Source organism: Ceratotherium simum, chromosome 39 (assembly GCF_057802395.1).
Source record: "Ceratotherium simum simum isolate JZ-2026a chromosome 39, ASM5780239v1, whole genome shotgun sequence".
In the NCBI taxonomy this organism is placed as follows: Eukaryota; Metazoa; Chordata; class Mammalia; order Perissodactyla; family Rhinocerotidae; genus Ceratotherium; species Ceratotherium simum.
In genome coordinates, this window is record NC_141938.1 from 1,667,011 (window position 1) to 1,806,498 (window position 139,488).

Consider the following 139,488-nt stretch of genomic DNA (forward strand, 5'->3'; position numbering starts at 1 on the left):
CCTGTCCCCCACCCCTCCCCGTTGTGACACAGGCTCGGTTGGCCAGGTTGGAGAGCTCTGATCCCTGTTGGCTGGTGTCCCTGGGTGAACTGTCAGCTCAGGACCAGGGCATGTGGGGCCAAACTTTGGGGGATCCGGAGAGAGGGCTGGGGGCACCGGGAGCACCCTCCAAGCTCGGGCTGAGGGTGCTAGTGAGCTGGGGTGGTTCGAGCACGTGCATGGGAACGGCAGGGTGGCTTATACAGGCTCAGGGGCCTTGGCACAGGTGTCCCCGGAGGCCAGCACGGAGGAGGCATTTTCTCTAAACGTGCGCCGATTGGACTAATGACGGGAAGGAGGGTGGTTCCGGATGGGAGGCCTTGTTCTGGGGGTGAAGGCAGTGTCCTGGAGGAGCAGTGCGGAGGGGTGCCCTATTGTAATTTGGTCACTTTCTACTTCTGGAGTGACACGCGTGTGTGTGTGTCTCCACTGGGAGACCGCAGGCCCTGGGAACTCCATTCTCCTGTTGGTAGCTGCTCAGGAGGCCATGTGGGGAGTGCCCCACCCCCTCTGGGCCCCGCCCTGAGTCGGGGAATTCTGTGCCACCCCAAATCTTCCCCCCGGGCCCCACAGGCGGCTCTGCCCCCTCCTGCCCCAACCTGCCAGATCCTGTAGCCTGGGCTGGCCTGCCCCTTGGGCCCCACAGAGAAGAAAGACCCGGGAGCCCCCAGGGCTGGGCCCCATGGGAGGGTAGCTGGGTGTGGCTTCCGCCCCCCTCTCTCCAGTCCCACCAAGGTCCAACGTGGGAACCCTGGCTGAGCTGAACTGAGGCAGCGGGGGACTCTGGAGGAATTCTGGGGTACCGGGTGACCCAGAGGCGTCCAACTAGCCCCTGCAGGCCCCTGCCTGGGCCTGCTGCTGGCCCCCCACCCCAGCAGTGCTCTTCCTGCCTGGGAGGTGGGTGGTGAAAAACTGTCCCCCAAAGCAATGCCCGCACAGGTCTGGGAAGGGTCCTCCAGCTCCGGAACCTGGCGGTGGCGGGACAGTGGTGCTGCTGGTCTGGGGCTTTGGCTGGTGTCCCATCTTGGAGAGAGCAAAGTGGCGGCCGGGCATGCCCAAGGAGGCTGGCTTGGCGGCAGAGGGCACCCCGCCCCTCCTTTGCTGAGTTTTGTTCCCGGCCCCCCACCTGGGCACGCGGCCAGGCCCCAAGGCAGGGCCCGTCCTGGGGAACAATGCCGCCGTGTTCCTCCCGTGGAGGGTGGAGGGGAGGTCTGCGGAGGATGAGGTGGGACAGACATGCACGCGGGGAAGAAGGGAGGGATCCAGGACGGGTCTCCCTCCCAGGGATACTCCAGGAGCTGGGGAGTTTCCCAGAGGCCCTGAGTGGGTGGGGGCAGGGATGCCGGGAAGCCTGAGAGGGGAGGGGACCTAGACCCAGGGACCACCTGGGCCAGGGTCAGACAGCCTTCAACGGCAGCAGGAGAGGGTTGGGTGGGATAAAAAGAGGGACTTCCTGAGGCTGAAGAAGGCACCGTGGAAGTGGAGGAAGTGGGGACTTGTGTTTGGCAGGATCCCACAATACCCAGGCCCATGCGTCCCCGGAGGGTCCACAGTGTGGCAGTGTGTCCTGGGTCCGGCACGGTGTCCACCCCCGCCCCCCCGCCGCCCCCCATCTCCCTTCCCCCTGCCCACGGCCTCCTGGGTTTCTCTTCCTCCGCAGGGGAAGGATTTAGGCCAAGGAGTTTCGGGGGCGCGATGGGCACGGGACCCCCGCCCCCGCCCTGCCCCCGCACGGAGAGCCTTCGATTAAAAACTGGGGTGGACCAGGAGTGCAGGAGCCGAAGGGGGACGCCGGGCTGGGTCTGGGGACCAGGCAGAGTCGGGACACGGAGGGAGAAAGTTGGGCTGAGTTGGGGACGGGACGGAGTCGGGACCGGCGAGAGAAAGTGGGGGCGGGCCGGTCGGGGGCACATGACGGCGGCGCCCGCCGCGCCCCGCCCCGCCCCGCCCCTGCCGGCCCGGGGGAGGAGACCGGGAGGTTTTAAAGGCGATCGGGCCCCCGGCGGGCCGGCCAGTGAGTGGGATGGAGCGCGGCGCCCCCCGGCCCGCCCGGCCCTTCGCCCCCCGCCCGCGTTCCCGCCGCCCGGCCCGGCGCGGCGCCCTCCCCGCGGGTGAGTCGCAGGGACCCGGAGGGAGGCGGCGGCCCGGCGACCGCAACTTTCCGCGCCGGACTCGTGGGCGGAGGGGGCGCGCCCGGCGGGTCCCCAGCCCGGCGAGGGGAGGGCGCCGCCCCGCGCGCCGCCGCCGGGGCCGGGGGACAGCGGGGACCGTGCGTCTGGCGGCGGCGGTGGCAGAGTCCCGGGGCGCCCCCTACGGAGCGGGGGAAGGGCGGCCAAGCCTCTCCCCCTCCCCGGGGGCCGCCGAGGCGCCCCCAACCACACCCCCAGGACACCCGGGAGCGCGCGGTGGGGAGGGCGGGTTCTGACGCGCCCCGGGCAGGTCGAGGTGGGCAGGGAGAAGGCCGCAGGGCGGAGGGCAGGGGCCGGGGCTGGGGGTGGGGGTGGATATGCGGGCGCCTGGTCCCAGGGATGCCTGTCTGGGCTTTGGCGGGGATGGGGCTGGAGGAACGGGGCGGGGGGGGTCTCCCAGAGTTCTGTGGATTGAGGGGGGAGACACTGGTTTAAGTTCTTGACATGTCAGCCGGCGAGTCCCTGAGCCCGGGAAGGCCTTCCACCAGCAGGGCGGGCGGTGGCCCGGCAGTGCCGCCCTGGCTCTGGGGAGACTGGGGGACCCCTGCCCTCCCTCCTGGCTTCTCCTAGCCTAGGAGAGAGCGCTCATTCTGCAGAGGGGGCCAGGTTTGGGAGATTCCTGGAGGGCTGATTCCCAGCCCTGTGTAGCTCAGGGTCCCCGTGCCCTTGGGCGACAGGAGGAGGGTGAAAGGCCCAGATTGCACCCCGATCCTCCATCCTAGCCCTGGACTGACCTCTGACCCCAGGCCTGGACTGGACTGCACCGCCTCTCCCTGCCGCCCAGCCAGGCCCCGACCCCACGGCTTCCTGGCTGCCTCGGAGCTGCAGCTGGCTCCTGTCACCTGCCCCTCTCTGCGCCAGCCCCAGCCAGCTGCTCGCCCCTGATGGCTGGTGCACGAGGTGAGGCTGGGCTGTGGGACCCCTGGCACGAGGAGGGTCCTCTGGCGGCCCTGCCCTGCCAGCTCGAGCTGGAGGGCAGTACCAACAGGTGTCCAGGCTCAGGGGCGCGGCGATGTGAGACACAGCCTGTCTGCTGGCCCCCACGCCCTGCCCAGGCTGGCCTGGGCGCATGTGTCTACATGCCGCCGTCCTGGGAAGGCATGGGCCCGGGGCCTGCTGCCAGCTCTGTCCTAGTGCCCCGGAGGCGCCCATGGCCCTCTGTCCTTGCAGGACGTCCTCTGGGAGCTCTCTCAAGACCCCAACTGACAGGCCTTGTCTGTGGGCCTAGAGGGGGCCCCAGAATAGCTGCCGGCCTGGCCTGGGGCTGGCACGCGGAGCACATGCGTGACAGGGCGTGTCCGGGGGGTCGGGCCTGTCTGTGCTGGCCCGGCCTCTGAGTCTCCGCAGACCCTTGCTCGCTGGAGACAAACAGCGGAGGCGGATGCTCGGGGGTCCTCCCAGGGACCCCTGTACCAGCCCTGCCTGTTGCAAGTGGAGGCCAGATGTTCTGTGCAGGCCGCAGCTGCGGGGCAGACCCCCGTCCCGTCTGCATCTCAGGGTAACCGTCCCCGTGGGGACAGTGGGTGACCTGCTCGCCATGGGCCAGGTGGTGCTTTGGTACACCTTAAGGCATTTTTCAGAGCGTGCCCTTCACCTCGGGAGGCTGGGTGGGGTGTCTGTTCGTGGTGAAGAATGCCGCCAGGAACCCTGGGCAGTATTAAGAAAATGCTTTCCTGGCCTCTCTGGGCTGGGCCGCCAGTCCTCCTCTCCTTTGGAGGTACTTTATGCGAGGATCAGGCCTGGCTTTTTGTTAGACGTATTTCGTGACCTTGGCCTGGTTCCGAATCTCTCTGGGCCTCAGTTTCTCCATCTGTAAATAGGGAGCACTGGGAGCCGTTCCCCTCCCGTCCCAGGCAGGCTCTGGCCTTCAGATCCCTTTTGGGGCACCCTGGCCACCTTCCCTCCTGCCATCGAGTGCCCTGGTGGACATGGAGGTGTGTCTGGGAAGGCTGGTCCCCTCGGCAGGACGGGTGAGGAGGGCAGCAGCGTGGGCAGAGAGGGACGCCGCCATGCTGGGCACGGCTGAGTCATGCTCCAGCAGCTCCGTGCCCCAGGGTGCGGGAGCTGGCGCCACCCTGGGTGTGGTCACTGAGCTGTGGCCCTGGGCAGAGCAGGCCTGGGGGGTCTGGGATGGGGGCCTGGGTGGTGAGGGGCCAGGGACCCGACTTCTGAGATGCTAAGCCCTTTGGCCTCCTTGTGGCGTTGGTCTGGCGTCACCATCCAGGACCGTGGTCACCCACACCCTGGGAATGCCTTGGGGAGCCCGGGGACCCCGAGCTTTGGGTCTGGGAATTGTCGGGGTGCTGAGGGCGGAGGACGGGGCCCGGAAGCCAGTGACTGCCCTCGAGGCCAGTGGCCCTGAAAAGCCAGGCTAGAGTGGGACATGGGCCCATCTGGGGTAAGGCAGAGGTGGACCCGCAGTGGGGTGTACCCCTCAGTTAAGGGCACACAGTGTGGATGGTAGGGGCCCTGGGAATCCGTGACTGGCCTGAGGGGGTCACAGTTGAGGGCAGGGGTTGGAGGGTGGTGCGGTGTGGCCAGGCGCAATGGGGGCTGGGATGTGACTTGCACGGTTCCCCTATTTATAACAAGTGATTCAGCCCTCGGTTACTCACCCCTGCCTGGGCCTGCCCCCTTCCCCCCAGCCCTGGGTGGGCAGCAGGGCCCACCCACTCGCAATGCCTGCCCCTCGTCCCGGGTGCCAGCCTCCGAGGGCTGCCCGTCTGGATGGCCGTCATGGTGGCTGCGTTGGGCTCTGGGTGAGGGGCGCGGGGCTGGAGGGCAGGCAGCCCTTGGCTGGGCAGCCCAGGTCGGCGGCTGGCTCTCGGCCCGGCCCAGGGAGCCTCTGCGGAGAGTCTGGGCCCATTAGGCAAAGCGTTAGTGACAGGCTGGGAGGGCGGGCGGCGGCGGCAGGGCGGGGCCTGCAGCCCGTGGTATTTTCCGATCCCAGCTGCTCTGAGAGGGTGGAAAGTATTTGGGGACCAGGCTTGGGGGCGGTGGTGGTGGCGCCCCCGGCGGAAGCTGCCCTGATTCATGCTTGGAGCGTGGGGTGGGGGGTGGCGACTTGCGTGCTGCGTCTGCCTCCTGCCTACACGCCCTGTCTGCGGAGCAGACGCAGGCCTACGTCCCGCATCCCTCCATCGGGCGGCCCGGCCTGCACCCTGCGCCCTCCCCCGCGCCTCCGCTGCCGGGAGCCTGGCCCTCCCGGACGCCCTCTCCCCCGAGCCCGAGCGGCACGCTCCAGTCACGGGCCCAGCTCCTGGGCACCGGCGTGGCAGTGCCCCGCCAGCGAGACCCCGGCCCTCTGTGCCTGCGGGCATGGGGAGCGGCCTTGGCCCCGGCCCGGGGCTCTGTGCAGGGGAAACCCCACAGGAAACGGTCCTGGCCAAATGGCCGCCCTTCCCGTTCTCGTCCCTGGGACACGAATGTGCTGTCTCACTTCCGGAGGCGGCCCAGGGAGGCCAGCCGCCCTGCGGGGCCTCGTCCGCTCCCGGTTGGTGCCCCCAGACCCTGAGGGGCCAGGGCTGCGCTGGGGCCCGAGGGGAAGGGAGGTGGCGGGGTGGGGGGGGGTGTGTGTGTGTGGCAGGGGTCGGGGACAGGGCAGGACATCTCTCTCCACCTGTCTCCCAGTGGTGGGTGCCACCGGATCCGGGCGCTGGGGCCCTACCCGAGTGCGGCGGCCCCCCGCCACCATCCTTCCTGTCTCTGCCTGGTTCATGATGACAGCGCAGCCCCATCCTCATGACACGTATCACTCATGAGATCCTTACTGAGACATCACCCCTGCTTTGCAGATGGGAAACGGAGGCCCAGAGACGTTGAATGACTTTCCCAGAGTCACCCAGCTAGGAAGCCACAGAGCCAGGGTTCAAATCCCCCCGAACTAGCTCCAGAGCTGGGGTCTCCTGGCCGCAGGGCTTTGCAGAAGGGAGATCTCTGCTTACTGAACACTGGTCTGGCTTCCTGGGCAGAAGGACCTGGAGCTTGGTCGAATGCTCTGCTGTCAATGTCTTGACATTCTTAATTCGTGAACAAGGGGCCCCGTCTCTTCATTTTGCACTGGGCCCCACAAATCCCATAGGTGTCCCGGGGCAGGGCACTTGGTGAATGACATACGCCCTCTCGGTGAAACCTCCATGTGCTACGAGGTGGGGGCCCCTGGCTCCGTTTGACAGCTGGGGAAACTGAGGCTCCGAGGGCATTTGGGAAAGTGCCAAGCGGGGATCTGCACCTCCAGCCTGGGTCCGGCACCCTGGGGGCGCCTGTGCCCGGGGGAGAGCTGGGCGCCCGCTGCAGGCATCCGCTCTGGTGGGTGCGGGCTGAGGCCCAGCCTGAGGAGACGGGGCCGGGGGGAGGCCTGGTGGTTTCCTCCTGCCCTTCAGGCTTCTAGGAAGTGGCGCCAGCTGGAGTGAGATCACTTCCTCAGCCGCCTGCCGCCACCCCCTCGGCTTCCTCTCCTCATGGCCCCATGTAGCCTGCCAGGACTCAGCACTCGTGGGGGGGGGGGGAACGGGGGGACCTGGCTCTGGAGTTCCTGCAGCCTCCGTGGCCGAAAGGGACCCTTGGGCATCTCTGCCTCTCTGGGCCTGGGACTGAGGGCACGGCCGGGGTGGGGGCGTCCAGCCTGGTGGTCCAGCTCTCCCCTCAGCTGCTGCTGCACGGCCCCAGCGGGAGGACAGATGTCCTCAAATCTCATCGCCTCCTTTGCTCTCTCTCTCCCCCCAGGTGCCAGCCGCGGGCCCCGCCCGGCGCTCCCCCACCCCTGTGCCATGGCCAGCTGGGGTTCCTGGGGATGGGATTTGCTGCTTGTCACAAATCACATTGCCAGGGATTTCCAACTGACCCTGAGCCCTACCTCTGGGGCCACCACTGCCGCCGCCACGGCCACCACCGAGGACACTGCCCGGGGATGGGGATGGGGATGGGGTGGCAGAGAGCCCCCTCTGCCTTCGTTTGGCCTGGGGAGCAGGGCTTAGCTGCTTGTGAGCAGGGTCCACACCACGTCGTGTTCACAGTGGCTAAGTTCCGCCCCCCGGGCCCCCGCCTCCTCTGGCCCTGCCGCCTCTCCCCGCTGCTGCCCGCCCGTCCTGCGCCTGCCTGGCCTCCCCGGGTCTGCCTCCCGTGCCTACTGAGCTGAAACACAGTTGATTTGTGCAGACTGGCTCAGTTCAGCAGGAACAGGAGTCAAGCCCCCTCGGAGCCTGCGGCCCCTGCCTGCCTTGGGTGGGCTGATGCCTGGGGAGCAGACGAGGGCCCAGACCCAGGCCTGTGTCTGGAGGGGGACTTGGGGAGGGCTGGGCGTGGGGGGGGTGGACCCAGCTGCCTGCTGCAGGCCCCCTCCCCCAACTATGCACTTGGGGACCCTCCCTAGACCCACCTATGGCTGGGCCGTGCTCCCAGGAAGGACTGGCCGGGGCGGTGAGCAGCCCTTCCATGAAAAAAGGAAGCCAGCTGTGTCCCTGCCTGGACGACCCTCTCCGCCTGGAGCCTTGGCCCCTCCTCTCCCATGCCTGGTGGGGGCACAGGGCAGGCCTGCCCCTTCCCAGCAGCCAGTTACCCAAGAGGAAGCTCCCTTAGGCCCCCAGACCGTTAAATGCCAACTCCGGGCTTCCGGAACCAGGCTGGCCTGACCTAAGCGTGCCTGCCTTCTTCCTGAGTCCTGCTGCTTCCTACCTCGGGGTGGAGCTGGGACACTCTCCCGGCACGTGGGGTGAGAACGAGTCTCTGTGGGCCCAGGAAGGACACAGGCGGGCCTGCTCAGTCCTCAGGTGGCCCCAGGGCGTGGAAAGTTGGGGCTCTGTCCACTATCAGATGAGATGGGGCTCTCTTCGGGATGGGACTGGGGAAGCAGAGGGAAGCCCCCAGGCTGTCGGGGCTCGCCCAGCGTACCCTTTCCTGGTGGCAGACAGAAGCCTGGGGCCGTCTGTGCTGTGTGTCCTGCCTGCTGTCCGGTTAAATAAACGCTGCCTCATTCCTGCAGGTCTGGTGGTTTGTGACTCACTCCCGCCTCCATCCCTGGAGTTCCGGCTTTTCCTCGGGAGGGTTGATCAGCCTGAATTTACTGTCCCGGCACCCGGGGCTCCTGGTCTCACAGGATCCCCATCCCTGCCCCACCTGTTCCCAGGAAGGCCCCACCTGTTCTGGGGAAGGTGGCAATTTAGTCTATGGCCGGAGAGGGTGGAAAGGTGACCTTGAGGGGTGTCCTGGGCCTGGGGAGTGACCCCGAGGGAAACTCTGGACTGGAGGGACTGACTTTCGGGGCTGACGTGGTAAACGGGCTGTGATGCAGAAGGCCCAATGCCCAGGGTGGAGGGGGCATGGGACCCAATCTAAGGTGGGGGGCGCCCTGAGGGAAACACTGGGCATTCGGAGATACGCGGGACCTGAGCTGGTGACATTTGGGGGCAACTGAGACATAAGGGGTGACTCAGGCCTGGGAGGAGGATTTGGGGTGCCTGGTATCTGACAGTGCTGGCAGGGAACTTGGGCTGGAGAGTGTGACACAGAGACATTTATTTGCGTGTGACTGGGACCCTAGTGGCGCCACCGGTCCGTGGGGGACATCTGTCGGGCGCCCCAGGACCGAGGACTACATTTGGAGGCGGCCAGGAGCCCAGGGGCGGAAGCCGACGCCGGGCACCCCGGCTGCTACCCCCACCCTCCAGGCGGCGCTAGTGAGCGCGCCGGCCGCTCGGGTCCGCCCGCGCATACCTGCGGGAACACGGGGGCGGGGAAGGAGGTGGGGCCTCTTCCAATTGGTCCCCTCGATCGGAGGACGGAGCCACGAGCCAATCGCCGTGCCCAGCGCCGCCAAAGCCCCACCCCCGGCTGCGCGCGCTGCCTCGGCGCCCTCTAGCGGCCGGCCCCGCCCAGCCGCGCTCCGGGCCCCGCCCCTCCGGGAAGCCTCTGTCCTCGCCTGCCCCGGCCCGGACGGTGACCCAGACGGTCTGTCCGTCGCCCCTCGGTCTCTACAGGCAGGAAGGTCCCGAGGGAGGCGCTTCTCGGGGAGCCCGGGAAGGAGACAGAGGGCCTTCCCGCCGTCCCCCAGACCTCTCACTCTCTTTGGGGACTGGGAACCTCGTCCGCGGTGCAGGCGCCCAGACACGCCCCGGCCATGCCCCTGACCACGCCCCCGCCTCGTTCCCCGCGGCCGGGGCCCCGCCCACTGGGCCTGGTCTAAGCCCAGGGTTCCCGCCTTCGGGGGTGTCTTCCCCACCTAGCTGCACCCAGCACTTGACGCTGCGCCCCACCCCGTGCTCAGCGACTTGGAGACGAGTATCATCCGTAGCGGGTGTCTGGGGCCAGGGCACCCCCTAGCGGCCATTCCCAGTGGTGCAAGGGCCTCGCGGCCTGGGCTGGGCAGGGTCAGCCACTCCAGCCAGGTACTATGTCCCGCCGACGCTCCCTAAAATGGGTACCCGTCCCTTAAACGTCGAGGCCTCTATCTTCTCGTCTGTAAAATGGGCACGATAGCCCTCCTGAGGGCTACCGTGACAGGCGTTGTAACATGACAGGTGTGGGCACTCCGCGTAGGGCTCGCTCACGGTGAGCTCTCCCCCGTGCCTGCTGTTAGCCCACCACGACCACTGGATGGATGTACTAGCCGGCGCCTCCATGGCTCCCCTCTGTGGAGGCTGTGCCCGGAGACGAGGCTGGAGGTCTCCCGTGCAGGGAACAGGGGCCCTGGCTGGGGCCTGGGGTGGGGTGGGGTGGGGACACACCTCACTCTCAAAATAAAAGAAAAATGTGTGTTCAATCTTTCAAAAAAAAGGAAAAAGAAAATACAATATATGGTTCAATAAATAGAAAAAAGTTACAAAATGATGTGATCTTTTGTCCTTAATTACAAGAGGAGGAAATAGAGAAGAGTGACTGGGATGGGACAGACTTCCCCAACCTCCCTGGGCCAAGGTCAGGTGGGGGGGCGAGGCCAAAGAGAGACAGCAGCTGGGACTTAGAGATGCAAACAGAAAGGCAGGCCAAACGCAGAAAACTATGGGAAGGGAGAGAAAGAGGCAGGCAGAGAGCGGGATGCCAGCCTCTTTCCCTTCCAGATCGGGGCGGGGGCCCTGGCTCGCCTGTGCTTGTCTCCTGACACAGGATTTGGAGGACAGCGTGAGCCTGGCTCTGTTCCTGAGTTGTATGTCCAGTGACTGACAGGTAGGGGAGGGACAGCAATGACCCCCCAGCCGCCCTGGGACCCTGGCCCCACAGGAACGGGAGTCCTGGCCGGACGGGGGTGAGGTATGTGGCCGAGGCCTGAGGCCTCTTCAAATCCTTCAGTGGGGGTGAGCCATTGGTCCCAGCTGGGCAGCCTGGAGGGGCACGCGGCTGTGGAACAGGGCCCCTGAGGCAGAGAGGGGAGGAGACAAAAGGAGATCCAGACGCCCTAACACAAGTGCCCTGGCCACCCAGTGGGGCGCGGGGAGGGTCTGCTACATGGACTTTTGAGAGCCCGTTTCTGGAAAGGCCTGCCTCCCAGCCCGCTATGCCCCAACCCAGCCCAAGGTAGGCCTGTGACTTTGGGGAGGGGGTGCTTGCCTATTGCTTTTGGGGTGTCTGACGTGGGGTCATACCAGCTGCCCAAGCACACACCCCCTTCCAGGCCTCTGGGTGGTGGTATGGCTTCTGATCCTAGAGTCTAGACACTCGCTCGCACACTCCTAGGCACGCGTGTGGCAGGACCCCTGCCTCCTACCGCTTCCGGGCTTGGGGGATTGGCAGGCAAGACCACTAGCTCCAGCCGGGCTCCTTCCCTGACTTAATACTGAAACGCCCCGGGGGCCTCCAGCGTCGAGGCCCCCGCCAGGAGCGGGCGCCTGCAGGCGGGGCGGGGGCCCCACGCCTGCTGGCCGCCGGCTACCACTCAGCCGAAGCGCTCCCGCACCAACAGCATGAGCTTCTTCTTGCCCTTGTAGGTCTGCTTGAGGCTCTCCAGGAACCGTGTGAACTGCAGGTGCCCGTCAGGCGCCAGCAGGAAGGTCTCCCGGGCCTTGCCCAGGAACTCGATGAAGTCACCGTAGTGCCGCGGGCTGATGTGGGTGAGGCGGGAGTGGCTGGTGGCGATGTAGGCCGCCACCGCGGCGTCCAGGAGCTGGCAGAGGGGCGCCCGGTCGGGGCCCAGCGGCTTGGCAGCCCGGCGGGCCCCCAGCGGCCCCAGGCCGGGCGCCGAGAGGGTCCAGCGGCGCAAGATGTCCGAGAGCATGGGGGCGCAGTGGACGCTGCGGATGATGAGGGGCACGATGGCCGAGAGCTCATGCCGGCCCAGCGAGTGGCTGAGCGAGCAGGCCCAGAGCACGTCGTTGACGGCGGGGTGGCTGTCCTGGTGGAAGGCGATGCTGAGCTGCGCCAGGGCCAGCGTCGCCAGCTTGTAGGCCCGCAGCGGCAGGCCGCGGTGCTCCATGTAGCGCGCCACGGTGAAGAGATGCGCGTGGCCCAGGCCGCCGGCCGCGGCGTCCAGCACGATCTGGTAGGCCGCCTCGAAGGCCGCGTGGTTCTTCTCGCACAGGGTGAGCGCGGGCAAGGCGCAGTTCTGCGGGTCCTTCATGGCGCACTGCAAGGCCAGGGTGCGGGCGCAGGCCCACAGCTCCTCCCGCCGGGCCGCGTCCAGCTGCAGCCGCAGCAGCGTGGCGTGGGAGGTGCCCGTCACCGCCACGATGGTGGCCGCCTCCACCGGGGTGAACAAGGAGTACCAATTTTGCATGATGTTCATCAGGGCTTGTGGGCCTGGAGGAGGTGAGAGGGCGACACCGCTCAGGAAGAGGGGCAGGGACGTGGCCGTAGGTGCGTGGCTTTACCCCGACACTACATCCCCACCAGCCCGGGCTGAAGACGCGCCCCTCCCCTCCACCCCAAGACGGACAGAAGCTACGCTCTACCTTTCCAAAGGAGCAGGGGCAGCCAGACTGGGTGGGAACATGCGTGTGGGGCTAAGCTTTGGAGCCACCATCCCTTCCCCAAGCCACGTTAGCCCGGCCAGCCTCCAGGCCTTTGTCCAGCTTGGGCCCCCACCCGACATTCCCTCCCGGCCTGGCCCTGAGCACTGGCCTGAGTTGGGGAAAAATCTCTGCTTCTCTCTTGTGCCTGCCCGGTTCCCTCGGGGACAGCCAGAGGAGCAGACCAGGGGCGGGTGGCCGGTCCCCTCGGGGACTCACCCATCTCCGTGGCACAGCTGACCAACCAGCGCACCATCTCCCTCCGCCGCCAGGTCATGGAGTTCAGGGTCATGCGCATCACCTGCAGGGTCGCAGGGGAGAGGGGTCACCCAAAACCCTGGGCTGGCCTCCGGGGGCTGCGGATCCCCAGGGGCCCGGGAGACCTGGGAGCTAAGGGCTGACTCAATGAGCCATACAATCCGGGAGAGTGGCCTCAGTTTCCTCATCTGTAAAACGAGGATGAAGATCGCGTCTGCCTCATGGGGCTGTTGTGAGAAAGAAACGGTTTGGGTAACGCTCTTCGCACAGTGTCTGCTGCTTCAAAGAGCTCAGCGAAGGCCAGCCATTACTATTACTGCTATTGGCTGCGTTATTCTGAGGCCTCCTGGATTCTACTGGACGATAAGCCAACCTGTCCCTTCTCTCTGGGAAGTTCCATGCTTCACATTAACAGACTTCCCTTTGCTGGGAAACAGACAAAGCACCTGCCCTACAGACCCCACTTTCCTCAGGTCCCACCCCCAATAAGCACCTTCCTTGCTTGCCCTCCCCCGAGGCTGCATCCCCCGGTGGACCCTGCCTTCTGGAAGCTTCTAAGTAGTGGGTCTCCTCCCTAAAGCTCCACTCTTGTCTCGCCCCGCCCCCACTCTCCCCCCAATGGCTCCACCCCCCACAGGAGGTTGTTCGGAGGCCAGATCCGCCTCCTGCTGGCCCCGTGCTTGCTTGTTCTCCTGGGAAGGTCTCACCCCATCCTACAACCCTACCCCAAGCTGTTCCTTATTCTCATGTTTTATTTCCGCCACCCTCAGGCCCCGCCCCCATGAGCTCCGTACCTGTCTCTCCCTCAGGCCCCACCCCCCAACATCCCACACCCTGCAGCTGCCTCCCCACCTACAGGCTGAACCCAGGCTGGCCTCGGCTGAGCCCGGGCACGGCCTGGACACCCACCCGCAGGCCCCGCCTCCACGGCTTCCAACCCGACCCCACCCCAGAGGCTGGGTCACCTTCGGGACCCTCCCCCAGGCCCCGCCCCTCAGCAGTGACCCCCCTTCCTCTCAGCCGGCTTCCCCTACAGGCCCCGCCCCCAAGACAGCTCCTTATTGGCAGGCTCTGCCCCCTCAGCTTCAGCGCCGCCCACTCGTGGTCCTTCACCGTAAGGATACCAGCCTCAGGCCGCCCCCCCCAAGGCCAGCACCTCTAGGCTCTGCTCCCTCTTGTGGCCCCACCTATCTGCAGGACCCGTGACCCCTCTCCTTGTCCTCAGCCACGCCCCCAGAAGTGGATTCTCATCTTCAGACTCTGCCACTGAGTCCCTCATTTATAGACCCACCCCCACTGGTGACTCCATTCCTTCACTCCGGGGACTCTTACAGACGCTGCCCTGCGGCTCCAGCCCAGAGGTGCCACTCACGCTCAGGCCCCGCCCCAGAGGCGGACCTCAACTCAGGCCCCGCCCCAAGAGGCCCTCACTCAGGCCCCGCCCACAGAGGCGGACCTCACACTCAGGCCCCGCCCCCAAGTGGCCCTTACTCAGGCCCCGGCCCCAGAGGCAGACCTCACACTTGGTCCCCGATCCCAAGTGGCCCTCACTCAGGCCCCGCCCCCAGAAGCAGACCTCCCGCTCAGGCTCCGCCCCCAGAGGCGGACCTCACACTCGGGCCCCGCCCCCAAGTGGCCCTTACTCAGGCTCCGCCCCCAGAAGCAGACCTCACGCTCGGGCTCCGCCCCCAGAGGCGGGCCTCACACTCCGGCACCGCCCCCAGGCAGCACTCCCTTCCCCATCCTCCCGCGGCGTCACCTGCAGGCCCAGCTCCAGCGCAATGCCCAGCAGGGTGGTGTCTGGTGGCGCGCTGGCTGGGGTGGCCGTCTTGCAGGCGTCCTGTGCCAGCTTGAAGAGTAGGGCCGGTGAGTGGATGTTCTGCTGGATGGAGCTGAGGACTGCGTGCAGCCACTTGGGGTCTCCTGGGATGGAGGAGGGACAGAGAGCACGGTTCGCACACCTGGCACCAGCCCCTGCCGCTCCCGACCTGCTGCTGCAGCTTCCTCCACACAGGTGCACAGGTGTGAGTGCGGGGAAAGCGTACCTGGCCGTGGTGCTGTGAAGATCCAGACCACTCTCAGCACCGCCCCCTGTCCCTTCTCCCCTCTGCCCCCTTCCAGCGGGAGGAAGCCACCTAGGGACCCACTGGACCCCTAACTGTCAAGGGCATCAACTCTGGACCAGAATGCCAGAGTTCAAATCCCTGCCCTGCCACTCAGTAGCTCGATGACCCTAAGTAAGTCACTTCACCTCTCTGTGCCCTGGCTGCCCCATCTGTAACACGGCTAATACTAAGGCAATGAGACCTGCCTCACAGGGCCTCAGGGAGCCCGTTCCTGGAGAGGCCTTAACATGGCAAGAGCCACACAAATGTGAGTTTCTGTTACTGTAATTATCAACAGCCCAGATCTGAGAATTCTGTCACTCAGCTTCAGCCACACAGGCCTCCTCTCTGTTCCTCAGATATACCAGGCACAGTCAGCCTCTGGGCCTTTGCACTGGCTGTTCCCTCTGCCTGGAATGCTCTTCCCAGATGCTATGGACTGAACTGTGTCCTCCCAAAATTCCCAAGTGCCAGCATGATGGCATTTGGAGGCGGGGCCTTGAGAGTGATCAGGGTTAGATGAGGTCACGACGGGATTAGTGCCCTTATAAGAGGAGGAGACCAGAGCTCACACTCTGCCCCCCATGTGAGGACACAGCAAGGAGGTGGCTGTCTGCAAGCCAGGAAGAGAGCCCTCATCAGGAACCGACCCTGCTGGTGCCTGATCTTGGACTTCCAGCCCCTAGAACTGTGAGAGACAAATGTCCGGGGTTCCATGGTATTTGTTACGGCGGCCCGAACTAGGAGACCAGATAATGGCATGGCTCTGCTCTCACCTTCACGTTTTGGCTTAATGTCAACCTTTCCACCTTGTTTAGTGTCTGTCCACCCTGCTAGAATGTACAGCCACAGGGCACGGGATCTGGGACGGTTTTGTTCACTGCGCATCCTCAGCACCCAGATGAGTGCCTGGTGCATGTAGGAAGTGCTCACGAAAAACCGCAGAACTTGGTAAAAGGGTAAAAAGGAGGGGTGGGAATGAGGGAAAGGAGGAAGGAGAAGGCAGCAGAGGAGGCGGGTGGAGGGGCAGCCACCATCCTCACCCTTGGCAGCCGTCAGCATGGCGGAGGCGAGCTCGCACTGGCGGGTCTCCAGGTGCCCAAGGATGAACCAGCGGGGGAAGCGGCTGCTCATGATGGAGTCCAGCGGGTTGGGGTGTGGTTCTCCGGCCGGAAACGCCGTCTCCAGGACGGGCAGCCTGGAGTGAGGGGGGAAGCAAGCCCTTGAGTCCATCCCTCGGGCCAGCAAAGCCCTGGGCCCCCAGGAAGACGGAAGACGTGTGTGCAAGATGTTCACTGCAGTGCTGTTGATGCCCCTCACTTCGGGGATGATTAAATAAACAATGCTCTATTCACGCACCAAGGGCTGATAAAGAGTGAGGGGTTTATTTGTGTCCTGATGTGGCCCCCACAAATCCCTCCATGGCCCCCCTCCCCTTGCTCACTCTGCTCCAGGCACTGTTACCCTCGACATCCCTCACATACAACCAGGCACTGTCCTACCCCAGGGCCTTTGCACAGGCTGTTCCCTCTGCTTGCAATGCTCTTTCCCAGACATCCTTGTGGCTCTTCCCTCACCATCTTCAGGTCTTTGCCCAAATATTTTTCAGTGAGCTCTTCCCTGACACCCCCAGCCACATGTGAAATTGCAACTTCCTACTCCCACCTCCTTCCACCCTTGCTTGTATGTGACCATCTGATGTGCAACACAATTTACCTACTAATTTATTTACTGTCTCTCTCACTGAAATCTGCTCCCTGAGGGCAGGTATTTGTGACTGTTTGTTCACTGCTGCGTCTCCAGCAGCCAGAACAATGCCTGGGGGTACACGGCAGGTGAACAAGAAATGTTTGTTGAATGACTCGACATCCCCCTTGAGGTATACTGGTAAGCAGCTCAGTACAGACATCTGTGTTGAGAAAGTTCTTCAGAGTTGTTACATGTGACCAACAGCCTGGAACAGGAATCAAGACTATTCTGGGTCCAAACAGTATCTAAGTGTCCTTGCTGTGTGACTTTGGACACAAGTTAAGCCTGTTTCTTTATGGTAAAATGCGGGAAAACACATTTATTTGGCTAGGTTGTTTAGAAGATTCTATGGGGTCATGTGGGTCATGGATTTAGATCAGGGGTCGGCACCTTTTTCCTGCGTGGGGCTGGACAGCCAAGATTTTCGCCCCTGCAGGCCATTTGGTCTCTGTCGCAACGACTCACTCTGTCATTGTTGCGCAAACGCAGCCAGATAAACACGAATAAATGAATGAGCGCGGCTGTGTGCCACTCAAGCTTTATTTCTGGACACTGATACTGGGGTTGCAGATACTTTTGATGTGTCACAGAATATTCTTTTGATTTTTTTCCCCAATCATTTAAAAATGTAAATATTGGGCCAGCCCCGTGGCTCAGCGGTTAAGTGCGCGCGCTCCGCTGCTGGCGGCCCAGGTTTGGATCCCCGGCGCACACCGACACACCACTTCTCCGGCCATGCTGAGGCGGCGTCCCACATACAGCAACTAGAAGGATGTGCAGCTGTGACACACAACTATCTCCTGGGGCTTTGGGGGGGGGAAAAAAGGAGGAGGATTGGCAATAGATGTTAGCTCAGAGCCGGTCTTCCTCAGCAGAAAGAGGAGGATTAGCATGGATGTTAGCTCAGGGCTGATCTTCCTCACAAAAAAAAAATAAAAAAAATAAAAAAATGAAAATATAAATATCATTCTTATCTCACAGGCTGTACAAAACAGGTGGCAGGCCAAATTCAGCCTGTGGGCTGTAATTTGCTGGCCCCTGGCTTAGAAAAATGTCTTGCACAGAAAAGAGTGTTCTCTAAATCATGGCTCTTACAGATTATTCTTTCCAAATATTCTGGGAAGATGCACCCCAAATTAATAGGTGTCTCTGGAGGATGGGATCAGAGGATGGGGGACAGATTTTATTTTAGTTGTTGGGCATAGTTTACTACAGAGAGAGCTTTTAAAAATTCTGCTTCTGTGATCTGCTGGTGCAGGTGAGAAATGGTAACAAGGTGACTCATTGCAATGTTTTTCTGGAAACAGTGTAAATGTCTGTCAACTCTAGCCTGGCTGTTTCACGGTGTGGCCCTACACGGACGCTGCCGTGGTCCACATGCTGTGCCCCGGGACAAAGCCTTTCAGATGCAATGCTCAGTGAAGACAGGTACAGGACGCATCCTGGGTTCGAAAGAAGAATGGATTTTCAATTTCCAGATAGGAGTTTGCAGAAATCTCTACTCTTGAAGGATAGATAAAGTGGTAACACTGCCTGCCTCCACTGAGATTTGGGAAGGTTGGGACAAATCTGCGTTGAAAAGGACTCTGAATCCTGTGCCACGTGGAAATTTCTCAAATTCAAAACAATAGTCCACATTTATATTTAATAATCAAGAGGACACGGCAGGCTGGAACGCCAGCACGAGGGAGACTGAATCAACCAGGCTGTGAGTTCAGGCCGGAGCACCGGGCTCCGGGTGCGCCTCCCACCCCACCCCCCTGCCCGCCCCCTGGGCCGAGCCCCCAGCCATCGGCCTGTCCTCACCTCATGGCCCGCAGCGCGAGGCGGTAGGCCAGGTCGGGGTCGTGGGGCAGCAGCGCGGTGAACAGGTACCGGGCACAGGTGTGCATGGGCACGCTCTCCCGGAACAGCACCTCTCCGAAGCCGCTGAAGGGACCCCCTGCAGGGGCAGCCTGAGCTCAGTGCCCAGGCGTGGGCTCACCTCCGCCCCTCCACAGGTCTCCCCCAGGCCCGGGCTCTGAGTCGCGGATGGGCAGACCCCAGGCTAGACCGGCTGGTCTAGGGGTCAGAGAGGTCCGGGGGTGGGGGCGCAGGGCTGGTACCGAAAAGCTAGAAAATTCAAAGAAAGAGGAGACCCTGGGCAGCCTTGGGGGTGGGGCAGGACTCAGATGCAGGGTCGGGCCACAGGACTTGGGCCTGCACCGGCCCCGGGGGCGGGGCCAAGATAGCTCCTCCCAGATTTAAGTGGCCGGGCCTCACACGGCAGCACCATGGGCAGAGCCAATCAAGTCCAGCTGGGCCTCAACGACTAGGCCCATTGGCTCCAGATGGCAAGGCGCGGGGCCTCACCACTCACGCAGCAGCTATTGGCTGCCAGCACGGCTAGGGGGTGGGGCCGAGGGCCGACTCTCACTTTCAGGATCTGTCAAGGCGCCAGTGGGCAGTAAGGACCAGGAGGCGGGGCTGGGGCAGCGACCCGATGCAGCAGCAACTCGGTCACTAGGGGACAGGGCCAGGACCTAGGGACGGGGCCTCACCTTCCAGCAGGAGCCCCGCCTGCTTGCGCAGCACCTGCACCAGCCGCTCGTCCAGCTCCACCTCCTCCAGCAGGGCCAGTAGCTGCTCCTCGTGGCGCACCACCTTGTCCTGGGCGTACAGCCCCTCCGGCAGGGCCCGCTGCTGCCCCAGGCCCAGCAGGGCCACCTCCAGCGCCAGCGCCAAGTAGGACTCCCCAGGGGTCCCGGGCACGGGCACATGCTGGTAGGCCACCTTCCGCTTCTCGGGGCCTGAGTCTGTGGGAGACGGGCACCAGAGCTGCTGGAGAGGACCTCCTTTCCTGGGACCCCAGGGGCCCTTGATGTCGAGCAAGGAGACTGGGGGTGGGGGTGGGGCCCACCTTCTAGCAGCAGTTAAGGCTATGCTGGCCTCACTTTCAGAAGCTGATTCTATTGGCTCCTGACACCTGTCAGGGGGCGTGGCCAAGGGTAGGGGCGGGACCTCACTTTCTAGGGGTATAGGAAAGGGGGCGTGACCAAGGGTAGGGGTGTGGCCCCACCTTATATGGATAAAGCTAGGAGCGTGGCCAAAGGGTGGGGATTGTCCCACCTCCTCCGGGGGTCCTCAATGTGGGTACCTGGGTAAAGGGCGAGGGTCTCCTCCTCCAGGCGACAGGCCTCCAGGAGCGCCCTGCAGAGGCAGCCAATGGGGTCCAGGGGGTGGCCCACCCATCCTTCGGTGTTGGTGATGCAGGTGGAGCCTTTCTGCAGCAGCTCTGCAGGCAGGAAGGGGGCTCAATGCCCGCCCACTCACCCAAGCCCCGGGGGCCTCCTCTCCCTGAACCCCCAGCTCAGCCTTGCACCACCACCTGTCCACCCAGCAGCCGTCTTCTCCACCCCTTGGGCTCTGTAGCTGCTCTCGCCTCCATAGTCCTGGCCTCCTGTCCCACAGCCAGACCCCAGCCTGGCAGGACACCGGGACGAAACTGGGCGCTTTCTAAAACATCCAACCACTGTCATTCCCCTCATAACCCTTAATCCCTCCCACCTCTCTCAAGCCCAGCCAGCTTTCAGGGCCACCTGCCCCAACTGGAAGCCCACCCTCTAATCTGCTGCCACAAGCTGAGTGCTCTCTTGCCTCTGGGCTCCTGTGCATGCTGTTCCTTCTACCTAGAACACTGTTCCTCCCTCTCCTCCTGGGAAACTCCTATACATCCTTAAGATCTCAGCATAGCTCTCACCTCCTCTGGAGGGCTTTCCCTGTGCCTCCAGGTTGGGACAGGGCTCTGCTCGGTCCCAGCAACCCCATGTTGCCATTACACCCTGTGTTCAACTTCCTGATAACTGACCCATCACCAAGAGAACGCAACTGGTGGGCTCCCTCCTGCCTCCCCTGATCTGGTCCACAGACATGCTCCACAAGTGTGTGTGTGTGTGTGTGTGTGTGTGTGTGTGTTTTCTAATATAAATTTGAATTGTTGCCCATGTTTAAAAATCAGTAAATTCCACATCAAATAATCCAGATTTCTGGCCTGCCTTCAAAAATCGGAAGATCTGGGCACACTGGGTCCACGTGTCTGAAAGGCATGTGGCTGACGCCCGCCTCGAATGGCAGGGGTCGGAAACTACATTTCCCAGACTCCTTTGTGTGAGGAGCGGCGGGTGGGAGAGGACGAGGCTGTTATTCTCCTGCAGCAGCCGTGAGCAGGTGTGCGGCTGTGTGCAGAGTGCACAAGTGAGGTGCTGCCAGCAGCTGAGCTGTCAGCAGTTTGCCGCAACCTCTGTGCTTCTGAAGTTCAAGTTCTAGAACCCGACCTTCCCTGACTTTCAATCCTGCAGCCCTTCCAGTGGTTTTGTGAGCCCTCAGTCCCCCGTATAAACTCCTTTCTGCTCAAGACATCTTAGAGTGGTCCGGTTTTCCTGGTGGGACCCCGAGTGGTATCCACAGACCCTCCAGGTTGCCACAGCCCCCAGCAGCTGGCATTCGTGTCTGCAGCCCCTGGACACGATGCTCTTGGTGCCCACCTTTTTTCTGCTGCTTGTAGCTCTCAAGCTGGTGTCGCCGCTGCAGCCGGAGCGTGTTAACTATGGCGCCGGCCAGCCGCAGGGCCTGGCGGGGGTAGCCATGGGCACGCAGGGTGTCCACACGGGCACAGGCCGTGGGGAAGGGCTCGCCCAGCCAGAGTGGGCGGCCCTGGGGGTCGAAGGTCGGCTTGTCGCTGCCCACGCTGCCTGTGAGGCTGGGGCCGTAGGAGTCGCTGGCCAGGATCCTCTGCAGGTGGGGGTCGCTCCAGCGCAGTGACCCGGCCTGCAGGGCACGGCCGAACACGGTGTGGCGGGAACCTGCAGCCACCACCTCCTCCTCCTCCTCCTCCGAGCCTGCAGGAGAGGTGTCCAGCATGGCCTGGTGAGGGGGGCCCCGCAGTCGGGGCCTTGGCCGGTTCCCCCCACCGAGGGCCAGCTGGGGGGTAGACTTCGGGCACAGCAATGGGCGTGCATCACGTCCCCAAATCCTCACAGCAGCCTTCAAAGGTGTGTGTGAGTGTGTGTCCAGGGAGTTATTACAGCCCCTCCTAGGATGGACAACCGTGAATACCTGTCTGTCTGTCCATCTTTCTCCCCCCACACATTCCTCTTTCCTCTCTCCATCTCTCTCCCCACCCCCCATCCCCCATCCCTTGTCCTCTTCTCCGCTGTCTGTCTGTCTCTCTTCTGGCTCTCTCTTTCCTTTCCTCTCTGTTCCCCTATGCCCGCCTCCATGGCCAGGAGGCAGCTGAGTCAGGAGACCAGCCCAGAACTACAGGCATCTGCAGCCTTTCTCTGCCCTGTCCCTCGGGCTGCCTGCCCCCGCCCTGGGCACTCCCCCGCTCCGGGTTGCGGGGGTCAGGCTAGGCTGGGGCCCCCTGTACTCTCCCCCAGAGGGAATGATGGGCAGGCTGGGCCACAGGAGGTCGTGATGGTTTTTGGAGGGGCCGGCAGGGACCCCCTCCCTACCTGGGCCAAGGGGCGCAGTGGGCTGCAGGCTGGGGCCATCGAAAGAGTAATTGCCTTCTTCCAGCGGGCACATGTCCAGCTTGTCCCACTGGCCGAGCAGCTGGAGCCAGCTGGCCTGCTCCTCTGGTTTGCAGTGGGGGCTCAGGACGACGCACACCCACAGGGCCCCTGGGGAGGGAGGCAGGGCAGTGAGGGGGGACGGGGGAGGCTAGCATTCACGCCCACGGTGGCAGCACACACTTACGGAGTGCCTACTGTGTGCGGGCACTGCTCTCTGCTTAGCTCTCACTTCGAGCCTCTGAGGTGACAACGCATCATCTGTTCACGTTACAGCACAGAGAGGTAAATTCAGTTGCTCAAGGTCACACAGCTGGGAAGTCAGGATTCGAACCCAAGCCACCAGACTCCTGGCTGTTCTTTTTCTCCCACAGAACCTCTCAGCATCTATCGCCGGGGTCAGCCCGTGGAGAAAATCCAACCCGCCACCTGGTTTTGAACAGCCTACGGGCTAAGATTTATTTTTACATTTTTAAATGGTAGGGCAGAAATAAATCTAAAGAAGAATATTTTGTGACTTGGGAAAATGATATGAAATTCAAATAAATAAGTAGTGTCTGTAAACACAGTTTTATTGGCGCACTGCCACGCCCACTCGGTAACGTGCGTCTGTGGCCGCTTTCCCACTAACAGCCCGCAAAGATGAGCGGTCGGGGCCGAGACCAAACGGCCCGCAGAGCCGAACTGCTGACCGTCCGGCCCTTGTGGAAAAGGTGTGCGGACTCGGGTCTAACGGGTTCGTGGTGGTTTCCGGTCTGTCTGCTAGGTGTCGGCCGTGAAGGCGGGGATCCACCCTCTCCCGTTTCCTGCTGTGGCCCCGGAGCCCGGGTCGGGGCCTCTTCCGTCGGAGGTGCTAATGACGGGGAAGGGCTCAGGGCCAGACCCGGGAGCGCCCCGGGGTCGGGGCCTTACCCAGCTCGTCCCACAGCTGCCGGCACTTGTCCGTCATGCCCGCGCCCTGCTGCCGCCACAGGGCCAGGCGCGGGTCCTGCAGGAACTGCTCGGTCATGAGGATCAGCATGCGCGCCCCGTTGGAGTCCCGCATGCGCAGCATCTCCCGCACCTGCGCCGGGACCGGTGATGAGGGGGGGCGCCAGGCCCTCGAGCCCCTCCCCCGCCCGCCACACGGCGCAGCACCTTGCAGAACATGGAGCGCAGCTGCTGGCTGGCGCCGTAGTAGCCGCCGTTGGACAGCAGCTGCTTCACCTGCTCCTGGATCTGCTCCTCATCCAGGTGCCAGCAGTTGGCATCCTCGATGCCCGCGCCCGCCGTGGGGTCTGGGGCGCCTGCGGGTGGGGAGAGAAAGCTCAGGCCGGGCCTGGGGAGAGCAGGGTCCGCTCCTGCCATCATCCAGTCCTCCAAATCACTCACCCCATCTCCAAGTCCCATCCATCACCCACCCATCCACCTGAAAAACCACCCACCCATCCATCCATCCATCCACCCATCCACCCATCCATCCATCTGTGTGTCCGCCTGTCCATCAATCCATCCATCCCACCTGAAAAACCACCCACGCATCCATTCATCCATGAGTGCACCTGTCCACCCATCCACTCATCCATGAGTGCGCCTGTCCCCCCACCCACCCACCCATCCATCCATTCGTGTGTCTGCCTGTCCATCTGTCCGTCCGTCCGTCCATCCATCCATGAGTGCGCCTGTCCATCCAGCCATCCATCCACTCATCCATCCATCCATCCGTCCATCCATCCACAACTCCCACTTGTTCCCTCCACTCCGGCTCTCCCCGCTGCCTGATTTCCAACCGTTCACCTGCCCGGGGCCACAGCAAATCCAGCATCTGCCGCTTACTAGGTGTGTGACTTTGACCTCAGGCCAGGGCGCTGCCCCCACCCCCGCTCATGGATCAAGGGGACCTGAGGATTCCGGGACCAATGCCCGTCGCACCGCAAGCAGGCTGCCGCGAGCCAGGGCCCCGGGCGCCCTCACCATGCACCAGGTTGATCTCGGAGCCCAGCAGGAGGATCTCGTCGGCCAGGCGCTGGGCGGTGGGCAGCACCTCGGTATGGTGGGCGCTGATGAGGTACTGCACGAACTTCTGCAGCTGCTCCCGGTTCATCTGCGAGAGCGTCTCGGAGATGGGCAGCCGCAGCTCCACCTGGCGCGCGTGCCGGATGCGGTACAGTGACAGCGCCACCACGTGCGCGCAGTAGAAGAGGTCGCGGTTGTCGCAGCCGCAGCTCACGGACGTGATCTTGCAGCGGTCAAAGCTGATGGAGACACGGTAGAGGCGCTCGGGCTCCCCGGGGCCCCCAGACTCCCGGACGTTTCCGCTGAGGTGGAACCCTAAGACCAAAGCCAAAATGTCGCCGCTGGGTCACCCCAGAGACGGCGGTGCTTGTCCACGTGCACGGCAAGAGCCACGCAGATCCCAGCTGAGCAACAGCGCGAGGCACTCGGCCTCTCTGCGCATCAGGCTGTCAGAAGGAATAAATAGGAACATCCTCCTCGTGCGTTGTAATGAGGATTAAATGAGTTAATATTTGGCAAGTGCTTAGAACACTTGGCATACAGTATGTCCTAAATAAACCGTGCTCACATTCTAATTCTGAAGAACACGACTGTATTATAGTGACGATGCTGAAGAGGATAGTGATGACGTTCTCAGCCCTTGGGTTGCCATGGATACAGCTGGCTCCAGGAGCCTGTACTTCCTGGGAAGATGCCTGTGACACTGGGGGGAGAGCGGCTGATGTGGCAGCCCAGGGGCAGGTCACCCCCTCACCCCCTGCCCCTCCCTGACCCCTGGGGAGCCCAGATGCCAGGCTCATCCGACTGGTTGGGCAGCTCAGGCCCCAGCCGGCCCTGGCTGCATCACGCCGGGAGACGGCGGCTTCCTCATACCGTCTCCCTCATACCGGCTGGAGGTTGCCGAGCCTGTGGCCGGCCAGGTCATGTCCAGGCAAGGGGGCCCCCAGGCTGACTGGGGTCAGGAAGGGTCATCCTGACGGAGCCCCTGCCTCCAGCTGGGAGACGTGGCCTGCCCCATGGCAGCTGTCACGTTTCAGGGCTCGCCTGCTTTCTGGCTCACCCTCTACTTGTCCCCTTCTGGGCCCTGCTGCCTGAGGTCTAGAATCATCTTTCACCTCCAGCTCTAAACCTCTGCCCCCTCCCCTCACTGGACCCCGCTGCCTGAGTCTAAGTGCCCCATCACAGCTGATCCTAAACTTCTACCCTAGACTCCCACCCAAGCCTCGTTGCCTTAGGTCTGAGACCATCCCTAAACTCTGATCCCAACCTCCACCCAAGGCTCTCTGCCTGAGGTCTAAGACACCTCTTACCTCTGGCTCTAAATCTTTGCCTCCAGCTCTCACCTAGGCCCCTGCTGCCTGAGGTCTAGAACCAATCTTACCTCTGGCTCTAAACCTGAGCCCAAAGCATCACGGGTCCCTCTGCCGAGGTCTGGAACCTCTTCTCACCTCTGGTTTAGAGTCACTCCTGGATGCTACCTCAGACAAACCCTCCTCTTCCTCACCACCTCTTCCCCTCCCCCACAAAGCTGTCTGAGATCTAGGACCTTCCATTACCCTGTCTCAGACTCTACCCCCAATCCCCACGATGGCCTCCACCTAGGATCTAGGAACAGCCTCAGTCCTCCACCCTTAGCTGGGCCCCACTGCCTAAGTTCTGGGGCCTCCCTTGCCCTGCTTTCTGGGTCACCATCCTTCCCCTCATCCCCATCTAAGCCCGCTGCCTGAGGTCTAGGCAGATCCCTGATCTGGAGCTCACAATATCTTGTACAACCCTCCCTGGGCACAGAAGCCGGAGGTCTGGAACCTCTGCTCCCCTGGCCCAGGCCTCCCTGCAACTCCCGGCTCCTCCAGGCCTGCTCAGGGCCTCCCGGCCTCCTAGAAGGGGTGGGGGCCACTCACCGACTTGCAGCACGCGGTCCACAGCCCCGCTCTGCAGCAGGTGCAGCCCGCGGGTGAAGGGCACCCGGGCGTCATGCTCGCCCTCTGGGGGCTGGTAGCCCAGCGACGAGTACATACATATCTCCCGCTCGCTGCGTGGAAACGACCAGAACACGATGCGCTTCTGGACCGGCTCCGGCACCCGGGAGAACCGCTCCTCGACCTGTGGGGAGGCCCGGTGCTTTAGAAACCCCGGCTCAAATCCTGGCTTTCCTCTTAACAAGCAACACGACCTGGGGCAAGTCACTCCGCCTCCCTGAGCATCAGTTTTCTCAAGAGTGAGGTGGCGATGCTGACAGCACCTGCCTTCTGGGTACCATGAAGATTAAATATGCTTCAATATATGTAAAGTGTTTACAGTAACATCTGGCCCATAGTTAGTGTTCTAGAACTTTCTGCTGCTTCCCTCCTGCGTGTCAGGTCCCAGAGTCCTGATGTAAGACGGTCCCACCTCCCAGGCTTTGAGGGGGCAGGAGCAAGGAAGACAGAAAATAGTGACCAGGCCCACATTATCTTAGCCCACACTACGATAAATGCTTTGTATACGCGATTTTCTTCAATTCTCACAGAAATAACCTCACGATACTAATCATCAATCACCCTATTTTGCAGTCTGGGGAATCTGCGGCTAAGAGGTGGGGTGAATTCACCTGTTCAGAGTCCCACAGCTGGCGAGCTCTGACTCCCAAGACAGGCTTTATGCCCAGCTTCCCATAGGCTGCCCCTGGCGGCTCTGGGCAGTGAACTGAGCTGGCTGGGCCTTCTTCCAATCCAGGCTTGCTACTCACCGGCTGGGTGACCTTGGGCAAGTTTCTCAACCTCTCTGTGCCCCAGTTTCCTCAAAGTGGGAAGGAGAACAACTCCCAAAGGCTTGCAGAGGATTCCAGGAGCTCCTGCGGGCAAGCGCTTCCCCTGCGCCCGGCCTGGCCAGGGCAGGTGCGTGGGAGCCCTGGAGATGGTTTGAGGACTACTCTGGGTGTCTCACACACAACGAAGGGGCGGGGGCCCTGCAGAGCCCCCAGTCCGGGGTTTCGGGGGAAAGTGGGAGGGCCAGTGACCGGCCCAGGCCTCAGGGACAGTTGGCAGATGACTAAGGAGGGATTTTCCAGGCCGTGAATCAGAGCCTGCCCCAGTCACGCTTGGCCCAGACCCATCGGTCCCGGCAGAATCCCTAACTCTGAGAGGCTGGGGAGCAAGGGACGGACGCCCCGCAAAGCCAGACAGAGGGCAGAGCCCGTGGGGCTGCACAAGGCACGTCAGGTCCAGGCCCCATCTGCAGCTCCTCGGGGGCCCACAGTGAGGCTGGGAAAGGGAACTTCAACTGACCCAGCCCTGGGGCACCCTGGCAGAGCCCCTAGAAGCTGCAGAGGCGGGGTTCCAGGTGCACTGTCCAGGTGCAGACCAGGCCCAGTCCCTGCTGCCAACCTCCGGGAGGACTGGGATGGGGGAGCCGGGAAAGGTGAGTGGGGGATGAGGGGCAGGGCCTGAGGGAAGGATCTGGAGATGAGGGGGATCCCCATGGGACAGGTGGGTTCTGGAGGCTGGGGGGCAGAAAGGATGTCTTGAGGCTGAGAGCTGTAGAAATGGGGGAGTCCTTTCGTGGGAGGAGGACAGATCTGGGGGACAAGAATAGGGGAGTGTGAGACTCGAGGGGCTGAGAATCGGGGTGCCCCCAATTGGGGGCGGCTTGTAGGAGTTGGAGAGAGGAGTGAGGGTTGAATGGGGCGCCCTAACTGGACGAAGAGGATAAAGTGGGAAAAAGGGGTGCCCAGGGTTGTGAGGGGACCACGGGGCAGGAGGCGAAGGAAGCGTCCTGAGCTGGGGTCTGGGGCGCTGAGCCATCCCGGATCTTGTGGTCTGGGGGCAGGGCCGGCGAGCAGGGCTGGGGTGGGTCACAGGGTTTGAAGGAGTGAGATGGGAGGACGAGGAGTGTCTCGGGGCAGGGTTAAGGATCTTGGAGGGGATCTCCGGGGTGTCTCCGACGGCGGCAGGTCCGGAGTCTGGGGTTGGGCAGGGGGAGGAGAAGGCTTGTCCGGGAGGAGGCTGGGAGTGCGTCCCTCCCCCCTCCCTCCCTTGGTCACCTGCTCGAAGGCCCAGCTCTCGGCTACTCGCTTGGCGCTGAGGTCCAGCAGCGCCTCGGGCCGGCCCCGGCCGCGCACGGCCCCGGCCCCGGCATCGCGCTCCTCCGGTGCCGCGGGGCAGCCCCGGCTCCGCTTGACCGCGGGGGGGTCCATCCGGCCGGGCCGGGGCCGGGGCGGGGTCTGTTGGGGGGTCGGCCAGATACCCGCTCCGCTTCGCCGGCTCCCGCGACCCCTGCCCGCCTTCTTGGCCTTCCTCCGCGCTCGGCCGCCCGGGGACCCCCGCCGCACCCACCCCCGCCCCGCGCCGGGCGGCCGGGCGATGCGGCCCCTTTAAAACTCTTCACAACAATGAAGCTGCCTCGGCCGCCGCTTTATCCTCCGCTGTCGTCCCGCCCCCGCCGCCCGTCCCCATTGGCACCCCCCTCGGCCTCCGAAGCTCTCCTCCGCCACTGGCGGAACCTCCAGACCCGTTTCCGAGTTCCGCTGCTCATTCGTTGCATGAGCTGCCTGTCTTTCCGAGACGTCCCAATCAGAGCGCTCAGCGAGCGGCGCTGTCAATCACGGGGCGGCGTCGACCAATCACAGTGGGAGGACCCCTGCGGAGTGGGCCGTCTGCGGAGTTTCGGGGCGGGCCCTGGGTTCATTCACAACATTCCTTCTCCGCCCCCCTCGGGCTGGACAGCGCGCCCGGGGCAGCTGGGGCTGCGCCCACACACGGCTTTGTTTACTGAGGGTCGCTTCCGGGCGCCGCGAGGGGACAATCAACACGGCTCGGCCGGGGAGCGAGACAGAGCCGCGGGATCCCCGGGCAGCAGCTCAGCCCCTCCTCCCTCTGGCTGTGTGACGCGAGAAACTCTCTCAGCCTCTCTGGGCACCGAGTCAAGTTGTGGTGCTTTGGGGGGTGGGGGGGATCACAGGCCCCTTGGTGGAGCTCATGGGGGCTGCGGATCCTCTCTAGAAATAGAGCCCAGTTCAAGCCCCTCCTTGAGCCCCAAGCTAAGAACCTCCGATCCATTCTGTGCCCTAACCATTAAGTTGTCATATGAAATTGTTGATTTTTGACCTACTAAAATGGCAATATCATAAGATTCAACGTAATACGTGTCCAATCCGAGCACCTCTGGTTTTTTCTGACCCAGTTGGTCCGGGCCACCCTCTCCGGCTCGGAAGCCGGCGCCGCCCCCGCATCCTTCGTCTCCGCGTCCTCGGAGCACCCTGCCTTTCCCCGCCGCCCGTCTTCCCTGCGTTCTCATTACGCTGATTTCTGCCTCCTCCCTCCGCCCGGAGCCCCCGGGGCGGGGCTGGGCGCACCCGCGCGGCTGTGCCGCCAGCACCGGGAGAGCGCCGGGCGCACGGCAGTCCCTCCGTCTGTAAGGCTTTGCCCCCGTCCCGGTGAAATGACCTACAGCGCAGGAAAACCCCAGGTGGCCCCTAAGCGGCCTGCTCGCCGCCACCCCCTTCCATATGCAAACTCTGGCCTTTTCCTTCCAGGAATTTCCAGTTCCACAGCTGCACTTCCTGGCCGGTCCCCAGCCCACCATTCAGTAATCTCCCTCTGACCCGCGCTGTTCGGACGTCACCACCGGCCACCAGTGGCCTTTCGTCCTTGAAATGGGGCCGGCCTGAACTGGGCTGTGTTACAAACGGGAAACAGCGGACTTCGGAGACTCAGTAGGAAAAAAAAAGGTAAGATTTCTCATTAAGAATTTTTAATGTTGATCACGTGTTGAAATATTGATAATAATTTAGATAAACTTGGGTTCAATAAAACACATTATTGAAATGAATCCCACCTGTTTTTTATTTATTTTATTCTGGGTGGCCTCAGGACATTTAAAGTCACATATGCCACTCGCACTGTAATTTCTATTTGACAGCGGTGGCCTGTGACAATGACAACAGAAACGGCAATAATAACGGTGTACTACTGCTTATGTGGTGCTCCAGCCGTCCAGATGCAGGACCGGGTTTAAGCCTTCCAACAGCCTGCAAAGTGGGGACGGGCGTCTCCATTCCTCAAGCGAGGAAACTGAGGCTCGGAGAGGGGGCGTCCTTGCCTGAGCTCACCCTGACTGGGAGGCCCCAGACTTCCTGCAGCGTCCGTTTCTTGCACAGGACGTGAGAAGCAGACTGATGGGGACGAAATAACGGGTAGAGGGGAGAGGCAGGGAGGACTCGGGAGAAAAACGTCTTTCAGGTGCTTCCCTTGCAAACGGGGCCCAGGGACGCTTCAGCATCTGGTCTGAGGCTGTGTCAGCTAAGCCCAGCTCCCCATCCCCGAGGATGCTTCAGCGGGCGGCCTGAGACGCTGAATCAGAGAAGCCCCTCCAGGCCAGTGGAACAGCGGATGTGGAGGAGGAGCAGGGAATGGATGTTTTATTTTATTTTATTCCCTCTCTAACAATAGATACTAACATTGTTCACTGTCCGCATGTTCACGGATGAGAAAACAGAGGCACAGAGAGGCAACTTGCCCCAGGTCCAGAGCAGGAAAGGGGAGGGCCAGCATTCTAGCCCGGGTAGGTGGGCTGGTTCTGTCACATTGGCTGGGGATCAAATGCAGAGTTTGGGAAACACTGAGATTCTATTCCAACTCTATTCTGGTTTTACAGATGAGGGGAATGGGGCCCAGAGTGGGTCAGAAAGTTGCCCTAGGCCACACAGCAATCCCGGGAGAATGTGTGATGTCAGAGTGCCCTGGGAAGAAGGGGGTGCCCCCAGGATGAAGTCTCTAGGCCTATTTCAAACCTGCCCCTTCCAAGTAATACTTTTAGGAAGGGAGAGGTTGCGAGGGGGGTTCCGGCCCCCCGCGTGTCCGCCTTTCTCGGTGCAGCCGGCGAGCTTGGGCTTCAGGGAGACAGAAGGCATAGTTATCCCGCCCGCCTGCCGTGAGCTCACTGTCTAGGCATCCACCGCTCCTGACCCCAAACCCACGTGTCCTCGAGGTCCATGGGAAACAGGGTGACCCTGGAGCTAAGATGGGGGGACACGGCCCCCAGCTCTGTGGGCATCCCCACCCTCACTTTCCATGAGGGCCCTCCCTCTGCCAGCCCCCCGCAGCATCCACGCCCGGTTGACTCAGGCAGGAAACTGGCCGGGACGTGTCGCTTCCTGGTCCCGACACAGCCCCTCCGGCCTGCCCCGCTGGCAAGGTGTGCTTCTGACGTTTCTTTTCTTCCCTCTTGGAACACCAGTTCCCGGGTAAAGTGTCAGGGCCCTGCCCGGAAAAACGGGCATTCCAGGCGGAGGGGGAAGGTGACAGCAGGAGCGGAAAAGGCTGGGGCAGGAAGAATTGTGTCCGAAAAGCCACATTCAGTGACTGCCCTGGCCCTGAGGGCTGGGTGGGGGGACAGGCAGAGAGAAGACGGCCGAGCGGCTGGACGTGGGCTCCCCTCTCCCCCTAGGACACAAGGGCAGCTCACAATCACACCTGAAGGCCCTCGGCTTTCAGGCTCCGGATCCTCCACCCTGGGGGGCGGTATTAGGATCCCCATTTAACATGGGGAAACTGAGGCTCAGAGAGGTGAAGGGACTTGCGGAAGGTCACACAGCCAGGAAGGGCAGAAACTGGCACAGAACTCGAGATGGGGGGTTTTCCGGACTCGGGGGCTCTCTGCGCCAGCACCAGTGGGGGGCAGGCGGAAGGAGAGAGCTGGGGCGGCAGAGTCACCCAGGGCGGTGGTGGGAACACGAGGCAGTCTGGGGCGGCGGGGGGCTCGGGGGAGGGGAACGAGTGGGTTCACATTCCAGACCCCGTACCTGTCGAGCCTGAATGCCCTCCCTCGCCCCTGCGGTCCTCCTCAGAGGGGCTGGCGTCAGAAGGACAAAGGGAGCCCGCCGACGGGAGCCCTTGGCGCCGGGGCGCCGCCAGCCGCCGCCCGCGGGCTGGGCCCGGGTGCAAGGCGCCTCCTGGTGGCGGAAGGAGGGACCAGAGGGCTCCCAGAGCCCACCCTGTCCCGGCCCCCGGCCTTCTGAGATTCCAGACGGAAACGTTAAAAAAAATTTTCCAAAGAGGGTGAAATCATGACTCTGACAGAGAAAGATGAACACGTGTTAAAGTCTGTGTTGAACTCCCGTGGGGCCCAGGCAGATGTTATACGCGGTTCAAAGGAGTCTGGAAAACCGGCGGCTTCACGGATCGGACTCTGAGTAACGCAGCGAGCGGGGAGACAGGTGTTCCCGCGGCGGAGGGTTGGGGCCGCGACCTCTGCGGGGCGGGACGGGACGGCGCGTGCGCAGAGCGGCGGGGTCGTGCGCGGCTTCCAGGTGAGGGGGCCGCGCCAGCAGCTCGGGGACGCAGCCGCGGGTCGGGGCCCCGGGAGGGCGCGCTGTAGGGTGACGCACGGCACGGGCACTGCCGACGCGCGGGAGCGCAGCGCCGTCTCCCTCCTTCCACAGAGCCTGCTGCTGGGGCACCGCTGTGCGCCGTCCCGGGCGCCGCAGACGCGGCAGAGCGCCCGGCGGGGACCCGGCCTCGGGAGGCAGAGCCGACGGGCTCGAGGGGCGCAGTGACCGCTCCCGGGAGCGGGGCACAGAGAAGGGCTCCCGGAGGTGACGTCTGGGAGGAGCAGGGAACCGCAGGTGCAAGAGGCCAGGCGGCAGGACGGGGAGGAGGTGGGGGTCCGGAGGGGCGGCCCGGGGCTTCCTGTTCTGCCCCCTAGAACCTCAGCTCTCAGCTCCTCCCAGCCCAGTGTGGACGGGATTGTGCACACAGTAGGTGTATAATACATGCCCCAAGGGCAAACTGGCTCGGTCTCAGAGGGCAGAAGTTACCCCCTGCCTGCCGAGGGGAGAAGCTGCTGACAGGACGGCCCAAGGAAGGGTGTGCCTCGGGGTCAGGCAGCCACGCAGCGGCCCTGCCCTCCTGCCCTCCTGCCCTCCTCCCCGCCGAGCCTGAGCGCCAGCCCCGGCCAGTCCCACCGTCCCAAACGCCACGGCCCTCCCTCAACCGCCCGCTCTGCTGCCACCATGCCCGATTTCTCCAGACGTCAATTAGGATTTTCTTCCTGAAACTGCTCTCCGTTTTTTTTTTTTTGATGGTTAAAACTCACATATAAAATCCATCATTTACACAATTCAGTGCCATTTAGTACACTCACAATGTTTCACAACCACCTCTATTTTCCAGAACATTTCTATCGCCTCCAAAGATGACTCCATCCCAGTGAGCAGTCACTCCCCTTCCCCCCTGGCAACCACTGATCTGATCTACCGTTCTGCACATTTCAGGTCACCAGGGTCATAAACCACATGGCCTTTTGTGCCTGGCTTCTTTCCCTCAGCATGTTTTTGAGGCTCATCCACGTTGTAGCCTGAATCAGAGCTTCCTCCCTTTTGATGGCTGAATAATATTCCCTTGTATGGATGGACCACATTTTCTTACCTGTTCACCCGTTGATGGACATGTGGGTTGTTTCCATTTTCTGGCCACTGTGAATAGTGACCACATGTGTACAAGTTATCGTTCAAATCTCTTTTCAATTCTTCTGGGTACATGCCTAGGAGTGCAATTGCTGGGTCATGTGGTAAGTCCACATTGAACTTACTGAGAAGCCACTGAACTGTCTTCCACCGTGGTGGTCCCCTGCCTTTAAAAAAAATGTTGCTAATTCAGCAAATTTTTGTTTGCTGAGGAAGATTCACCCTGAGCTAACATCTGTGCCCATCTTCCTCTTTGTGTGTGTGGGTCGCCACCACAGCATGGCCACTGACAGATGAGTGGCATAGGTCTGAGCCCGGGAACCAAACCTCGGCCACTGACGTGGATAGCACCAAACTTAACCACTAGGCCACCATGGCTGGCCTAAGATCAAGAAATTTTGAATACCACTGTGTGGGGCCAAGAAAACACATCTGAGGTGGGTGAGGCTGGCTGGGAAAAGATGGGCCAGCAGGAGACCAGTCACCCACCTTGGGGGAGCAGCCCACTGCACCCACAGGTGCCCACCACCTCCCCCCAAAGGCAGCAGCTCAGTGTCACCCAGACCGCAGCCCCTGGTCAGTCCCTGAGCTGTGACCCGGCCCCGCCCCTCGACAGAGGGAGGAAGGAAAGTCACGAGGCAGAGCCCCTGCCGCTTCCACGGGCACCGTCCAGTCCAGGGGAGCTGAGTGACGCTCCAAGGGAGGGGACCCCTGGAGGGAACAGGAGGAAATCCTGGTCTGGCAAGCGTGGGAGGGCGTGGATGGTCAGCTGAGAGCATGCCCTGGGGCTGTGCCAGTGGCGGGTTCACGTGCCGACTCTGGAATGTCAATGACCTGACCTAACCTGGGTGTCACTGAGGGTCGCAGTGCTGTGTGGAAAGCACTAGAACAGTGCCCGGGCATCACAGTGCTACACAACCACTAGCTGTCATGACTTTCTTAAAAATCGAGGTGTCGCCGAGCGGTTCCTCAGTGCACCCTGGTTTAATCAGCACCGGGACCCTACGAGGCAGTGGCGGCACACGTCCCACGGAAGGGGCAGCGGCTCCCTAGGACGCCTGGCAGAGCGGGTGACCTGGGCGTGTCTGTGGAGGGCGTGCAGGTGAGCAGGGAGGCTGGTGTGAGTCAGCCAGGCTGGGAGGGAGAGCGCCGAGCTGAGCCAGCACTGGCCCACTCACAGGACCCCGCGACACAGGAGGAACCACAAAGTCAGGTTTATTGCTCAGGCTTAAACCTGTGGAGACAGGACCCAGCGAGGGGAGGGGACACAGGGAGCTGCTGAGCGTCTCCTCCTGGCTCCGCTGAGTCCCCGGCACTCCGGAAGCCGTCCAGCGCTAGGGACCTGCTGATCCGATCGTCTGCTACCGGGCCAGGCGGCCCCGCCTGAAGCTCTAGGCACAACCGGAAGCTCTGGGAGGGTGGCAACTCCTCCCCTCAGTGCGGCCCGGGGGCCCCTGCACAGTCTGAGCGGGGCCGTGGAGGCTGTGGTGACGGCCCCGCAGGGCTGGAGGCCTCAGGCAGGCGTCCTGGTGGCGGAGGCCGCCTCCTTCTTCCCGGCGGGCGCCTTCAGCAGTGCCAGCTTCTTGGGCAGGCTGCTGCTGGCTTTCATCACCACGTCGTGCTCGATCTTCTTCCGGATCCCGACCTCCAGGTCCTGCGGGGCAACCAGGGGGCCATCAGACCGCACCCCGAGGCGGAGGGCCCTGCCGCCCTCTCTCTGCCGTGAGCTGCGGGGGCTGCACCTGCAGCTCCCCTCGACACAGCACCTGAGCCTGGCGGCTGGAGTTCAAGTTCTGCTTCTGCTCCGCAGTCTCAAATCTTACACCCAAAAAACCCCTTCCCACCTCTAGACCTTAGCTTCTAAGCCTCTGCTCGTCCCCATCTTACAGAGGGGAAAACTGACGCTCGGCAGGAAGGAGGCACTTGCCTAGCGTCCCCAAACCCCGTGAGTGACGGGAGACTGGACCCCTGCGTGCCCAGAGCCCCTGGTCTCAGCCTCTGGGCGCCAGCCCCTCCTGTCCCATGTCATCTCCGCTTGGCAGATGCAGAACTTGGGCTCCGAACCCAAGCGCGTTGGGTCCAAAACTACTAGCTTAATCATATCCCCAAACAGCCTCCTCTCCTGCCTATGACTGCCAGTGACCACGAGCACCAGGACCACCACCACACGCTGGGCGCAGAAACGCCTCTGCCCTCACGGAGCCGACAGTGCCTGTGGGGACAGCATCCACGTCCATGACGCGCTCTGTTCAACTGTTAAGTGACGACAAACAATAACAGCTGCCATGGGGAAAGTAAACAAGCTAACCAGCCACAGCTGGGGCCCCCGGGGGGGCGCTCAGAAGCCAGGCCCGCAGTCAGACAACTGAGGAAGGGAGCCTCAGAGCATTCTGGGAAAAGAATCTGGCCGAGAAAACAGCCAGGGCAAAAGTTCTGAGTGGGACAGGGAGCAACTGATGGGCCAGGGGGGCTGGAGGGACTGAGCAGGGGAAGAAGAGGAGGTGACAAGCTCAGATCCTGCAGGGCCCTGTGGCCGGAGGGGGGACGGGGGCTCTTCCTGAGAGCTGGGAGCCATGGACCGTTCTGAGCAGAAGAGAGACAGGACCTGCCTTGGGGCTCACAGGCACCCACAGGGAGGACACGAGGGCACCGTTCCCGGTGGGCGGATGGATTCTGATTGATGTTAAGGGCAAACAGGCGGGGACCAGACCAGGATGTGAGAGAGACGGCAGAATCAAGAACGCCCCGGAGCATGTAGGAGAACAGTCTGCCTGAATGGAGTCTGTGGCAGGATCCTGGGGTGGGGGCGGCAGGAGGGGAGGATCAGGCGCTTGGTTTCAGACATGCTGAGTCTGAGACACCACGAGACACTCTCCCCCTCCCGCCGCCAGATGGAGGAAGCAGGCCGCTGGCGCCCAGGTCTGAGAAAACCGAGGCTCCGGGCACACTCAACAATTTGCTCAGGATTACAGGGCTAGTTGGCACGTGGAGTGGGATTCAGGCTCAGATCCGAGCCCACCAAAACCAGTTTAGTCTCTGTAACTTCTTTGTAAACTCAACTCTACCCACGTACACATAGGAAATTGCACTTAAAGACAACCACAAAAATGACGACAGTGGCCAGGGCCGCTAACGTTTATTTGTGCCCGGCGCTGTTCTCAGCGCTTTACAGGTGTCCCACGGCACTGAGCCCTTACCCGTCTGGGGGCAAAGTGCTAGCACTGTGACCACCGCACAGGGGAGAGGCCCAGGGTGAAGAAATGCCAGCCCTCCATGGCGCCGCGATTTGCACCCGGCGCTGCCTTCTTGCAAAGCTGGGGTTTTCACCTCCTTTGCCTTGCCGCCCCCAACCCGAGTTCTATTAAAGAGGACAGTAATAGCCAAAACAGCCAACGCGCGCTGAATACTTTCTGCGCACCAGGCCTCGCTTCCACACGCCCGTTAAACGACAGGCGACCATCCTGCACCCAATGCACAGGGGAGCAAACTGACGCTCACAGCTGGGAGTTCTCCGGGCTCTAACCCCTCCCCCCGCCGGCCCCAGGCCCCCTCCTCGCCCCCGCCCCTCGCCCCCAGCCCCCCGCCGGCTCCGGGCTCCGTCCCCGGCCCTTCACTGGCCCCGGACGCCCTCCCCCGCCGGCTCCGGGCCCCCCCCGCCCCCTCCTCCCCCCCCCCCCTCCCCCCCGGCCCCCCGCCGGCTCCGGGCTCCGTCCCCGGCCCTTCACTGGCCCCGGACCCCCTCCCCGCCGGCTCCGGGCCCCCTCCGCCTCCTCCACCCCCGCCCCCTCCTCGCCCCCGCCCTCGCCCCCAGCCCCCCGCCGGCTCCAGGCTCCATCCCCGGCCCCTCACTGGCCCTCTCCTCGCCCCCCGCCGGGTCCGGGCCCCCCACCCCCGGCCAACCCCGGGCCCCCTCCTCGGCCCTCCCTCGCCCTGACTCACCTTCTTGAGCTTCCGCTGCTGCACGATGCGCGCCTTCTTAGGAGCAATAACACGACCTGCAAAGAGACGCGCTCCCGTGAGGCCGGGGAGCCCCGGGCCCACCTCGCTCCCCAGCCCCGGACCTCTCCTCACCGCCCTTCCTCGGGCCCCGGTTCCGCTCGGAGGCCGCCGCCGCAGCCTTGCTCTTCGCCGGCTTCTGCGCCTGGAACTTGCGCTGCCCCTGCGCCATGGTCGCGCACGCGCCGGAAGAGGCGGGGTGGCAAGCAGTCGCAGCCGGAAGGCGCAAGGCACGGTGGGATACTGTGGGGCCGGGGGGCGCAAGGGTTCACGGGACACAACGGGGCAAAGAGTTAAAGGGACAGTAGGCCAGAAACGGGGATCTGAGCCCGCGTTTTGCACAAGTTTTGAAGGAAAGATTATAGTGATAAACTAACATATACTGGGCGCTTGTTTCATAAAACTTACACTGTTTTATGGTCTTTATACATAACATTCAGTCTAGGACTAAGGTGGAGTAAATGAGGCAAAATTTAAGGAGTGCCAAAAATTTCAGTAATGAAGATAAAATTTTCAGCACTTACACATACTACTTTAACGTTAAAAAAAATCAAATTGTCAAACTACAGCCTGCTGACCGGCTGCCTGATGTTGTAAATAAAGCTTTATTGGGGGCCGCCCCCGTGGCATAGTGGTTAAGCGCGTGCACTCCGCTGCTGGCAGCCTGGGTTCGGTTCCCAGGTGCGCACCGACGCACCAATTGTCAGGCCATGCTGAGGCAGCGTCCCACATAAAGTGGAGGAAGATGGGCACGGATGTTAGCTCAGGGCCAGTCTTCCTCAGCAAAAAGAGGAGATTGGCATGGATGTTAGCTCAGGGCTGATCTTCCTCACAGAAAAAAAAAAGGGAAAACAAAATAAAGCTTTATTGGAACAAGGGCCGGTAACGAGTGAGGTGACTACGTTCACCGTGTGCAAGGTCAGGGTTCCATTCTATTTAAAATCTTGATATTTTGTTCATCATGGATTTTTTTGCATTAATTTTGATTTTTAAAAAGTATTGCATGAAACTATTATTTACCATGATTAGCAAGCTTTTGGGTGTCCCCTTTAAAACTGTGCACCCAAGGCGTCGCCCTAGTTCCAGCCTTGCCAGCAACCTCGGGGGGTGGTACTAGTGTTGTCCCCATTTTGTAAACGAGGAAACCACAGCATGGAGATGTGACGTGACCTGGCCAAGACCACACAGTGGAAAAAGTGCAGGGCTGGGATTTGAACTTGGGCAGCCTGCCTCCAGCTGCTGGGCTCTCGAGAGCCATGCAAAGGCCCTGTGTGCTCTCCCTGCTCTAGAAGAAGTGTGGTTGGGGAAGAAGGTCAGATTTGGGACAAGCCATTCAGTAAGTTTATTAAAAAACATAGAGGGGAGGGGGCAGGGTATGGAAAGCCGGGTTGGTGACTTCTGGGGTCCATCCAGGGGTCCCCACTCAGGAGACGGTGGCACTCAGGGCTGCCCGGAGCTCCTCAGGGGCAAAGACGCCCAGCTCTGTAATGATGCCACCGGTGATGAGGTCGTGAGGGGTGACATCGAAGGCAGGATTCCAGACCCCAATCCCTATGGGGGAAAAGAGGGGAGGCAAGAAGGTAGGTATTTGGCTCAGTGAAGGTTCTCAACCTGTTGTCACCTGTCTCCCCCTAGGCAGTTCTTGGAGCTGGGGAATCCTTGAGAACTTGGGGATGCTCACCCCAAAAGTGCACAAAGGCATGGGGTGTAGACCCCCCATCATTCCTGGACTGTCTCTGTCCAAGTTTTCGAATTATTCTATACATCCACCCACCTGTGCCTGCTCCAAGGATCTCTTTAAGAATCTCCAAGAACCCACCTCAGGGTGTTTGCACAGGCTGCCCCTCTGCCTCAGATAAAACACGTGACTTGCTGTTTCACTTCCTTCAAGTCTTTGCTCAAATGTCACCCTCTCAGTGAGGACTTCTCTGGTCATCCTGTCTAAACCCCCTGCACGGACACTTCCCATACCCTTCTTTGCCTCGTCTATTTCTCCTCAGCCCTTACCCCTTCTAACATACACTGTAATTTTGTTATTTCTCCCGTTGGTTGTCTGTCTCCTCTACCAGACTATCAGCTCCGTGAGGGCAGGGACTTTTGTCTTGTTTCCCCCGTATCTCTGGCACCTCGCATCTGCCACGCACTCAAAAATATTTGCTGAGTGAATAACAACTTTTTACACAAGAGGCTGCAAACTGGTGCCCTGTAACTGTTTTCTCTGCTCACAGTTTTTTAAGACTACTGAATTAGCAGCCAGCGTTCAAGACGGAGATTTCACATTAAAAAATGTCAAGTTTCTCTTAGAAAAATCAGGAAGACCCATCCCCCGGGGTCTGCACTCCTGTGACCACTGGCTGGAGCAGGGTCTCGGGCCTGGCCCCTGTCCCTCATCCTTGGTACCCTGCTGTCCCCAGTTTTCTTAGCGGGGGCAGGGCAGGTTGTCAGCCCTGCTTCACACGGTCTTCTGGATTTTGACCAGCGCTAATTATGCCTCCAGGAAAGCAGGGGCACCAAAAAAATGAGAAAAAACTATTTTAGAATTAATCTATTTTTTAAAAGCTGGAAGTAATCGCAGCAGAAAACATCCGCATATTAGGATCTCCCTCTGCTGGGCTGTGTAATATTGTTCCTACTATGACTCTACACTTGGACGAGGGGGTGGCGGCCCCAGGGCATTTGCAGTGCTCAGGGATTCTAACTGGTCCTTTGGGTGGTCAATCGAAGTTGTTAACATTTCACGAGCACTGACTGAGCGCCAGGCCCTGCGCCCCACGTCGTGTGGGTTCATGCCCTGACGGCCCTGCAGTCTATGAGGTGGGTCATCCGAACAGCTCATCCTACAGCCGGGACACCGGCTCCTAGGGACGAGGGGACCTCGGCGCCCTGCTGGTGGCCACACAGCCAGGAGGTGCCGGACGCTGAGAAGTATCTGCCGCTCCGCGTAGGCCCCGCCGGGCGGTGTTGTCTGCAGGTGAGACAGGCCGGGCGGAGGACAGCGAGCCAGTCTGCTGGACGTTTCCCAGCTCACAAGCTGACACTCTGACCCTCGTGCTGAGGCTTGAAGCAGCGGCCTGTGCCCAGACGCTGCCACACCCCAAGCGCCGCCCGCCCCCGGGGGTGCCAGGGCGCCCTCCGACAGACGGCGTACCGGGCGCCGCGATCCTGACCCCGCCGACGTCGGTCAGCTCCCGGCCCGGGCGCTCCTCGATGACAATCTCCCGGCCCGTCTCCAGGCGGAGGTCACACGAGGAGCTGGGGGCGGCCACGTAGAAGGGGATGCCGTGGTGCTTGGCGGCGATGGCCAGCTGGTAGGTGCCCACCTTGTTGGCCGTGTCGCCGTTGGCAACCACGCGGTCGGCTCCCACGACGACGGCTGCGGAGCGAGATGCGGGGTCAGCACCCGGCCTGGCCGCCGGGAGCCCCCACCCCCGCCGCGCGCTGACCTGACACGCCCCGGTGCGCCATGGCGGCGGCCGCCATGCTGTCGGCGATGAGTGTGCCAGGGATCTGCTCGTAGACCAGCTCGAAGGCCGTGAGCCGGGCGCCCTGGTTGTAGGGCCGGGTCTCCGTGCAGAAGGCGTGTTCCAGGCGGCCCAGGCTGTGCAGCGAGCGGATCACACCTGCAGCCCGGCCACCAGAAGGCCACGGAGAGACAGAAAGGGACAGACGGGCATGATGGCCGCTGGCCAGGGGTGCGGCTCAGTCCCTCGGCCAGCGCACATGTTAGAGGACGCCTCCTCTGTGAGGCCTGCCCTGATCCCGCCATCTCACACGGCAACCCACCCCTCCGACCTCTTTCCCTGCTTTCTCCTCTGCGCTTGTCACCTGCCAACACATAGGACATGGTCACATGTCTTGTGAGTGTTCATGTCTGCTCCTCCTCCTGATGGCAGAGATTTTGTCACTCCTGGGTCCCCAGCACCTAGAACTGTGCCTTGCCCACAGTCGGTGCTTAATAAGTGCCTGAGTGGATGAGGGAATGCATGCGTGCACGAATGACGGGGCACACCGCAGGTGCGTAATAAATGTTTGTGGGTGAACGAGGGAATGTCTTGCCATCAAGGCCTCAGTCCCAGGCACGAGGGTGGCACCCAGACAGGCAGGGAAGTCTCTGGGAGAATTGAGAGTCAAGTGGAATCTGCTGCCTTAGCTCCCAGGACCCAGTGCCCCCTCTCCTGGTCACAGCTACCCTAATCTTTCTTTGGGGGGCCAGGCCCTTCCCCTCAGTCCTCTTGGAGTCCACATCCTGCTAACTCTCCAGGCACATGGCTCAGGCTGGGCCCATCGAGTGACCGACCCTGGATGGGCCGGTGACCCCATCAGAGCCCCAGAGATACAAGACTTTTCTGGCACTGTTGGCACAGAGACCCTTGGCTCTTTTCCTCAGGATCCGAACACTGGCAGCCCCCCTGCTGACCCATGGGCGTGAAGAGGAGGGCAGACTCAGGGACAGGGACAGATGGGTCCTGTTACTACTATTTGAGCCCCTGGATCTAGCCATACCTGAAGCCAACCCCCTAAGTATTTCTGTACAACAACTAATAAATTCACACTTCTTTTGGTGCGCAAAGTGGTTTTGGTTTCTTTCTCTTGCACCTAAAAAAGACCCTCCCCTGCCCCTGTGGATGCCCACTCACCTAGGGCTGTGCCATAGCCCGCGGTGGCCAGTGCCCCGGTGTTACAGTGGGTCAGCACGGTCACCTTCCCGCCCCCGGGGGCTGCCCGCTCCAGGAGGTGGCGGGCTCCCAGGTCCCCGATGCTCCGATTGTCCCTGAGGTCCTTCTCCAGCATGTCCTCGGCACAGCGGATCACTCTGGGGGTGACGAGGGGCTTTCAGCCCCAGCTGCCAGGACTCGGGGCCCATGCCAGCCCCTCCTCCCTCCCACCTTCCTGCTTGGAGCCTCTTGTGGCTGTGGGGCCTGCACCCCTATGCCACTGCCACCTGTCACTCTGTTCACTTATGCCACACACGTTTACCAAACACCTCCTGTGTGCCAGGCGCTGGGGGACATAAGATAAAACTCTCGGCGCCTCCGGAGCTGACACTGGGGTGGGGGAGGCAGGCAGTGTGCAGATAATAAAGTGAGAGGAGAGGTGACAGAGAGCAGGGGAGGCACTGTATTATATGCGGGGTGGGGAAGGCAGAAACCTGAAACCGGAAGGAGAGGCGTTAGCTCTGTGGACACCTGGCCTGCAGAAATGGCATGTGCAAAGGCCCTGAGACAGCAACCGGGCTGGTGGAGTCAAGGAGCATGGAGAGTAACGGTGTAGCTGGAGCGAGGGAGTAGAGTGGGAAAAGAAGGCAGCAGGGAAGGAACTGGACGGTAAGCAAAGTTCCTCAAAAGCAAAACCCAAGAGGAGGAGGTGGCCCTGAAAAGGACCTCCAAGACAGGCAGGGGCTGAGCGTGTTCAGCGGAGGCACCGTCAAGGGACTGAGTTTGAAGACCTCGAGGCCAGGCCACCAGCGGCGAACTCCCAGCTCTGCCTGTGTGGCCTTGCACCCAGCGCGCCGTGCCTCGATTTCCCCATCTGGAAAACGGGTGGCTGTGCACAAAAAGGCAGTCAAGAGCCTCCGCTCAGAGCAGCGCCCGGCACAGGCCCCTACCTCTCGCGGACCGCCTCCTCCGTAGCGCCCTCCCGCTCGGCCTCGCGGGCGGCGGCGTCGGCCAGGTCGCGCGCGGCGCGGGCCATGTTGACGGCGGTGGGCCGGGCGGTGACCAGGAAGCTCAGCGCGTCGCGCACGAAGGCCACGAGCGCGGCGAGCCCCGGGCCCCCCGCGCCGGCCTGCAGCTCCACGGCGAGGCTGAGGCAGCCCACGAGCGCGATGGCGGGCGCGCCGCGCACCTGCGGGGCAGCGCGGTCAGGGCGGCGCGCCCCCCGGCCCCCCCGCCCCGGCCCGCCGCGCGCCCACCTTCATGGCGCGGATGGCCTCCCAGGCCTGGCGCACCGAGCCCACCGCCTCGTAGCGGCTGCGCTGCGGCAGCAGCAGCTGGTCGAGGATCTGCAGCGAGCCCCGCGAGTAGCGCACCGCTTCCAGCGCCATGCCGCCGCGCTCCGCCCCGCCGCCCGCCGCGCTCCGCCCCCCCCCGCCGCCCCGCCGCCCCGGAAGGAGGCGCGCGCGCCGCCCCTCCCCGCCCCGCCGCCCCGCCGCCCGCCGCCCCGGAAGGAGGCGCGCGCGCCGCCCCTCCCCGCCCCCCCAGCCGCCGCGCGGGACCAGAGGCCTGCAGGCTGTCCCGCCGGGTGCTGAGCGTTGCCACCAGAGTTAGGGGGTCCCAGGGTGACCCTCAAACCCCAGGTGGGCACCCTTAGGTGCCTGACTTCCCAGCCAGAGCGAGTGCTACCAGCGGCTCCAACTGGGGATTCCAAGAACGAACGGGGAGCAAAGGCCGGGGTCCGGGGCAGCGGCCAGGCCACCACCTCCGGGAGACACGCGAACTAGGAATTCGGCCGGAACCCGCCCCCGGAGGGCCGCGTGCCCGGCTGGTTCCCCGCTGTACCCCAGTGGTGCGACAGCGTCTGTCACGCGCAAGGCCCCACCATCTTCGTGAAATGGCCCTCCTTCTCCAAGCTTTAGGGGGAGGTGGGGGCCCTGAGCCTCCCGGTGGATGCGTGGCTGCTTCTGGGCCGTTTTCTGCTCAGTTTACGTTTCCTTCAAAAGCAGCAAGGTGCTGGGAACTTTTTCATGGCCCGTCCAGGGCGTCCCGGGATAATGAACAGCCACATCCGTGTGCTCTACCCCTAGCTGCATCTGGCACAGATCCTGGGCATGCCGTGTGCCCCCCTGCTCCCCTTTCCACCCTTCACACTCAGCCTGTGCCACCTCCTTCAGAAAGTCTGCCCTGATTGCAGGCTGACCAGAGCAACTACCTTCAAACCCTTGTCAAGCTGGGTGGGGACCACGGCTGTGGTCACAGCATTGGCATTTGCTGATGAGAATCCTGCCAGGCTTCGTCAGCGGCTGGGGGGGGGAGCCCCTGGGCCCATCTAGTAACCCGAGGCAGGGAGCAAAGACATAGAGCTTTAATGTTGGGGGTCCCACCACGCACAAACGTCCTCTCCAAGTCCAAATAAATAACTCCACGGCTGTGGGAAGGCGAGGTTGGGAGGGGCTACCCCCGGGGAAGGGGCCTCCTGGGTGCCGGGCCTCCGGCAGGGGGGGTCCAGTCCCCGGCTCGCTCACTCACTGTCCGAGTCGGAGTAGTCGGCCACCAGGGAGGAGCCGAGGCTGCAGGGCTGCGGCATGTCCCGGGGGTTGGCCGCCTCCTGGCGGGAGCCTGGCGGGGCCGGGGGCCTGTCCTGCCAGCTCCCATCACACCCCTGAGGCCCGCTGGTCTTGGGAGTCTCAGCTGTCTCCTGAGAGCAGTCTCGGGGGGATGCGGGCCTGTCCTGGGCGGTCCCCTCGGGCAGCCATGGCTCCCCAGATCGGGGGGCCTGGCCCTCGCGCGGGGGGCCCTCTGAGGCCTCCCGGGAGCGCCGCCGCACGATGCCCAGGGCCCCTGGGGTGACAGGGGAGCCGGCGGGCGCGGGCCTGCGGGTCTGGGCCAGCTTCTTCAGGACGCTGACGGCCCTGCTGCTGCTGCTGCCGGCGCCGGGCGCCGGGGCCGCGGGGAACCAGGAGCGGCTGCTGATCTCCGTGCGCTTCAGCCTCTGCTTGTCCTCGCAGGCTGCGGGGAGGGGAGAGGAGGTCCAGAGCCGCCCTCTGCGCGCCCCCCCCCCCCCCCGCCCGCGCCCCCCACGCACAGTCCAGGGTGTGGAGCGTCAGCAGCGCGGCCAGCCTGCGGTCCGCGTCGGCCTCGGGCAGCAGCGGGATGGCCAGGCTGGCCTTGGTCTGCAGCGCCTGGTCCCTCTCCGCCGCCTCCTGCTCGGCTCTCTTCTTCTCCTGGGGGAGGGTGGCTGAGCTGACCCGGGGGCACCGCTGCCTCCCGGCCTCAGGTTCCTCCCCTCAGCTCATGCGAGAAGAGGGCCTCACACCGGGGCCGCGCACAGGCCCACTCAACAAGCGGGAGGCGCAGTCGTGTTAGCGTGCGTACTGTTCCGTCCCGCCCTCACTCGTCCCAGAAACGTTTACAGAACGCCCCTCTGCTGTCAGGCCCTGTTCTAGACACGGGGCACAGCAGAGAGTAGACCAAACCCTTGCTCCCTGGAGCTGACCTCCGAGTGGGCGAGAGAGACAAAGTGGTGAAGAGAAAAGGAATGTGGAGAAGGTGTGGGGGGTGGGCTGGGGGTTCAACTTTAAATGGGGTGCAGGGTGGAGGAGAGGGCCAGGGACTGTCTCCCCAAGAAGGTTACATTTGAGAATAGACGTGAGTGAGGAAGCCATGTGGGTATCTGGAGGAAAAGGGTTCCAAGGTGGCGGGAATAGTCTGTGCAAAGGCCCAGAGGCAGAAGCATGCTTGGAGGGGCTGAGGAACAGGGAGACGGCCTGTGTGGCTGCAGCAGAATGAGCACGGGGGGCGGGGGGGTGGCGTCTGGTGGGATGCGGGGAGGACTCTGGCTTCTACTTTAAGTAAGTGGGAGCCATGGAGGGTTCTGAGCAGAGGGACATGCTCTGACTAGGTGCTCGCAGGCGCCCTGTGGTAGCTGTGGGGGAACAGACTGGGGGGGGCGAGGGCTGGAGCCTGCAGACCAGGGAGAGGGACTGTGCTCGTCTAGGCGGAGGTGATGGGGGCTGGGGAAGTGGCCACATACTGGATCTCACTGCAAGGCAGAACCTGATGAATCTGCTGACAGGAGACAGGGAAGGGGGAGTTAAGGCCGACTCCACGCTCCGGGGCCTGAGTCTCCGGAAGGACGGGGATGCCTCTGTTACTGAGAAGGGGAGGACGTGGGCGGGGCAGGTCAGGGGCTCAGGGGGGCTCGTTGGGATGTTACGTTTGAGGGTGCTTAGACGCCCCCATGCGGTGACGCCAGCAGGGAGGGGACACACAGCTCAGGGCACAGTCCTGGCTGGAGGGAGGCACTTTCAGTAACAACAAGTAACAAAGCCAGCAATTCCAGTCCTAACAATAACGACCGCGGGATGACCAGAGACGATCAGGAAAGGAGACAAGAAGGGATGGGCGCCGTGGACAGGAGCTGGTGGCCCGTGGGGTCGCCGGGACGCTCCTGCCTGGGCCCCAGAGCGAGGGACGAGGGAGCAACTCGCACGGCCCGCACGACTTGCGGGGACCCTGCCAGCTGCCCTCGAGGGTGAAGACCCCTTGCTATCGTAGTCATCTGACCCGGCCCGGCTCCCGGGACTCAGCCCCACCAAGTATTTCTGGCACCACCGCAGCAGCCATCGGGGTCAGTGACATCGGTGCCCGGGGTCCTCCAGCAGGACACGCCGGGGCGCGGGGGCGCCTGCACCTGTGCCTTGGTGACTCTCCGTGTGGAAATATTCCATGTTGAAATACACACGATTGTATTATAAATGACTTTCCCTTTTTTCTCACGGTAGGCACTGCAGGCACAATTCTGGAAATTACGAGCGCAGGGGCTGATGACCTATTTGGTTTGGGGACAGTGGGCGGGCACACGAGTGCGTGGTAGGAGCCGACCAGGGGGTCGTGCCTGGCTGGGCCTCCGCCTGCCCCCCACGGCCCGCTCAGGCCTCACCCGTGGCCCACGCGCGGCTTGCTATCTGAGAATCTGCTGGAAGTGACGGCGCTCTCCCCTGGGGAAGGGGCCAGTGCCTCATCACGGCTGCTGGACTACGGCCCCCCACGGGCGCCGTGAGCTAGGGACGTGGTCCCCACGTGGCGGATGGGAGCAGGCTCAAGGGAGAAACGGCCCGCCTAGAGCTAGGCCAAGGTGGGGCGAGGGCAGGGCCTGGGTCTTCACCCGCCAGGCGTCATCGGCTCCGGAGTGGGGGTGTGTGGGGGGGTGCCCGCCCGCGGAGCCGCGCTCACCCGGAACCTCCTGCGCAGCGTGCTGTTGAGGGCGAAGTCGTCCTTCCAGGCGCTCTGGGCCTCCTGGATGTGGCTCAGCGTGGGCAGGGCCTTCCTGAGCGCGCCGCGGTCGGCCTCGCCGTGCTCCAGCCGGAACATGGCGTCCGTCTCCAGCTTCTGTTTCTTCTCGTGCTCTGCGAGGGCGAGAGCGCTGCTGGGCCTCGGGCCGTGGGGCCGGGGCTGGGGCTGGGGCTGGCCAGGGCCGCGGGCGCTCACCTGTCGCCAGCACCTGCTCGTTGTCCGCCATGTCCCAGCGCTCCTCCTTGCGCTGGGCACCGCTCACGATCACGTAGTCGCAGCTGGCGGGGTCTGTCTGCATCTCGATGTAGTTGACGCACAGGTGGCATTTCATCCGGAACCTGGCAGGCAGAGGGCGGCGGGTGGGAGGCGGGCACCGCGGCCGCGCCCAGGCCACCCCGGGGACCCTGCCTGCTCCCTTCCGTGCGTGCGTCAGTCAACGAGTGTCCGCTGAGCACCCCGCATCTGGGGGCCGCCACAGTCTTGTCACCCTGAACTGACCTCTGTCTGGAGTCCATTCCTTCATTCATGCATTCGTTCATGCATTCAGTCAACAAACCCCCCAGGCTGGGCTGGGCTGCTCTGTGGCAGGCTCTGCACCAGTCGCTGGGGACAAGCAGTGAAGTAAGCCAACCTGCTCTCGGAGGGGCTGACGTGCCTGTGGGGGCCGCGCTGGTAGCAAAGGCAGAAGCAGCCACAGGGTCGGGCGGCAAGCGCCGCTAGAAAAGGCCTCTCTGAGACAGTGTCGGGTGTCTGAGCAGAAACCCGAGGGGAGGGGGGAGCCCTGTGGGTGTCTGGGCAGAGAGAGCGTTCCAGGTGGAGGACACAGAGGTGGGAACCCCGGGGGTGTGTGGGGGCAGCGAGGAGGCCATGTGGCTGCAACAGAGTGCGTGAGGGGCAGTGGGAGGAGGTGAGGGCAGGGAGAGGCCACGGGGAGGACTTAGACTGTTACTCTGAGGAAGGTGGGAGCCGTGGAGGGTTCTAGGCAGGACACGCCCTGACGGACAGACCAAGACAGTTTCCAGGAGAGGCCGGCAGGTAAGGGCCATCGTGAAGAGGGCGCGAGCTTCCCTTCCCCTTAGGCTCCTCTGTAGCCCCTCACCCTGCAGCCACCCCATGTGTCCCTCTGTGACGCCCACCAGGCTGCCCCTACCTGTAGATGGGGGTCGTGTAGTAGTTGCCAACCTTCTTCTTTTCCGCGTTGTAACGAACACCTGGGAGGAGAGGGCGAGCGGGGCCAGGGCTCAGGCCACCCCCTGGGTGGGGCAGACGGGGTGGTATTCTGCCCCCTCGGGGGAGGCACCTCGGGAGGGCACGGAGATTCAAGGCGGGGAAGGGCCACGTCCAGGCTGTGTGGCAGGTGCTCCAGCCCCCGGGGAGGGAGGGCTGGAGCTGGGGGGCCTGGGTCAAAATCCTGGCTCCCCACTGACCGCTGTGTGACCCTAGACCTCCCCCTCTGGCCTCAGTTTCCCCATTTATTAAACAGGGATGTGCCTCCACACAGGCTGCGTGAGAATGGCAGGAGCTAACACTACACACGACAGGGACTGGGCCGGGCACCCAGCAAGCCTTCAAGAAGGGTCAGCTTTCCTTATCAGTCCAGAGAATGCCCGGGTTTTTGTTTTTTTGCTGGTTAGATAATATATGTTCTTGACTCTGTGTGACCTTGCTTATTGGGTGAAAAACCTTTAAACTAGAAGAACAGAGCTTGGGCTGGCGGGAGGTGTGGTCTGGCTGGCGGCTGTTTCTGTTCACGGACCCAAGGGCCCCACGTGGGGTGTCAGGCGGACCCCGCCGTCTGTCCCCTGGGTGCCCGGTGGCCATTGAGGCGGACGGCCCTGGCTCGGTCTGATCAGGGGACATGCCGGGGGCTCGCTCGTCCTCCTCGGCAGTGGGGTGGCCCAGTCCCGTGAGACGGGCGGGACCCTCCTGCCGGGGGCCGCCAGCTCCTGTGTGCAGGCCAGGTGCTGTGCCAGGAGCTGAGCCGCCCTGGACCATGGAGGAGGGAACGGAAGCCGGTAGGGTGGTCTCACAGCCGCTGAGGGGGGCGGTGGACCCACGTCTGTCTGTCTGTCCGTCTGTGGGGCAGCATCTTGAGTTCACGAGCCCTCATATGTGCCGTGCGATAAGCACGTATACGCCACACAGGTGGGTACTCAACCATCTGAATTTTACAGACAGGGAAACTGAGGTACACACAGGCTCAGAGGGTTGCCCAGCTAGGAAGTGGCAGAGACGGGATTTGAACCCAGAGCCCAGCCTCCTAACCGCTCTGCAGTGAGGCGTCCACAGCCCGCCAGTCACTCGGGGCCGTCTCTCCCTGACCCCTTCGGGAGCCCCGGCAGCTAAGGGGCAGGGGGCGGGGCCGGCGGGGAGCTCACCCATGCCGATGTGGTTCTTGCAGCCGTCGCACCAGATGTTATAGGGCATCTCGAATCTACACGACAGAAAACAGCTCGTCTGCATCCGCGCACGGGGCTCCCCGGTCTCCACACCCGAGAGTGCCCGCAGCCACAGTGCGAAGAGCACGCGCTGGGGAGGGTGAAGAACGGAGGCCCGTCCCGTCGTGCTGCTCTCGGCCGGCTGACCCAGGCCCGGGGAGGCTCTACTGGGTGCTGCCGGGCCTTCCAGCCTCGCCATGTCGGCTGACCAGGCCTTTGAGCAGCAGGGGAGGAAGCGGGCGCGGGGGCACAGGTGTGTGACTGTACTGTTACCGGTTTCTTTTTCACAGCTCTACGTGCGACGTGCAATCCTGGATTTCCCTGAACAGTGGTGACAGGGCTTCTCTTTTAAAAGAGAACCATTAAGTAATGAATAATGAGGCGAACTAAAGACACTGCACAGACGAGGCGGGGGCTCAGCACCCAGAGCAGATGGGCCTGAGGTGGGCGAGCTGGGTGTGCTCTGGGGCGTGCAGACAGGGCGGGGGAGAACTGAGGTGTCCTTCAGCCCCGTGCCTCCACGAACACCGCTGGGACCCGCATTTTGACTCTTTTCCATAGACATTCCCGCCTCTGATGTTTCTGTCGCTCGATCCTCTGCTCAAGCCCAGCGGGGTTCCGGGAGGCTGCGGGCAGAGTCCACAGAGCAGAGGAGGAAGCAGCGAAGGGCTCGCACAGCTGGCTTCTTCTTCCTGCTGCAGACGGTGCACAGAGCGCGGGCCAGAAACGAGAGGAGAACCCCGAGGGAAGGGCCGTTGTCCTGGCTCGGCAGTCACCAGTGGCTGCAACTGTCTATCCTGCCCATGGCTGTGCCCTTTGCACTGTGACTCTGCAGCACCTCCCGTGGAGAGGTGGCCTGTGCTGCCCCACCCCGCATCGTGACTCTTCTGAGCCCTCACTGGGGCAGAAGTGACGTGGTGCCAGTTCCCCGTCTCGGCCTCAAGACACCTTGCATGGCTCTGCTCGCTCTCTTTTGGGACCTGACGCTGCTATGTGAACAAGCCCAGGCTAGTCGATGGAGGATGAGAGACGTGGAGCAGAGCCCAGTCGTATCGGCCAGGGCTGTGCTGGACCGGCCAGTCCCCAGCCAGCCGACCCCCACACACGTGAGAGAGCCTGGCCGAGGCTGGGAGCAGCATCCAGCTGAGCCACAGACTTGTGAGCAGTAACACACGCTTACTGTTTTGTTACGCGGCAACAGCTGACTGATACAGTGACCTTCTGCTTTACAGAATCAAGCCCCTGCAGCGCTGGGCAAATCGGGGTGCTGAGTTCTCCCAGAAATCAGTGCCAGGTGGCATGAGGGGCAGAGTCCCCGGGTGGTGGCGGGGCCTTACCTGATGATGAGGATGCCCTGGGACAGCTTCCGAGCCCGCTCCCGCAGCGGGTGGCTGTTGTGGTAGCGGTTGAGAGAGCCATGCTGTGTGGAAAGGACGAGGCAGCGGATCAGCACGGCTGAGCGGGGGAGCTCGCGCGCCCTCACGGGCCGAGAGACGCCTCCCCGTGTCCTGCTGGGGGGTTAGCAGTGGACCGGGCACTGAGGCCTGGGTGAAGCCGTGGGCTTGGAATCAGGAACACGTGAGTTTCATCTTTCCTCCCCCACTTAGAGGTGACACAGCCGCAGGACCCCGGGGGGTGTGCTGACCTGTGGCCTGCCTGAGCCTCGGTTTCCCCTACCCGTCCCTGGGGACAAGGACGGTAATCACCTCAGGTGAGGTGACGACACCAGCTAATGCTTACTTGGTCCTCTGTGGGCCTCACCCCATCTTGACCCCTCACCTTCTGCGAGGTAGGTCGTTTTATCTCCCTCCCTGGACATATGGGGAAACTGCGGCGTAGAGAGGCCGGGTCACATGCCCGGGGCCACGCAGCTGGGATGTGTGGATTCACTCAGGCTCTGACTGAGCACCTCCGTGTGGGGACCAGCCGTGAACGAGACAGGTGAACGGCCCTGCCCTGGTGGGCGTTCATTCCAGAGGGAGACGGACAATACACAAATAAGTGGACAATAGTCAAGGAGTTATAAGGGCTACCAAGAGAAATAAAGCACTGGGTGATGCAATAGAGAACGAGACGGTGGTGAGGGAGGCCCTCTGTGAGGAGAGACCTAACAGAAGGGAAGGAGCCTTGTCGTTAAAAGGAGGAAGAGATTCCAGGCAGAGGGAACAGCAGAAGGAACGAGGAGGCCAGAGGAGCTGGAGCTGGGAGAGCAGGAAGATCTGACCCAGAGCCCGAGGGCCAGACCTCGTCCTGAGCTCCTCGGAGACACGCCAATGGGCTCAGAGTGAAAGGTCACTGACAGAGCCACATTCACCACCTGGACTGAAGACCGGCCCAACTCCTGTGACAGCTGCAAGGCGGGACCTCAGGGGCTGCCCACGAGTCTGTGGGCGCGGCTTCTGGGACGGGACAATGCGTGGTGGGGCCCTGCCCGAGGGGGTCGCAGAAATGGGGAAGGGGGCCTGGTCTCACCTTCTCAGGGTTGAAATCCGGAGGGTAGTACTTGTTGACACCTTTCCTCTCACCCTGGAAGGCAGAAGAGACGTGACTCAGAGGGGGTCCCGCCAGAGACCTGCTCGTGCAGCCTCGGGGGGTGGGACCTGATGAGGGAGACGAAGGACAGCAGAGAGCAGGGCCCTGGGCTCTGTGTCTGACTGGGGACTGGTGACTTAGGAGAAAACCCATGGTCGGCGCTGTGGAAAACTGCACCAGGATCAGACTCCCACACAATGGCTTTCACAATTTTTGGGACTCTGACCTACGGTTAGACACATTTAACATGCAACCGTGCAAATACACACATAACACACCTGAAGCACAGCTTTCAGGACAGAATCCTTATCCAGCCGTGAGTCTGTCTCTCTCTTTTTTTTGCTGAGGAAGATTGGCCCTGAGCTAACATTTGTGCCCATCTTCCTCTATTTTATATGTGGGGCGCTGCCACAGCATGGCTTGATGAGTGGCGTGTAGGTCCATGCCTGGGATGCAAACCCACGAACCCCAGGCCACCAAAGTGGAGTGTGCAAACTTAACCATTACACCACCAGGCCAGCCCCAAGACTCTGTCTTTTTAAATGCTGGCAGAACCACCAGTGGGTCTCAAACTTGGCTGCACGTTACGAGCCCCTGAGGAGTTTCTAAATTCTGATGCCTGGGACCAACCTCCGCCGGTTCTCCTGACACATGGCCTGCTCTGGGGCCATGGCACCTGGACGCTGGGCTTCGAAAAAGCAAGAAAACGTGTGTAAATAAATCCTTGTACACGCCTCATAGCAGCACTAGTCACAGTCGCCAAAAGGTGGAAACAACCCACATGTCCATCAATGGATGAACAGACCAATAAGTGTGGGCCATCCACACAGTGGACTATGAAGCTCTGATTCGTGCTACAACGTGGATGAACCTCAAAAACATTCTGTTAAGTGAAAGAAGCCAGACACAAAAGGCCACGTGGTGTATTCCGTTGATATGAAATGTCCAGAACAGGCGAATCCATAGAGACAGATGCAGCTTGGTGGTAGGCAGGGGCTGAGGGAGGGGAATGGGAGGGACTGCTCATGGGGATGGGGTCTCCTTTTGGGGTGATGGGAATGTTCTGGAACTAGATAGAGGTGGTCAGTGCACAATATTGTGAATGTACTAAATGCCACTGAATTGTACACTTTAAAATGGTTAATTTTATGTTATGTGAATTTTACCTCATTTAAAAAAAAAAGTCAAAAAAAAGAAGAAAGCTCCCTAGGTGACTTTAGTGCCCAGCAGTGTGAGAACCACTGTGCCCAACACCACGACCCAGAGTTTGCAGAGAGCACCTTAGAGCCTGGGGAGGGGGCTTAGGAGGGGTTTTTGCGGGGAGGGCAGGGGCCACTGCGGGGGTCCGACAAAGCCCAGAAGAGAACCCCAGTGAGCACAAGCCCATCTACTCACCATCCTGGGAGCCGCCTATGGGTCCTCGCCCTCAGCACGACCAATCTGCAAAGACGACACACCGATGGCGTGGCGTCGACCCACTGCCCAGTCCTGTCCTCCTGGGGAGCCTGGCGGGGGGTCCGCGGCCTCCCTATGAAGAAGCCGTGGGCTGCGTGCCTGTGTGTGGCGGTGGTGGCTCAGCTGATCCTCTCCCCAGGAGCAGCTGGCATCTGAGGAGTGGCGTCTGCCGTTTAGAAAGAGTGTCCTGTGCCCTCTCCATCCAGCACACAGTCACAGCTGACACTTCTTGACCCTCCATGGCCCCAGCCCCACTCGCCTGGACCAGTGCCGTCGCCTCCTGCCCGGCCTCCAGGCTCTGCCCGTGACTCCCACGGTCTGTTCTCCCCACAGGGCCAGAGGATCTCTTAGAATATAAATGTGAACTATCACTTTCCTGCTTAAAGCCCTCCAGTGACTCCCATCACTTCGAGACACAAGTCAAACCCCTCCCCGTGGCCTGTGGGGTCCCCGCCTGCCTCTCCAAGCCCCTCTTACCCCTCTCCCTCTCGCTCACTCTGTTCCAGCCACCCTGGCACCCTGGCTGCCTTCAAAGGCTCAGCAGGTGCAGGCCGACTGGCCCGAGTGTCCTTCCACCAGCTGTCTGTTCTTTGTCACAGGTCTCAGTTCAGACACCTTTGTCAGAGGCCTTGTCTGACCACCTGATCTAAAGTCACTTCTTCCCTGGGGTTCTAACACATCACCCTGCGTCTGTTTACTTGTCTACAGTCTGTCTCCTCTGCCAGGTCACATCGAGCTGTATCTCCAGCCCCTGGACGGTGCCTGGCCCCTGGTGAATGCTGACTGCGGGAACCACCCAGGTAAGTGGTTGAGGTCCCATAAGAATCAGTGCGGGTGACACAGCTACTGAATGCAGGGGCTCCTAAAACTGGGGGTGGGGAGACCCCCTCCCCCTGCATGTTTGGGGGAGAGACTTTTAGGTCAAATAAGAGGAAGTTCTACTTTGCTCTAAAGAGGGACACTATGAGGGACGGAAGCATATTCTAGAATCGGGATTGGCAAATTTTCTCTGTCCAGGGCCAGAGAGTAAACATTTCTGGCTGTGCGGGCCAGACCGCCTCTGTGCCCCAAACTCAGCTCTGCCACCACAGCTAGAAAGCAGCCACAGACACTATGTAAACGAACGGGTGTGGCTGCATTCCAATAAAACTTTATTTAGGGTCACTGAAATCTGCATTTCACGATTGTTACCTGTCACAAAATATTGTCCTTTTGATTTTTTCCCAATCATTTAAGAAATTAAGACCATTGGTAGCTGGCACGCTGTACAAAGTCAGGCAGCGGGCTGGTCTTGGCCTGTGGGTGTAGTGTGCCGGCTCCCTGTGCTCAAGACACCTGGTCTCTGTTTCCGCCCACTTAGCCGGGCGCTCGGGAAGGGTTCCCGTGTGCCAGGCGCCGCGCTGAGTCTGACCTCACTGCCGCCCTTACTCTGCATCATGTGACTACGACCTCCAGAACGAGGACGTGGGGGCTTAAGGAACTTGCCCAGGGTCAGAATCTCACGGGGAGGCAGAGCCAGGGTGCAAGGCCTTGGAGGCAAACTTCCGCCATCACCGGATGCTCTCTCCCTCCCGGTCCTCCATCTGTCTGCCCCTGGACCAGATCTTCCTAAGGCTGCTTCCAACCCCAAAATGCTCTTGCCCACAAAATGGCCAAGTGCGCACCCAGGCTGCGGGGGCCCAGTTCCCTGGGGCTGAACCCTCCCCAGCTGGGTGGCCGGGGCCAGAGTCTGAGCTTCCCTGAGCTTCTATGTCCTCACCTGTAAGGAGCGGATGGGGGCGACGGGGCTGACTTTCTGGGGGTGCCGTGAATGAAGTAACGCGCTGGGAAACGCCTGCAGAGTAAGTGCTCCGTTACCGGAGCTGGGGGTCGCACGGGGGTTTTACCGCCGCAGTGAACGGCACAGAGGGGCTGTAGGGTGGCCGTACGGAAACCCCTGGTCCTCGGAGTCCAGAGTAATTATAAACCCCCCGCTCAGGGCGTGTGCTTGGGCTTGGACACCCACTCTGCTGCTGCGGAGCGGCTTGACTTCGGGCAAATTGCCTACTATCCCTGAGCCTCAGTTTCCTCGTCTGTCAAATGGGGTTTGTAAGGTATCCACCCGATAAGGACGCTGTCAGGACTCGGCGAGTTAAATGAAGTGCTTGAAACAGAGCCCGACTTAAACGCTGGGATTCTGATGATTTCTCACGTCCACTGTTTTACAAGCGTCATTTTACGAAACCTTCGCCACGACCCAGCCAGGTAGGGGCTGACGGGCCCGTTTCCCAGGCGAGGAAAACCCCAGGGCCCTTGAGGCAGAGTGGGGGCCAGGCTGCGTCTGGGGCCGGGCTGGGACCTGCGCCGGCTCCGCACACCCGGCCCGCGTCCGCAGAGCCCCGCGGCCCCCGGCTCGCTCGGCCCCGCCGGGGGGCTCCGAGGTCGCGGAGGCGGCGGCCAGACCCCCGGCCGCGCCTGGCCCGCCCCTCCGCCCGCCCGCACTTACCTGCCCTTCTCCTGACGTCACGCCGCGCCTGTGCCCGGAAGTGAGCGCTGGGCGCGCGAGGGGGCGTGGCGCGTTTCTCGCGCGACGAGGGCGCCTGCGCGAGGCGGGGCGAGGCGGCAGCGCCGCGCTGATTGGCTGAATGCCGCACACGCCGCGCGCTCTCGGCCGCCGGAGTGGACCAATCCCGGACAGCCCTCCGCAACCACACGCACGTCACGAAGCCCCACGCTCGGCCCCGCCCACCCTGCCCGGCCCAATCCCAGGCCCGCCTCCCTGCCGGCGCCCCCGGCGGCGTCTCGCCCCCAGGAGCCGTGGAGCGAGGGCGGGCGGGCCCCGGCTGCCGGCCGAATCAAACCAGCGCACTGGGTCGAACGGCTGGCGAGCTAGGAGTGATTTTCCCATTTTTAAATGGTTGAGGGAAAGAAATCAAAACAATAACATTTTATGACTTGTGAAGATATCTTGAAGTTCAGATTCTAGTGTCCATAGATAAAACTTTGTTGGCATACAGCCACGCCCACGCATTTACCTGTTGTCTGTGGCCGGAGCTCAATGGTTGCAGCAGAGAGCGTATGGCCCACAGACCCCCCAAGTTGACTGTCTAGTCCTTTAAGGAGGAAGTGGGCCAGCCCTTGCCTTGGCGCCTTCAGACCAGCCTGGTTGTGCCCTCTCCACAGGGGAGTGGCGTTTGCATTTACTTTTATGCCCTGTAGGGCCTAACAGAATGTTTGTTCATCTGTTCATTCAGCAGCTGTTTAGTAGGTGCCTGCTGTATGCCAGGCCACGGGGGTTTGAGAGCAAAGGACACACCTTTTTCTCACTGATGGGGCAGACATGCCAACGGGCGATTTATCAAGGGCAATGTGAGAAATGATGACAACACTACTACTGCTATGTTACTGGGTGCCAGGCCCTGTTCTAAAGCCCTCGAAAGCCGGTTCTCATGTAAACATGGTGCTGTATATGGAGTGCTCACTATTCACTCACATGTATTATCTCAGGGCATGCTGCTTCTAGGAGATGGATCTGCTATCATTCCCATTACAGATTAGGAGTGGGCCCAGAGAGGTTAAGCAACTGGCCCAAGGTCACACAGCTGGTGAGGGGTGGAGGATTTGACCTCCATCTGCTGGCGCTAAACTTTGTCTCCTTAACGTCTGAGCTATACTGCTTTGCGTTGTATGCATTAAACATAAGGGCTGTGGGGACCCAGAGGAATCTTTAACAAGGATGGCGTGTTCGGGAGTGGGCAGGAGTGAGGGTCAATGAGGCCCCCGTGACGGGTGAGCCTGAGCTGGATGAGGAGGGTCGAGGCAGAGGAAGGGGGGAGAGGGCAGAGGAATGCTCACGGACCTTGAGGAACAAGAGGGAGTTGCATTCAACCCAGTAATCTTGCCTGCTACATCTGGATTTTGCTGGAGTTCTTGTCCTGCCCCTGAACGAAGAGATAGTGACTGAAAAGCTACAGAATGCCACCTTGTGAGTAAAATATTTTGGGGAGGGGAGATGTGAGGACCCTTGTCTTTCAAGGGCCATTTAGAGCCTCACCTAGTACTCACACGCAAGGGGCGTGATGGAACCCAACATCAGCCTGAGATATGAAGAGACCGTTTTATACAGAGGCCAAATGCAGGCCAGTTCCTGTTAGGGAGAGGAGGGCAATTAGCCAGCCTCGGCATGGTGGCAGGAAGGACCTGGAATGTAGCCCTGGGGAACCTGACCAAGTCACCTCACCTGTTTGCTCATCTGTAAAGTGGGATATCTCAGCTCTGCCCACGGGAATGAATGCAATAAATGCCTACAAATGTATTTGTAAAACAGTTTGAATAAGAAAAGAGAAACCAGTGGGCTGGGAAGGGCGCCCTAGGATCATGGTGTGGCTTTTGGGGATAAGAGCAGAATGACTGAGGAGGAGGTGGGCTCTAAGCATCAGGAAGTTCTTTACATAAAGCTGAAACCCACTTTCCTGCTATTGGCACCCACTGGCCCTATTCCTGCCTTCGAGGGCCACGGAGGACTGTCCCCTCTTCCACATGTCAGCCCTTCAGCTCCCACCCACCTCTACGAGTCTGTGGTTTGAGCCTAGCACTGGCTTTATTTCTCCAATCACCATCCAGAGCTCAGAAAGCAGCCTAATAGAGTAGACATTTTATATTCGATCTGTGGCTGGGGTCAAAACCACTGGGGGCACCTGCCCAGCCCCACCCCTCCCTCTGTGTGAGAACATCCGACCTCCAGAGGGCGCCGCAGCGTTTGTACTTAGCCGTTGTCCTCACCACAGCTGACTGGGTCAGGGGTGTAGATGGAGCCCAAGCTGGGCCAATCGGGTTTACTCCTGGGAAATTAGAATCGGGATCCGGAAATGTACAGGTATCTGCTGGTGGCCTGACCTGAGAACGTGGAACTCTGGAACTTAGTGGGAGGGCATCTATAGCCGTGTGCACGGAAAAGCAGAGGTAAGCAACCATGTGGTAAGACAGAGAGAGAGAGACAGACTGTCTTTATCCCTCGGGCCTTCCAGTTGTGAGATTCCTTGAGATATCCTTAAATAAACTCTCTTCTTTCAACTAAGTTTGAACAAGGTTCTCTCTCACAACCAAAAGAACCTTAACTATGAGAGTAGTCCTGTGTATGGTGATGTAGGAAAATTTTATATATTGAGGTGTATGGGGAAGCCATTCTGGTTTAAACTTGATTTGGCCTAAATTTTATTTAAACCAAAGAGGCCTGACTTACAGCCTGTCAAGCATTCATTGTACATCTGCTTTAATCATTATCCCAAAGAAAGAATGTGCCCTTTGAAGATAAGAATTGATGCCTCCCGTCTTATGACGCCAGTATTTTTTGAAGTTTCCCTGCCCATGACGCCAGGGTCTTGTGACCTGCTGTGTACGTGCTAATCTGTAACGAAATATTTCCTTGAATCCTTGAAAGAAAGTACCCCTGTCATGCTTGATGTACGTCTCTCTGTTTGGAAATGGCAGATGATGGTGCTGAAAACCACTCTTCGTCAGAGTGCTTTCTTACTGCACCTCCAGGCTAGTGCTCAGCTTGACTCGAATGAAACTCTCTGCTATAGAACGATTGGTGATTATTTGCATCAACACTGGTTATGGGAAACTTGTTAAGTCCACAGTTGTGCTGGAGCAAAGAAAGGAGAGGCTGAGGATTGGGGTGATGATTTCAAGGCAACCCAAACTCTTCTTCACCCTTTTGAGAGAGCAAAGGGCAAGGATAGTGAGATCTTAGGAAAGACAAATCCAATTGCTAGTTTCTGTAGTAGACAGATTCTATGAGGGCCCCCAGATCCCCACCTCCTGGTGTTCACACCCTGTGTAATCCCCTCCTGAGTGTGGGCCCAGTGACTCTGTTCTAAGTAGTAGAATACAGTAAAGTGATGATGTGTACAGAAATACATTACATAAGATTGTAGCGTTCATCTTGCTAGGAGACTGTCTCCCTTGCTGGCTTTGAAGAAGCTAGCTGCCATATTGCGAGGGGCCCTATGGAGAAGGCCATGAGGCAAGGAAGCGAGGGCAGCCCCCAGCCAACAGCCAGCGAGGACCTGAGGCCTTCAATCTGACAGCCTGCAAGGAAGGGAAATTCTACCACTAACTGCACGAGCTTGGCAGCAGATCCTTCCCCAGTTGAGCCTCGGATGGGACCACAGCCCTGGCCCACACCCTGATCACAGCCTTGCAGAGGATCCAGTTAAGCTTCGCCCAGACTCCTGACTCACAGAAACTGAGACGTTGTTGTACTTTGTACATTGTTGTAGGCCACTAAGTTTGTTATAATTTGTTACACAACAGTAGATAATGAATACAGTTTCTTTCTCAGGCTATAAAGCAACATATAATAAAAGAAACCTGCTTGAAGTGTTTTCAAATCAGCTGAGGCAAAACAGAAATCTCAATTGCAGACCTACATATTTACCTCTGTAAGATCCCAGTGTGATGAGGACAATACTTGGGTTTCTCAGATATGCAAAAGATTCTAGAAAATGCTCTCCTGGGTGCAAGCCCGAAGGCAGAGAGGACAGGGCACCAGGGTGATTCCCCAGGTCTCACGTGGGCCACTCCTCCGGCAGCCAGGCACTGAGCACGGGGGCACCCAGGGAGCCTTAGAGCCCTCGGCACCATCCTGCAGCTCCAGAAGAGAGAGGAGAAGAGCTACAGAGCAAGTGCAGTGCCACGTCTCCACTCAGCGGCTGCACCTGGCTTCTTCCGCAGCTCAAGTCTTTGGTTAAACAAAGTCTCGAAAAGGAACGTCTGTTTAGAAACACATGTTTCATGTGTGACAAGATGAGGACGGTGATGCAAAGGGCTTTGAGAGCTCGCTGCGTGGTGAGGGCTACTCATTTGGCCTGTGTCTCTAGAGAGGACGACTGGGCTGGATGAAAGGAGAATGGGGGCCACCCTTCCTGGTCGTGGAAGGGCGTCGTGACGCCGTGAGGCCCCATCATGCTTTGTGGCTCTGTGGCAGGAAAAGGGCACGGAAGTCTTCATCTGGAAGAGCGCAGTGCCATCTGTGTGCTGCCTCCAAACAGCGGGAAGAATAATACGCTTAGCTCAGACATTGCTTTTACTGCACCCAGTTCAAGGGACTTGAAAAGGGGGCCTGTGCCTTTATGGGTTTAGGAAAACCGGATCCTCCGGAGCATTGGGGCTCTATTCTGGGCGCTGCGGCTTGCTACTCTAGCTGACCTGGTGTGCCATGGGAAAGGTTGACAATCTCTTGGAGCCTACTGTTCTTGAAACTTGAGGAGACAGCAAGGAACGGGAGACACAGACACCCATTGCATTTCTGGTTTTCTGAAAGCCTTTGAAGTAGCAACTGAAAGCATTTTTGGGCTGGGAGGAGGAGGCCAGGAATGCTGGCTGGTGCCAACGCAGACTGCATGAGGAAGGCATTTCCTGTTCTCCTGCTGGCTCTGTTACAGAGGTCCTTTATTCACCACTGAACGCCCACAAACGCAGGAGTATACTGCACGGCTCTCTGGGGTCCCCGACAGCTGAATCTGAAGGACATGGGGACAGTGAATGCAGGGGTCCTGCACCAGTCACGGGCAGGTGGGCGAGAATTTGGGCGACCACACGCTTTGGTCCTGGCCTGAAGCCTTAGAGTCTAAGGCAGGGTTGGCAAACTTCCTGTGTGGGTCAGGTAGTAAATATTTCACTCCCGTGGGCCAGATGGCTCCATAGCAACTGGTAGCTCAGGCATTGCTCAGTGAAAGCAGCCACAGACAAAATGCAAACGAACAGCTGTGGCCGTGGCCAGTAAAACTATTTCCACAACCGGGCCATGGGCCGGAGGGTCTGGGAGCCCTGGTCTAAGGGACTGAAAAGACGAAATCTTCATCTTCAGAGCTCAACAACTCCAGTTCCTTCTGGCAGAAGCAGCTGCAGAGGCGCTGAGGACAGGGCTCAGGGAGGGTCTGTGTGTGAACCGTGGTCATCCACTTACTAGTTTTTACAAGGATCTTTCTTTTTGCTGAGGAAGATTCACCCTGAGCTAACATCAGCTGTCAATCTTTCTCTTTTTGTATGTGAGCTGCTGCCACAGCATGGCCACTGACAGCCAAGTGGTGTAGGTCTGCACCTGGGAACCAAACCCGGGCCGCTGGAGCAGAGCATGCTGAACCTAACCACCAGGCCAGCGGGGCTGGCCCTACAAGGCTCATAACTTCAAATCCAGAGGTTTGGATTTGGGCCCCATCACTTCCTAGTTCTGTGATCTGGGGCAAGTTGTTAACTACTGTATGGCTCAATTTCATCACCCAAAGGTGGAGACAGTGACCCTTCACTCGGAGCTGCTGACGAGGTTTCACAGGTAACACTGGGAAGGCACTTGGCATGAGGCTGGCACTAGCTCTAGAGTCCACACGTGTGGAGTCGGAAGTCTCTGCCTTAGCAAATGGGCTTGGTCCTTCCCACTGTATAAATTAATCAATGTTTATCCAAGTTGGGAAGAGCAGTACTTGTAACTTTTGGTCTTCCCCATCTAGGACGACTCAGCACGAATTGAGTCACTACGTCGACTCATACTAGTAAACGCTGTCTGTAGGAGAAACAGCCCCAAAGAATTGTGTCCAGAGTATCACCCTTAGGACCATGACTAGGACTAATTAGAATCTTAAAAAAAATGTCTGGGATTTTTAGCACAGAACATAGCTATTATATACAGACAATTGAAATATGACATGAATGGAGTGGAACCCCCCCCATCACCCCCTGGGCCAAACAGAGACTTGTACTACAGACTTGACTACAGAAGTCTCTCCCTTGCTGCTTCTGAGATGGATTCTAATAAAAGCATGGAGATGCTGACAGCCAGTCGGAACTCGGACCCCTTGGGAGCAGAAAACCCTGGCACGAGGTTTGCTCGTGAGGGTCCATCTCCAAATGGCGTTTCTGCATGGTGTCCACCTGTTCTGACTCACCTGTGTGAAGGGGACGTTTCCAGACAGCAAACCACAAGCATAGGGAACCAGTTTCTGGGATAAGACCAGGAGGCAATGCGGCAGGGCGGGGCACAGGGGTCAGGTTTAGGACCACAGAACTGACCCCCCCGCCCGCCACCAACCTGAGCCCCAGATAATAAATTCTTCTCCTGCCACTAGGGACACATGTGAAGGCCGCCCTCCAGAAAGGCCTGCTCACAGAGCCCACCCAGACGAGGGAGAAGATGCTCTGTCAGAGAGAGAACTGACGAGGGCAATGACAGAGAACGGGGCGAAATGAGGGGAAGGGGAGAAAAGAGGGAAATGTGGTCTAGCACACCAATACTTTCTAGCACCTTGGAACATAATCTTAAACCTCAAGCAAAATATTTAGATCAACTTTATTATTTACCCAAATACGGCAGTACCCCTTCTTCATTCATTTGACATGTATTTATTGCCTGCTACTAGGTATTATTAGCATTATTCTAAGCACTGGGGAGGCAGCGATAAAACACGCAGTCTCTGCTCTCTCGAGCTTATGTCCTAGTGGGTTCAGGCTGGGCCATCCTGGTCAGACCATTCTCTATGAGCAGGATCCCAATTCCTTACTTTAAGTTCCTACTCTTCTAGGGCGGGACATAGAATCTTCTGACCCATGGCCCAAATCTGGCAACTGCGGAGTCCATGTAAAGGCAAGTGGATGCTAAAGAGAATTAATGAAAGGGGTGATCCGTGGCTTTCTGGATGCATACCAACCAGGTTAGAACAACTTCTGTGGATGCTTGGGACATTCCTATAATTTAAGCACCACATTATGGAGCATTTTAAAAGGCCAGTTTTTAATTTTATTTTACTTTTCATGCAAATACCAGGGTGTCTTGTGCTTAAACACCCTAATTTCCCACAAACGAGCCCCTGCCATTGCTGTGTTAAACACCACCATAATTTACTTGTTAGAATCAGAAATAATAATGAGTTTGCTGGAGTGGTAACAACAGCCCAGAAGAAATGACTCTGAAAAATGTGTTTAACGGACCAGGCAGAGGAGCTGCGAGATGTAACAAAAGCCACTTGGAGGTGAAGTGAAGGGGCACCGGGAGGGAGGCTGGGCAGCTTAAGTCACTTCTTGGGGGAGGGGGTGGATTTTGTTAGAAGCTGTGCTTTCCAGGTCCTTAGAAATCATCTCACTGCCCTCATTTGACATCTGGGAAAGTCAGTCCAGAGAAGTTAAGTGACAAGGTCACAGAGCTTGTAGTGGCAGAACTGGGGACAGAACCCAGGTCTCCCGATTCTTGGCCCAATGCTTGTTTCACTCAGTTGAAGAGTCCATTTCAGTCATCCACTGTGTTTCATATAATCCAATTGGGTCAACCAGTTTCCAGAAAATCGGGCTATTTTAAGAATCTCCACTGAGAAAATTAATACAGTATATACTTTTGGGCATACCACAGTGGTAAAGAATTAAAAATCTATTTAGTGAAAACTAACAGACTTATCTATCTTTTCATTTTTGGCTCTGCTCGGTGGTTGTCACCTGGTGCCACCTTGCCCCCCAGCGGACATCTGCAAGGTCTGGAGACACTTTTGGTGGTGACATCTTGGGGGCGGTGGTGTTCACTACACCTAGTGAGTAGAGGTTATCTTTCATTTTTGGCTCTGCTCGGTGGTTGTCACCTGGTGCCACCTTGCCCCCCAGCGGACATCTGCAAGGTCTGGAGACACTTTTGGTGGTGACATCTTGGGGCCGGTGGTGTTCACCGCACCTAGTGAGTAGAGGCCGGATATGCAGCTAAACATAAACATCCTACAGGGCACAGGACAGCCCCCACCCGAGAATGACCCCGCCCCAAATGCCAGCAGGGCCGGGGTTGAGAAACCCTGCGCTAGAGGCGCAGAAACCAAAACGGGAGCTGAGACAGAAAGCTGGAGGGCGGTCCCGACCAGGGTGGACACGGCAAGTGCTGCAGAACTTGCCAGCAAAGGTGCTGTTTCAAAAGGTAAGCGTCCTTGGGCTCCTACATCCAACACTTCCCACCCCGTTCACAGTCGGATGGCGATCGGGGCTCCTGGGCCATTTCCTCCCTCGCGCCTTCTCCCCACCCCAGCGTGGACACGCGACCCGCGCGCTCCCGCCAGGCACAGGGGTCACTCGCCGAGCCTCCAGCGGGGCCCCCGGGGTGCGCACCTTCCCCTCCTCGTCCCGCCAGCACCAGCGGAGCCCGGGGCGGCTCCCTTCGCGGTGCTTCCCCGTGAGACGCGGAGAGTGAGAATACCGCCCCCCTCCCGGCTGCCGAGCGCCCTCCCCACCACTCCCGCCACGCAGGCCTCCCGGCGCTCCCCACCGAGCCGCCCTGCCCGTCTGCGGAATCTCTTCCGGCCTCTGAGGCAGGGGCTGTGAACTCCCATTCTGCAAATGGGGAAACTGAGGCTGGGAGGCCACGGAACCGGACCCGGGTCTCGCGGCTCTGGAGGAAGGGGCTGGCCCGGAAGGCGGGGGTCTTCTCCAGAGGCCCCGGGGGCGCTCAGCACAAAGGGGGCGCCCAGACGAGTTTCTTATCCCTCCCGGGCACCCCCGATCCCGCTTCCTCGCTCGGCGAGGCTCCCGGCGAGGACGGGAGGCCTAGCTAGGAATTAGGGGCCCCACGGCGGGCAGGGTCTCCGAGGCGCTACGCCGGCCCCCCAGGCGCATGCGCGCGTGCGCGCGGGGCACTGTGGGAGGCTGGCTGCGCGCCCGCTGCGCAACCCTGACGCCGGCGCGGTTGTCAGGGCAACCGGGGCGGGGCGGGGCGGGGCGGGGCGGGGCGGCGCCGCCGTCGTGTGTTTGTTAAGAGCCGTTCCCCTAACTCGCTGAAGCTCCTCCGAGTTGTTTATTGTGCTTTGGTTGGTTCGCTTTCCAGTTGGACAGAAGCTGGCTTCCTGTCCCCAGGAGCATGCACAGTTGATTAAATGTCAGCCACGGGCGGGCGGACCCCACGATTAGGTGCTGGTGCAGACCACTTGAAAGAACTCGCAGGGCCAACCCTGTTCGCATTCCCCCGTCGTTTTTTCTCTCCTCTTTAGCCTTTGAGCATTCTGTAATTTATAAGGGCATCTGTAATTTCTCTGACTTCTCCGGGCAGCTCTTGCTTCGCCCAAATCACGAATCTGAATTTGGCAGCAATGACTCAGTGGTGACTAATTCCATTAGGACAGCATTCTCTGCGTTACAAGGGAGTTTGAAGCAGGGTTTCTTTAAATAGAAAACTTCCTCGGTGCACTGGACACGATTCACTTTATATAAAATTCATTTAGATACAAGATCCAACCCCGTTTTTTTGCATCAGCTGCTGCGTAGGGCTGTGCAGGCTGTGCCTGGCTGAGGGGATGGGAATGGGGCTGAAATCCAGCCCAGGCTGTGTTCACCAAGCTGGAGGACAGAGCGCCTTCTAATTCGTCTGTCAGAGTGGGTGCCTTTTTCTATTTGCACGAAGTTTGTGTATGTGCCAGCTACTTTCCCGCACGTATTTTTTTTTATTGAGGTCACATTGGTTTATAACACTATATATGTGGGAGATCAAAATTGGCCGCCCTGAAATATATCTTTTTACCTTGATTATTTTCTCTGAAAGAAACTTTAACCTTCCCCCAAACTTACGCCTAAAAGTGACGGACTGGGAGGGTTCTTGCTAAGCCCATTCTTATCAAAGTTCTGTTTACCAAACATTTACATTTGTAAAGGTATCTGCTTCTCTGTACTGGGAAGGGGGGGGGGATGGCCTTATCTCTGGAAACTCTTATCAGTATGGAAGGAAAGACTTAAATCTGCATAGTCTTGATTACTGTGATTTCTGTCTCCCTCCACACCCCCAACATCATCCTTTGTCTACCTGAATATGCTATTTAAGGTGAAAAACCTTCGCCAATTGTCAAAAAACTCAGTTTCCCTGGTTTCTCCCATGTATACATGTTATTATTATTATTATTATTATTATTATTATTTTTTTTTTTGTGAGGAGGATTAGCCCTGAGCTAACATCCATGCCAATCCTCCTCTCTTTTTGCTGAGGAAGACTGGCCCTGGGCTAACATCTGTGCCTCTCTTCCTCCAATTTATGTGGGACACTGCCACAGCATGGCCTGACAAGCGGTGCCTCAGTGCGTGCCTGGGATCCGAACCTGGGCCGCCAGCAGCAGAGCGCGCACCCTTAACCACTATGCCACGGGACTGGCCCCTATACATGTTATTAAACTTCATTTTATTTTCTCCTGCTAACCTGTCTTTTAATTATTTGGCTAGCCATAAGAACCTTAAGGGGAAGGGCGGGGGGGTGGGTGGGATTCTCCCTCTTCCCCAACATATGCATTTCACGTGTACATCATTATATTTCGATTTCTGTGTAGACTACGTTGTGTTCACCACCCCGAGACTAATTATCATTCGTCACTGTCACAAGCTTTTATAGTGTGTCATTCCATTTCATGCATGCCACAGACTTTATGTGGACCCAAGTCTTTGATTAAAATTAAACACAGTGCAAGGAAGGTCATGTAGGTGCGGAAGATCAAAATTGGCCACCCTGAAATATATCTCTTTACCTTGATTATTTTCTCTGACAGACATTTGACCTCCCCCAAACTACCTAAAGAATTTAACGTGGAAGACCTGTTTCAGGAAGGAGTTACTATCATATGATGGCTGTAATGTAAAATAGATGTTACAATAGGAAAGGCACCAACAAGCCCATTTAATCAAAATTTCTGTCTCTCCCACGCCACATTCTCTAGGTGGCCCTGCAAAGAGTTGCCAGGCAAACATTTACATTTATAAGGGAAATCTCCATTTGTAAAGGTATCTCCCTCTGTGTGCTGGGAAGAGGTGGGGATGGCCTTGTCTCTGGAAACTCTTATCAGTACAGAAGGAAAGGACTTAAATCTGCATACCCTTGAATACTGTAATTTCTGTCTCCCTTCTGTCTCCCTCCCCACCCCCAAAATCCTCCTTTGTCTTTAGCTGAAGATGGTATTTAAGATGAGAATCGCTGCTCTTGTGTTGAGAAACTCAGTTTCCCTAGTTTCTCTCATGTATACATGTTATTAAACTTGGCATTATTTTCTCCTGCTAACCTGTCTTTTAATTATTTGGCCAGCCAGAAGAACCTTAAGGGAAAGGGTGGAGGGGGATTCTCCCTCTTCCCGGACATAGGGTTAGGTATTAGTTCTTTTTCTGTGCTCCATCAGGTCATCCAGGAACCTAGATTCCTTCCATCTTGTTGCTCCTCTATCTCCTAGGGGTTGTCCTCAGATACATGCTAGGAGCTTGCTTGCTTCCATATCCAAGTTCCAGCCAGCAGAAAGGGGAAGGAGAAAGTCTAGGGCAAGTGGCTTTGTGTTTAAGGAGAGACCTCCAAATTGTTCTCATCTTTGCTTGAATCCTATTGGCCTAAACGTAGTCACATGGCCACACCTGGCTGCGAGGGTTCTTGGGAAATGTAGTTTGTAGCTGGGGGCCATGTGTCTAGCTGAAACTCAGAAGTTGTATTACTAAAAGGAATAAAGGGAGAGTAGATTCTGGGGGACAGTTAGCAGTTGTAAGCCCCATGAGGGAAAGGACTGAGTCACTGAATTTTTTAATAAACACAGCAGACATATGGTAAGTGTTTGTTTTGAGTTGATGAAGAAGAGTCCTGTTATATTTAGTAAGCAGCATTGCATAGTGGAGAGGCATGGGTTTCAGTCTTGCTTGTGACACTTACTGTGTGACCTTGACCAAGTTATATCACCACCCAGCCTCAGCTTTTCTAATCTGCAAAATGGCTCACATACTCACTTTTGGGGGTGTGGGGAGGGTCAATGGGAGAAACATATGTGAAAGTTTTAGCACAGTGCTCAAAACTTGTGAGTTCCCTCCTGACCCTTAGCTATAGTAAAAATGTCTTACCTTTTACTTCACGATATGCTCTTAATTCCAGGAAACTGCACAGAAATATATAGCCAAAAGGAAAAGAGGCAAGAGCATTAAAATATTAATGTCACACTTCACTGCTATTAGAAAAATACCTGGAACCAGGCCTATTTTTTAGCCTGTTGTAAGCAAGAGGCTGTTAGTTTTAAAGTAAATAAAATTTAAATGCTATCTATTCACAAAAAGTAATACAAAGATTGGACAAACCAACTTGAGGGATATTCTACAAAATAGATGATTGATACTCTTAACATGTGTCGAAGTCATGAAAGATAAGGAAAGACTGAGGAACTGCCACAGACTGGAGACTAAAGAGATGTGATGATTAAATGCCATGAGGGTTCCTGGACCAGAAAAAGGATATTAGTGGAAAAAGTGGTGATATTGGAAAAAGTCTATAATTTAGTTAGTAGTAACGTATCAGTGTTAATTCCTTAGTTTTGACAAACGTGGCATGGTTAAATAAGATGCTAGCATTAGGGGAAGCTGGGTGAAGGTATATGGGAGCTCTGGGTACTGTCTTTGTAACTCTTCTGAAAATCTATAGCTATATCAAAATTAAAAGTTTGAAAAAAGTGATGTGCAAGTTTGAATTAATTCCATTATTGCTTTTTTTTGTGTGTGGCAAAGATGGCATTGTCTTCCAAAATCTGTTTCCTTTTGTTTCCATAGCAGTAGCAATGTTGCTGCTCACCTGGAGGCCCAGCTAGAGGCCACTTTCTCATCCTCCACTGCAGCCAGGTGTGGCCATGAGGCACTTTCTCTCCGATGGAAAATGAGCAGTGAGGAGGTGTGGCATTTCCGGGTGTGGACCTTCAAACTCCAGGTATATGCTCCTCTGTGCTCTCTTCCCTTTCCTGGAGCTGGAACCAGGATGTTCTTCCAACCCAGCATCAATCCTGCAGTGGGGACAATGCCCTGGGCGATGGCTATTATGGGTTGCATTTTGTCCCTCAAAAAGATTGTGGCTGGGGGTCCCTAGGTAGCTTCAGGATGGGGGCTGGTCACCAGAAAGACCAAGGCATGATTAGGGGGTTGTAATGTTCAGTGCCATACCCCTGACCTCTGGGTAAGGGATTGGGGCTGGAGATTGAGTTAATCGCCAATGATTGAATCAATTATGCCTGCGTAATGAAACCTCCACGCACCCCCCTAAACTATGGGGCATGGAAAGTTTCTGGTTGGTGAACACATCCACATGCCAGGAGGATAGTGCACCCCAACTCCACGGGATGGAAGCTCCTTCCCTCGGGACCCTTCCAGACCTCATCCTGTGTACCTCTTCATCTGGCATTCATTCGTTTCCCTTATAGTATCTTTTATAATAGCCAGTCATAGTAACTAAACTGTTTTCTCTGAGTTATATGAGCCCTTCTAGCAAATGGTTGAACCTGATGAGGGGATCATGGGAACCCCAAATTTATAGACAATCGATCAGAAGTACAGGAGGTCTGGGACTTGCAATTGGCATCTGAAGTAGGGGACGGTCTTGTGGGACTGACCCCTTAACTTGTGGGGTCTGATGCTAACTCTGGGTAGTTAGTGTCAGAACTGAATTGAATCATTGGACACCCAATTGGTGTCTGGAGAGTTAGAAAATTGCTTGTTGGTGTGGCGAAACCCCACACATTTCGTGTCAAAAGTTTTGGGAGTAAAAACATCTCAGTAGTGACCTTATTTGGAAGTAAGGTCTTTGCAGATGTCAAGTTAAGATGGAGTTATTAAGGGGGGCTCTACTCCGGTAAGACTGGTGTCCTTATAAGAAGAGGACACTACAGAGAGAGACAGAGGGAAGATGGCCGTGTGAAGACGGAGGCAGAGATTGAAGTGATGCAGACACAAGCCAAGGAACACCTACGGCTACAGGAGACGGAGGAGGCAAGGGAGGACCCTCCCCTAGAGGCTTTGGAGGGAGCATGGCCCTGTCGACACTTTGATTTCCGACTCTTGGCCACCAGAACTGTGAGAGTATAAATACCCGATGTTTTAAGCCTCCCATTCTGTGGCACTTTGTTACAGCAGTCCTAGGAAATGAATACAAGAGCAGAGCAAGAACATAGAAAGAACCTGGGTCTCAAATGATCAAACAGAGAGAAGCTTCCATGTGCACCTGGGCCACTTACCTGAGGACAGTTACCTGGGAAAGATCCATACTTTTACGTTCTTTAAACTGCTACATTTTTTGGTCTCTGTTATAAAAGCTTAGGGTGTTTTTTTTTTTTTTTACCCTGTTAATGAACTTTATGGCACTGAACGCTGAAGTTTCTTTCTCCCTTTCACTTTCCTTCTTCCTTTTTTGCTCATTCCATCTATTTTAGAAAGTCAACTTTCTCCTGTCTTGGACTATCCCTTGCTTACTTTCCTGGCTTTGTGACTGACTACTTTTGAGTATTGCTTTCGAGGGAGAATTGTAGAAGTTGTAAGCGATGTTTGTGACAAAGTTGGCATCCTGTAACACCAACCAGATCACCAGTTCTTTTGGGCAGGTTTTGGAGAAAACAGCATGAATCAACCTCAATTATTTGTAAGTAAAATTAGAGTGGTTTCAAGCTGTCACTTTTCTCTGTCCTACACATGTTATTCAGATAAGTTGGCAGAAGAATGTTGTTTGGGTTTGTATTAGGGAATTATGGGGACATAAATCTGGGTCTAAATGAGTGAAATTAAAAATGAAAAATCCTTTCACTTTTGGAGTTGGTATAGTGTAGTCTACAAGAGGGCGGATTCTGGTGCTGGGGTGTCTGGTTGGAGACTTATCTCTACCATGTTCTTGCAGTGTGACCTTGGGAGACCTCCTTAACTTCTCTGCGTCTTGTTTGGCTCATCTGTTAAATGCAGATTGTCTTAGTTTGGGTCCCCTTGAGATAAGGACTTGGGTTCAGGTTGTTTATTTGGGGGATGTCAAAGAAAAATTGCACCCAACAGTGCTAAACTGGTAAGGAAGACTTTATTTGAGACTATTGCCATAGGAGAGAGGCTGGAACTCAACTTCTAGTGCAGCGGGGCAGCTGGGAGTTGTAGCCAATGGGCAAGGCGGGGGAATCAGTGATGGACAGCGAGTAAGAGAAACTTGGTTAGGCATCAAAGGACGGAGTATTCTTGCTAAACTGGGCTCATCAGGCCAAGACTGAGGCCTAGTCAGGAAGAGGGCTCAGAGAACCATGACTAAAGTTTGGTCAAGGAGAGGGTCCTTGTCGGAGGTGACCCCAGGGGCAGGAGTGACAGAGTTGGGAGAGTATGACCGAGAATGAGGAAAAGCCAAGAGGAGGTGTGTTGTTGGGGTCACTGCCGTGGGCCACAGGGTGAAGGTTTCTCCCGACGGCGTCTGTGTGAATGCTGGAGGCAGGAGCATTCATCCACTGGGTCACATTCTCCATTTGTTTAGGGTCGAAACCTGGAGTCTTTCTTTGTAAACTTTTTATTTTGTGATAACTTTAGACTTACAGAAAAGTTGCAAGGATCATGCAGAGAGTTCTTGTCTGCCCTTTCCCCGGCTTCCCCAGATGTTAACATCTTACACAACCAGAGAACGTTTATCAAAACTAAGAAATCCGCATTAGTATAACACTATTGAGTAAACTACGGACCTTCTTGAGAATTTCCTGGGTTTTCCACAAGTGTCCCATCCAGGACATCACGTTGCATTTAGTTGTCACTAAATGACACTGAACGTGACTAAATGTCTCCTCTGTCTCCTCCAGCCTGTGACAGTGCCTCAGCCTGTCTTGTCTTCCATGATCTGAACGTGAAGTATAATTTTTGAAGTGGACTGGCCAGGTATTTTGTAGATTGTCCCTCTTGATGTTTTCTCCCAATTAGACTGATGTTATGCACTTTTTTTTATAGCTGCTTGTAGAAATATGACCATTGTTCTATACCTGGGAAATCAGTTTTTCAAAAAGTTGTGGTAAAATAGATATAAAATAAAATTTACCATTTTAATCATTTTTAAGATCATGGCATGGAGTACATTCACATTGTTGTGCAACCATCCCCACTATCCGTCTCTAGAACTTTCTCATCTTCCCAAACCGAAACTCTGTCCCCATTAAACACTGACTCCCACCCCTCTCCCTCAACCGCTGGCAAACACCATCTACTTCCTGTCTCTGTGAATTTGACTATTGTAGGTGTGAGATTATGCACTTCTGGCAGGAATTCATGGAAGTGATGTTGTGTCCTTGTGTTAAGTCTGTTCAGGCTGGAATAACAAAATACCGCAGACTGGGCGGCTTGAACAACAGACATTTATTTCTCACAGTCTGGAGGCTGGAAGTCCAAGATCGAGGTGCCTGCAGATTCAGCGTCTGGGGAGAGTCTGTTTCCTGGGTCATAGACTATCTTCTCGCTGTGTCCTCACGTGGAGGAAGGGGCGAGGGAGCTCTCTGGGGTCCCTTTATAAGGCACTGATCCCACTCACAACCTCATCACCTCCCAAAGACCCACCTCTAAATACCGTCACATTGGGGGTCGGGTTTCAACATATGAAGTTTTGGGGGACACAGCATTCAACCTGTAGCAGTCCTTTTAGTATATCCTAATAGGGAACATGTAAGGTGCCATGTCAACATTAACTGTCCCCAGTGCACCCGGGGTCTTTAACCCTGCACTTTTCTCCACCCGCGGGGTTGGAGAAGGCTGGAGAAAGTGGAAAGATGTGCGGTGCAGGCTTGAGATGGGGCACTGTCACCAGGAGGTGACTAGGAGCTTGCAGGAACTGTCCCCCGAGGCTGAAGGCAGAGGGGCCGAGGTGGGGGACGTGGGGCGCAGGAGGGCCTGCTGCAGAGATGATGATACAACAGGCCGTGAGCTCACGGGGGTGAGGTCAGGATGAAACGGGTTAATGGCCAGCACTCCGTGGTGTCGGCCACTCTGCGAGGTTCCAACTTGGGGCCATACGGTCTGAGACTATCAAACTGTGGCCCCAACGGCCCACCCAGAGGCAGCACCTGTATTTCTAGGCATTTCCCAAGACCGAGGGAGCTAAGCAGTCCCAGTAGCACCGAGACCAAACATTGTGTGTCCCTCAAGAACTACAGTAGTGCCCCCTTATCCGAGGTTTCAGTTACTCGTGGTCAACCACGTCCAGAAAATATTAAATGGAAAATTCCAGAAATAAACAATTCATAAGTTTTAAATAGGGTGCCGTTCTGAGTAGCATGATGTAATCTGGCAGTGTCCTGCTCCGTCTGGACCAGGACATGAATCATCCCTTTGTCTAGCACATCCCCCCTGTATATCTACCTGCCCGCTAGTCACTCAGTAGCCTTCCTAGTTATCAGATCCACTGTCTTGGTATCTCAGTGCTTGTGTTCACGTCACCCTTATGCTACTTAATAATGGCCCTGAAGTGCAAGTTTAGTGATGCTGGCAATTCAGATGTGCCAGAGAAGTTACCGTTGTTGATCTCTTACTGTCCTAATTTTTAGATTAAACTTTATCATAGGTCTGTATGTGCGGAAAAGACAGTGTGTGTAGGGCTTAGTACTATGTGAAGTTTCAGGCATCCACTGGGGGTCTTGGAATTTATCCCTCGTGGACAAGGGGGGACTACTGTGTTTCAGAAATAACAGAACTAACGAAAGTAAAATAGCAGAGGTGCTCGGAGTTAGGCACCTCCTGCTTCTGCCCCTGCCTCACAGTATATGCTATTCTCCACACAGCAGCCAGAGGGAGCCTTTGTTTTTCCTTTTTAGCAAAGTTTTCAAATTTGTATATCACCTTTTTTTTTTGCTTTTAAAATTGAAGCGAAGTTCACAAAACATAAAACTAACCATTTAAAAATGAATGCTTCAGGGGCATTCATACATTCACAGTGTTGTGCAACGATCACCTCTCTCTAGTTCCAGACCATTTTCATCCCCAGAAAGAAAACCTTACTCAGTAAGCACGTGCTGAATGCAGTAGGCAGAATCCCTATAGTTCGGGGGCTACTTGGAAGGTGTTCTGTGCTGGTGTCAGGGCGCCATCCTTTGCCACACCTTAGTATTGCTCAACTTTGCTTTTCTCCCTCTTCTCATTTAGGTGAGAGCTGAGTAAACAGTTCATTAAATCGCTCATTGATTTGTTTATGGACAATTATTTATTTTGTGTGAGGCATTGGACCAGATGGTGAAGACACAGGGAAGGAAAACTTGCCCTTGCCTTCGAGGCAGTTACACTTGATAGAAGAGACAGATGAAGCAATTAAAACGTGGTATATATCAGAAGCCGGCAAACTATGGCCTGAGGGCCAAATCCGGCCCCCCACCTGTGTTTGTAAATAAAGTTTTATTGGAACACAGCCATGCCCATTTGCTTATTATTGTCTATGGTTAATTTCACGCAATAACGGCAGAGTTCAGTCGTTGTGACAGTCGAGACCATCTGGCAGGAAGAGCTGAAAATATTTACTACCTGGCCCTTTAAGGAAGAAGCTTTGCCAACTCTTGTTATGTATAATTACGGCAAATTTACAGTGTGGACGGAGAGCCTTGGAAACTGAGGGGGGCAGTGAACAGCGGGCGGCGGGGCAGTTGCGGGGCAGAAAAGGCTTGCCGGTGCTGAAACTTAGTTTTGTAAACGCAGAAATCTTGGGCCTACAGCTCGATGAAGTTTTGCATGTGTATAAACACGAGTCGCCCCCGCCAGGATCAAGACACAGGGTATCTCCAGCCCCAGGAGGCTCCCCAAACCGTTCGTGTAAATACCGCTGTGCCGCCACCGCGTGCTCCGTCCGGCGTTTTTCACGCGCGTGTGTTTTCACGCGCGCGCCGCCGCTGTGCCCTCCGGCTCGCTCGCCCCGCGCTGCCCGGGGCTTCACTGGCGGAGGCCCGGGGCCCGGGGCCCGGGGGCCGGGGGCCGGGGGCCGGGGGGCCGGGGGCCGGGGCCGCGCCACCCACTCTGCGCGCGCCGCAGGAGGGCACGGAACTGTCGCCGCGTCCGGGGCTTAGAAGTTGCCTCGGGGGGGAGTTCTTTCATTTACCTTTTCCTTCTAATTTGCTCCATGAGTGTGAATGTATCCACAAATGCAGCCTGGGTTTTGGTTATTTATTTTCTTAAACATTTTATTTGGAAATCTCAGAATTTCAAAGAAGTTGCAAAAATAGCACAAGGAATTCCACTCCGAGGTGTATACCCAAAGAATTGGAAACTGGCGTTTTGGAAACAAAAACTTGTGGACAAATGTTCATAGCATTATTCACAATAGCCAAAAGGCGAAAACACCCTGATATCCATCAATGGATGAACAGATGAACCAAATGTGGCATATCCATACAGTGGAATATTATTCAGCCATAAAAAGGAAGGAAGCCCTGACACATGCTGCAATGTGGATGAATCTTGAAAACATTAAACACTCAGTGAAGAAGTCAGACACAAAAGGCCACATATTGTAGGATTTCACTTATATAAAATATCCAGAATAGGTAAATCCATAGAGACGGGAAGTAGATTAGTGGTTGTCAGGGGCTGGGGAAGGGAGGAATGGGGAGTAACTGCTTAATGGGCACAGGGTCTCTTTTTAGGGTGGTGTAAGTATTTTGGAACTAGATAGAGGTGATGGTTGCAGAACACTGTGAATGTATTAAATGCTACTGAATTGTGCACTTTAAACTGGTTAATTTTACATTATGTAAATTTCCCCTCAATGAAATTAAAAAAAAAGTAGCACAAAGACTTCCCATACATCACTCACCTGTATGTCTCAAATGGTAACATCTTACATAACTCGAGTACAATAATCAAATCCAGGAAATTAATATGGATACGATACTCATATCTAATCTATAGACTGGTTTATCCCACTATTGGTTAAGGGATCTTGGTGACGGTGGTGTCTGCAGGTTTCTCCACTGTCAAGTTTGAAACATATTAAGTGTCTTATGGAGAGATGCTTTGAGATTTTGCAAATATCTTATTTCTCATCAAACTTTTTATTTCCCTTGTGGGGAAGATTGGCCCTGAGCTAACATCTGTGCCCATCCTCCTCTACTTTGTATGTGGGTTGCCGCCACAGCATGGCTTGATGAGCGCTGTGTAGGTCCATGCCCGGGATCTGAACCTGTGAACCCCAGGCTGCTGAAGCAGACCCTGAGAACCCAACTGCTACGCCACTGGGCCGGCCCCTTCTCATCAAACTTTTGACCACTGATTTTTGCATCAACTGATGGTTCTTGCCTGAAACAATGATCACTGTCTACTTGGATTTTTTTTATTGTGGTAAAACATACACAACATAGAATATACCATTTAAACCATTTTTAGGTGTTCAGTTCAGTGGCATTCAGCATGCTCACGTGGTCATGCAACCATCCCCACCATCCATCTCCAGAATGTTTTCATCTTCCCAAACTGACGCACTGTCCCCAGGACACAAAAACTCCCTATTCCCCTCGCCCAGCCCCTGGCAGCCACGTTTCTCTCTTCTGTCTATGAATTTGACTCCTCTAGGGACCTCATCTAAGTGGAATTGTGCAACATTTGTCCTTTTGTGTCTGGCTTATTTGAGTTAGCATAATGCATCTAGGTCTTTTCAGAAGAGAAATTGTATTGCATTTTTACTCCCTGTCTTAGAATGAGAACAGGTGGGACCCACTGGCCCCTAGGTAGGAACTCACATTGTGAAGGTTTCCCATGTTTTTTCACGTCTCCTTAGCAACTCTGTTCTCTTCAGTATCTCAATACCTCTACCCACAAGTCGGAAGAACAGAAATAAGTCAGGTAGAGAGGGAGGGGAACACATTTATTTGCTTTCTCTATAAATATGAATTAAACCACTAACTATTTTCAGAATAGAACCAAACACTTCTCCTTTTGCCCTGGGACGAGTTAGGGATTTGAAATGACTTTCTTTTCCCCAAGTCCCTTTTTTTTTTTGGCGTGTCTCATTGTGACCATTATTTGTGGTCTATCTGCAGCATTTGACGTTATGACCACTCCTTGTCTTTGAATGTGTTCTTTTCCATCGTGTCTTCGTTTTGTTTTTCTGATAGTTTATTTGGAAAGTGGTTGCAGGAAGCAGCAGCAGAGGAGTTGCGAGAGGGAGACAGGTTAGGAGGGAAACCAGCAGAGGGTGTTACTGAGCTGGGTACCCCTGCAGGAAGGCGGAGAAGAGTACCCCTCAGAGCGGGCCCTCTGTAGGACGGGGCTGGGAGGTTCATCCACCCACTCGCGTTCTCCACTGGCTCCAAGTCTCCTCCTGGGAGCCCGATCTCCTCTGTACTTCTGGCTGCGCCTGCCTGCAGAGTAGCCTTCTGTGGCTTCAGAGAAGGTCTGAGGCAGAGAGCTGGGTTCTCGGGGAGTATACTCGAGGTGGGAGGCGTCGTGGATGCAGAGCGTCTGCCACCTCTGTGCTGACAGTAGAGGTGGGCTGATGGGATGGGGTACAGGGCAAAAAAGCATCTGCCTCGTGTTTTCAATTCACCATCTGGACAGGGTTGAGTGGTGTACCCCTAAAAGGCATGTCCACCTGGAGCCTCGGAATGTGACCTTGTTTGGAGATAAGGTCTTTGCAGATGTAATTAGTTAATAAGTCATCCTGGATTAGGGTGGGCCTTCTATTAGTCGGGGTTCTCCAGAGAAACAGAACCAGTGGGATATCTGTCTCTGTCTCTGTCTCTGTCTCTGTCTGGATCTCCATCTCCATATCTATCTATCTATCATCTATGTATCTATGTATCTATATCTATATCTAGCTAGGAAGAGATTTGTTATACGGTATTGGCTCACGCATTATGGAGGCTAAGAAGTCTCATGATCTGCCGTCTGCAAGCTGGAGACCCAGGAAAGCCAGCACTGTAGTGTGAAGGTCTGAGGGCCTGAGAGCTGATGGTGTGGATTCCAGTCCAAGTCTGAAGACCTGAGAACCAGGAGCGCTGAGGGCAGGAGAACATCCATGTCCCAGCTCAGCAGTCAGGCAGAGAGAGAGAGAGAGAGAGAGAGAGAGAGAGGGAGCTTGATTCCTCCCTTACTCCTTTTTTTTTTTCTCTATTCTTGCCTTCAACAGATTGGGTGATGCCTACCCGCTTTGGGGAGGACCAATTGCTTTACTCAGTCCCCCAATTCAAATGCTAATCTCTTCTGGAAACACCCTCAAAGACACAGAAATAAAGTTTAACCAGCAATCAGGGTATCCTGTGGTCCAGCCAAGTTGACACATAAAATTAACCAACACAGGCCCTAAGGCCAATGACTGATGTCCTTACAAGAAGGCTGCGAGAAGACACAGACACACACAGCAGAAGACGGCTGTGTGAAGGAGGAGGCAGAGCTGGAGTGGTGCTGCTACTGGCTAAGGAACACCCAGGATGGCAGCAACACCAGCGCTAGGAAGACAAGGAAGGATTCATGCCTAGAGCCTTCAGAGGGACCACGGCCCCGAGACACCTTGACTGTGGACTTCTGGCCTCCATAACTGTGGGAGAATAAATTCTGTTGTTTTAAGCCATCTAGATTATTGTGCTTTCTCATCACCGCTGTTAGGAAACAAAGCGCACTCTCCTCTCCATCTCCTTCTCTAGACGTTCCTCTTCAATCTCCCTCATGGTCACTATACCCTGTGGTCCATAAATGGGTCCCCCTGGGTCTCTTCTTCTCTCTCCTCTCACTGACTCTTCTCACCCACGTGAATGCTTTAGCAAAAAACAACACGCTTCCTCATCTGCAGTCCCCAACTCTCTTCCAAGAAGTTCCAGACTCACATCTCCTGCTGAAGACGAGCGACATCTCCACTTGGATGTTGCACGAGCTTGGACCTTCATCATGCTCAAAGCTGACTTTCCCGTTTCTTCCACCAAACATGCTCATCCCAGCCCTCCCTTCTCCATCTGCCCGCTGACCTGCCAGAGATGGGACTGTCCCCCTAGACTCTCTTGCCTCTCTCTCCATCTCTCACAGTCAACCAGTCACTCGCCACTGTGGATTCTACCCCTATTTTACTCTCTCGTTTAACTCATCAGAATATTAGCTTCACGAGGGCAGGATTTTTGCCTGTTTTGGTCATTGCTGTCTCCCCAACACCTAGTGCAAAGGCTGGCACACAGTAGGCTCTAAGTGAATGCCTGATGAGTGAAGGGGTCCTCACTGCTAGTGTCTCAGTTCGGTCTTTGTAATTCATCTGGATGCTGGCAAAGAGAGACAGAGCCAGACACTAGTTAACTGCAGTAAAGACAGATTTTATTTAGTGTTACTGCAATAGGGAAAAAGAGGCTTCAGTGCAGAACTGAGCTCAACTCCAAATGCAGCAAAGACAGCTGGGGTTTATAGCCAATGTGCAGAGTGAGAGAGTCGGTGGATGGGAAATTACTAGGTGGAGACATCATGGATAGGGAGACTCTTGCTAAAATGCTTTAACAGGATTCTTATAGAAAGCAGGCTAAGGGGATCAGACATCGAGGGTAGGGGATGGCTTAGTAGGATTCTTTGCTCAGACTGGCTTAGGCGGGCTGAGGACAGGGGCTCAGAGGAGCCTGTCTAAAGTTTGGTCGGGGACAGTCTTTGTCAAGGCTCCAATGGCCTCCTAACTGGATTTGTCACTTCCTGCCTCCCCTCCAACCCCCCACATACTGCAGATTGATCTTTCCAAGGTGCAAATCTGATCATGTCGCCACCCTACTTAACCAGCCTTGAATCCCTGAAGACGTTGGGATAAAACTTCAACTTAAATGCCTTAGCAAGACCTTTCTCGGTCAGATCTGGACAAGCTCTTCAACTTCATCTCCTGCTCGAGCTCACCCTGTGGGCCAGCCACACTGAACTCTGTGCTGTGTCTTTCAGGTCCACGGGCCTTGGCACAACCTATTTATCAGCCTTGACTTGCTGTTAACCATCTAGGTAATCTCTTCTGTACTCAAGACTCATCTCAAGCATCACTTCTTTCCAGAAGTTTTGTCTTATCCTCTGAGTTAGGTGCCCCCACCTCTGTGAATTAACAACACTTATCACAATGTTGTAATTTTAGCTTGGTCCTCTAGGGGCAGTGTAGCACATTGGCTAAAAGCCTAGACTAAATTAGAATCCTGGCTTTGCTCCTTGTAGACTATTCACATAACCTCTGTGGCTGCATTTACAGGGGTCTAAAAAGGGGAAAATAATAGTATTTTCCTCCTATCATCCTTATAAGGTTTCAATGAATTTATATATATGTTATATATATATATAATATTTATAAGATATTTAAAACTGTGCATGGCACATAATGAACACAAAGTAAATGTTAGTTACTGTAGCAGTCAGCTATTGCTGCATAACAAAAGAGCCCCCAAAACTCAATGTCTTGAAACAACAATATCTTAAACTTTTTTCTTTTAAATATAGGCATTCAAAGCTATGCAAGACCTTCTAATCATTGCTTTAGCTGCATCCCACCACTTTTTACATGTTGTATTTTCATTTTCATTCAGTTAAAATATTTTTTAATTTCCACTGTGATTTTTTGTCTACGACCATTAGGTTATTTAGAGATGTGTGGCTAAATTTCCAAATAATTTGGAATTTTCTAGTTATCATTTTGTTGTTGATTTCTAGTTTAATTCCATTGTGGTCATACTCTGTATGATTTCAGTCTTTCAAGACTTATTGAGACTTACTTTACAGCCCCGCATATGGGCTATTTTGGTGAATGTTCCAAAAGTGACAATCGTCTATTCTCCCTCACATGTCCGAGGGGTGGCTGGGACTTGGCTGGTGCAGGTGGGGATCCGCTGGGTGGCGATGATTCATGCTAGAGCTTCTCTCTGCAGGTTGAGTTCAGGTCTACTCTGCATGTGTTTGTTCTGGGGCCTCGGGCAAAGGAGTGGCTATTCCTGGGGGGAGGCCTCCTCCTGGTGAAGACAGAGACCAGAGGGCAGTGGAAACACGTGAGGTCTGTAAACGGCACAGCGGTTCTTCCACTACATTCCGTTGACCAAAGCAGGTCATGTGACCCAATGTCAGAGGGTATCAGCTATGTCTTTAATCTTCCGTGTTCTGAAGCCTTGACCTCTGGGGACCTGCTGACCCTGCAGGGACAGCCCCTCCCAGGTGAGCCAGCTCCTGGAGGTGGTGAACAGCTTGCCTGTGAGTGCATCTTTCTTGTGCAAACCAACCAGTCCAGAGCCCACACTCCAGCCACCTCTTTTGTGGGGTTCTCACACTCTGGGCCACTATCCATCTGCCCTACACCCCAGGGCCAGGCACTGGTCGACTAGGGGTGGCCCCTATGCCCCAGAGCCTGCTGAAATTATTCAAACTAGCCAATCCTGAGCCTGCTTACCCTGCCTCATCTGTTTCTTCCCATGGAAACCACAGTAAAGGCTCCTGCCCACACCTCCCCCTCCCTCTGCCTCCTGGCTGACCCTGGTGCTTCCCCACGTGGCCCTGCATGGCATGGCATGCCCCCTCCTCTTGGGAACTTTGAGTAACAAACTATCTTTCAATGGAAATCACCTGTTGATCTGTTGGCCTTACTATACGTCAAGCTTTCTATTAATACGTTATCTTTTAGAACACAAGGGGCAGGACTCTGCCTCTGGTGAGAGGGACGGCGAGGTGCCATGGTGCAGGGTGCAGGCTGGGGGAGAGGTGAGAGGTGGGACCAAGAATCCAATCTCCCACACTTGTCACCACTTCTCTTTCCCTCACTGGACTGAAAGCCTCCAAGGGCAGGAGCTGGGAGAATCCACTGTGTTTTCCAAAGCTTAGCATGGCACCCGGAACATAAGCACTCTGTGAATGGATACCACACAAATCAATTACTGATGGGAAGCCCGACTATTTCAGCACCCTGATAGACTCGGAGAAGGTGGTGTTGCTTCCCAGGCAGCTGAGAAAGTGTCCTGGTTCCACAGCTGGGCATTTTGACCCAGATTTGGAAAAAGATGAAAAGGGTATGTTTTCATGTGTAGCATCCGCTTTCTCTCATTTTCTCAAAGTCTCTGCCTGACATTCAATCACTCCGGATGTTGCGATCCCCACTTGGCGTTCGTCTGACGTGCTGTGAAAGGGCGTAACAAACAGCTCTATTTCTGGATTTTGGCAGCATTGCCTCCCCACCCATCAACTCCCTCCACTCAATCTGTTCCCGCAGGGCAGAGAAGTTTCTACTTGTTCTGTGTTGTCCAGGGCGCCTAGTTTGTCTTGCAGATGCCTCCGCACGGACATCCTTGTTTTACTTCAATTTTTTTCTCACCAGCTTCAAAATATTCTAACAGCTCACATTCCAAGTAAGGTTCCCTGGCCCTGAAAAGGTTTATGCAAATCTTGAAGGAGTTCCTGCTTTCAGAGGAGGAAAAGAGCCCCTCTGATCTGGACCACACAAGACTGTCGGCTAAATGCCTGTGGGTAGAGACGAAAATGTAGACCGTCCATGGCTAACGTGTGGTGCCGACCAAATGTTTTCTGAGAGTCTCAGATCTTCTTTTGTTTCCTTAATTAGGCTCTAACTAGGGGGACGTTTTGATACTCAGATCCCATACCCGAAAAAATAAAAATTCTGGTGATAGCCTGGGTGACTTCTTTTTCCAACATTTTATCTTGAAAATGTTCAAATCTATAGAAAAATTACAAGAACAGTATAATGAACACCCACAAACCCTTCCCCTAGACCTCCCCGTTGTTGGCATTTGCCACGTTGGTTTCATTTCTCTCCATCTCACTGTGTCTCTGTTTCTCTCCATGTATGTACATAGACACACATATATTATTATTGTTATTATTATTTTCCAGAACCTCCCCCCCCTTTTTTGTGTGTGAGAAGATCAGCCCTGAGCTAACATCCATGCCAATCCTCCTCTTTTTGCTGAGGAAGACTGGCTCTGAGCTAACATCTATTGCCAGTCCTCCTCCTTTTTCCCCCCAAAGCCCCAGCAGATAGTTGTATGTCATAGTTGCACATCCTTCTAGTTGCTGTATGTGGGACGCAGCCTCAGCATGGCTGGAGAAGCGGTGCCTCGGTTTGTGCCCAGGATCCGAACCCGGGGCCGCCAGTAGTGGAGCGCACGCACTTAACCGCTGAGCCACGGGGCCGGCCCTCCAGAACCTTTTGAGAGGTAGTTGTAGACATCCTGATCCTTTGCTCCCAAATACTTCGCTGTGCATCTGCTAAGGACATGGATATTGTCTTATATAACTACAATATATTCATCAACTTCAAGCAATTTACGATTGATTTAATTTTATTATTAAATATGTATTCCATATTCAAGATTTTATTTATTTATTTTTTTCCCCCCAAAGCCCCAGTAGATAGTTGTGTGTCACAGCTGCACATCCTTCTAGTTGCTGTATGTGGGACGCGGCCTCAGCATGGCCGGAGAAGCGGCGCGTCGGTGCGAGCCCGGGATCCGAACCCGGGTCGCCAGCAGTGGAGCGCGCTCACTTAACCACCAAGCCACGGGGCCGGCCCTGTATTCCATATTCAAATTCTGCCAAGTGACTGGGTGGTTTTGTAAAACCTTTAAAAAAGGATATTTTTCAATTTATCTAAAGGTTGCAGAAATAGTCCACAGAGCACATATTCCCTTTACCCGCATTCCCCAATGGTCCACATTTTGGAGCTGTTTGAGAGTTTGTTGCAGACACAAGGCCTGTTACTCCTTAACACTTCAGAGTGTGTTTCCAAGAGTAAAACCCAAGAAGACTCTCCTGCAAAACCACTGCACACCTGTCAACACCAGGAGAGCAAGTTTGCTCCAATCTGACCAACTGAGGCCCATTCACACTTCGCCAACAGCCCCAACAGTGTCCTCTAGGGCAAAAGGGTCCAGTTGAGAGTCATGCATTGCCTTTAGTCATTGGGTCCCTTCAGTCTCTTTCAGCCGGGGCTGGTCTCCCAGTCTTTTATCATCTTCTGTGACTTGATTCTTTTGAAAAGTCAAGCTGAGTGTTTTGGGGAATGTCCCTTGGTCTGGGTTTGTCTGACTTTTCCTCCTGATTCATGCACTTTTGGCAGGAACATCGTGGGAATGATGCTGTGCTAGCCTCTGGGCATGGCTGGGGGGCTTTTTCTCTATAGTGTGCGCTTGGATTTTGTCCGAAATGGGTAAAAAAGAAGATAGTGCTAGTTTAACTATGAACCCAAAGAGCCTATCTGGGGAGTTTACCAGGATGGGGGTCTGATAATCTTCGAGGAGCATTCAAGCTGGGGTGGCTTTTCACCCTGGGGGCATTTGGCAAAGCCTGGAGACATTTTTAATTGTCATGAATGGGGGCAGGAGAGCACTGCTGCCATCTGGTGGGTGGAGGGCAGGACTGCCATGAGCATCCTGTGATGCACAGGAGGGCCCCCACCGCAGAGAAGGACCTGGACCCAACTGTGCGGAGGTTGGGAAACCCTGGTCTCTGCTTACACGAGACCTGCGGAGATATCATGCCCCCAAAAGGCCCGGGTGTTAGTACTCTCCCTTGAGATTAAGGTTTACTGAAAATGCAGGAGTTTGGGGCGTGGCGACTGTAAGGTCTGTGGACAGAGAGAATTCTAGGAGACTGAGGAATGAGACTTGAAGTCAAACAGGGTGCAATGGAGAAGAAGAAGGAAATGAAAACCTGTCCAAAAAAGGGTCAACGTTGAGATATTCCAAAGTTAGCTATTCCAAAGCAAGTCTTTATTCGTTTGCTCATTCATCCATTCCTTCAACTAATATGTGTTGTGTACCCCTATGCACCAGGTGCCTGAGATACAGCAGTGAATGCCCAAAGTTTCTATCCTCATGGGGCTTCAATTCAAGTGAGGGGGGAATGGACAATAAATATGAAACATAAATATAAATATGTTAAAAGGCGGTAGGTGCTATGGAAAAAATAATATAGAACAGGGTAAGAGGATGGGAGTGCTGGGGAGTGGGCTGCAGTTTCAAGTAGGGTGATGATGGGTGGGCTTCACTGAGATTGTGAGAACTGAGCAAACTGGATACAGGTGAAGGAGGAGGCTGGGTGGAAGCTCATTCTAGGCAGTGGGAACAGCAAGTGCAAAGGCCCTGAGGTGGGACCATGCCTGGTATGTTTGAGCAACAGTGAGGAGGCCAGTGTGGCTGGAGAGAGTGAGCGAGGGGGAGAGTGGGAGGAGGTGAGGGCAGGGAGGTGATGGGGCAGATCGTGCGGGGCCTTGTGGGCTGTGGAAAGGACTTTGGCTTTTACTCCTAGTGAAGTAGGAGCTATGGAGGGTTCTGAGCAGGGGAGGGATGTGACCTGACTCAGGTGCTCACTGCCGCCCTCTGGCTGCTGCCCGGGGGAACAGACTGGAGGGTTAGGGCGTGAGCCGGGAGACCTGGGCAGAAACGCGCCGGTCCAGGTGGGAGACGACGGAGGCTCAGACCAGGGTGTTAGCAGTTTGTTTGCATTGTTTTAGATCACCACTTTTCACGTTTTACATTTTTGTATGATAGCTGCCTTTTTATGCATGAGAAACTTGTTGGAATGGTTTGGGCAAATGAAATCACGTACCACAGAGAAAATCAGGTAGTTAAAATAAAATCCAATGTTGCTAAGTTTAATATATATGCAACTCTAGGACTGTGCTCGAGCTGTTATTATAATTATTTTTTTTTTTGCAAAACTTTTTTTCTGTTTATCTTGCCCCAGGCACTCAGGCATTTACATGAAAAGTCTGCATGCCAACCTCTCCTGTTCTAATTTGATGAACGTGCCCTTTCAGCCTGAGGACACCACACAGCAGAGAGGAGAGGGGAAGCTGGAAGTGAATTTGCATATGATCAGTTATGTGCACGGAGAGTTGTTTCTGTGCGGAGGACAGACCAGACCCGAGCAAACGGGCCATTTGTTAATTTCAGAGGGTTTGTTGGCACAGAGTGGCATGAAGTGTTGCCAAAATCTCTGCCAAGTTTAAATTTAGGACGGCAGGTTCCCCAGGAGTGGAGAAGTTTTAGAATCCTTGCTCCCATTCTCACTATAACGTTTTTGTGGTCTTGAGGTGTTGCTATATGGAGGGAATTATTTCCAAATGTCCTCTCTGCTCCCCTTCCCCAAATTATCCACACTGAAATTGAAATCAAGGAAATTTTTTTGACAAGAGAATGGATGGCAGAGACTTTTTCATCCAGTCTTGCAAATGAGGGGGAAACTGAGGCCCAGATTGGCAAAGTGACTTACACGCATCAGTCCTATTGGAGGCTCTTGGCTATATCCCCTTAAAGAGACCCCTTGACATTCACTGTGTCATAAATGATATTTCCTCTCTCATGAAAACAAATGGCATCAGCAAACTGCTGCCTACTGATCTCAGATAGTTCTTCACTAAGTTCTGTGAGTTCTTCTCAGAGAATAAATTATGCAAATTGTAACTGGGGAAAATGACATGTAATGTCTGAAAAATTTCCCTGAGAATTCTTCCTTTGTCCAGAAATTGTGCTCGCTAGTCAGCATAAGGCTCTGTTCAGAGGCAATAACAAAACAAACTGGAAACCTTGGCCGCTTCGGCCAGCACGAGTTTCTCATTCCTGTAAAGCTGGTTAGCTGGCTCGCCTCCGAGCAGTGATTCCAAGATCCAGCCTTCCTCCGATTTGCACTGCACCATCCCTCATGTGGCTTCCAGAGCCACCTCGGGCCCGGAAGAGGACAAAGGGGCACACCAGCTCTTAATAGCCTCAGCCCAGTAGTGATAGGTCACTGGCTGGAACGAGTCACATGGGCCCATCCCCACTGCAAGGGAGTCTGGGAATGCAGGAGAACACATGCGTGAGCGCCAGACTGCTGATTATTTCTATTAGAGAGAAGACAGAAAGAGACTTGCCTTTCAGTCCCTTGAACATGGCACAAGAATGCGTTTGGATATCCCCAGGGTAACAGAGGGATCAGAACACTCTCCCCTTTTGAAGCGGACATGTAGATATGCCCCTCTCTTGACTGTACATAGCGGGGGAACCGTGTATCTCCCCCAAGACCAAGGAAACCACGTGTGGTTAAGGGTGGTGTCCTGCTCAGATATTTGAGCCCCAGCTTTGAGCAGAGAGTGAACACAGCGAGGGCAGGTCAGTCTGGATAGGCTAAATTTTAGGGGCTTTAAAACAATAAAGGTTTATTTTTTACCCACACTACCTGTTTCAGTTATCCACTGCTGAGTAACAAATTATCCTCAAAGTTAGTGGCTTAGAGCAGTACTGATACTATTTCTCATGATTCTGTGGTTCCTGGGCTCAGCCTGGTGGTGCTCCGGCCCCACGTGGTGTAGGCTGAGGGCCCCGTGTGGCTGCATTTGGGGGCAGAGCTGGGACACCCCAGACGGCCTCTCTCCACACGGTCTCTCCTCACCCGGCAGTCCCGCCTGAGCGTCCTCACAGCGTGGGCTGGCTTCCGAGAGAAAGTGGAAGCCGTCCCGGCTTAGAAATTCCAGGATGTCACGTGTGCCACATTCCGACGGTCACTTCCTGATGGGAAGAGTGGAAACAAACCTGTGGTCTCTATCATCCACCATGCCAGCAATTTTAGGTGACCCGAACCTTCCAAGGTGAGAACAGGCTTTGAAAGAGTCCAGCAATCAGAATGTTCTAGATTGTGCTGCAGCAACAACTCCCAAGTCCTGGTGGTTTGAATGGGATTGGCAGGTGTTTTCTGTAAAAGGCCAGATAGCAAATCTTTTTGGCTTGCAGGCCACATGGTCTCTGTTGCAACAACGCAGTTCTGCTGTGGAAGCTCAAAAGTGGGACAAACGTGGCAGGAAGAGGAGTCCGAGGGTCTCAGGTTGGCGTGTAAATGCTTCCACCTAGAAGGGACACACATACCCCCCTCCGACCTCATTGGTCAGAACAGGTCACATGGCCCCAGCCCCAAGGGGGCCCAGAAGTGCCGGCCTTCCACATACTTGGAAATTTGGTGAACAGCAGCGATGGCTACGCACCCCCTGGAAATTTGGTGAACAGCAGCGATGGCTACGCAGGGGTGCTATCTGAGCGTTGTCCAGGGCTGTCTTTGATGGAAGATCCAAAACCAAGGAAACCTTTTGATCTGGCTCCCAACACTTGATGTCTTAAAGCTTCCGTCGTATCCACATTGTGATGAGCGATATAAATACAAGGCCTGGTTCAGACGGTAGAGTGGTCTCTAAATTGGGAAGATCCTAATGGTCACATGGCTGGATGTTGGCAGAGTCAGAGCTGAACACAGGTTTCCTAAGTTTTGGTTCCATGTTTTTATCAATTTTCTATAAAGGATCTCTCATCTTAAGGTGTTTTTTTTTTTTTTGAGGAAGATTGGCCCTGAGCTAACATCTGTTTCCAATCTTCCTCTTTTTCTTTTTTTCTCCCCAAAACCCCAGTACATAGTTGTGTATCCTAGTTGTAGGTCCTTCTAGCTCTTCTATATGGGATGCCGCCTCAGCATGGCTTGATGAGCAGTGAGTAGGTCTGTGCCCGGGATCTGAACTGGTGAACCCCGGGCCGCTGAAGCAGAGAATGTGAACTTAACTACTATGCCACTGGGCCGGCCCTCATTTTAAGTTTTAATAACTAATCGTATAGTCCTTGCTGTGTGCTTGGTACTACTCTGAGCATTTTACCCATAAACCAACAGGTAATTTAATTCTCACAACCACCCTAGAAGAGAGACACTGTGATTATTATGCCCATTTTGTAGACTGGGGACAGAGTCTCCGAGAGGCACAGTGACTTGCCCAAGCTCAACCATCTAAGAGGGAGGGTAGCTGGAATCTGAGCCCAGAGAGTTTGGCTCCAGGATCTCTGCCCTTAACCAATGCCTCTGCCTTTTATTTTCTAGCACATGGGATTCCTTGCTAGAAAAATAAATATTCCCACCCATCTTCTTTTCTGGGTCCTTCTGCAGAAACAACTCATTTTATGGAATACTCAATGTACAGTGAATTAATTTTTTTTATTGTGGAAAAAGATACCTCACATAAAATTTACCATCTTAACCATTTTTAAGTGTACAATTCAGTGGCATTAAATACATTTACAATGTTGTGCAACTGTCACCACCATCCATTTCCAGAACGTAAGACCATGAGGTGGGTATTATTATTATACACATTTTATGTATGAAGAAAGCCAGGCTCAGCGAGGCCAAGTGACTTGCCCAGGATCTACAACGGTAAGTTGCAGAACGAGGAGTCAAATGTCGGTGGGTGGTGAGAGGCTGTGGAGAGATGGGATCTGTCACACATTGCTGGTGGGAACATAAAATGATAAGACCACTCTGGAAGATAGTTTGGAAGTTCCTTTTAAAAGTAAAAATGGATTTACCATACGGCCCAGCAATTACACTCTTGGGCATATATCTAAGAGAAATGGAAACTTATCTTCATGCAGAAACTTTACATGAATGTTCACAGCGGCTTTATGTGTAATAATCAAAGGCTGGAAACTACCCAGATGTCCTTCAGTGGGTGAATGGACAAACAAACTGTGGTACATCCATACCAGTGGACTACTCCTCAGCAACAAAAAAGAATGAACTATTGGTGCATACAACAGCTTGGAAGAAGTCCAAGGAAATTATGCAGAGTGAAAAGAGTCAATCTCAGAAGGATACATATGACATGACTCCATTTATGTAACATTCGTGAAATAACATAATTACAGAGACAGAGAATGGATTAGTGGCTGGAGAGTAGCAAGAGAGAGTCCTGTAGTGATGGTACAGTCAAGTTTCTTAGTTGTGGTGGTGGTTACACAAAGCTATGCATGATGAAATGGCATGGAGCTGTGCGCGCGCACACACACACACACGCATGACAAACACACGGACATACATACACATTCACGAAGCCATATGTAACTGATGAAATCTGAATAAGCTCTGCAAATTGTACCCCTGTCAGTTCCTGGTTTGGATACTGTGTTATAGTTAAGCAAGATGTTGACTTTTGGAGAGGCCGGTGCAGGATGTGTGGGACCTCGCTGTACCTTTCTGTGCATCTCTAATTATTTCAAAATCAAAAGGTTAAAAACATAGGCCGTTGGGTTCTAGAGCTTGTCCTTCTCTGCAGTGATTTAAGCACAAGAGCCACATCTTCACCACCACCACAAAAACAAGCAAAGAACACGAACAATGCAGCAGACTAAACGCAGCGACCTAAAAGAAAGTTTGTCTGGAAAAAAAGCTGCAATATTAGTGTGAGGGGATTGTGGACGTTTTTCTTTTTCCGTCTCTCTTTTTTTCTTCTTCAGTTTGAGTTCCTCCCAAAGCAGATTCTGAGACGAGGATTTGAGGTCAAGCAGTCTATTTGGGAGGTGACTCCTCTCCCCTAAACTCCGCTGTGGGGGAGGGGAAGGGAAGGAAGACAAGGAAGGGTGTGTTTCAAGTAATTTCCTGCTGGAGCAACTGAAGCTTAATCCTGCTGGGGACCTCTGGGAGACAGCAGAGGGCGCACGTCCCAGAGCCGTCCCCACTGAAGTGCGAGAGAGCTGGGGTATTTATCCACCAACTCCTGTCAGTTACTGGTGGAGGGCTGCTCCCCTGGGCGGGAATTCCATGGCCTGTGTGCGACAAAGCGGGATTCAGCAGCAAAGGAAAGCCCCCAGTTCTGGCAGTTGGAAGGCAGGCTGGTGTGCACTAAGGGGTAAGGGGGCATGGGATAGAATTCCTGTGCAAGAAATAAAAACCAGAAGGAAGATGCAGCCTGCCTATTGTGCAGAGACTGCTTGCTTGTTACATCCTCAGTATCCATCCTCTATTCTTTGTTCTAGCAGAAACCCCCTGTCCTGTATTTTTTTGGGGTGACTACATTTCTTAACCTTCAATGCAGATAGCAGTGCCCCAGTGAAACACAAATGGAAATTATTGAGTGGACCTTCTAGTAAACGCTTTAATGGTGATGACTCGGTTGGGAGATGTGCCCTAGCTCTTTTCCTCTTAATATTGCTCAGAACATGGATATGATGGCTGGAGCTGTAGCATCCATTTTGTGGCCATGAGACAACCTTGAGGATGGAAGCCAAAGATGAGACAGCAGAAAGTTAGAAGGCCCTCCGGTCCCTGATAACTGTGGAGCTGCCCTACCAGCTGTGAACTGCCTACCACTGTACACTTACATCAGAGAAAAACATACTTCTCTTTTGTGTAAGCCACTGTTATTTGAGTTTTCTGACTATGCAGCAGAATTGAATTCTAATTGATAGACTATTCACATACTGAAAAGGGAAATGACTACTACTAAAATACTTCCTCTTCCCTCCTTTTCCTTCTCTCCTGAAATCTGCTTTAAAGGGTCCGGATGCTCAATCGCCTCTTCTGTGAAATGCTTGTACTCAGTACCTGCCTTGCTGGGCTGTGGCTAGGACCAAGCGAGATACTGCACCCGAAGCACAGAGAACAGTGCCTGGGACCTAGAGAGGACCCAGAAATGGTCGGCTTTCACTACCCCAGAGTAGGACGAGTCCGTCAGACATCACACTTGCTGCTGCTGAGGGGCACCGTGCTCCAGGTTTTGATCAATCCATGGTTGAAGGTGACTCTCCCAGGGGAAATAAGGCACCTTATTGCTTTCCAAAAATCCTCAGCATTTGGCTATTTATTCTTATTATGTGAAACCTCCAGACAGTCTGTTTATTTAATGGCCCTGACTGGAGCTGTAAGAAATTGCACATCTGTAAGCAAGGTTCTTATGACACGGGCTTTTGACTAACAGAGTAGAATGTTACCCCAATTTTGACCTGTGGGAACCCCTTCAATCTAGTTCATGTGTTCTTTTGGCAAAACTCTTTAGTCTATAAAAGCCCCTTCCTTGCTTTCTGACACAAGTAGATATTCTAAGCTCGTCCCGTTCGTTTCCAGGGCACAGATGTTTGCCTGTCTTGTTCCCTCCTGTATCTTCAGCACCCAGAACAGGGCCTGGCACTGTATGAATGAATGAGTGAATGAATGAATTCTTGCATTTCACTCATTCCTCTGCTTCTTCCCCAATAACTGTCAATTCACCCATCTATTAATTCAGAAATTGGAACGTGCACGTCGTAGAGATGCTCAAAATTCTCTCTGAGCCGAGACCTCCCCACCAACATCCTTTTGCTTCAACTAAGCCCAGCCTGGTCACAACTCCCAGATGCTAAGGTTAAAAATAGCTCCATGCAGCCTCCACAGCTCCCAGCATCCGGGCTATTTTTAGGACATGGGAGGGGGTGAAGGAAACATGTGACTGAGAGTCACCTCGGGGGAGGAGCATCCCCTTTCAGTGGCTCAGGACGAGGTGCCCAGAGATGCCCACTCCCGTGAACGGTTCAAGTCCGAGAAGTAGATGGTCCCAGGGTACAGTCTCCCCCAGGAGTGGGTTCTGAATGCCAGGCAGGTTTCCTGCTCTGCTGAGGATGGAAGGAAACACAGTGTGTGAGGGTCAGATCAGAGAGGCCACTAAGACTCTGCAGGCTCTGAGCTGCCACTAACGACCAACGGCGAGTCATCACTCCATAACTCGTGGAGTCTTCGGGTCAGTCCGCTCACTCGATTCGTTGTAGCAGGTGCGGCGTTAGGGCAGGGACTGAACCCGACAAATGTTCCTGCCTTCGCGGGCGCCATCCTAGTCGGGGAGTCAGACAGTGAACAAAGAAGCGAACTAGACGGTATGCCAGGGATTGTTAAGTGGCATGGAGATAAGCAATGCAGTAAAGAGGGGCAGGCAGTGCTGGGCTGGGGGTTTGTATTTACTGTGTTTCTGATGCCTTCACATCCGGGACCTGGCTGAGCCTGGAAAGACTGCCCCTCTCGGGGTCAGCCAATTCCTAGAGTAGTAAAGGACCCCAATCCAGACTCCACACCCCAACCACCTCTTTCATCGGGCCCCCACTCAGGGTCACAATTCACCTGCCCTAGCCACCCCTGGGCCAGGTACCAGTCAACTAGGAGCCATTCCTATGCCCTGAAATTGTTCAGACTAGCCAGTCCTCAGCCTGCTCACACTATCTCACCTGTTCCTTTCTGCGGAATCCACAATAAGGCTCCTGCCCACATTGTCCCCCCACCCCTTTCTCCTGACCGACCTCGGTCCTGCCCCCTGTGGCCATGTGTGGCATGGCATGCCCCCTCCTCTTGGGATCTGTAAATAACAAAAAATCTTTTCAATGGCAGTCGTCTCCTGATCTGTCGGCCTCATCATTCCTGAATGATAATAAAATCTACATTTTGCAACAAGGTTGTGTGCAATTTTAGATCAGGTGGCTTGGGATAGCCTCACTAACATTAGAGTAAAGAACTGAAGGAAGTGAGGAAGCAAGCCCCATGGATATCTGGCAAAGAGCATCCAGGAAGAGGGAACAGCAAGTGCAAAGGCCCTGAGGCTGGGCCAGGCCTGGCCTGTTTGTGGAACAGTGAGGAGGCCAGTGTGGCTGCACCAGAGTGAAGGAGGGGAACAGTGGGAGGAGGAGAGGGCAGGGAGGTGACGAGGCAGAGGGAGCAGGGCCTTGTGGGCCGCAGAGAGGACTTTGGCTTTTGCTCTGAATGAGGTGGGAGCCATGGCGAGTTCTGAGCAGAGGAGGGACATGATCTGACTTAAGTGCTCTCAGGCGCCCTCTGGCTGCTGTGGGAGGAACAGATTGTGCGCGTGAGTGACGGGGAGGGGGCAGCCAGGGTGGGAGCCCAGAGACCAGAGAGGAGGAGGCGGCGCTGGACCAGGAGGAGATGGTGGGGCTGGACCAGGGCGGTAGCACTTAAACAGGGACCACTAGCCTGGGTATGTGGGGTGCCCCTGAAACCTGGACAGAAGTATTTTCTTTCTTTAAATTCCTTACGTTACTTTGAAAATTGTCTTTGGGGAAAAATATTTTTAAAATGCTCAATTATGTTATTTACAGATTATTTCCCTCCAAATGTGGGATGGGAGGGTAAAGCAGTCAGGGTTTTGTTTGCATGCAGCAGAAATGGATTCTGTGTGTCTTCCACGTACAGGATGGGTTTTCTGGAAATAATATCAGAGGTGCGCAGAATCAGCCGGAAGCTGTAGAAAGGGCTTGGAGAAGGGGAGAAACCGAGGGAGCTCTGGGGTCTCGTGGATGCCCCAGGGTTAGGAATTGCTGATGCTGACGGGGCGTGGCCACATCCGTTGGTAGACACTCCAGCGGCCAGTGTTGGCATCTTCATGCCCCAGGGCCTTCTCCAAAGTTGCCCAAGGCTGCACAGCAGGCTGGAAGTGCCTGGGAACCAGCGGTGCCTCCCACCTCCGCCACCATCAGCTGCCCTCAACCAATGACCGATGGTCAGGACCCTAGATCCCTCTGCCCTCCGGCGGGGTGACTCAGTCCCCCAGCGCTCCCCAGGGGGGCTGAGCCCCCGATGCCCAGGGGGGTAGCCTGCTCCTCGGTGCTCCTGTTTGGGCGCCCTCCCTCTTCTGTCTCACAGCCCCACCCCCCCAGTGTCTCCTGGAGTCACTTCCCAAATAAACGACTTGCCCATGAGTCCTTGGGTCAGCGTCCACCTCTGGGGGAAGCCAAGCGAAGACAATTGCGTCCCATAGCAGGAGCCCCAGCCCTGGGAATTTAGAGTCCACACTGAGAGGGGGCTGAGAAGTCGTGTCAGTATCGGCATCTTGAGTTGCCCCCAAATCTCCCAGTCATCTGGAGACAGTGGCCCCCGAGACAGGAGCCAGGCCCCGTGGGTGTCCCCAGGTTGGGGGCACAGCCCTGCTCAGAGCTCCCCCTCTTTCTACGCAGCTAATACTGGGTGCTGTGGGGAGGGGGCTGTTCCCAGCATGGCTCAGCGCATCCCTTCTCCTGGTCACCCGTGTTGTCACCGGACGCCTGTGCCCTTTCAGGCTGGGTGGGACGTTTGTAGGGAGTTTGTCCTCAGCGTGTCTGTGTTAGATGAGCCCTCCTCCTCGGGGGCCAGCAAGAGGACTCCCAACCAAGGTCACGCGGCAGACAGCTCTGGCCACATGCCACCCCTGCCTCTGTCCTTCCACATTCCCAGCGACCCTGGGCCACTCACCCAGGAGTGGGAGCCATGAGCCTCGGGTTGGCGAGCAGGGATCCCACGTCTGCCACGGGAGGGAGGCTGGTGTTGGAACAGCCCTTGTGCTAAGACTACTCTCAGCGGGGAATTCCCCCCAAAAGGGAGAGCAGGGTGCTACTAAAGAGGTGGAAGGTCGTGCCAGAGAGCCGGAAATACAGCCAACGGCAGCTCCCGGGGGACATGGGGTGCTGTCGCCTTCGTGATGTCTTCGTTGCGTTTACAACAATTTTCTGGAGACAGCAGAAAAGAAAAGAAGTGCTGCAGCAGGTGCTGCTGGTCCCCCCACCTCGGGCTGCCCCCAAAGTCACCTGCAAGCAGCCCCCTCTGTGCCCGCGGCTGCCCTCAGCTCTGCCTGTGCTGGTTTCCTGGACCGCCGTAACAATGGGCCACCAGCGGGGCTTCAGAACCAGAAATTTAGAAGTTCTGGAGGCCGGAAGTCCGAAACCAAGGTGCGGGTAGCGCTGGCTCCTTCTGGAGGCTCTGAGGGAGAGTCCGTCCCAGGCCTCTCTCCCAGCTCCTGGTGGTTCCAACAATCCCGGGCGTTCCTTAGCCTGCAGCTGTGTCTCTCCCGTCTCTGCCTCTGTGGCCACATGGCCTCTTCTCTGCGTGTGTCTCTGTGTTATCTCCTCTTCTTATGAGGTCACTGGTCACCGGATTCAGGGCCCACCCTAAATCCAGGATGATCTCATCTCAGGACACTTTGCTACGTCTGAAAAGACTCTTTTTCCAAATAAGGTGCCATTCATAGGTTCTGGGGGTCAGGATATGGACATATCTTTTGGGAGACCACTCTTCACCCACTACACTGAGGGCGTTGTCCTCAGCCCGTGTGGGTGTCATGGACCGAATGTGTGTGTCCCCCCAAATGCATATGTTGAAGTGCTAACCCCTAGTGTGAGGACATTTGGCAGAGGCCTCTGGGAGGTGACGAGGTCACGGGGGTGGAGCCCTCCTGAGTGGGATCAGTGCCCTTATAAAGGGGACCCCGGAGAGCTCGCTCCCCTTTACCCCAACGGCTGCCTTCAGCTCTCTGACTGTGTGAGTCTGTGTGAGCACAGGGCGAGAAGGCAGCCATTGGCACCTCGGAAGGGGGCGTCCCCAGAACCCGACCCCACTGGCACCCGTTCTTGCAGCCTCCAGAATGGTGAGAAATAAACGCCTGGGTTTCAGCCACCCTGTCTAGGTAATTCGTTATGGCAGCCTGAGTGGACTAAGACAGTGGGCAAGCCAGAAGTGCCATAATATAAATGCCTCCAGAGTGGCCCTTGAACAGCGTGGGATGGGGTTCAGTGGATGGATAACCTCTTCTTCACTCCTCAGTGGGACAGTTACGAGGGGTCTGCTCCATGGGCTCTCAGAGGGCCCTGGCGGGATTTGGATCTCTTTGCTAAGAGTGGGAACGTGTGTGTGGCAGACAGACTTGAAGGCGGCCCCCAGTGGTCCCTGTCTCCTAACCTAAGATGTTCCTGGATTTGTGACCCTCAGAAACTGGTAGATAATAAATCATGTTCTTTTAAGTTGCTAAGTTCTGGGGTGACCTGTTATGCAGCAGTAGCTAACTAATACAGTGCGCATCATCACTCCTCTTGTTGGCTGCCCTTCTGTGTCTTGTTTTCCCACTCCTCCCCTCTGCTTCCTGGGAGGCCTCCCTTAATAAACTACGTGCACTGAAATACTTATCTCCAGAGCTGCTCTTGGAAGGACTCAGACCAAGACATTTGTCATTACGATTAGGGGCCATCTGCTTTTGTTTCTATGAAAATCAGTGCAAGTTGAAAAACGGCAAAGAACAGAAAGTGTCTTAGAGTCTCCACTTGGTGGTCGATGTGGGTGGACTTGCAAACAGCGTCCATCCCAACCTCCTTCTGGCGTATCTTGCAATGCAGAGGCTGAACAGCGAAGCACAGCATTTCCCAGACTCCCTTGCAGCTAGAATGCTGGAGATGGATTAGGTCCAGCCAGCTGGAGGCACTCTAGACTTGAAAGGGGGTGTGAGTTTTGCTGCTGCAGCTGTTGGTACTGGTGAGGACGGTTGGTGAGACCTTGGTTTTTCACTTTTATTTCCTGGCAGAATTTCAGTGCCCAGCCCCTGGCTTTGTGAATTTCAAGAGAAGCTTTGGCAGCTGCAGTGGCAGCTTCCTGATCTCTGAATCGCCAACATGGAGTTGGGGTTTTGAACTTAGAATTTTGGGAAGTGGCCTCCTGATTTCTTCCTGTATTAATTGAGGTAACAACGGCTGCTGTAACAGATAAACCCTGTAACCCCGGTGTTCTTAAGATGACAGAAGGATGGGAAGTCAATGGAGTGCTTGTCCAATGGTTTCCCTTGTGAGTCTGGGGCCTCCAAGATGCAGAGGTCAAGATGAGATTAGCCATGTGAGAGATTTGCTAGAAGCGATGCTGGTGTGGGGAAACAGGGATGGAGCTAGGGAGGCTGGGAGAGCCGTGGGCGATGTACCAAGGGAAGAGCGGGAAGGAGAGAGGGAAGGAAGGAAGGGGGAAGGACAGGGAAAGAGGAGGGATGGAGGCAGCTTAGACGGCAGGGCAGCTCTGAGAGATGTGCCCAGGCCACTGAGCTCATTCGCTTGTGCCAGAGGAGTCCTGAGTCTCCCAGGACCTCGCCTGCCTCAGTGTCCCTGCCCTGCTCGGTCGCTGGTGGGGAACAGTCTGTGGGAAGCGTGGCCTCGGGTCCTGTGCAGTGCTGGACTTCAGAACCCAGCAGCTGGGGTCCTTTCCTCTGGCAAAATGTGTAGTAGATGTTTTTGGCAGGGTTATTCACAATTGCTAAGAGGTGGAAGCAACCCAAGTGTCCATCAGTGGAGGAATGGATAAACAAATGTGGTATACACATACAATGGACTATTATACAGCCTGCAAAAGAAATGAAGCCCTGACACCTGCTACAACATGGATGAACCTCGAGGACATTATGCTCAGTGAAATAAGCCAGTCACAAAAGGACAAATACTGTGTGATTCCACTTACATGAGGTCCCTAGAGGAATCAGATTCATCGAGACAGAAAGTCGGATGGTGGGTGTCAGGGGCTGGGGGAGAGGATGGGGAGTTAGTGGGAACAGAGTTTCAGTTTTGCAAGATGAAAAGAGTTGTGGAGAGGGATGGTGTGACGGCTGCACAACAGTGTGAGTGTACTTAATGCCACTGAACTGGACACTTAAAAATGGTTAAGATGGCAAATCTTATGCTACGCATTTTGTACCAGAGTTTAAAAAGAGGAGATTGTTTTCCCTGTAAGTTAACCCTGCCTGGTCCAAGGTACCTTTTGGTTTTTCGTTCATCGTTCGATTGATGAGTCACAAAAGTTTAGTGCTGCTTGTGTGGCAAGATTCTCACCCCGGAAGCTCGAGGTCGCACATTTCCCTTCTCCCCTGACATTCTGGTGAACACTGGCCCCAGTTCCGGCTGCCAGGACCTGCCTGTCTTTGCCCGGGGCTTTCTCTTGCGGCCAGAGTCTGTTTTGCCTCCACTGGGGCAGCCAGAAGTGCTGGGGGATCAAAGTTCCCTGGACAGCCTTCTGCTAATGACTGACAGGAGTCGGTGACCAGGACCCCAGCTCCCCAGCCCTCGGGTGGGACGACTCTCGGGACATGTTCTGTGCTGGCTCCAGACTCCCCTAGAGTGGTTAAGCTCTAGTAACTCTCTTGCCAATGTATCCTTTACTGGCTGCCTCCTCTTCCCTGTCTGACATCCCTGATCTCTACTGATGCTTCCCGGGGCTACTTCCTAAACAGTTGACTTATCTTCAAATCCCTGTCTCAGTGTTGGCTTCTGGGGGAATTCAAATTAAGATACACTCAATGTAGATTGAGTATGTCAAGTCTTTCCAACTTGAGCTTGGTTACGTGTGTGAGCGTGTGTGTGAAGAAAGCACAATTTAGAAAGGCGGAAAACTTACGAAGAGTTGGCATTGCTCCAACACAAGAATTTGTCTTGACATCTTGTAGAGCAGGTGGGATAGGACCCCCAGTAGAGCTACGTGTCCTGGAAATGATGCAGTTGATTCGTGATTTGAAGCAGGGTAAGAAAACCAAAGAATTGCATTTGCCATCAACCCAGAATTGCTAATGGGTCTTTTAATATTTTGCAGCAGGTTGCAGAGGAGCGGGCAGCCCCCCATCTCCCTTCAGCAGCTGGAAGGAACCGCAGACTTGCTGAGCACGAAGAGCAGGTGCACACCCGTTGTGTGCCCACTGGCACCATCCAAGAAGAATTTCCATTTTCTGACCCCGCTTTGGAAATGACAAGCCTGTCAATATCTGTAAAGGTCTGAACAATTTCTGTGCCAAACAGAACTTCAGCTGGAAGAAAACCATCGATCTTCCAGCTCAGCAGCACCTGTGACGCCTGGCACCACACCTGGCCCGGCGCTCTGGGGATGATGAGCATCGCGTGCCCTCCTGAATAACAGCCTCTCCACCGTCAGAGACCGCCAGCCCGAGACGGGCGTCTCGCCGCTCCTGTGCCAGCCACTGAATTCCGGAGAGCCCGGGTCCTGAGTCACTGCCTCTTCACGGGGTTGGTCAAGAAACAGAAGCAGAAAATGGATTCTTTTGTATTGCACAGAAGCTGGCTGGCTCTCAACACAAATGCTTTTAAGACCAACGCTTGACTGGGTTTTGGGTGGAAGTTTCTCATTTCTTTGCTCACTCTCAGAGCAATCTGACAGGGAGCTCAGCCAGGACTTGGTGGTACTTTGGGACTGTCTGAATGAGGGGGAAATCAAGGCCCTGTGGTCACCATTATGGATTTTGTGAAAAATATGGGAACTCTTTGGTCAAACTGCCAGGCTGTGAGAGGAGATCGGAGACTAACTCCGTGGAAATTTGCAATTCTAGCAGAAGACAGTTGCAGTGGAGTGGAGACAGAAATCTGCAGATATGCAATTAAAATTTACTGCCCCTGTTAAAACAGGTTTATAAGCTGTTTCTCGCTGATACAGCACCTGAGTAGCAGGAGGTGGTGTTGCCACCCAGACGTAGACCCCAGCTCTTGGTGCCCACGCCCCGCTTCCTCAAGCTTACCTGCTCCTGCTCACACCCGTGACCATCAGAGGGTGCCCGTGGGCACCGGGGCCCTTGCTCATACGGAGGGCCAGAAGTGCCCGGGGGTTTATCTCACTCCCCCACCCTGGGCGGCCAGTTGCTGGTGGGGTTAGGAGTCTGTTATGGACCGAATGTTTGTGGCCCCCCCATTCATATACTAGAGCCCTAACCCCCAGTGTGGCTGTATTTGGAGATGGGGTCTTTACGAGGTAATTAAGGTTAAATGAGATATTAAAGGTGGGCTCTGATCAGATAGAGTTAGTGTCCTTATAAGAAGAGGAAGAGACGTGGAAAGCCTGCTGTCTCTCTCTCCGCTCACGCACCAAGGAAAGGCCGTGTGAGCAGAGTGAGGAGGCGGCCGTCTGCAACCCAAGGGAGGAGCCCCGACTAGACATCCACCCTGCTGGCACCATCAGCTTGGACTTCCCGGCCGCCGGAACTGTGAGAAAAGACATGTCTGTAATGTAAGCTGCCCAGTCTCTATACTTTGTTACAGCAGCCCTAGCAGATGGAGAGGGAATCCAGAAGCCCAGGCTCCTTTGCTGGGGTCAAATTGATGCCCCAGGACTGCCTGCTGGTCAGGCTGAGCTCAGGACTTCACCTGGCATCCATCCTTGCGTGGCTTTTTCCCTTCCCTGTCCTGCTCCCCCACTCCCTCAGTGGTTCTCCTGGCGGTGCCCCTTAATAAACCATGTGCACCTGAATCCTTGTCTCAGGCTCTGTGTCTAGGAAAATCTGACCTAAGAAATCAGTGATGCAGAACTTTGCCAAAGGTAACCTCAGCTCTGAGTTGAGGACACAGAAACTGCCAGGACAGGAATTCAGCTTGCAGAGTCTGGTGGTTTCTATTAACGGGAGTTCTGATTCTTCCTGGTGTGAGTTAGATTCAGCACCGTCAGCTGCTACAACAGGCAGGGCCTGAAATCTCAGTGGCTCACACAACAAGGGCCGATCTCTCACTCGCGTGCAGTCTGAGGTGGCCGGGGCAGCCCTCTTCCATCTTGCAGCTGCACGAAGTGGGACACATGGTTCCCCAGGTTGTTGGCATAAGAGAAACACCAATTCTTAACTGCTTCAGTCTGGAAACGGAAGGCATCACTTCTGCTCACAGTTCTTTGGTCGAAACGAGTCATGTGACCTAATCAAAATGCAGGGACTGTTGGGAAATGTAGGAGAGCACGCGGGCTATTTGGGGAGCCCCAGTTTGTTCTCACAGTGGAGTTACAGCTTATATGGGGGTTAGGTTCTGAAGGCAGTGGAAAAGGCAAAAACTGTGTGTGGCCCAAATTGCCCTTGAAAATCTTTTAGGATGGCAACATCAGTATGACTTGCAGACTCATATTGTCTTTCATTATAGAAAATAATTAATAACAGAAAAATGTCTCTCTCTCTCATTTTTCAGGCAAAAATTAACAAATGCTCCTAAAGCTTTTGAAATTTTGCTAATAAAACAAAACTAAAAGTTGAATGTATTTTTGTGAATTTCAATGAGAAGGCATATCCTTTGGCTTGAATAAGAAGCTGAATTAGACCCCCAAAAGCACTACCCATGAGAGAAAACATTGACAAATTAGAGTTCATTAAGATTAAGAAATTTCCTGCATCAAAAGGCCCCATGGAGAGAGTGCAAAGTCAAGCCAAGACTGGGAGAAGATATTTGCATTACATACAGTCTCAAATGACTCATATTCAGAATATATAAAGAACTCCCACAAATCAGTAAGAATGATGACTGAATAACAAAATGGGCAAAAGGCTTGAACAGGCTGGGCGATTCTGCCTCGGGTGGTGGATTGGTTGGGCTTTGTGGGTGCCAAAATGAGGGTTGGTTTACTCTCCTCCACGTTTGTTAATTCTGTGGCCCAAGATAAAAGGGAAGCAACTGACTAGGGCATGTTCTTCTCTTAACAAAATAATGGAGTGCCAGAGCCAAACTCAGTCATGCAGGCCCCTTTAAATCCTTTGTTTGCACCTGCTAACATCCCACTGGCCAAAGCCAGTCATGTGATCAAGCCCAATGTCAGTGTGGTGGGAAAATATGCCTCACTCACAGAGGGAGGGCACTGCACAGTCACATGCAGAGGGTGTGGCTGTACTGCGTTTCTAGAAATGCAGTCCCACCTGCCATAGCTGTCATGGTTGGGTTATGGGGGGACGTAGGGGGCCCTTACTCAATGGGTCACAGATCTGGTCACAGATTGGCAGCCCTGGATCCAGCCATGCTTGGAGCCAGATTCATCCTTGAACTTGGCAGAGTCGCCAATGGGTACATTCCCCTGCCACTTCCCTTTTTGATTAAGCTGTTTTGAATCGAGATCCTGTCACCTAAACCACATGATTCCCAGTACCCACGCTCCCTCACGGTACATTAGATTGCTCATTTATTCTCACCAACAACAGCACTGGGTGTTCATATTCCTATTTAGTTTTTTTCCCGTTTTCCAGGTGAAGAATGGTACCTTGTTTGGATTCCATTTGTTTACCAACAATGATGAACATTCTTCAGACAGTTACTGGCCATTTGTATTTCCCTTTTGTGAACTGAGTTTGGCTTACTTTTGGACTGTGCTGAGTTTTCAGGCTGGAGTTGGGTTTGCAACAGGGAGCTATTTCCCAGGTGTTTTGGGTGCTGAAATGGTTTCTGCTGTTGATTATAATATCCGTCCAGGTGGAGAGTGTTTCTACCTTCATGGAGTCAATGTTTCCTGTTGAAATGAGCACAGAATGACTTGTGTCACTTTCCCCAAGCAGCCTCAATGAATGCTATTTTGGGTTAGAGAGGGAGAGCAAGAAAAGACAGAACAAGACAGCTGTCACAAGATCCCCGGACAGTGGCATCATATTTCACAATTTCATGGTGACTGCTTTTTGGAAGCGTGACACCTTCCTGGGAGATAGCTAATGCTTGAAAGAGCATTTGCCTATTTAAGAAAACCTGCCTATTTGAATCCAGCTAGTTTCCAGGAGAGGGGAACATCACAGAAGGGAAACATTTTTTAGCAAGCTCTTCATTGTCATTTAGAGATCTGAGACTAGAATTTGGGAATCTGGACGCTTCATTCCTAACTCTCAGGGGAGGCAGGGGAGTGGAGCGGTTGAAATCCTTGCTCTGCAAATTGTGATCTACGGCTTAGCAGCATCAGCATCACCTGGGAACTTTCTAGAAATTCAGACTGTCAGCCTCTGCCCTGGACCTACTGAATCAGAACCTTCCACATGGGCTTTGGAGCACGATAAACCTGGCTTCCAAATCTGTTTGTACCACTTGTTGGTTTTAGGATCTTGGGAAAATTATTTAACCTTCTCTGAGTCTATGTTTCCTTATTTGAAAAATGGAATTGATATCGTACCCAGCGCACGGGGCTGTTGCGAGGACTAAATGAAGCAGCCTATTGTAATAGTCAGGGGAAAGGTGAAGAGGCTGTAATAGAGGGCCCCCAACACAGCGGCTGATGGAGCACAGACGATTGTTTCTCTTTCACGTAACAGTCTTCCGTGAGCCGTCCAGGTGGGCAGGGCAGAGGTGTTCCACACATCGTCACTCGGGGGCCCTGCCTCTTCTCGCCTGTCGCTCTCATTCCTTAGGGCGTTGTCCTCATCTGATGGCCTGAGACTGGGTGGCAGGCACATCTACCTCCTGGTTCTTGGGCATGCAACTCATCACTCTGGCTCGCATTTCATTGGCAAGACCTTACTCATCCGGCCACATCCAGCCCCAGAGAGGCTGGGCGTCCCTGTGCCCACTCCAGAAGCCTCCACTGCCCCTGTGTCAGAGTCTTCCCACAGGGCGGCTCCATGGAGTCCAGCCTCTGTTATGTGTCGTTTTTGCTGTGATATTTCTCAGCCCAGAAGCACTTTCAGCCTCTGATCCTGCCACACGGCTTGTGATCCATCACCAGTATCACAGATGTATTGCTGCCTCTGCTATTTGGCCACAGCGATTATCCAGTTCTTCCTAATTACCTGGTCAGGAGATGGATGGTACTGCAGTCACCGCGGGATTTAGCAGCCGCTGTGTATTTAGAATAGTCTCCCATGTGTGGGAGGCTGATTAGCTACATTTGCTAAGTGCCTAACAGCTGCTATTAGCCTTTAATGATCTTAATTCCCAGAGTAGCATGGTGGCAGAAAAGCCATTCTCGGATTTTTCCCTGCCGAGGTTCCCAGGGGACAGATACGTGCTCTCAGCAGCTGTATATTAGGGACCAGAAAGGGATCTGGATCCTGAAGATTTCTAGCCAAGGGGGTTAGTAATGGAGCCCATATTTGGCAGAAAGATTAAACCCTGAGATTGAAATTGCTCTGACTTCATCCCAGGGGCTAATGGATTATGTTCTCTCAAAGCATTTGCTTTTAGAGATGAACCAGGGAAGACTTTTTTTTTTAATATTCAGTAACAGTTTGCCTTCTTTGTATTAAATTGGAAATCAACTGCTTTGCTAGCTTTCTTGTTCAGAGTCCTAGGAATGTCCTTTGCATCCCCCCCAAATAATTCCTTTGCAGGTGAATACAAAGTAACCTTTTAGAAATGGATTTTCTTAAGACTTTCGGCTAGAGTTTTAAAACTCCAGCTGTACCACTTGCTAGCTGTGTGTCACCGGTCACATTCCTTAGTCTTTATTTCCTCATTTATAGAATGGGATTAATAATAGTAGCTGCCTCATAGAGTTGAGGATTAAATAAATTAATACAAGTACTTAGAATAGTGCCTGGCATATCCTATGTAAATGTTAGCTAGTATTGTTATAACCACTAGTAAAAACATTGTAACTTAACCCCAGCATGCTCTTTCTTATCCCCTGCCCTCCATGGGAGACATTGTCATCTGTCCTAGAATCCTCTGCCCTTCATACTTTTGGTAACAGAACCCCCGTGAGTTTTGGCAGGGCACATGTGGTAAGCGAGGATGGGTGTGTGGATGAAGACGTACTCTAGGGATGGCGGAGGAATGAGATAGAAGGAACTGGGTCCCTATGACCTTGCATGGTGGAACCATTTGCCTGTACTGGACCACCTGTCCACTTCTGGATTCTTCAGTGAGACAGAATTAAACTTGTTTCTTATTTGAGCCATTGTTTTCCTGGGTCTCTTTCTTTCTGCGTCTTGTTTATATGCTCAATAATATATTCACTGACCACCTGGGCATGAGAGTGTATCTCAGGGAAATAGATTTCTTTTTTTTTTTGTGAGGAAGATCAGCCCAGAGCTAACATCCATGCCAATCCTCCTCTTTTTGCTAAGGAAGACTGGCCCTGGGCTAACTTCCGTGCCCATCTTCCTCCACTTTATGTGGGATGCCGCCACAGCATGGCCTGACAAGCAGTGCGTTGGTGCGCACCCGGGACCCGAACCTGGGCCGCCAGCAGTGGAGTGCACACACTTAACTGCTACGCCACGAGCCCGCCCCTAGATTTGGTTCTTAACCGGAGTCAAAGTGTGTTAAAAAAAATTAGAGTTCATTGGTCAGTTAGTAGACTCTAGAAGCAAATAGGTCCAGTTCCAGCTAGCTTGTGAATGCAAATGAGGCCACATTAACATTAACGCCTGAATTCCAGTAACTCATTATTTTCCACATATAGGACCTCACCATCTCCTCTCCACAAGTTTCCCACATTATGTTGCAGAATTCTGAGGGGATTTTCATTTGTGTCCAGGAAAATGTTTGCTCACAACAGATCTGCTGCTGTTCAAGTCCCAGTGGCAGCCACTCTGTTACCTCCTCTAGGGCTTTCCATGGGAACCCCGCTCATCGGTGGTGTTCACTGATGGTCTTATTGGCTCTCACAGCACCAGAGCTGCCAAAGGTCTTTGGGGAGAATAGCTGTTGCTCCAACTCTGTCAAGATATTTCTAACGTTGTCTGTCTTCCATTACTGCTGTTGGAAAGTCCGCTGTGTTGAAATTGACATTCCTCTGTGGGTGACGTGTACTTTCTCTCCGGCTGCTTTAAAGATCTTCTCTCTGTCTTTGATCTTTACGGTTTCACCAAGATGTGCCTAGGCATATATTTATTTTTATTTATCCTGCTTGGGCTATGTTACGCTTCTTGAATCAGTAGATGTGTTTTACATAAGTTTTTGAAAATTTGCAGTTCTTATCTCTTAAAGTTTTGCCTTTCCTCTACTTGACCCTCCTGGGTCTTTGATTAGATGTACTTTGGGATTTATTCATTTTACTCTTCATTTCTCTTGCTGTCTCTTGTTTTATGGTTGATCTTAGCCAAAAGGCTGAGAAGCGATGTGTCTCTTACTTTATCTTTCTTATCTCTTTGTATTATATTCAAGGTTATTTCTTCAGCTCTGTCTTCCAGTTCACTCATTTCCTCTTGTGCTGTATTTAATCTGCTTTTTACTAGTTGAGTTTTTATTTCAGAAATTGTATTTTCATTTTTAAAAGTTCTATTTAAAGTCTTTTCGTTTGTTCTCCAAAGTTTCTTGTTGTTCGATCATCGTTGTGACCGCGTCCTTAATTTAATGATTTCACCTATGGCTGCTCTTTACCCACATCCAACAATTCCAGCGTCTGAAGACCTTGGCAAGGGTTTAAATCTATTGTGGATTATTTCTTCTATCTTTTGGTCAAAGCAGCTTCTCATGGCCCTGGTGATGTTTTTATTATAGGCTTATCTAGGTCTGTGCCTGTGGTGTCAGATCCCTGGGTTTGAATTCTTCCTCCACCACCTACGAGCAGTGTGAACTTCACTTTTCTGTGTCTTGGTTCCCCATCCATAAAGTGGGGTAAATAACGGTACCAACCTCACAAGGGTGTTTGAGGCTTTCATGAGTTAATACCCGCAAAAGGCTTAGAACAGTGCCTGACACATACTTAGTACTCAGTAATAGTGAGCCCTTATTGATACCCAATAAATATGCATTTGTTGAATGAATGATGAATTGATGAATGCAGTCTCAGTTTTCTCACCTTTTAAACAAAGGAGTCAAATTTGAAAATATCTATACAGCCCTTTCAAGTTTTAAATTCATTGGTTTACATATTTAGTGTGTTTGGCTTGTCACATTACTGAGGGCATATTGAGTATATAAAATGGGACATTTTATTAACAAGTTATGTTAATAAAATTCAGGAAGAATAGAGGACAGTAAAACTTAATTAAAAGCACAGACCATGCCCCAGGGGGATCTTGGCTAAGTTTGCACCTCTGAGCCTAAGTTTCCCCATCTGTAAAATGCAGTGATAACAATGCCCCCTCACTGCATTGTGTGAGGGTGAAATCCAGTATCAGGTGGAAAGTGCTCAGCACGGGCTAAGCCCTCAATGAAGGTTATTCAAAGGAGTGAAAATTGGTTGACATGTGTGAAAACGCAATGGAGGCAGCAGGACACGGGAGCAGGGATTCCCAGAACTGCAAGAGGGATGGGATGGTGGAGAGAAGGATTAAGAGTTCTCCAGTCCCCTGAAATAAAGCCCTGCTCCGTCAGAAATCTTCCCCATCTCAGCGGCAGATAAATATGCGGTGTTGGAATTTATCAGAATTGCTCTGGTTTTGAAAGTTAATGTTATAAATGTGAGTGGTAGGTTTTCTGCGGAAGCCAGAGCCCCTCACCCAGTGCAAAGGGTCCAGGTTGGTGAGGTGGTTCCAGGGGGTCACTCAGGTCCCCAGACTCCTCTTCTTGCTTCACCCTCCATTAAGGCACCAGAGTCCAACTTGGCCACACATTGAAATCACCTGGGAAGCTGTGAAAATATACTGATGCGTGGGCACCACCCTCAGAGATCCTGACTCAGCTGGTCTAGGGTTGGGCTTGGGCATGGGCATATTCTTTGAGAGCTCCCCAGTAGACTCTAACGTGCAGCCATATGTGTGGCCCACTGGCCTGGAGCATTGCTTTGTCCCCCTGGTCAACACCAAGTCACCTCCACACCTCAGTTCCAGCCAGCAGGAAGGGGAAAGACAGTATGCAGGAAATGTGTGTGATGTCATAAGACCCAAACCAGGAAGGGGACCGTGTCACTTCCTGTCTCGCCCCCTTGGTGAGAACTCAGTCACATGACCCCACCTGACTGCAAGGGAGGCTGGGAAATCTAGCTGTGCCGCCATGTTCCCAGCTACCGTCCTATTACTTTGAAAGAAGAGGGAGATGGATTTGGGACAAGGGATGTGGTCCAGAGAGCTGGTCTGAGAGATGGGGAAAAGAGTGTATCTAGCAGTGACGGGCACTGGACAATGTATTATTGTCCAAGGGCTGCCATAACAAAGTGCCAGAAACTGGGTGGTTTAAAACACAAAATTTATTCCCTCCCAGTCCTGGTGGCCAGAGGTCTGAAGTCAAGATGTTGGCAGGGCATGCTCCCTCTAAAGCCTGCAGGGAAGAATCCTTGTTTGCCTTTTCGCAGCTTCTTCTGGTGGTTTGCCTGCGTTCCGCCATGGTGTTTCTTGACTTGCAGCTGCAGCACTTCAGTCTCTGCCTCGCTGTCACCTGGTGTTCTTTCCTCGTGTCTCTTCTCCCCTTCTTAGAGGACACCAGTCATATTGGGTCAAGGGCCCAGCTACTCCAGAATGACATCATCTTAACTAATTACATCTGCAACGAGCCTAATGAGGTAATATTCTGAGGTGCTGAAGGTTGGGACTTAAACATATCTGTTTTGGAGGACACAGTTCAACCCGTAGCAGCCCATAAGCAAGAATCACGATGGGGAAACTCTCAGTGGGACCATCGTGGAGAGACAATGACTCAGAAACTTATCCTCCCCTTCTCCCTGCCCCACCCCATCCTATGCACCAAGTCCCTGGAAACGAAGATGCAGCACTAGGGCACCCAGAAAAGGCACCCCACCAAGGAGAAGAGCACCCCAAGTCGGCTGAGATGAAGCTTCCACCCCCCCAGCATGGGGGTTTGAACTAGCCATAAAATTGCTGCCAACAAGTAGTTACGTCTTTTAGGTATCTAAGTTGGGAGCTGAAATTCACACCTGCAACATCCTCAAGGGTTGGACAGAAGGAAACCAGACTCCTAGACCAACGGTTGGTGAACCATGGCCCCGTGGCCAAATGTGCCGGCTGTTTTTGTAATTGAAGCTTTACTGGCACACAGCCACGCGCACTCATGGATGCACTGTCTATGGCTGTTTTGTGCTACAAAGCCAGAGTTGTGACACAGACTGGATACCTGCAAAACCCAAATGATTTATTATCTGTTCCCTTACAGGAGTCTTGCAATCTCTATCTAGATCCAGCTTTTAGACCCTCCATAATTAAGACCAGTTTTTCAAATATACACTGCACTACTCTACCACATAAACTTTCCAGTGTATTAAAACTGGTATGTACAAAGTCCTCCAAGCCATCAGCTGTAACATTTTTTTTTTTTTGGTCCCCAACACAATTAGGAGCGAATCAAGGCCCCCACTTGTTCCCACTTTCTAGTGGAAAACAACTGGGTGATAAAAATGAAATGTCATCCTAAAAGCATCCTAAACGTTGGGGAATTGTGAGTACATCTGCTTCAGCAATACAAGTACAGATGATTCCTGTTTTCACCCAATGCCTACATGACTTGAAGTCTACTTATTGAAAAATTATAGAGCAAAAATACTGCTGACACAAATGAGTGTTATTAAACACTGTAGGATTTGCCAGACAACCCACAACAAATTGAGTTGATATTAACAAGCTAAACAAGTAATTTATCGTTAGATAAGCAAAAAGAATGGCAGTTAAAAATGGCCAACTCAAGATACACGGAGATCAAGTATTCCTTCAGGAAAGTATGGAAATTCCTACTATCGGTGTACCTGTGTGTGTAATGCTGTGAGGTATTATTTGCCAGCCAGACTTCCAGGTGGAATACCAAATTAGAGCACTCAATATACTATAGTGACTTTCTATTTTTAATTTATGAACACTGTGTTTGAGTAAGCCTTAATGACTTGCTTAGCGTAGGTGTAATGGATATCTGCTGGGTTTGCCTGTTCAACAACCATTTCTCTTTCTTCTGATTTTCCTTTGGGGAATCATTGTCCAATTCTCATCCACGTGGTTTGACCACATCCATGTGGGTACATGACTAAGACTGACCAATCAATGAATTCCATCTCTTCACCCATAGTTCAACTATGAGCACATATCTCAAGACCAGCCAATGAGACTTAATCCCAGGACTTTTGTCAGAGTTGCTAAGCTTGGGAGAGCCTACAGTAGGGAGAGCCTGACAGCTAATGCAGACAACACAAAAGAAAGGAGGGCTGAGAATGGAAAGAGACAGATTCCTAACACAGTTTGAGCGCCTGGATCCAGCCAAGCCTGAAGCCAATGTGTGACAGTCTCCCTTAAGAACCAAAGAAAATCTTTAACCTAAACATGCCAATAAAGGTCACATTTTATAACTGAGGCTCTGTGTTGTAAAAAATAAACCCCAGGGCCGGCCCCGTGGCTTGGTGGTTAAGTGAGCGCGCTCCACTGCTGGCGACCCGGGTTCGGATCCCGGGCTCGCACCGACGTGCTGCTTCTCTGGCCATGCTGAGGCCGCGTCCCACATACAGCAACTAGAAGGATGTGCAGCTGTGACACACAACTATCTACTGGGGCTTTGGGGGGAAAAAATAAATAAATAAAATCTTTAAAAAAAAAAAATAAAAAAAAATAAACCCCAGATGGTATTTTTATTATGTTTGCTGTTGGTGGCTGAAACGCAACACTATTTCTTCTTTCTGGAGTCCTTTAGAGGAAAAATAAGCCTACCTCCTCACCTAAGCCACTTTTCCAATGTGATATGAACTCAAAACTTTAGGCGTTAGTATGTGATACTAAATAACAAAAATAAATCACCCAGAGAAAAAGAGAGAGAAAGACAGATCAGTGTCTATATTTTGACAGGCAACTTGATGGTGATTTTTCAATTGTTCCAAACTGTTCCATACAGAAAGGCTTGGCAAACCTGTGCTTCAAGTTTCCTGGGTGCTTGTATTTATTTCCTGTGGCTGCTGGTAACAAAGTACCACAAACTCATGGGCTTAAACAACAGAAGTTTACGTCTCACAGTTCTGGAGGCTGGAAGTCCAGGACCAAGGTGTTAGCAGGGTTGGTTCCCTCTGAGTGTTCCTCTCTCCTAACTTTTGGTGATTTTCTGGCAATCTTTGGCATTCCTTGGTTTGTAGAAGCATCACCCCAATCTCTGCCTTCATCTTCATATGGCGTTCTCCCTGTGTGTGTGTGTGTCTCTGTGTCCAAATTTCCCCTTTTTCTAAGGACACCAGTTATATTGGATTAGAGGCTAGTCCAGTATGACCTCATCGTGTCTTAACTAATTTCATCTGCAATGACCCTATTTCCAAATAAGACTCCATTCTGAGGTACTAGGGGTTAGGACTCCAACATGTCTTTTTTGGGGGGACACAGTTCAACCCAGAACAGCACTGAAGTCGGCAAAATGTGGCAGTTCTTCTTCACAACCCTCAATTACATTTTTTTGAGTATTGAAAGTAGTTGTGCTGTCTCGGGGACACATTTGAAGAGTCTTCCCACGGGTAAAGCTGGAGTCTCTCCCCCACTGTTTTCTCTGGCTCCCATGTTTGCCTCCCTGGAAAGTCCTGTCCTCCTGTCATCACTGGGGCTCAGCATCAGTGTATATCTCCCCAAATGGGCAAGAGAGTCCCTGCCCCAGGGACCTAGGCGCATCCAGGAACGCCCCTCCCAGAGCCAGGAGTATAATCTCAGGTGACGGGGAGAGCTGCCTTGTCTGAGCATCTCAATCACCCATGGAGATTTTAAAATTTTTGTTGTGGTAAAATACACGTAACATACAGTTCACCATTTTCCCCATTTTAAAGTGGACACAATCCAGTGGTGGTTAGTACATTCAAAATGTGCAGCCATCGCCTCTATCTTCCAAAAGCACGAGTTCCAAAGCATTTTCATCATCCCAGGAGGAAACTCTGTACCCATTAGCAGTCACTTCCCTCCCCCGCCCCCGCCCCGGGCGCCACCGCTCTGCTTTCTGTGTCCATGGCTTTGCCTATCTTGGATATTTCACGTAAGTGGAATCATTCACTATGCGGCCTTTCGTGTCTGGCTCCTTGTACTCGGCATGACGTTTCCGAGAAATCATCCACATTGTGTCAGGTGTCAGTACCTTGTTCTTTTCACTTGTGGAGGTTTTAAAGACATACTTACCTGAACTATGTTAAGTGAAATAAGCCAGAAAGAGAAAGACAAACAGGGCATGATTTCACTCATATGTGGAAGATAAACCAACACACAGACGGACAGAACTGTTTGGTGGTTACCAGGGGCAAGGGGGGTAGGGGGTGGGCACAGGGGGTGGAGGAATGCACTTATATGGTGACTGATAAACAATAATGTACAACAAAAATTTCACACACCCACACACACAAAAAGTAAAAGACATACTTACCTGAGCCTCAGCCTGGACATACTCCTCTAAGATAGGGGTCGATCAACTATGCCCACGTGTGGGGACAAATCTGGCTCACCAGCCCTTTTTCTACAGCCCATGGGCTAAGAATGCTTTTTACATTTTTAAATGGCTGAAAAAAAATCAAAAGAAGGATATTCCATGACAAATGGGAATAATATGAATTTCAAATTTGTGTCCACAAATAAAGTTTTATTAGAACACAGCCACGCCCATTCGTTTCCATTTTGTCTGCGGCCCCTTTCATGCTACAAAAGCAGAGTTGAGTGGTTGGGAGGGAGCTGGTCTGGCCCCCCAGCTGAAGATATTTACTACCTGGGCCTTTACAGAAAAAGTTAGCAGAACCCTGCCTTCGGGGAGGGGCGCCATCTTATTTTTCTGCTTCAATTATTCTTTCTAAAGGACTCTCTCTCCTCTCCTTCATCCTCCGTCCCCAATAAATGAAACTAAACTCCTCCCAGAGCCCACACGGGGGTCCCTGGATTAGAAGAATTTGCTGCCAAGCAACCTTCCCATAATGCCCCTAATTTTGCCCACCTCATATCCCCTCACCATTGTCAACCTGTTTACTGCCTAGAGAATAGGACACTTTCTCTTTCTCTCCCACTCAAGTGAGGTCAGAACCCCCTAATTCACTTTATTTCCCCCTTTAGTGTAATGTAAGGAGGACTCTGACTCCATATTTTTTCCTCCATTTCTAAACATTTTATTTGGCGATTCTTTTTAAGTCTTCATGGTCATTTTTTACAATCTCTTATTACTTGCTGTTTTCATTTTTCTCTTTTATTTCTGGAAACATATTAAGCACATATATATATATGTATTTATATATATTTATTGTGGTCAAATACACACAGCTTAAAGTTTACCATTTCAATCACTTTAAAGTGAACGATGGCACTTTGTACATTCACAATGTCATGTAACTGTCACCACTATCCATTGTTAGAACTTTTTCATCCCAAAGTGAAACTCTGTTCCTACTAAACACTAACTCCTCATTCTCCCCCTCTGCCTGGTGACACCATTTTTTGCTGTTTGATTGCTGTCAGCTTAAGCCTCACCCCACCCTCTTCCCCTTGTGCCCCCCCAGGACAAGCTGATGAGAAAGCCTGGGGGCTCCTCCTCTAGAGCAGGCAGGAGATTCCACCACACAAGCCCCTGCCCATGCAGGGGAGCTCTCCCCTAGGCCCCACCCCCTAACCTTTTTTCCCCTCTAGCTTTATTGAGATATAATTGACAAATAAAATTGCATATATTTAAAGTGTACAACATGAAATTTGATGTTCATATACTTTGTGAAATGATAAGCACAATCAAGATCATTAACACGCTCGTCACCTCTCATGATTACTGTTTTTTGGTGTGTGGTGAGAACACTTAAGATCTACTTTCTTAGCAAATTTCAAGTATACGACACAGTATTATTAACTATAGTCACCATGCTGTACATTATCCCCAGAACTTATTCATCTCAAACTGAAGACATGTACCCTTCGACCAGCATCTCCCCATCTCCCCCACCCCCCAGCTCCTGGTAACCACCATTCTCCTCTCTGTTTCTATGAGTTCGACTTTTCTCTCTTTTAGATTCCACATATAAGTGAGATCATACAGTATTTGTCTTCCCGTGTCTGGCTTATTCCATTTAGCATCATGTCCTCCAGGTTTATCCATGTTGTCATAAATGGCAGGATTTCCTTCTTTTGTAATGGCTGTATAATAATCCATTGTATACATACACCACATCTTCTTTATCCCTTTGTCTGCTGATGGACACTTAGGCTGTTTCCATATCTCGGCTGTTGTGAGTAATGCCACAATGAACATGGGGGTACAGCTATCTCTTTGAGATACTCATTTCATTTCCATGGCTTATGTACCCAGAAGTGGGGTTGCTGGATCATGCTGTAGTTCTAGTTTTAATTTTTTGAGGAGCCTCCATACTGTTTTCCATAGTGGCTGCCCCAATTACATTCTCACCGACAGTGCACAAGGGTTCCCTTTTCTCCGCATCCTCGCCGACACTTGTTATCTCTTGTCCTTTGGTTAAAAACCAGGCTCCTTTCCTTGCTCTCTGCAGCCCTTTCAGAGAGGCTTGAGAGGCCTGCCCTGTTCTTCTCGAGACTTCAGTTACGTGAGTCCTACGCCGTTTCCCACCCTCTGGGTGTGTGGGCGCCATGCTGTCATCAATTTCAGCATGGAAACCAGACTTTGAGTGGGGGTCACTCTGCTCTCCCTGTGACCATAACAGATAGTGAGGAGAGGTAGAATTTTTATACAGGAGCTTTGCTTCACAAGGACATAGAGAGAAAGCAAAAAAAGAATAATGCAATCCACATGAAAAAGGACCTCTCACAAAATGAAGGTTTCCCATCCTCAGATTTCACCAAAGTCTGGGTGGAGACTGGGTGGTGCGTCCTGACACGGGTGCGACCCCCTGTCCGGTTTTCTGAGCGTCCACCTCTCTGAGACCCTGGGCCCCTGGCGGTGGGAGAGTCACCTGCTGTGCGACTCTGCAGAGGGCTTCTGGCTTTTGCGTGAAGGAGGAGGGAGAGATTGTTGCAGCGCAGGGGTCCGGGAAGCTGTGGAGGAAAGGGAGGGGAGACTTGAGTGCTTGTCCCAGGAGGGTGCTTGAACAGGTTCTGCGACTGTGTGGACATGAAGAAACAGCTGCTTTCCTGAGACTCTGGGAGACTAAGAGCTGCCTGCTTCAGGGCCCAGATGACCCGGTGCAGTGCAATGTGGGCTAGGTGCCTCCTGCTGCAGAACTAAACCCAGGGAAGGATACATTCTTGGAGACATTGCTGGTCCTACATAACGTAAAGCACCTCCAAGAATGTCACCTTCTGGAATAAAGCAAAAGGGTAGGCTGGAGGCGGCAGAGGTCACTATATGATGCATGCGTGAATGTGGAAGCCAGCAGCATCCCTGCTCTTGGGAAATTGAGCTTTGGAGAGGGTTGGGTAATCTGAGACTCTCTTGGGGAGGTGAGGGGCTCCAAGGAGGCAGAGTGGTCCCAGCTCAGTGGTGGCCTCAGCTCCCAGCAGAAGCAAAAGCAAACTCACTCCAGAGCTTCCCCAATCTCAAATATAGACCCACAAGGCTCCCACGGAATGAGATTGAGCGACGGGGCTTGTTAACAGTGTGAAGAACCAAGCACCCAGGGAAGGTTCTATGGCTGCCTAGAGGTCACTCTGGGACAACAGTGGGTGAGCCGCTTGGAAACATCTTTCTAAGTTGGGAACAAGGCTCAGGCGAGTTATTCTGTTGTCATGTAGCTCCTTATTAAAGGGTGGCCAACTCTTCCTGGTTTGCCATGGACTTTCCTGGTGTTAACACTGCAAGTCCAGCATCCCAGGAACTCCCTTGGTTCCGGGCAAACCAGGATGGTTGGTTACTCTCCTCCTGAATGATTTCATTGCATTAGAAACCAAAGCAAGTCAGTGTGTGGGTGTGTTAAATTCATGCATTCATTTGTTCGATAAATACGTATTAGTTCTTGGTGTGTTCTGTGGGGGACACAGCAATGTACAGGGTCCACATGCTTTCCCACTCGTGACACTCACCTTCAAGGAGGACACAAATGGTGCATAATTGCAGATGCTGATGGTTTCTCTGATGAAGAGGCTCAGAGTATGATGAGGAAGGAGAACCAGCGGGCCTGGTGTGGAATGAGGGGCAGAGAAGGCCTCTCTCCAAAGAAGCATTTTGATCCTAACAATTCTGATACCAATTCCAATGTGTGGGTTTTCCCCACACACCACCAAGCAACTCTCCAACACCAGCTGAGTGTCCTGCAATTCAACCCAATTCCGACAGGATTGACCTGGAGATAGCATCAGCTTCCGCAGGTGAAGGGCTCAGTCCCGCAAGACCGCCCCCACTTCAGATGCCAAGTACGTGTCTAGGTGGTCACCTGTGCTCTGACTGACCAGCCAGAAATCAGAGGTTCCCACAACCACCTTCTTGGGTTTGATTAATTTGCTAGAGCGGCTCACAGAACTCAGGAAACTAGTTTACTCACTAGATTACTAGTGAGTAAATATTACAAAGGATATTAAAGGGTATAAATAGACAGCCAGATGAACAGATACATAGGGTGATGTCCCAAACAAAGGAGCTTCTGTCCTCGTGGAGTTGGGAAGTGTTCTAGTTCACCAGCCCAGAAGCTCTCTGAACCCCGTCCTTTGGGTTTTTATGACATAGGCATGGGTGATTAGATCATCGGCCATTGGTGACTGAACGCACCCTCCAGTCCCTCTCCCCTCCCTAGAGGTCGGAGTTGGGGATGCGGGGGTGGGGGTGGGGGGTGGAATTGAAAGTTCCAACCCTTTAATCACACTGTGCTCCGCTGGCAACCAGCCCCCAGCTTTTGGGGCTTTCCAAAACTCATCTCATTGACACAACAGAAGACACCGTTATCACTCCCATCACAGGAGATTCCAAGGGTTTTAGGAACTCTGTGCCAGGAACAGGGACAAAGACCAAATAAGTTTCTCGTTATAAATCACAGTATTGCACGCAGATCCCAAGCTTCCCTTTCTTGGCTTGTCACTCCCAGGAAATTCCCATGATTTCCTGCCTGTCAATCAAGTATCCGGAATTGCCCAGGGCCAGCATTGCATCAGGAAATCCTTGTGTAAACCCCCTCTTTTCCCGTGAGTGAGAAACGTGGTCTCAGGGCAGGAGGTTAAGGTTCTCTCTGACTTCACGGCGCTTCAGCGGGGGTTCGGTTCCCCAGGACAAGAAACAAACAGACTCCTTCTACTGATTCCTGTACAACTCACGGCGATTATGAATAAAGTCCCCTGGGGAACTATTTCTACGTTTCCTTTCTGTCTCTTCGTAGTAAATCCTCAAAAACATTGTCCTGAAGCAATGCTGTGTAAGGCCTGAAATTACAGCTCCATATTCTGTGCTGCCTCGACAGCTGGAGAAACCCAGAGGGCCTCAGGTGGCCTAATCTCCAGTCCCCTCCCTGTCTGCCCCCACAGGGAAGGACCCCCAAGCCAAAAAACCCTCCTTATCAAACAGACCAGGAGTAGTTGGCTTCACGTCCCTGCCTCAGAATTATTCAGACAAGCCGATTGCAACCTCCTGCAGGAGCCTTCTAACCTCTTGTTACTACAAAGCCTGTCTCCCAAAGCTGCTGTTGTTCACTGCGGATGAATAAATGACAAGCAATAGGATATATTGGAGTATATGAGGAAGCCACTTGGTGTAAACTAATTCGGCCTGACATTGTTTTTCCAGAAGGGCCTGATGTGGCCTGTTGAGCATGCATTGTGCATCTGCTTTAAACATTTACTATGTTCCAAAGAGAAGAGTGATGCCCCTAAAGATAGGGATGTTGCATCCCCCATCTCAGCATTTCTTTAAGGATAAGCATCTCTTCTCGGAAACTAAGGGTTAATTACTGACCTGCTGTGCTCACCTTGTGACCACCAACCTGCTGACCACTGACCTGCTGTGCCAGCAAAGTATCTCATGACAGTAGTAAAAGAGACATTCCTGTCATTTGTGATGTATGTTCCTTGATCTGAGATGGTATATAACCACTCTGTACACCCCACTTCTTTGGAGAGCTTCCTTCCTTGGTGGAAAAGTTCTCCCAGGCTATAGTCCTCAAACTGGCTCATATACTGGCTCACCTCGATTTTGATTCATAGATTGATTATGGATTATTTGCGTTGACACTGTGTTCCCTAGTGCAAACCACATGTGGTCCTGCGTGGCGTGCAGTGGCCTCCTTTCTCCAGGCTGTGAGGAGATGCAACTGATAAACTGCAGTCCATCTCATCTGTCCAGTGTTGGGTGTTGTTCGGCCACCCCCATAACCCTAGGGTGGCATCCCTCCCTCACCAACGGAACAAGCAGTGTTTTCTGTCACCCCCCACCTTCCCCCCACCCAGCGTGTGGAAGGGACACGACCCACTCCTGTTAGAAACGTCATCGTTCTAGGCCAACAGTTTGAACAGGGACGGGGCAGCCCCACGCAGGGTGGAGAGTCTTGTGGGTGTGTGTGTAGGATTAGAAAGCCTTGCAGAATGAAAAGGAATGAACTGTGGATACTCAGAACAACTTGGATGGATCTCAAGACACTACACTGAGTGAAAAAGCCAATCTCAAAATGCTGTGTGTGGTATGATTCTATTTATATAACTGTCTTGAAGTGATGAAATTATAGAGATGGAGAACAGATTAGCAGTTGCCAAGGGTTTGGGAAGTGGGGTGTATGATTACAGAGGGTTAGCACGAGGGAGTCTTCCGTGGAGATGGAATACTTCTGTCTTTTGATTGTGATGGTTCTACAGATTTATACATGGGATAAAATTGTGTAAACCACACACACACGCCTACAGATAATACTGTAGGCTCATGTGCTCTCACCCCCAGCTGCAAAGCCTCTAATTTCTCAGCTACCCACTGTAAGACTGATTATGCATTTACTGATTTTTATTGAAAAAACTCACTCTGGTCACACTGTCTCTGACATCATTGTGGGCCTGCACTTTTACAAGGAGCAAAGAAGTCGCCTGCAATGAACCCTTCATTCAACAAATATTTAGTGAGTGCTGATGCTGTGGGCGGTCTGTCCACATCCCCTTGGCTTTCACGTTTTCTATACATATCAATGGCTTCTTACTGTCTGCAACTGACTCTGCCCGAGGGCGTTCCCTGGCTGTAGGGTTCCACACTGACCGCATGTGGGATTGGCTAGATGTGAGCGGGAGGAAACACCCCCAAGAGCAGCTCTCATCCAGGGATGGTGGGAGCTGGAGGAGAAATACCCCAGCTCCCTCACCCCTCTGGTGCGATAACTCTGAGGTATGGTTCTACACACTCCCCCAAGGTTTCCCCGTGGAATCAGCCCACATGGTTATGTGCTCGCTCACACACCTGTATGGGCTGCCTTCCTGTCTCTGTTTCACGTCCCTACTAATGCATCCTGGATCCACCTCTCAAAGGAACTACTTGTGCTTGAATCCTTGTCTCAGGCTCTGCTTCTAGGGGATCCAACTTAAGACAAGGCACTGTTCTTGGCACCGTGGTGCCCACCTTGATGAGCAGAGGGGAAGTCCTTTTGTACCAGGGCAAAAGGATGGCGTTAAAATGCGTTGGGTCTTGGCTAGGTGTCAACTGCCTTTATATCTGTTTTCCTTGCTTAATATTTACAATAATGCTCGTGTTGCATTTACTTCTAAGTACTTCATATATATTAACTTGGTCTTCACAATGCTATGAAGTATAGTGGGTTCTTGTTATTTGCATAGTTATGTTCTATAAATTCACTCAAACACTGAATTAATTAGTGAATTCTGAACCACTGCTCCTGGATATCTCTATCTATCTATTTATCCATTGATCTATCTATCATCTATCTATCTACCTATCACATAGATTATAATCTTAAATCCTAAAAACAACACATCCTGGTAGATTCTATTTTCTTTATTTTACAAGAGAGAAAATAAGGCTCAACAGTGTTAAGTGACTCACGCGAGGCCACGCCACTAACAAGTGCTGGAGTTGGGATTGAAACTCCGTCCCCCTGGGCCCAGAGCCAGTGTCTGTTGCACAGTGCAGCACTGCCCTCTCCCGTCTCCATCCTCTGGGCATCTCTGTATGAGAGCCAAAACAAAAAGGGAGCTGGGAACATGCTCATTGGGCAACTCAAATTTTTCACTGCTCCGCGCTTCTTCAGGAATGACTGCCAAAGTGCCACGAGTATTGATTTTGGAGCTGCAAGTGAATTTTAGCAGGCGGGTCAATTTGCAGATATGGGATCAGCAAATAATGAGGATCGACTGTATGTTCTGTTATCATATCCTCTTGATAGATGAGGAGACAGAGGCACAGCGAGTTTGAGTAACTTGTTCAGGTCACACAGCTAATAAGTAGGAGTGGACTGGAGTTCGAATGGCAGCAGCCTGACTCCAGAGGCCAGGCCTCTAACCGCTACTCTACACTGCCTCTCGACAGACCCCTGAGGGAAATCATAGAGTAGCATCGAGTCATGGCTGTGAAGGGGGAGGTGAGAGGGTGTTTGGCTTCTCTCAGCTCTTTTTTTGTGTGTGTGAGGAAGATCAGCCCTGAGCTAACATCCATGCCAATTCTCCTCTTTTTACTGAGGAAGACTGGCCCTGAGCTAACATCTATTGCCAGTCCTCCCCCGCCTTTTTTTTCCCTTTTTCTCCCCAAAGCCCCAGTAGATAGTTGTATGTCATAGCTGCACATCCTTCTAGTTGCTGTATGTGGGACGTGGCCTCAGCATGGCTGGAGAAGCGGTGCGTCGGTGCGCGCCCGGGATCTGAACCAGCAGGCGCACTTAACCGCTAAGCCACGGGGCCGGCCCCTCCCAACTTTTAAGAGAGAAAAAAAATTGTAAGGGTTAGAATGCTATAGAACTATGAAAAGGATAAGAAGTAAATTGTGAAGCAAAAGTCAAGGCCCTTCATGTTCTACTGCAGTGTGTTGAGGTGACACAAAGACAGCCCAAGTGGCAACGGCTCAAACAAGATAGACATTTATTTCTTCTCCAGGGAGGCGGGCAGTTGCCTTCCATGTGATCATTGAGGGGTCCAGGCTGATGGTGGCTTTGCTGTCTTCCACACATGACTTCCCTGGTGGCTCTGCTTGGTGCTATTCCAGGCCAGCAAAACGAGGGAAAGGGCATAGAGTTTATACTCCTGCTTCTTCAAAATCTCAACTCAGAAGTGGCACCGTCATGTCTGCTCCATTGTGGAGCATCAGTCACATGACCAGGCTAGCTGCAAGGAATGCTGGGAAATGTAGTCCTTGGCTGGGGAGCCGCGTCACTGGAGGAAGGGAGGATGGATTTTGTCGGACACCTAGCCAACAGTGTAAATTTTATCAGAAAAATAAAGTGAAGAGTAATGAGTCCAGGTACAGCTAATACGACTCAGCCCGCAACACTGTTTCAACTATGCTGTGGTTATCAGGCTGGCGCTCTGCTGTCCATACGGATGTGTTTTGTCATGTCAAGATGAGTACAATTTTTCATCTTTTAGGAAACACGTTTCTTACTTTCTTCTATTAATACTTTGGTCCTAAGGCCAAATGCCTGTTTTCTTTGAGACCCATTCTTTCCTCCCTCGGCCTGGTGTCATGGGGAACTACATTTCCCAGGATCCCTTGCCCAAGGAGGCAGGCTGGTGGGAGGCAGTGGTAAAGATGGGAGGGCGGGACAAGGGAGGAGACGGGGTTTATGTCCTCTTTCTCCCTCTGCCCTTGTGGCTTCTCCGCAGCAGTGGTGGTGTCCCCTTCACGCTTCCAGCTCCCCCTGCACACTGCTTTCCTTTGTCCCAGCTCCTGCTGGGCAACTCATGTGCCTCCGTTTCCCACAGAACAGCCCTGCTTCTGGGATCTGGTCAACTTTGTCCCTGTAGCCCCAAGAATGGTGGCCAATTCCTGCTGTTGCTAACTTCTGAGCTGGCTCTTTGTTCCTCATTTGGCTTCTTAGTTTTCCCGTCACCTGAATGACCAATTCCCTGTATTTAACTCCCTCTGTTTGCAAGCTCTGCAGTCCTTTCTATTTTCCCGGCTGCACTCGAGTGGATACCAGCATGCTTTTGCTTCTGCACACTTTGTCAAGTGACTTTGCAGAACCTCCCTCTAGAGCCGGCAGAGTTACTTCTCTGCTCGCCCCTCTTGCAACCCTGCCACTTGCCATGAGAATAAAATGGCTGCTGGTTCAATAAGGATGAGACACTCAGGCGAGAGTTTAAGTTGCTGTCTTGAGTCTGAAATCTGTAGGAAAGGCTGGCAGGCGGGAAACTCAAGGAGGATTTTTGTTAGGTCTTGAGGCATAATTCCTTCTTCTCTGGGAAACCTCAGTCTTTGGTCTTGTAGCCTTCAACTGATTGTATGAGGGCCACCCACATTATCGATTAACATTTTTAAGTAAGTATCATTACTTAAAGTCAACTGATTGTAAATGTTAATCACATCTACAAAATACCTTCACAGCAACATCCAGGCTAGTGTTTGACCAAACAACTGTGTACCATGACCTAGCCAAATTGACACACAAAATTAACCATCACAATCTACTCCTTGCCATGCACACCTCTGAAACACCCTCTACTCCTTGGAGCCCATACACATCTCCTTAAACCATACTTAAAATCCAAATAAAGACAATAATAAAGTCATATTTCTGCCTAGTATGCTACAATTATCCTGCATTAAACTGAAAATGCACTAAACGTTTCCCCAGAAGAGAATGCAAAATCCTCGTGTGATGTTCACTCGTCTCCTTGATATTCTGTAACTTAAATATTATGATGAAAAGTTAATAACACTTAAATACTATGATGTAAAGTTAGTACATCTTATATTATAAGCAGATAAGAGATGAGAGAAAATAAAGATATCTGCTTAATAAGTATAGACACAAACATATTCATAATGGAATAAGGGAGAAATAGGACAGTCGTGGTCTCGCTTCTGTATCTGGTCATGTAGTTACAGCTGGCGTTTATAACTGCCTTCTACTGTCCATTCCGTGTGCCCTTTGCCCTCAGCAACACCCCCGCTGGTCGTGGTTCTTTACCTGGTGGGGTGACGCAGGCTCTCCTCCCTGAAGGGTCTGGGCCGTTAGGACGTTGGCAGGCTTGCTTGCATGGGATTGCTGTGGTTTTCCATCAACTTTGAACGCAGGTTTGGTGGCTCTAAGAGAAAACCTGAAGCTGTCACAGACCCTGTTGACTCCCAGACCTGAAACAAGAAAAAGAAGTTGTGAGATTGTGTTATGTGGCATTATCGCTGCAAAAACCAACGAATACAACCTATAGCTCTACACAGATACAGACACAGTGTGGTCACAACGATATGATGAGCCCAAATACTGGTGCAAAGAAAACAAGGACTTAAGAGAAAAACGCCAAGATGTTAACTGTGGTTGGCTTTGGAAGATGCATGGGTTGGTTGCCCAGGTCAGAAATAGAAATCGTATCGCCTTCACGAACAACGACAGTGGAATTAATGGGCTCGTATTACAGAAAGGTTCAGGGGTAGATTTAGCTTCAGGCACAGTTGGACCCAGATACTTGAAGGATGTTGTCAGGACACCGTCTCTCTCCATCTTTCCACTCAGGTTTTATTCTCAGGCAGGCGCTAACCCCTCATGGTGACATCATGGACCCCAATCATTCCAAGCTTACCTTTTTTTTTTTTTTAAGTTTATCCATACCGATGGAAAAAGCTCACCTCTTCCTGCTGGTTCCAGCTAAAAACCTGGCATTATCAGATTGACTCAGCTTGAACTTATCTCAGAGGCCAGGGGATGGGTCCTCCTGGGGTTAAGTTGACCCCAGGAGCTAGAGACGCAATCAAACTTGTTCCAGCCACATGGAATGGGGAAGGTGTGAGAGTGGGTGTTTTTCCAGAGGAAAATCAGGCTGTTGCTATCAGAGAAAATGGGGGTAATGGGTGTTGCACAGTTAAAAACAATATCTATCTACCACAATGGGTGCTTTTATTTCTCTGTATCTTTAAGTTTTTAACTGATGAGCTGAACACTTGTGTTCCCCCTCCCCAATTCATATGTTAAATCCTAACCCCCAGTGTGCTGGTACTCGGAAGTGGGGCCTTTGGGAGGTGATTAGGTCATGTGGGTGAGTGGGGTCAATGCTCTCATAAAGGGGACCCAGAGAGCTCCCTCCTCCCTTCCACCACGTGAGGACACAGCGAGAAGATGGCTGTCTATGAACCAGGGAGAGGGCTCTCACCAGACACCAAGTCTGCTGGTACCTGGATCTTGGACTTCCAGCCTCCAAACCTGTGAGAAATAAATGTCTGTCGTTTATAAGCCACTCGTCTATGGTATTCTGTTGCAGCAGCCTGAACGGACTAAGACAGCTTCTATAATGGAAGACATATTGTTAAAAAAAGAAAACTCCCCACCCTAGTCTTTGGTTATCCTGCTTATGTATCTGTTATGTCTATGTCCTTGTGAGGGATGTGTCACTTGGAGACCCCCACGACGTAGAAGGGAGAATTTTCCAGCTATGGCCAACTGGCTTCCTAAATTGAGACCAGAAGTTTGGATTGGGGGCCTTTTAAAGGTACCATGTGTCCCTGGGCTGATCGCTGGTTTCTCAGCCAGGCGCTTCCACTCTTCGATTTCTTAATACTTGTGATGCTGAAATTCCACGGTGATCGGCTGCAGGAAAGACCCCCAACCCTGTGATTCTGAAAGAAACCCTGTGGTTGCTGGGAGAGCAGGCAGAAGACACAGCCAGTGCCTCAGGTAAAGAAAAGAATGTTCTGATAGAGTCAGGAGGGAGTGAAGGGCATCAGGAAGAAATTTAAAGTTCAGAATGACTAACCGAATGCTAAAATTCCCAAGAAGCATTAAGAAAACAGTGTATTCAGAGCAAAAAGGTAGTAGTTAGGATGCTTGAATTTTTTTCCAATATTTTTTATTGTGGTAAAATACACGTAACATAAAATTTACCATATTAACCATTTTTAAGTGTACAGTTCATGGTATGGAGTACATTCACATTGTTGTGCAACCATCACCACCATCCCTCTCCAGAACTCTTTTCATCTTGCAAAACTGAAACTCTGTCTCCATTAAACACTGACGCCCCATCCCCTCCCCCACCCCTGGCACCACCATCCTACTTTGTGTCTCTATGAATCTGACGACTCTAGGGACCTCATATAAGTGAAATCATACGCTATTTGTCTTTTTGTGACTGGATTATTTCAGTTAGCATGATGCAGAGACGCTTGAGTTTTATTTCTGGTTTCTATTCTTGAGGAAGAGCTAACCATCCTGTGGTTTTCTTATCTTTCTGCAGAGGACTTAATAGTGATTAAGTTTCTTTTCTTGAGTAAACTTAAATCTTAAGCGAACAGCTTGACGAGTTTGTACGTGTGTACGCGCTTGTGTGACCACCATCTAAGTTAGGATGTAGGCTATTTCCAGCACTCCAGGGGGCGTTCTTCACATACTAACTTACACTGTTGCTCATCAAAATAGCAAAAACTAAAGACTTTGATAAAACCTCGTGCTGGTGAGGATGCGAGGAAATGTGCACTCCTCTACATTATTAATGGAAGTATAAATTGGTGCAACATTGCACCAATTTCTTCCTGGAGAAACATTGGTGGTGGCTATCATACACTTTGACCTGGCGACCTCACTGCGAGGTATTTCCTCTTCAGATACAGTTTGCTGAGCTATGGGGATAAGGATGTTCACTGCAGCATCGTTTGAAGTAGCTAAAAACTGAAGAATGTCCATTATTTGACACTTTAAACACTATTTGAAGAAATGAAGTCACCTCCACATGATAGAATAGTAATGCAGTTATGAAGAAGAAAGACATAGATCTACACAGGGTGTGTTATTCTGGAAAGTTCCCCTAGATATATTCTTACATGAAAATGTGCACGTTGCAAAACAGTTGGCTCAGTATGGTTCCTTTTGAATAAATAAGAAAAAGTAAAAGGCCTAGATGGGTAGATTTATATGGATAGAAACCTAGAGTGGACGTTTGTCCAATTGTCCTTATTTTGGGAGAGTTCCCCACAGTGTGTTGTGGGGATGGGAGGTGGTGCCCTTAGTCTCACTCTGACCCCTACTGTGGGCCAGAGGCTGTGGGGGCTATAGCTCCCTCTCCTCGCCCCTGGCAGGCTGCGCAAAATCACTTGGCTTGGGCTCGGCTGATTCTTTGCTCACACCAAGGGGCTTTGACTTCTGAGTGAGTGACCCTGGGTGACATTTGGGAATTTGTTCACAGTGGGGTCCAAGTCAGACCAAGTCGGCTAGAAACAGCTTCTTAGACTTTAACGTGCTTACGAATTCTGGGAGATCCTGTTAAAATTCAGGTGACGATTTAGCGGCTCTGGGGTGGGGCCCAGGGTCTGCATTTCTAAGAAGCTCCCAGCTGCTGCTGCTGGTCCAGGACCACCCCGAGCAGGGAAGCTTTGAAAGGTGGTTGTTGCATCTCCTGCTTGTTGGCATTGTGGGGTACTTCTCCCTCCCGCCTGTGTCCCCAGGATGGTTTTCCAGCCCTTGTCTATTCTGTGGACCCCAATAGCCTTCCAATAAATGTCACTTTATTGGAAGCCAGAGTCTGCTATTTGCAACAAAAACAATTGACATGATGCCTCAGACGTTTTACTTTTGAAGGAATAACACATTGTTGAGAGCGGCTACCCGTGACAACAATTGTTGTCTACCAAAACCCCGTCTCCGTTTTCCCAGAGTTTCTTTAAACTGGGAATCTGGCTGCCAAAGGACATTTCCCAGCCTCCCTTGGAGCCAGGTGTGGCTCTGTGATTAAGTTATCATCAATGGATGTAAACAGACGTGAGGCATATGATGTTTGCTGTATCAGTTAGCTATCGGCACAAAAATGCTGTGTAACAAAGCACCCCAAAACTCAGGGGCTTGAAACAGCAATAATCTATTTTCATTTATTTCTACAGGTTGACAGACCTTGGCTGGGTCAACTGGGTTCTACTCCCATGTCTCTCATTCTCCTCTGGGGACAACAGCCTAGCCTGGGAATGTCCTTCTTGTGACAACAGCAGAGGAACAAGACAGCAAGTGGAGACACTCAAGGCTTCTCGACCTAGGCTCAGAAAAGGCAGGCCAACAGTTCTGTCTTTTTCTGTTGGCCAAAGCAAGTCATGTGACTGAACCCAAAGTCAAGAGGTGAGGACACATTTTTTGCCCACGATGAGAGTGTTGCAAATTTACTATAGCATAAGGCAGGGACACAGGGAGGGTCAAAGACATAGAAAAATTTCTAGTCCTGGAGGTTCTGGTTAGCTATTGCTGTCTAACAAACCACCCCCCAAGTTAGTGGCATAAAACGACAACCATTTGGTGTGCCGTCAGATTCTGTGGGTCAGGAAGTCAGAAGGGGCACAGCAAAGATGGCTTGATTCTGTGTCCCCCCCACCAAATTCCTGTGTTGCAGCCCTAACCCCCAGTACCTCAGAATGTGGTTGTATTTGGGGAGAGGGACTTTAAAGAGGTAATTAGGTTAAAATAAGACCATTTGAGTGGGCCCCAATCCAATCCGACTGGTTCCTTATACAAAGAGGAGATTAAGATGTGAAGAGAGACACCCGAGAGATGACCACGTGAGGACACAGCCAGAAGGCGGCTGTCTGCAAGCCAAGGAGAGAGGCCTCTGAAGGAAGCCATCTTGCCAACAGCTTCCTGTTGGACTTTTGGTCTCCAGAACTGTGACAAAATAAATTTGTATTGTTTAAGCCACCGAGTCTGTGGTGTTTTGTTATGGCAGCCCTAGCAAACTAATACACATGTGGCACATTTCTTAGGCTCACACATTCAGTGAATTTGAAGACTTGAGGGAACCACAGGAACCCGTTTTTCAGACGAGATTCCACGACACTGACTCTGTCTCACTGCCAGTTAGCGGTACTTGGGACTGGACGCCAGTGCTCCTGAGTCTAACTTCATTCACCTTTCTGCCTCTCCTCTTAGCTCATGGAAATTCACACATTGAGGACAATGGAAGGAGAGCTCATAGTTTGTACACATGTCATTGGGGTCTATGTGAAGATCCTTTGGACTCGTCGTATTATATTTTAATTTTCCAGCATTATCAACTATTGGCAGGTGGTCATGGTTTAACGGTGTTGGTCAACAGAGAACTGTATGAGTCCACTTCACACAGGCAAGCTAGTCTTTTGACTTTGAAGTAGGACATTTCAGAGTGAGATGGCAAGGACCAACTTTCTTGGGGATAAAATATTTTTGAAAGAGTGGAGACCAAGCCAGGACTTCTGGCTACAGATAAGACCCCTCAAGGGTTCAGTTGCTTGTAATGTTCAATGATGCAAGTGACAGCTGAGTGGCTCACGAGGGCTCGCCTTGCTGACAAAGTCATTCTGCCATGTGTCCGACTCATCTATTTGTAACATGCCTAAGGGAGATTTAATTATTTAGGGCATTAGTTCTCAAAAGTTTTGGTCTCAGGACCCCGTTGCACTCTTTAAATTATCGAGGACCTTTCAGAGCCTTTTTTTATGTGGGTTATGACTATTAATGTTTACTGTTTTAAAATTTAAAACAGAAAGTTTATAGTGTACATTTTTAATTTACTTAAAATAACAATAAAAACCCATGGCATGTTAACAGGAATAACATATTTTATTTTCCAAACCAAAAAATATTTAGGGAGAAGACTGGCATTGCTTTACATATTTGCAAATTTCTTTAATGTTAGATTTAATAGAAGACAGCCGTATTCTCATTTATGAGACTGTGATTTCACTTTGGTGTGATATGTTGTTTTCTTTGAAGTCTATGAAGAAAATCTACAAACATGTAATTGGAAAAGGGAGGAAAAAATATTTCAATGGCCTTTTCAGACAATTCAGGAATTCCTCTTTGATACTATACCAAAACTCAAAAATGGTAGTTTCTTAAGGTTAGTTGCAGTGTGGAATCTCCATTTCAATGGGTTCTGTTTTATTAGAGTCCACTGGTCTACCTTGAACTTTGAATGGTTACCCCTGCGTGATTTTATGATGTCAGGCATTGGTTTTTTGGAAAATATTACTTCACTAAGTTATGCAGATCTTCCTAAGAGTAACACATTTCATTACATAATATCAAAGACCTCATTTGTTAATATCACCACTAAGCTCATCAGAAAAGTCTTTCAGTATTGGAAAACTGTCAAACACGGGGACAAATACATGTCTTCCGAAATTCTCTCTCTCAAAAGCTCAAATTTTATCATTGGCAACAAATATTGCCAGTGTTTTCCTTGAAGTGGCAGGCTCATTTAATTTATTTTTAAGAAAATTTCTGCCAAACGTCCAAGTCGGAATCGTCAAAGCTTGTCAGTCATTCTTCCAAATAAATTTGGTGTTCACGAGAAAACTGGCCAATTCAACTGTCAACTCAAACATTCACACGAGTGCCTTCCTCAGAATGTCCATCACAGTTCCCACTGCCTATTTGAGGACATTCTTTTTTAAATTTTTTTGTTGTGGACAAAAATACGTAACATAAAATTTACCATATTCACCCTTTTTAAGAGTACAGTAGTGTTAACTATGTGTACATTGTTGTGTAACCATCACACCATCCATCTCTAGAAAGTTTTCCTCTTGCAAAACTGAAACTCTGTCCCCATCAAACAACAACCCCCCTTTGACCCTCCCCCCAGCCCCTGGCAACCACCATTCCACTTTCTGTTTCTAAAAGTTTGACTATTTTAGATGCCTTATATAAGTGGAATTATACAGTATTTATCTTTTTATGTCTGGATTATTTCACTTAGCATTATGTCCTCAAGGTTCATCCACATTGTAGCATGTGTCGTTTTTTTAAAACTGAATAATATTCCGTTGTATGTGTATACCACATTTTGTTTATCCATTCATTGGCTGATGAATATTTTGGTTGCTTCCACCTTGTGACTATTGTGAATAATGCTACAATGAACGTGGGTGTACAAATATCTTTTTGAGATCCTGTTTTCAACACTTTGGGGTATATACCCAGAAGCAGGATTTCTGGATCATATGGTAATTCTATGTTTAATTTTTTGAGGGACTTCCATTCTGTTTTCCATAGGACCTGCACCCTTTCACATTCTTATCAACAGTGTCCAATTTCTCCACATGGCACTTTTGAGGACATTCTTACGTGGAGCTGCCATTTTCTTTCTTTTTTCCCCTTGCTGTGAGGGATTGGTGATGACGTCTTCTTTTTTTTTTTTGTGAGAAGATCAGCCCTGAGCTAACATCTGCCAATCCTCCTCTTTTTTTTGCTGAGGAAGACTGGCCCTGTTTTTCCAAAGGGACATCCGTGCCCATCTTCCTCCACTTTACATGGGACACCGCCACAGCATGGGTTGCCAAGCAGTGTGTTGGTGCGCACGTGGGATCCGAACCGGCTGAACCCCGGGCTACTGCAGTGGAGCAAGCGCACTTAACTGCTTGCGCCACCGTGCCTGCCCAGGAACATGACTTCTAATGCAGTATGGTGACACTGCCTCAATTCCCGTTAAGGAACCAGCAGTTTTTCCCACCAAGAGTGCAAATGACAGAGAAAGTAAAATTACATCTTGATATTATTATGATCAGTGGTGTGCTGGTAAACGTTTAACAGCTGTCTCTCCGAAAGAAAGGAAGGAAGGAAGAAAGATAGAAAGGAAGGAAGGAAGGAGGAAAGAAAGAAAAAAGAAAGGAAGAAAGGAAGAAAGAAAAAAGAAGGAAGAAAGAAAGGAGGGAGGGAGGGAGGAAGGAAGAAAGGAACAAAGAAAGAGAGAAAGCTCATCATGTCAATGTCCATGGTGTAAATACTTCCTCTATGGCCAATTTCAAGCTAATAAGTGGCTCACAACAATTTCTGGAGATCTTAACAACCAGCTTCTTCTGGTTGGTAGGAGCTGGCTCCAGCTCACCACTGACTCATGGATCCTGGGAAGGGTCTTAGGGACCCTTGGGGGTCCACAGAGCACACTTTGAGAACCGTTGATTTAGAGAAGCTTAAAGAAGACACTCCTGAGGATCTTAGTTTAGGAAGATGGGAGGAAAACCAAATATTTTTAACAGTGTTTTCTTGACATTTAATCCTGATTGGTTGTGTTCTAAACACTGTCAAGACTGAAAGCAGAATGGCAGAAACACTGGCCGAGAGGGGGACGTTGTCCGCATCTGGGCTCACATGCTGATGGTGGATGTGGTGTGCATGGGCTGGTTACCTCCCCGGGCCGACTAGAACCTTGATCTCCTCCACACGTCTGTTACATGAGAAAATTAAAGTCCTATTTACTTAAACCACTCGTATTCAGGTTTTGGTAACCTGTAGATGAAGCATTCTTAACTAGCAAGCTGTTAGGAACTGAATTGTTTCCTCTCCAAATCCACATGATGAAGCTCTAACCCTCAACATGACTGTATTTGGAGATGGGGTCTTTAAAGAGGTAATTAAGGTTAAATGAGGTTATCAGGGTGGGGCCCTAACCCCACAGGACTGGCGTCCCTGTAAGAAGAGGAAGAGACAGGAGGGGGCACCTGCACAGAGCATGCACAAGCAGGTAGTACACACCCCTTCCATGCATCTCTTCAACTATTTCTCCTTTCTCACTACTTTTCCATTGTGATTCCATTTATTTCTGGGGAAAGCTGGCTTCCTTCTCAGCTCCCAGGTAGAACATGTGACCGAGTTTATGCCAATCAGTGTGTCCCATCTACCTACCAGTGGTCATTGGCTCAGAGGTGTCACATGTTACAGACTGGGCCAATCAGAGTGAATCTTAGGAGGGACACATTCTACGTCCATGTCTGGTTGTGAACGGGAAGCGTGAAGCTCCAGGGCGGCCAACAGCCAGCCTGTGACCACAGGGAAGGCCAACCACTGGCCGAAGCCAACACCCCGGAGGGCAGAGCAGAGAGGTGGGAGGAAGCTAGGCAGGTGGTGACATCACTGAGCCAGTACATCAAGCCTCCTTTGGAAACCCACCCTACTTCCCTTTTATTATTTTTATTATGTCCTCTTGGGCTGCTGTAACAAAATACTGTTGGCTGGATGACATAAGCAACAGAAATTTATTTCATACAGTTCTGGAGGCTGGAAGTCCAAGATCAAGGTGCCAGGTGATTCGTTTTCTGGTGAGGGCGCCTTCCTGGCTGGCAGACGGCTACCTTCTCACCTGTCCTCACTGGCCTTTCCTTGGTGCCTGCATGTGGAGACAGAGCTCTCTCTCTCTCTCTTCCTTTTCTTATAGGGATGCCAGCCTATGGGATTAGGACCCCACCCTTACCTCATTTAACCTTAATCACCTCCTAAAAGCCCTACCTCCAGTTACAGTCATATTGAGGGTTAGGGCTTTAACAAGTGAATTTTAGGAGGACACATAGCAGCCAATAATTCTCTTTACAGTCAATTCAGTTTGAGATTTTAGTTATTCACAACCAGAAGTATACTAAATGATGTAATGGAAACTTAAGTGATTTTTAGTAAGCCTGAGCCTCAGTTTTCTCGTTTTTAAAATGCTTAAGAGGCAGGAGGCCCCTGTCTGCCTCCTAGTGTTGCCACACAGATTAAGTGAAATAACGTATTTGTGAATATTTAGAATAATGTCAAGCTCATGGAAGATATTTGGAAAATTAATATGAGCAAGAAGGTTTCCAGACAAGGGTCAGAGGAAGGCACAGCAAGGCAGGGGAAAAAATGGAAAATGACCCTGTATTTCCAAAGGGACGGATAAATAGAGACACGAACACGCATACTTGGGGTATGCGTCCCTGACTCACAAATGCAAAAATAACCCTTCAGACCTTATATGGAGAGAGTAACTATAAATATAGCAATATTAGCTGTGAGTGACAAGTCCAATGACGGGACAGAGAAAGGATTTAGAAGGTCTTCATGCAAAGCATCTTGAAGAGCTGTAAAAACATTTGCAGTTTACAGCTCCAGAAAGATGAAAATTAAGAGGAGATAGTTCACTATCTGACTGTGCACAGGCTCTGTAGCAGGTGTGGTCCATGCCCCGCCCCCTCCTGTCCTTCTGTCGCCACACCCTGGTCCCACTTCCAGTGGCTGGCGCCTGCGTTCACTTGCCCGAGGACTCTCTCTGGCCTTTGGGGTGCACATTTCGATCTCTGCAGTTGGCCCAGAAATGCCAGGGGATGAATGCCCTGCATGAGTGTCTGTCAACCAGTGACTGGTGGGAGGTGGTGGATAAATGCCCCAGCTCCCTCTCCCCTCAGGTGGACAATGCTGAGATCTGTATCTATGCCGCTCCCCAGATGCCCCCAGCAGGATGGAGTTCCAATTGCCCACATGGTGACTTGCTTGACGACTCACTCTGTCCCATGTCTTCCTTCCCTGTCTCACTTTCCCTTCCCCTCCTGGGTCTCCTGGAACCACCTCTCAAATAAACTACCTTCATGTGAATTGTGCCTAAGATTCTGCCTCTGACGGAGCCCAAACCAAGATACACTCCTCCTCCTGCACATGTATATTTTGCCAAGAATAATAAGTCCTTACAATTTTCTATGGCATTTCATGCTTTTCAAGGTGCCTTCAGCATACAATGGGATGTTATTCAGCAGTGAAGAAGGATAGTATACTGATAGACACAACAACGTGGATGAATCTCAAATGCGTTATGCTGAGTGAAAGAAGCCAGACTCAAATGCCTACCTACTGTATACGTCTATTTATATGACCTTCTGGGGAAGGTACATCCATAGGGACAGAAAGTCAATCAATGAGTCTTATGGGTGGAGGGTGCAGGAAGGGGTTAACTACAAAGGGTCACGAGGGATCCATCTGGGGCAATGGAACTGTTCTAGATCTTGATTTGGGCGATGGTTCCACGACTGTGTGCGTTTGTCAAACCTTATAGAACTGTATGTAATAAAGGGTGAACTTGACTGTGGATAAATTGTACCTCAATCAAAAAAGTCCTTTAAACAAAGAGCATTCACCACTGTCTTATTTGGTTGCCATAACAACCCTGCAGCAATCAGGCATGGTCATTCATTTTTTTCAGACAGCTGTTTTGAGAGGGGCCTGCCCTTTGCGTCTCGACTTCTTCTCTGTTCGCTCCAAACCCACTGCTGCTTGCCTTCCAGCCCACCATTCCTCTCAAATTCTTCCTGCCAAGGTCACTGGTGACCTCTTATTTGCTCAAGCCCATGGCTAACTTTCAGCCCTGACTTCCCTAACCTTCTTATCCCTTGGCATTCTTGATGCTCCTGCCTTGGAATCCTCCAGCCCACGCTTTCGATGCTGCTCTCTCCTGCTCTGCCTTTGGCTGCCCACAGTTGCTTCTCTATCCCATCCTTCCTCATTTGCCCGCTTTTCCTCTCCTCGTATTTCTCCCCACGCTCCCTAGGGGAGCTCACCCAGCCTTCTGGCACCAGCTATCACTTATATACTCACAATTTCCATATCTGTTTTACATCTTATCCGCTTAATTCCTACTTACCTGAATTTCTAGTGTAATACTCATCAGTTGATTTTGTAGCCCCTCCAAATGACATTAAATCAGGGAAGCTTTTTCTAAAGTTTCCAAAACAAAACTTACAGCTCGGTGCTCCTGTTACTAGGTTTCAAGCCACTTACTTAACTTCACATTGTCTTTATCCATTCATCTGTCGACGGACAGATTGTTTCCATATGGTAGCTACTGTGAAGGATGCTGCAATGAACATGGGAGCACAGATATCTCTTCAACATTCAGATTTCCTTTTCTTCGGATATATACTCAGAAGCAGGATTGCTGGATCATATGGTAGTTCTATTTTTAATTTTTTGAGGAATCTCCATACTGTTTTCCATAATAGCAGCACCAATTTACATTCCCACCAACAGTGCACAACTGTTCCCTTTTCTCTACATCCTTGCCAACACTTGTTATCTCTTGTTCTTTTGATAATAGCGAAGGCTTATAATCTTGAGCTCCAGGACAACACCATCCTGAATAAAGCTGATCAAAAGAGCACCATTTCATCTTACTTTGAATTTTTTATAATAGTAAAAGTGATACACATTGAAAGAAAGAAAATACTTCAGAAATGCAAAAAATAGAAAGTGAAGATCTCCATTAATCTCTCACCGAGAGCTCACCACTATTAGTGATTTGTGACAAATCCTCCCAAACCTTCATCTATAAGATCACTACTGTTAATTTTCAAAGTTAGAACATATTGTACATACTGTTCTATTATCTGCTTTATTCACTTGGTAAGATATATTGGATATCTTGAGATTTCAATGCATTTATTTTACAACTGCAGAGGATGCTGTGGTAACCTGAATAATATTCCTTCACTGAGTCTTAATCCCTGGAACCTGGGAATGTTACCGTGTATGGCAAAAGAGACTTTGCAGATGTGATTAGGTTAAGGATCTTGAGAAGGGGAGATTATCCTGAATTATCCAGCTGGATACAATGTAATCACAGGGGTCTTTATAAGAAGGAGGCAAGAGATCAGAGACAGAAGGCAACGTGATGATGGAAGCAGGGAAGCAGAGAGAGAGAGATTCGAAGATGCCACACTGCTGCATTTGAAGATGGAGAAAGGGGCCAGGAGGCAAGGAATGCACTTCTAGAAGCTGGAAAAGGCAAGGAAATAGATTCTTTTCTAGAGCTTCCAGAAAGGAGCACCACTCTGCCTACACTCTGGTTTCAGACTAGTGGAAACCGTTTCAGACTTCTGGCCTCCAGAACTTCAAGAAGATAAATTTGTGTTGTTTTAAGCCACTAAGTTGGTGGTAATTTGTTAAAGCCGAAATAGGAAGCTAACACAGATGCCATTCCCTGTTGCGGCATAATTTATTTAATCTCTTTTCTGTGGATGGGCATTTGGGTTCCTTCAAAACCTTTGTTCTTGCCATTATGAATGATGCTTGTGGTTGATTGCCAGAATGGTACCAGGTCTTCCCTCCTCCGTGCATCCACACCTTACACCATTAGCTTTGCAGCACCCCGCCACTTTCACGGTGGGCTTGCCCATGTGGCTTGCTTTGGTAAAAAGATGCTTGCAAGGTGCCTCTGTGACTGGGCTTACTTGCTCTTGTGTCACCATGAGAACATGCCCAGGCTAGCCTGCCAGAGGATGAGAGACACGTGGAACATACCAAGTTGCCCTTGTCACCCCAAGGTCAGCCAGCTGACCGATAGACATTGGAGCAAGTCTGCCTAAGGTCAGCAAACTATCTGAACCCCAACTGACCCCAAACGTACAAGCAACAAACTTACTGTTGTATGCACTGACATTTTGTGTCTATTTGTTACAGAGCAATAGGTAACTGATACAAGGCTGTTCTACACATTTGTGCAGCTGTCTCTCTAGGTTAGAGTTAATGTTAGCAATGTAGTGTTGAGATAATGGTTATTGTAGTGGACACTTTTTTGTCTACTTGTCTACAACCCATGACCTCCATCCCTCTCTTTGGGAACCATTCTCCCACCCAAAGGAATGGGCCGGGAAGCTATGCTGGGACAATGTGCTGGCTCCTCCCTCCTCGCTTCCCCCAGCCATAGTCGATCGGCTTGGGAAGGGCATCTCACCCAAAATGGCTATTTCAGAGTCTTTATTCTCCCTTGGAATTGGGACTAAATGATTCTTTGCTTTAACCTAGATTGGTCTCTTGATTGAAAGAGCCATGGGAAGGGGATTTTTCTTATTTCATTCCCAACATACCAAATGCCCAGTGCTGTGCAAGAAAATAATAATAATGAACGTGTATTGAGTGCTTCCAGCGTGCCAGGTGCTAAGCATTTATTATCTCACCTTCTCACACCAGCCCCATAATTCAAGTCTCACGATTATTCCCATTGTGCAGATAAGGAAACAGACCCAGAGATCAAATACTGTGCCCACGAGCACACAGTCAGAAAGAAGCAGAGCCAGGACTCGAACCCGGGTCTGCCTCTCTCATGGCTAACCACAGTGCTGTATATTCTGCCACCACGTGGTGGGTGCTCAATGAACATTTGAGCATGAACACACAGATGGATGCAGGGTGAGAAGACTGAAGCCCATGTGTGCATGTTGAGGACCTGCTGGGTGTGACGACTGGTCCTTGTCCCTCTGAGGGGCCCATCGGATGCTTGATCTTGCATTATCTGAGGTACGGTGCCTCCTTTCTTGTTTATCATCATCATCATCATTGTCATCATCATCATTTTGCCTATACTACCTTTAGTTGGTTTCTGCTACATGCTTCCAAAAAATTCCAAATAAATATAAGCATGCATATTTAGATTTTAAATAATATTTTAATATTATTATTTTAATAATATGAATATTAATATTGTTCATATAACTTTGCCCTCCCAAAAGGTTATAACAATGTATATGCATACAACAGTGTAAATTAATGCCTGTTTTTCCACATCCTGGCCCACACTGGATATTATCAATTTTTTTTATGTGCAGGGAAGAGACAAGCTTCCTCGTGTTCTCTCTGGGCAGGTAGACAAAGTTTCCTGGCACCCATCCCCTAGCGTGTGGTCCTACGAAAGTTCCAGCTCTATATAGAGAATGTCAATTCTTATTCATCATCTATTCCCCAGGACGTGAGGCCCCGTCTCTTGCTCTGCAGGGTCAGTAAAACCCCTCAATGTGCCCCCACCCTTGTGTTCTATCAGCTTTTGTGGTGCCATCTTGCATACCTGCCTCCTGACTCTCGGCTCTCTCTTCCGAAACTCCTGGTTCCCTTTAATTTCTTCAGAGCTCGCTCATTCACGTACATGTGAACCACATCATTAACCATTAGGGAAATGCAAATGGAAACTCCAGTGAGATATGACCACACACCCACTGGAACGGCTCTTGTCACAAAGATGGATGGAACCAAGCGCTGGCGAGGCTGGGGAGCAACACGCCCACTGCTGGAGGAAAACAGTCTGGTATCTTCTTACGGAGTTAAGTGTATGCTCACATGGTGACACAGCAATTCCACTCCTGGGTGTTTGCTCGGAATAAATGAAAACACATGTCCACACAAAGGCTTCTGCGTGAATGTTCATAGCAGCTTTATTCATAATGGCCAAACACCGGCAACAAGCCAAGTGTCTATCAACAGGTGAGTGGACAAACTGAGGTCCATCCACACAATGGGATATAATAACAAGGAACAGATACTGATCAACAGACCAACATCAATGAATCTCAAAAGCATTATGTTACAGGAAAGGAGCCGGACACAAAAGAGGGTGTACTGGATGAGTCTGTTTACATAAACTTACAGAATAGGTGAGTTTAATCCACAGTGACAGGAAACAAGTCAGTGGCTGTCTGGCGACAGGGATGGGGGTGTTGATGGCAAAGAGGCACAAGGGAACTTTTGAGGAAATGTTCTGAGTCTTGCTGGCGGGGCTGGTTACGTGGTGTATAGATTAGTCAAAACATCACACCATACACTTAAGATGGATGCACTGTGTCGTAGGTGATATACACCTCACTACAGTCGACGACAATGTGATACGTGTTACCCCGTCTTCCCACTCTCTCCAGCTGTGGGCTTTTCTCCGGGTCCCACCCCACTGTCGGACTCCGCCCAGAAGTCTTCAGCCTGTCTTTTCTAGCCCAGCATGTTTGGAGGACTCGCTCTGTGCTGGGCACTCCTTAAAGTGCTTACCTATTTCATAATCATTTCATCAAAATGAGCAGCCCATTTGACTCAACCTAGTTTATAGGGAGGAGACTGGGATTCAGGTTAAGTCACTGTGCTGGGTTGAATTGTGTCTCCCCTGTCTTAGTCTATTCAGGCTGTTACGAGAGGCTGTATAGACTGGGTGGCTTAGCAACGACAGACGCTTGTTTCCCACAGTTCTGGAGGCTGGGAGTCTAAGGTCCAGGCCCCGGCAGAGTCAGTATCTGGTGAGGACTTGCTTCCTTGTTCATAGACAGCTGTCTCCTCACTGCATCCCCACAGGGCAGAGGGAGCTCTCTGGGGTCTCACTCCTAAGGGCACTGACCCCATTCATGAGAGCTCTGCCCTCATGACCTAATCACCTCCCAAAGGCCCCACACCCTAATACCAGCACGTTGGGGGTTAGGATTTCAACATATGAATTTGGGTGATACAAACATGGGCTTATGTTGAAGTCCTAACTCCCAGTATCTCACAATGTGACCTTATTTGGAAATAGGGTCATT

At 53.3% G+C, this 139,488-nt stretch overlaps 4 protein-coding genes and 1 long non-coding RNA gene across 17 annotated transcripts; 1 reads left to right on the top strand and 4 right to left on the bottom strand.

Annotated features, from left to right (window-relative positions):
* Positions 1–9,962: 9,962 nt before the first annotated feature.
* On the bottom strand, positions 9,963–28,117 carry ZSWIM4 (zinc finger SWIM-type containing 4). 4 transcript variants are annotated; one of them, XM_087425351.1, is made up of 15 exons: positions 27,841–28,117; positions 25,721–25,922; positions 24,388–24,522; positions 23,778–24,134; positions 22,962–23,110; positions 22,737–22,887; positions 21,768–21,935; positions 20,799–21,152; positions 19,412–19,549; positions 18,816–19,070; positions 18,082–18,217; positions 15,570–15,724; positions 14,181–14,344; positions 12,383–12,464; positions 9,963–11,954 (listed from the first exon to the last, which is right to left on the bottom strand). In XM_087425351.1, the coding sequence occupies exons 1-15, from the start codon at positions 27,991–27,993 to the stop codon at positions 11,095–11,097; spliced, it is 3,459 nt and encodes a 1,152-aa protein (XP_087281477.1). In that variant the 5' UTR covers positions 27,994–28,117; the 3' UTR covers positions 9,963–11,094. The 4 variants fall into 4 exon arrangements, with proteins under 4 accessions (XP_087281477.1, XP_087281481.1, XP_087281480.1 ...); XM_087425355.1 differs by lacking the exon at positions 27,841–28,117 and adding an exon at positions 26,548–27,826; XM_087425354.1 differs by lacking the exon at positions 27,841–28,117 and adding an exon at positions 26,410–27,826.
* Positions 28,118–34,459: 6,342 nt separating this feature from the next.
* C39H19orf53 (chromosome 39 C19orf53 homolog) lies at positions 34,460–37,458 on the bottom strand. Its single transcript, XM_004442562.3, has 3 exons — positions 37,333–37,458; positions 37,201–37,256; positions 34,460–34,915 (listed from the first exon to the last, which is right to left on the bottom strand). The coding sequence occupies exons 1-3, from the start codon at positions 37,427–37,429 to the stop codon at positions 34,775–34,777; spliced, it is 294 nt and encodes a 97-aa protein (XP_004442619.1). The 5' UTR covers positions 37,430–37,458; the 3' UTR covers positions 34,460–34,774.
* A 1,123-nt stretch (positions 37,459–38,581) lies between these two features.
* MRI1 (methylthioribose-1-phosphate isomerase 1) lies at positions 38,582–43,319 on the bottom strand. Of its 2 annotated transcripts, none has more exons than XM_087425357.1 (6): positions 43,169–43,319; positions 42,863–43,101; positions 41,895–42,070; positions 40,701–40,877; positions 40,578–40,630; positions 38,582–38,808 (listed from the first exon to the last, which is right to left on the bottom strand). In XM_087425357.1, exons 1-6 carry the CDS (start codon positions 43,298–43,300, stop codon positions 38,698–38,700), a joined length of 888 nt encoding a protein of 295 aa, XP_087281483.1. In that variant the 5' UTR covers positions 43,301–43,319; the 3' UTR covers positions 38,582–38,697. The 2 variants fall into 2 exon arrangements, with proteins under 2 accessions (XP_087281483.1, XP_087281482.1); XM_087425356.1 differs by having other exon boundaries at positions 40,406–40,630.
* A 942-nt stretch (positions 43,320–44,261) lies between these two features.
* On the bottom strand, positions 44,262–56,171 carry YJU2B (YJU2 splicing factor homolog B). Of its 9 annotated transcripts, none has more exons than XM_087425359.1 (13): positions 56,118–56,147; positions 55,392–55,466; positions 53,892–53,978; positions 53,573–53,784; positions 52,118–52,171; positions 50,983–51,065; positions 49,586–49,641; positions 48,358–48,418; positions 47,706–47,810; positions 47,403–47,545; positions 47,148–47,320; positions 44,998–45,136; positions 44,262–44,921 (listed from the first exon to the last, which is right to left on the bottom strand). In XM_087425359.1, exons 4-13 carry the CDS (start codon positions 53,573–53,575, stop codon positions 44,434–44,436), a joined length of 1,305 nt encoding a protein of 434 aa, XP_087281485.1. In that variant the 5' UTR covers positions 53,576–53,784; positions 53,892–53,978; positions 55,392–55,466; positions 56,118–56,147; the 3' UTR covers positions 44,262–44,433. The 9 variants fall into 9 exon arrangements, with proteins under 9 accessions (XP_087281485.1, XP_087281486.1, XP_087281487.1 ...); XM_087425360.1 differs by lacking the exon at positions 56,118–56,147 and adding an exon at positions 55,638–56,053; XM_087425361.1 differs by lacking the exon at positions 55,392–55,466 and having other exon boundaries at positions 56,118–56,171.
* Positions 56,172–64,221: 8,050 nt separating this feature from the next.
* Positions 64,222–101,134, top strand: LOC147912090 (uncharacterized). Its single transcript, XR_015550179.1, has 3 exons — positions 64,222–64,559; positions 69,176–69,329; positions 99,476–101,134. It is a non-coding gene; the product is annotated as an uncharacterized LOC147912090 (long non-coding RNA).
* The last annotated feature ends 38,354 nt before the right edge of the window (positions 101,135–139,488 follow it).

What these genes read in the sequence shown, in the direction of transcription:
- ZSWIM4 (XM_087425351.1), bottom strand. Translation starts at nt 27,993, where the DNA reads ATGGACCCCCCCGCGGTCAAGCGGAGCCGGGGCTGCCCCGCGGCACCG. An exon ending in AGAGCTGGGCCTTCGAGCAG is followed by an intron (nt 25,923 to 27,840) that starts GTGACCAAGGGA and finishes GCCTCCCCACAG; the next exon opens with GTCGAGGAGCGGTTCTCCCG. An exon ending in GGACCGCGTGCTGCAAGTCG is followed by an intron (nt 24,523 to 25,720) that starts GTGAGTGGCCCC and finishes CTCTCCCCCCAG; the next exon opens with TGTCACAGGCATCTTCCCAG.
- MRI1 (XM_087425356.1), bottom strand. Translation starts at nt 43,300, where the DNA reads ATGGCGCTGGAAGCGGTGCGCTACTCGCGGGGCTCGCTGCAGATCCTC. An exon ending in GGGCTATGGCACAGCCCTAG is followed by an intron (nt 40,878 to 41,894) that starts GTGAGTGGGCAT and finishes GCCGGGCTGCAG; the next exon opens with GTGTGATCCGCTCGCTGCAC. An exon ending in GGTCAGGATCGCGGCGCCCG is followed by an intron (nt 38,809 to 40,405) that starts GTACGCCGTCTG and finishes TTTCCCCCATAG; the next exon opens with GGATTGGGGTCTGGAATCCT.
- C39H19orf53 (XM_004442562.3), bottom strand. Translation starts at nt 37,429, where the DNA reads ATGGCGCAGGGGCAGCGCAAGTTCCAGGCGCAGAAGCCGGCGAAGAGC. An exon ending in CCGGGGCCCGAGGAAGGGCG is followed by an intron (nt 37,257 to 37,332) that starts GTGAGGAGAGGT and finishes GTCTCTTTGCAG; the next exon opens with GTCGTGTTATTGCTCCTAAG. An exon ending in AGCAGCGGAAGCTCAAGAAG is followed by an intron (nt 34,916 to 37,200) that starts GTGAGTCAGGGC and finishes GTTGCCCCGCAG; the next exon opens with GACCTGGAGGTCGGGATCCG.
- YJU2B (XM_087425361.1), bottom strand. An exon ending in CGGATTTCAACCCTGAGAAG is followed by an intron (nt 51,066 to 52,117) that starts GTGAGACCAGGC and finishes CTTTCCACACAG; the next exon opens with CATGGCTCTCTCAACCGCTA. An exon ending in CGCTGCGCAGGAGGTTCCGG is followed by an intron (nt 45,137 to 47,147) that starts GTGAGCGCGGCT and finishes ACCCTCCCCCAG; the next exon opens with GAGAAGAAGAGAGCCGAGCA.